The sequence below is a fragment of the Melozone crissalis genome, unplaced genomic scaffold (assembly GCF_028551555.1).
Source record: "Melozone crissalis strain CALT ecotype California unplaced genomic scaffold, PUWL_Pcris_2 ptg000023l_1, whole genome shotgun sequence".
Classification (NCBI taxonomy): domain Eukaryota; kingdom Metazoa; phylum Chordata; class Aves; order Passeriformes; family Passerellidae; genus Melozone; species Melozone crissalis.
Genome location: NW_026535801.1, coordinates 15,546,155 through 15,688,301, shown reverse-complemented (window position 1 = coordinate 15,688,301; position 142,147 = coordinate 15,546,155). Strand labels below are relative to the sequence as shown.

At 45.3% G+C, this 142,147-nt stretch overlaps 4 protein-coding genes and 1 long non-coding RNA gene across 8 annotated transcripts in view; 3 read left to right on the top strand and 2 right to left on the bottom strand.

The window, feature by feature from the left end:
* The first annotated feature begins 40,806 nt into the window (after nucleotides 1-40,806).
* Nucleotides 40,807-78,690, top strand: CREB1 (cAMP responsive element binding protein 1). Of its 3 annotated transcripts, none has more exons than XM_054277575.1 (8): nucleotides 40,807-40,997; nucleotides 59,443-59,564; nucleotides 62,928-63,074; nucleotides 64,904-65,004; nucleotides 67,779-67,921; nucleotides 69,329-69,511; nucleotides 70,936-71,086; nucleotides 73,954-78,690. In XM_054277575.1, the coding sequence occupies exons 2-8, from the start codon at nucleotides 59,451-59,453 to the stop codon at nucleotides 74,096-74,098; spliced, it is 984 nt and encodes a 327-aa protein (XP_054133550.1). In that variant the 5' UTR covers nucleotides 40,807-40,997; nucleotides 59,443-59,450; the 3' UTR covers nucleotides 74,099-78,690. The 3 variants fall into 3 exon arrangements, with proteins under 3 accessions (XP_054133550.1, XP_054133551.1, XP_054133552.1); XM_054277576.1 differs by having other exon boundaries at nucleotides 70,936-71,090; nucleotides 73,958-78,690; XM_054277577.1 differs by lacking the exon at nucleotides 59,443-59,564.
* Nucleotides 78,691-84,214: 5,524 nt separating this feature from the next.
* METTL21A (methyltransferase 21A, HSPA lysine) lies at nucleotides 84,215-87,327 on the bottom strand. Its single transcript, XM_054278223.1, has 3 exons — nucleotides 87,133-87,327; nucleotides 85,832-85,943; nucleotides 84,215-84,803 (listed from the first exon to the last, which is right to left on the bottom strand). Exons 1-3 carry the CDS (start codon nucleotides 87,277-87,279, stop codon nucleotides 84,406-84,408), a joined length of 657 nt encoding a protein of 218 aa, XP_054134198.1. The 5' UTR covers nucleotides 87,280-87,327; the 3' UTR covers nucleotides 84,215-84,405.
* Nucleotides 87,328-92,168: 4,841 nt separating this feature from the next.
* LOC128938134 (uncharacterized) lies at nucleotides 92,169-96,000 on the top strand. Its single transcript, XR_008483123.1, has 3 exons — nucleotides 92,169-92,243; nucleotides 94,520-94,604; nucleotides 95,842-96,000. It is a non-coding gene; the product is annotated as an uncharacterized LOC128938134 (long non-coding RNA).
* A 1,429-nt stretch (nucleotides 96,001-97,429) lies between these two features.
* Nucleotides 97,430-134,370, top strand: CCNYL1 (cyclin Y like 1). The gene is made up of 10 exons (XM_054278179.1): nucleotides 97,430-97,673; nucleotides 109,979-110,053; nucleotides 112,310-112,344; nucleotides 113,973-114,073; nucleotides 118,980-119,015; nucleotides 119,749-119,800; nucleotides 123,110-123,229; nucleotides 125,041-125,207; nucleotides 129,673-129,835; nucleotides 132,629-134,370. Exons 1-10 carry the CDS (start codon nucleotides 97,430-97,432, stop codon nucleotides 132,743-132,745), a joined length of 1,110 nt encoding a protein of 369 aa, XP_054134154.1. The 3' UTR covers nucleotides 132,746-134,370.
* A 5,769-nt stretch (nucleotides 134,371-140,139) lies between these two features.
* Nucleotides 140,140-142,147, bottom strand: part of FZD5 (frizzled class receptor 5) — a 16,437-nt gene continuing 14,429 nt past the window's right edge. Inside the window, exon 3 of one of the 2 annotated variants that reach the window (XM_054277860.1) lies at nucleotides 140,140-141,625. In XM_054277860.1, coding sequence (XP_054133835.1) covers nucleotides 140,158-141,625 — 1,468 coding nt within the window. In that variant the 3' untranslated portion in view covers nucleotides 140,140-140,157. Of the gene's footprint in view, nucleotides 141,892-142,147 lie in introns of those variants that run through there. The other variant, XM_054277859.1, reaches the window with a different exon arrangement.

The following is a 142,147-nucleotide window of genomic DNA, read 5'->3' as shown; positions in this document are numbered from 1 at the left end:
TTTTAATGCTGGAAGTGTAAGCTTTCCTGTCATGATCGTAAAATCTGATCATTTATTAATGCTCCTCACTTTGAGGCTACATCATGTACCATCCCCAGCCTTCTGCCATTGCTGGCGTCTTCAGCCTGGTCCCACAGCTGTGCCCTGCCACCTATCCACCTCAGCAGGTGCCAGGATCCCCCTCTTCCCAGCCACAGGCTCTTGTAAGGCAGTGGTGGGGACAGAGTGGACTTTTAGAAACAAAAATCAATAACCACAATCTGTTTTCCCTTTGTCTGCTTTCTCAGCCTGGGAGATTCATTTGAGCTTTTCTCTGCAACCACAAGAGCTAATGACATGCTTTAGGTTTTGTATTTTATTTTTTTTTTCTTTCCCAGATGAGGCAGGAGGATCTCAACTGATTATTTACCCACAAAAGCTAGGGTCTCTGGGCTAGGCACAACCCAAACATCACGGGGCTCCCCATAACACCCTGCAAGAAGATGGCCCTGATGTGCAAGCACTCTTGTAGGGCCACACTGATGTCCGTGGGCTGAGCCCTGGCAGCTGTCCCAGACCCTGATTTTGTGCCTCCCCTGGCACACCCCCTGGGATCTCTCTGGTGCTGTGACAATGCAGGAGTTGTGGGGGCACATCTCTCAGGGACCAGCTGGAGCATCAGTAGGATGCATGGCTGGGGGGGCATGTGGGAGACAGGATAGCAGCATTCGGAAAAATAATGAAATGTGGCCCCAGAAAGACCCTCAGCGACAGCTCCTCAGATGTGCCTGTGCTCTGTTCATTAATCTGTGATAATTAGACTTATTTGCAGAGGTTAACAGCAGTGGCACATGGTAATTACCACTCGTTCCCTGCCGAACAACTCATAAAGCTTCTCAGATGCCACAGGTCCGGCTCCAGGTAGTTTTGGTGCTGATGAGACCAGTGCTGGGAGGTCAGGGACACCCTCCCAGGGGGACGTGTCCCTAAGACCTCTTGTTTGTCCCAGACCTGCTTCAGGAACAAGCTGCAGGAGGAGTAGGAGGAAAACAAATTGCTACCCATCTGTTCCTTGCCCCTCTCTCCTTCTCCCCTGCCTTGATGGCCGGCTGGGGGCTGTAATTTCCCCAGAGCAGAGACAGTATCACCCCAGCACGTGAAGGGCTGCTTGGGCAGGTATTGTGGCAGTGTGAGTGCAAAGGGACCAATGTACCCCCCAGTTTTGGAGTGGGTATATGGCATTAGAGCTACTGAGCACTGCAGTGGGGCCTGATGGACAGTATTAGCAGAGCTGTGCTCAGCTTGACCAGGGTAGGGGTTCAGGAAGATGGAGCAGTAGGGTGGATTTTGGACAAGAGTTCCCTTTCATCTCTTCTCCCCCTCTCTACCCCCACCCCCCCCAGCGAAACCAAGCTAATTAGTCAAATAGATGAGGATAGGCCAGGCAGGGAGAAGCCCCGTTGCGTGTCCTATATTAGTAACTCACGTGGGAGTAGCCAGATTGGAAGGAGATTGAAAGGGAAAATTGTAGGTGTACATCGGAAGATAAGTGGGCTAAGCCTTTTCCCGGGCCCCGCGTGCCTGGCTCCGACACAGAATTGATGTCACCCTTCTCGGTGACAGCCAGCCGCCCCACATCAGCCACCCGCGGTGTGACAGCCAGCGGGGCGGGCTCGGGGCTCCAGCCCGTCCGGGAGCCATGAGCCGGCTGCGAGCTCTGAGCCGCATCAAAGCAATCAGCCAGCAGCGAGGGGGGAGACACTGGGCACAGCCCCCAAAAGGTGCACAGGCGGCTGCAGGGAGGGGGACAGCCTGTGACAGGGGCTTCTCTAGGCACTGACTGCGTCCGTGCTCCTTGAGCTGCCTGCTGCTGCCACCCCACCTCAGGCAGAAGGGCCCTGCCTGCCAAAATACAACCCTTGTGTCTGCACCGAGTTGCTCTGGAGATCACAAGGCCTGATTCTTCTCTGCCTTATGTGGGGTTTATCACAGGTAACTTCTGTTCTCAGGAAGTTGCTGTGTGCTAACGCCATCCATCTGTCTCGGTGATAAGAAATCCTCTCTGCTGCCCTAACCAGCACAGCCCAGTCCCAGCCCAGAGCGCAGTGTACTGGGCTCCGCAAATGTTCAGAGGACCTTTGGAGTGGGCATCACAGAGACACGTGTGGTGACTGCAGCACACCCATTAGAAAGTGTGTTAAACAAAGGAGCACACCTTCCAAAGCAGCAGGAGCAGCCTGGTGGGTGATTTTCTGACCCACTAATGGGGCACATATCAGTACTGGGCCCCGTGCAGTGATTTCTGTTCTCCTGCCAGTGACCAGTGGTGGACCCTTCCCTTGAGGAGCGACACAGCAGCCTGCACAGTGCTGTCCTGCCGCTCTGAGGGAAGCAGTAGATATTTGCAATTAGCCCTTTCTCTCCGGGCTCAGGAGTTTGCTTCAATTATCAGCCAGGCAGTGCAGCCCGGAGCTGACGTTCCCCTTTGCTGGGGCAGTGGGGCAGCGTGCCGTGTCGTGCCGTGCCGTGCCGTGCTGTGGGAGGGACAGCGCTCCCCGCCAGCCCAGGTGCTGCCTGCTCCGCTCCACCCGCTGGCCGGCACTGGCACTCCTCAATTCCCACGCCAATGGCAGCTGAGGTGACAAGTCCGGTCACTGGCTCTGTCAAACCTACTTTCCTGACCTACTTTTCCTCGCTCCGCAGTGGTGGAGCAATGCCCAGTGTGTGCCTGGTGCTGGTGGCACTGTTCGTGCAGGATAGCTCTGCTGCCGTCGGACAGGGCATCTCAGCAGCTAAAGTTTCCAGGGAAAAAAACCCAAACATGGAAATGCAAAAAGCAAGGGGAACAAAGAACTTCTCCTGCTGACACCCTGCAGCCAGCAGTGCCCATCTCACCCTGTGAGATCCCCCAGCCCTGCTGTTAAGGGCAAAACACAGCCAGCCATGGGCCATGCTGAGGGGACTGAAGGATTGCAGGCCCAGGAAGGGCTGTCCTTTGTTCCTATCACTGCTTTCACCTTCAGGGTAAAAGCCAGGCAAAGATGCTATCACCAGTACCAAGGGTTTTTTCCTTCCACGATTTTTTTCCTTCCAGGCTTTTTTTCCTTCTGGCCAAAACCACCTTTAGCTGGGTGGTTCAGTGAACCATGGCTTCACTAAGTCAGTCATTTTCTGTATGCCTGCCTTTCCTTGGTGATGGTGGGGAACAGAAGAGGCAGTGGCTGGCAAGCTCTGGGCCTTGGAAAGGGGAAACAATGGTGAGAGGAAACACTTCTGCTGCCAACCTCTACCTTCACAAAAAAATATTTCTTTGTGCCAAGATCACGCGGGGAAAGATGTATTTGCTCACAACTCCAGGGCTGGTTTTACTGGTGTGTGGTCCTGCACTCTCCTTCTCTTGTCTCTTCAGACTCCTTTGCCAGCTTGCTCTTGCACTTCCTCCCAGCCATTCCTCACAGCTTTCCTGTCTGCCTGCTCTTCTTGCCCCAGGGCATCCTCACAGACACAGCCAAGCACCTTTGTTGCACCAGCTCCCACTGGATCTCTCAGGGTTTTCCTTGTGTGTCTGTGCTGTGCATATTCTGCTTATTGTTTCAGCTCTTTGGGGTATCAGATGAGTCCATCAACTTCTTTATCCCAAGTGACAGGACACAGGAACCTCCACAGATCTAACACACAGTTTTGCTGGTACACAAGCTTTACAGTTCACAGGGTGTGCCACTGTATCCAGAAATAAAAAGCAAAAATTCTTTCTGAATTAGACAGAAACTTAAAAACTAACTAACTAGCTAGACTTCTCCCAAGTGGAAGAATGTTGTAAGTGAGTTTGGGAAGCTCTCAAATCCTGGCTCTGGGCAGACCCACAAGGAGTGCAGGCATGTCCTTGTGAATTTTTTTCTTTTTTTTTTTTTTTTGGTTCAGTGACAGTTCATTGAGCAGGAGATGAAACATTTCAGGATTCCAGGCTGGCATTTTTCAGTGCATTTCTAACTAGATGCAAAAATGGGTGCTTGCATCTGAAGGAAAAACATAGCTAGGCACATGTGCAGTAAAGGGAATAAGCATTTGGTCAGGAGGACAGTTCTCTCCCAGCTTGCTGGCAATGCTCATGGTTTCTGTGGTCCAGGATCTCCTCTTACCACGTGTCTCAGCAAAAGCCAATGCAGATCCCAGCACATGCAGCCCAAAGCAAGGCCAAAATGTTGTGCTAGTGCTGGCTGCCAGAAAGAGTCACGTGCTGACATTTTGTTTATTTTATCCCCCCAGCTTGTGGGTCTCCATCCAAATGCTGGCCCCTGTGGCAGGGCTGTGTTCATGGGCTCTCAGGGGCTCTGCAGCGCCCCTCAGTGAGTACTGCAGCTCTGCACTGGTGCTGCAAAGCTCTGCTGCTGCACAGCACCTGCCTCTGCTGTATTCTAATGGTCATTTGCATGGCTCTGGGGACAGCCCAACACCTCATAGCAGCAAGCAGGTTTGTAGGACTCTGGAAATTGTGCCAAATAAAAACACAGTTTGAAGGTTAACTGGAGACCTTCCTTTAAGCCACAAAAACTTCACCCCCTTCCTGGAGCCTATCCGTGCATCCATCTGGGTGTGCTCACCAGGCACAGGGGGCAATCTTGTTTCTGGAAATGCTACTGGTAGTCTCAGTTTTCTGAAGTCTGAACCCATAACAGAATATTGGCTTTTTTTTCTTCTACCTCTTGTTTCCTTTCTTGGTTTTTTTTCCAGAGCTGAGTGGACCATGAGAGCAATAATATCTACAGCAGCACAACAAAGGAAATATTTAGTGGTGTGCATACTGACAACACAAACCCATCTTCTGAGCCACTTCTAAAAAGTGATTTTCTGTAAAAAGATAAAAATAATGCTAAAAAAACACTGCTCCTTGATGAGACCCACAGAATGAAAATTAGCCTGGTGATTCAATTTTTGTTTTGTTTAAAAGGTTTCCCATTTTCTAACCAGCTATTGCAAAAGGATTTGCCATTAGTAACAGAAGAGGCTTCACATCTGGTCAGGGTTTCACCATCAGACAAAGGGGAGGACTTTAGTGAGGCATTAAATGTAGATAATGGATTATCAACAGGGAGAACAGACCTTGGGAGGGTGGGTGTGGGGAGGGACGAGGGGACCATGAGGCATCAAGGGGCACAAAGGCAGCAAAGTCAGACATCTGGGAGGGCTGAAAATAGCTCTGGGGGGCTGCTGCTCCCTCCTTGGGCGGCTATGCTGATCCCCTGATGCCTTCCAGACATGGCAGTCAAGAGGGGAAATCAAATATTAACTGGTTCCTGCTCCCAACCTGCGTGAGGAAAAAGATGAGTGAAGCAGGAGGGAGACTGGTGGAGCCAGTAGGAAGCCATGCAGAAGCCAAACACTAAATTATTAGTGAGCATGAGTAGCAAAGCTTTCAAAGGCAGCTTTGACAGAGACACTAACAAAATCCCCAGGGTAAACAAGAGCCTTTGTTAAAATTAGTGTAAGACCTATGTAGCAGCTTTGGTGGATTCAAAGAGCAGCCCTGGGATGGAAGAAGGTGAGCAGGCAGAAGCCAGGAGAAAACAGAGTGCCTGGAAACAGCATCAGGGAGACCTAGTGGAGCTGCACAAATCCGGGGAGGAGGAAGATTTGCAGTTAATTACTGTCCATCCTGCCCAGCAACCCCAGCCTGGAGCAGGACCCGGGCACGTGGCAGGCCCAGAGCCAAAGGAGCAGCCTGGGCACCAGGTGCTAGGAAGCCATGCCCAGAGGGGCACCACCATTGGCAAACACCAGTTCATCCAGAGCCCTGGAGCACTGGGGCTGGAGCATCAGCAAAGGCTCTGTGTGTCTGTCCTGGGCGTGTGGAGCCTGAAGCCTGGCTCTGTGTGAATGTCTGGGATGAATCCTGGCAGGTGTCCCATGGATGGCACCCCTGCCTTTCCCTTCGTTTGTGCCATGTCAGTCAGGACCCCCCTGGACACCCACTGTCCCTCTGGCAGCTGGGGAAATGGGCTGGTGGCTTGGAGCCCTAGGAGCCTTGGGGTGTGGAGAGCACAGAGGTGGTGGCCCCATGTAGAACAAAAATGGGAGAGCAGGAGCCAGAGCCAGGAGCCCTTGGCATGGGAAGGACAAGCTGGGGAGGAGATGCCATGGGCAATAGATTGCTTCCCTTTCTGTCTGCAGACCTTCTCCTTGTCTCTGACACTGTAATAAGGACTCAGACTGGGAAGGAGACACTTAGGTACCCCACAGGAAGGGAAGACCCTCTGGAACAGCCTGAACTGCTGGTTATTTGGCATTTGCAGGATTGCCTTAGAGACATCTTTGGGATCGTGGCACCTTGCAATTTGTCTCTCCACTGTCTCCCACAGTGTGAATGCCAAGCAGAGCTCATCCTGCAGCTTTTCAGTCCCCCAGCTGTCAGCAGAGTTTGGTGGCAGTAACCTTGTCCCCTCAGGAAACTTTGCTGGAAAGGAAAACATGGAGGGTTGATGGGTGATGCTTGAGGAGCTGGGCAGAGGAAGCTGTGGCTGCCTAAGAAACACCTGGGGCTCTCAGGGCAGGGATTGTGCCAGGTCTGCTGCCCACACCAGGAGCCCCAGGGCCTTGGGGGCACGGTGGTGGGAAGGGTCAGCCAGCTCAGTGAGAGGATTTGCTCAAGCTCCATCCCTGGAGGATCTGCCATTGCAGCCCCTCTGTCCCCTCTGCCGTGGCAGAAGCAGCACCACTCAAAAGCAGCTTTGGCTGCTCCTGCTCTGAAAGACGGGCCTGGCTCCAAAACCCACTGACGTCAGGAGCAGCCTGGCCCCGGCAGAGCCTGCTCGAGATGGTTTTGGTCTGATGAGAGCTCATCAGTCATAGCAGAGCTCCAGGAACGCCAAACAAAGGGTGGCTCAGCCCGAAGTGTTTGTATGGCCACGTTGCTATAGTGCCCGAGAACCTAGGGTTTAAACACAGCCATCCTCACAGCAGCCTTGAGAGGGAGGGATGCTTGTCTGGGTCCCAGGCAAGGAAACGGAGACACACTGCCATAAATCACTTGCCTGTGGCTGAAGGAAAGGAGAGCTCGTGGGCTGTGAGCCTTCTGGGGTGCAGGCCAGTCCCTCCCAGCCTCCCCTGTGCTTGCAAGGCTGACAAAAGGCCAACCTCCCACTCTCTGGTGCTGCTGAAGCCTCTTTGGTGTCTGTCTGATCCTTGCACAGATGCAGAGATGCCCACAGTCAGGCAGAACCACAGGATGGAACAAAAAGGCAGGAGCCATCACTGTGCTGTGGGGCTGGAGCATGGGAGGGAGAACAGCAGTAAATAAGCTGTGGCAGCAGCTGAGCAGGTCTGTAGGCTTTCTTTGGAGAGGACCCAAGCATGTAGCTTTGAACATCAGGCAGGCAGGCAGCACACACCAAAGGCAGGCTGCCTGACCCAGCCAGGACGGATGGCTGGAGGACACAGGGCAGGGAGCCACAGGCTGTAACAGGAGCTACTGCAACCATCAGGCTGTCTTACTTTGCAGAGATTGGGCTTGCAATGCTAATGCTCTTGGTACCTTTCCAGCAGGGATATGCAGGAGCATCCGGGGGGTGTGACTCAGCAGAGGCAGAGCCGCAGCCACGTCCCCAGCCCTGCACCAGTGCCCCCATCCCGCCTGCAGCCTGCCGGGCATGCCCCACCCAGGGCAGGCACTGGGGGCTGGCAGCAGCCTGGGCCCGGGGCAAGGACTGGGAAAGGTGGGGCCATGGCAAGGAAAATCTCAGTGCATCAGGGAGTGGTGTCAGCCCCATGGGAACTGGGTTTCTGTGAGTGACTAGATTCCCTAAGTGCTTTTGCTGCAAACTGTATAGGCATACACCCGGGCTCAGAAGTGACCCCAGCCCTTACGAGTGGCTCTGGAAATAAGGGAAAGGTGAGAGGAGAGCAGTGGGGGTGTCCATGCAGGAGTGAAAGAGATGCAGCTCCCAAGGACACATGCACAGATTGAGACAAAAGCCTGTGTGGAGTTGTACAGGCTTCATATGAGCAGTTTCTGATGGCAGAACAGCCATAAATTCTGCCTCAAAACGAGGTGCAGGAGGTGGCTGTGATGTGCTCGTGGGAGGACAGCGCTCTCCTTTGCCTGCAGCTCATGGAAGAGCAAAGAGCCCTGCACAGCCTGTGGCCTGAGACTGGGTTTTTCTTATTTGGGTTTCTGTCTTGTAGGTATCTTCTCTGTATGACAAAAGTTCTGGAGGGAAAAAGCTATTAAAGATGTTTCCCATTTGCTGGTTTATCTGCTGGAACTGACAGTTGATAAGTTTTGGAGGATAAGCCCATGGAAAATGTACCATAGGAGAAGGCAGGATGCTGAGGCTTCAACGAAGGCTTTTTATCAAAAATGTCAGCTGGTCATTGAAATTAAGTGATGTTAATAACAAAACAAACAGAAACACTGGACAGCAAACAGCCTGCTCCAGTCACATCACAGCAGGTCAGCTCACATCATTATCACGTCTGTAACCACACCATAGGAGAGCCTTTTTGCCTCCCCAGGGTATTGAGGTAAAGCAAAGATCCACGTTTCTAATGCCAAAAAGCAGCTTTATAAAAATACCTACTTCCAGGTCTTTTTATTCAGCACAGGGAAGCAAACACTGGGCATGGGCCCAATTGTACTTTCCTTTGTGGGTCACCTTTAAGAACTGAACAAATGGAGGATCTCAACATTAAAATAGAATATGACTGGAAACTTCATCAGGGATTGAACTCCCCCTGGCCTGCCTCTGACCCTCCCTGCTGGCTCTGCTCCCTGGGGCCTGGAGCTTCATGGAGCAGCATTGTCCAGGAATGCAGAGCGGCCACTGGGAGCGGGCTCCAGCATCCGCTCACCGCTCACCGTGCCGGATGCACTGCGCTGCTCAGATACGCCCTGACCTTTACAGTCATGGGCCTTGCAGGGTTAGGAAATCCTGGCCTGGCTGAGGGAAAATCCTGGTGCACAAACAAGCCTTGCAAAGCCCCCACTTTGTTGCGAGGTTCCTGCACCGACCAGTGCCCCCATGGTGGGCGCTGTCCTTGGAGGAAGCGAGGATGGGGAGAGGGCTCTGGGGAAGGGGTGTGTGCTGAGAGAGCAGCCTGCCCACACCACCTGCTCCTTCTTCTGTCAGTGATGGGGAAAAGTCTGCTGGTGACTTCTGGGGCTGCTGTGTACCTGCTAGGCACCTGGGCCTGCCTGTGGCTCCCAGGGCAGGGAGCAGGCAGCTCCCTCCTGGGCTGCCCTCTCCCTGGAAACAGGAACTCTGCTAAAGAGGTCCTGATGGTGTCTCTCCAGGCACTGGGGGGTGAGCTCAGGCTGAGCAGCTGCTTGGAAACCCAAACCACCCCCGTGGGGCTGGAGGGGCTACCTGGGCATCTTGTGGCTGGTGCCAGTAGATGTGGTCCCTCCTTGGTGCCATGTTTTATCTCTTCATGTCAAGAACATGGCTTTTTTCCATACAATATTTCAAGATGCACCATTACAAACCAAGATAGAAGGGGTGTTTCTTGCAGCAGGAATTGGGAAGAAAGGTCTTTTCCCTCCCAGGTGAGAGTGGTGGGAAATGGTCCATGGGCAACGGCTCTTTAGGAACCTGTGGGAGGTGTTTGGTGGCCTGCACCCCTGTCTCAGCTTTTTATACCTTCTTCATCTGTGCTGCAGTACCAACCAGAGCTCTCCGCTTAAATCCCAGCAGGTAGGACTATACCATCCTGAACTTGGAGAAAGCAGGGCAGTGAGAGGGGAGAGACCTGCCTGGAGCCCCAGATCAGTGGACACCTGTCCTTCAGCCACCCCCCACTGCCATGCACCCCCATGTCCCCTTGCAGGCTGTGCAGGGATGCCTTTCCTTGATTTCCTCACTTTCTGGCTGTACCCCCAACACCAGCCTCCTCTTCTTCTTGGCCTCCCCTCCTCCTCCTCCCATCCTCTCTGAGTCTCATCCTAGGGCTGGACACACCACACACCTCCTGCCCTCACTTGCAGCTGCAGCTCCGGCATGCTTACATCCAGAGAGCACCGTAAATAAATCCTGGACGTATCCAGATTTATAACTTAATGGCCTGGCTGTAAAAAGTTATTTCCCTTTTCAGCCCTTTTGCAATAGGCTTGCCCCTCCTCTCCTCGTTTATTTGTTACTATGAATATTTGATGGCTGACTGTAAAAAGAAGTTTAAGTACCTAAATTCATTCTCTGGTACAGGCACACTGGCTGCCCTGCTGCTGCCAGGGAGTTGTGTGGCAGCCTGGGACCTGGGAGGTTCTGGGGAGGCTGTGCAGGACCTTGGGGGCTCAAGGAGAACTCACATGCCAGCATGGGCTGTGGGGTGAGACCTTGCAAAGGCTTGGGCAGTGACTGGGTTTTAGGAAGGCTTGGTGAGGACAGGAGGTGGCACTGCTCCCACGGTCATCCCTGTTGCTGCCTTCACCCCTTGGCAACTCTTCCTTTCCCTCCTCAGCTCCCCTGTCCTCACTGTGTCCCAATCCCTGTAGGGAACATGCTTCTCACCCATCACCCTGTGGGGGCACAAGGGCCTGTTCATCCATGTACAACAGGCTGGGCGACAGAAATAAAACGCATCCTTGCTGTGTTTGCAGAGAGGATATTGGTCTGTGGGAGGAAGGGAAGAGTTGCCTTATTTCTCACGCAGGCTGGCTGCCATCTCTGCAGAGGGATGGTCAGGGCTATGGCCTTGAGTTGGGGCAGGCTGGCTCTGAAACCCTCCGTGAGCCACAAGAACAGAAGAGCTGCAGTCCCTGTTCCTCGCTGGCTTGGCAGCGTGTGTGCCCAGGTTTGCACAGATGTTTTCTCCTGGCAGGTCCCGCCTGCTCAGGCACGGCTCCTGTAACTCATCTCTCAGCAGTTCCACCACGTTTTCTCCCCCTCCTGGCCAGGCACATGGCAAGCCCAGACAGCCCCTGCAGAGCAGCAGGAGCCTTTCCTGAATTCAGCCACGCACTGCACATGGAGGCAATGCGTTTCTGTTTCAATGAGACCTAAGAGCACCCAGCTCACTCCGTCCAGATTCACTCTCAGCACCCAGGAAAAAAATACCACATCAAATTGGTGGGAATTCAGCTTGGTTTTTTTCTCTCACACCTACCAGGGGTGTGGAGTGAAGCATCCCAGCCTGTCCTGCCCAAACAAACCTGCCCTTGCTCCTGCACCAGTCCACAAAGACAGCGCCGGCATGAGGAGCGTGGCGGTGTGGACAACATCCCTCACACCATTACTGGGAAAACAGAGCTTGTGCCCAAAACAGCAGGAGGAAAACGCCTCTGGAATGGCACCTCCTGCACAGCTCATACCACCCTGGGTTGCTATAATTTGTCAGAGGTCAGGAGGACCTGCAGTAGCCCAGCCTGTCCCTCTGCACGGGGACCTGCAGCTCATGTCGCTGCTGCCTGCCCCGAGCATGGCATGGAGGCTTCCAGGGCATAAATAATTCAAGAGCAGTGAAGAGGATTTCTTCCCCCCTTCCTCCCTTCCCTGGCTTATAACAAATGTTAATTTAATCAATTGGCAGTAAATCTGGCTGGTTGCTGACTCACGACAGATGGTGCCCCTGCGGGCTGTAGCAGCAGCTTCCCTCCCTCCTTTGGAGATGAACAATGCGGGAGCCGTTTCCTTGCTTTTCACCTTTTCCCTCTTTGCCTTCAGTCGGTACCGAACGGACACGACTGCAGAATGTGTCAGAGGCTGCAGGCAGAGGTGCTGAGCTGGCAACAGGGAGCCCTGGCTGCTGGAGATTGGCTTGTTCATGTCCCTGGCTGGACATAACTTGGGGCTGATGAGGCCACAAGGTGCACAGGGCTCAGAGGTGCAGCACTGGCACCGCTGCTGGCACTTGCCAGCACCAAGGGGCTGCTGCAATATTCAGAAGCCTAGCAAAAGATGTTCTCCAGGTTCACCATGCTCGTGACCTTGTGCTTCTGAGACAGTGGGGGCAGGACCCTGACAGGGATCCACCCCAAAGCCCCCCACCCCACTCTTAATCCCCCACAGCCCCAGATGGGAAGCGAGAGCAGGGGCAAGGCTTCCGAGGGCACCAAGGCTTTTGGGAGTGTGGGACAGGCAGTGTCTCAGCAAGGGCATCGATTTTAACAGAGAAATTAATTACTTTCTGGCCATCACCTGTTCTGGTGTGCTGTGGCGCCGGTGTCTGCTCACCTGAATACAGGTCATACTCCATTGTCTGGTTGAGGAGGCTGTTTAGAAATGGGAGAGAAACTAATCTCCCCATCGTGGGCCTGGCATCAACACACAGCTACCTGAGGGTGTTATTCTCTTGGGCTGACAGAAAAAGAGGAAAGCAGCTAGACAAAACTGTCTGGAAACAAGGATAAAAGTACCAATTACTGCTAAAACAAGCTCACATTTTTGCACTTTTATCAATCTCTGGTAATGTTTTGACCTGTGTAACAGCAGGACAGGGAGGATGTGACGAGACCAAATTGGAAATTGTATGTTGAAATGTTTCTCTAAATGAAAATTGGCTTACAATGGAATGGATTTTTTTTCTGCTTCAACATGTCCATTTTTGCTTACAAAAAATCAATGACAGCTTAAAAAAATTAAAACATTTCTTGGAAAGTTTAATGGGGAAGAAAAAAAAGCAAAGCCTTTCCATGATGAATGTACCGTTTTCATCAGATAAAACCTATTAAGATGAGCTAGAAAGCTTTTACTTAGTGGGTTAAAGAAAAAATTACTCCAGTGGCCTTTTTTTGCTGAGATCAAGAGCAGTATGTTTAATATCTGTTACAGCCTCTGTCAGGAGACTACCTGCTGCCTTGGCAGGGGATGCAGTCAATTATCTAATAGGTCCTTCCCGCAGTGGAGCGTCAGGTTGCCTCTGTGCTGCCAGGGCTGGAGGTATGAAAACAGGGTTCTGCTGTAGCCTCCCCAGGTGTGATGGAAAGGGGGGCTGTGTCAGGGGTCCTGCAGGGTGCTGCTCCCCCCAGCACTGCTGTTTCCCTCAGGGAGGACCAAGATCGAGTTTTGAAGCAAGCACTGGGAACCAGCTGCAGGCGGTAGCACCTGACACTGGGGTTTCCTGAAAAACAAGTGGCGAATGCCCAGCTCCCAGCAAGGGGTTTGGCTTTGACTGGTTTTAGCGTCCTCACACAGCTTTTGGTTAGAGAAAAGACCTTTATTCTTCATCTGTTGTTCTGTGTTTCCTCTCCTCATCGTGCCAGACACCTGCTCACCATTTTTTGCAGACTTGTTCCTAACACGCATTTGCTGCTTCAGCCTAGGTCGAGTGTCTCCCACAGATGCACAGCAGAAACCTCCACTCCTGGCCTTGATTTTCCCTCTGCATAGGTTCTCATCTCCCTGGGAAAGGGATGGTGTCTTTCACGTCTCAACAGATCAGGACCAGTGTATGATTAATAATGGAAAACAACACCATGACCATTCCTTGGATGTCACTTACCCTGACATGGGAAGCACACGAGGGCTGTGAATCAGCAGCACTTGCTGTGGAGAGTGCTCCTTCAATACATTGATTTCGTGTTGCACAGCTCCCTAAAGAGTGTGTGGGGTTTGCTCACAAAGCTTTGATTTGGCTAATCAGCAGGATTATCTGCTGTGGCGTGTCTTGGGGCTCTTGGAAATGAAAGGAATTATAAAAGTATATTAATATATATTACAACCTCTACTTGCCAGTGGCTCCTGCCCAGCACGGGCCCTGGCACCCGCTGCAGGGGAAGCTGGCAGAGCTCCCAGCACTTCCAGCATCTCCCTGCTTCCCTGAAGAGTCCCTGTCCACACTCTGCCCTGGGGTGAGACTGCTGCTGCAATTCCATTTATTGTCATTCTAAGTGCTACCTGCAGTGTTTCTCTTCCCAGCTATAGGAGGAAGGAATGTCCCTTCCTTGAAGGGCCTGGTGTCAATGCCAGCAAACAATTGGATAATCCAGGTAATGAGAAGGAATATCCAGAATTCTGGTTCTGTTGTTTTGGTTTTGGTTTTTTTTATGTGACTTGAACTTCTGCAGCACCCCATAGGGCACATCAGAATGCCACCATCCCAGTTTGCATGACACTGACACCAATGAGTTTTCCCTGTCCAGCTGATAATCACTATCAGCCAGTGTTCTTTTTAAAGGAAGCTCCAGTCTGGGCTCCAGCACATGGTTTAATGCATTTTAAATTGTCTGGTACTTGCAGCTGATGTCTGTGTCCTCCAGCAAGAAGGTTTCCAGAGCACATGTCACCCACTGAAGCAACGTGTCTTTTCTACCCCAATGTGTGGCTCTGGTGTTGTGGAGTAACTAATCCCTTCCCCAAGGAGTCAAATGGCTCTTGAGGCAAAGCACACATGACATGGTTTCTGTATGATTTTTAAAACCTGCTTGTGGAAACCTTGAATTTCTACTAGACCAAGATGCTCTGGAGGGGAGCTGCATGGCAATTAAAATGCTATCGTTGTTCTGTTTCAATTAGAGGTCCTATTAATTGCCAAGTCTTCAAGGTTTTTCAAGTAGCCTCTGGTGAAAGGCTGCAGCAGCGTGTGGAGATAGATTGTGTTCACATGTCATCTCACGCCAGCAGCCATCGCAACAGCTACTCCACTGCAACCACACTGGGCTATCACGGCTTGCTTCTTTATTTCTTTTGTCACTGCTGTTCATTACCAAAGAGCTCGGCTGCTGTTCAACAAAGCACTTAAGGTCTTGCTTCATTTGCAGTGAAGTCAATTCCCTTTTGCGGTGCTGCAGCATGTCCACATTGAGGGTTAGTGTGGAAAGAACACCGGATTGCTGCTCTGTCACTGCTCCCAGTCTGGGAGTGATGCCTCACCTCACAGACAGCGGGACTGCCTGAGAAAAAGTGTGCGTATTCCATACATATTCTCCAAAATACACCTGTTTATTTGAATTTGTTCCTATTCAGAATTAAGATGAAGGTTTCCATACAGATTCTCCTGTTAAATTGACTGGGTAAGGGACATGCATCTTCAAGGGATGCACTGTGGGATGAAAAGGAGCTGGACTGCCATGTCTGATTAGAGGAAAATTGTTTCCATGTGCACAGAGGTTACTGCTCGCCTGGGAAGGGGATACAGAAAGGAATCAGCGCAGAGATCCTTAAAGCTTATGGCATGCAGAGGGAAACAGTGTGGGAGGAAGAGGAAGGAAGTTTGCAGAGATGAATTTGGGGAGGCTGATTTAAATAAATCCCACAGAAGGGTTTTCTCACAGGAAATATATTTATTGGATCAAGAAGGCAATAAACCAAGCAGATGATCCTTATCGAGGCTTCTGTGCTGGGGGAGCGGGGCCAAAGGCAGCCATGACGATAACAGGGATGACCTCAGTGACGATTTGCTGTGAGTGACACGCTGAAGTTTTACACGCTTCTCAGAAGCCCTGTCATTCAGCCACTATCCTTGCTATAAAAAAGGTTAATTGATGCAAACCACATTTTTTCCACCAGCATGTGCCAAAGCAGCCAGTGTATTGTACACACACAAAACAACAACCAGGCTTTCACATGGCTTGAATTAGATGGATGACAAGAGCTACCAGGGGGAGTCAATTAAGCCGCAACCTTGGAGTCAAACTTGCAGATTTTATAACAGTGCCTAGTAAATAATGGGTACTTGCACATCTCCTTTCACTAAGAGGCACTAGCATATGTCTTTGAATATGTTCTCCTGGTAATTGCACAGGGAGCATACACATTTGGTCCTGTTGTCTACCATGAATAATGCATAGCGAAGAGGGGGGAGCTGAAAGTGCCGAGCTGCTGGGTTTTAGATGGACTTTTTTATCATTGTTATTTAGATGTCACAGCCGTTCTCCTAAAAAATTGCTTGCCTCCTTTGTCACTGCAAAAGTGGGCTTATTTAGGGGAGAAACAAAAAAATGAACCATGGACTAAAGCTAATCTGAGATTATCCATGCAAATTGGCAGCTGAGATTCAGATGTGAAAATCTACCCCTGATAAAAATGACTAAGAGGATTTCTGCTGAATTTCGTTTTTCTCCTGACTCACTAATCCATGCTGGGGGAAAATCCTCCTGTCCAGTCTTGTTTAGGTTAAATCACATTAATAATGTTGAGCTGAGGACGGCAGGTATCGGGATCCATTTTAAGTGCGTGCTGCACTGCTGTTGTGCTGCTCACAAAGCACAGGCTTTACTTCTCCCCTCAGTATTCCCCACATTTGCCTTAAATCAAAAAGGTTAGTCAGCACAGCCAGCTCCTTTGCTTTCAACCTGCTGGGGTTTTTTTTTCTTAAAACTCCCACTCAAAAGGCAGAGTCAATTCAAAACCCAGGAAGCCTAAGGGCTAAGCAAGTTGCCCGGGGAAAATAGAAAGAGTGTATGTTTGCAGGCTGACGTTTGAATATCTTGTAGGAGCCAGAGCTCCAGCTGTGTCTGGGTTGTACCTTCGCAGTGTTAGCACGCATCGGGAGCATCTTGTGGAGACGTCGCCATGCTGGCTCTGCCTGGCGCCGGCAGCCACGGCAGCGAGGAAGCAGCAATGCTCTCGGCCATGCAGGCAGCTTGGGTTGCCATTTCCGAGGAAAATTTGTTTAAAATCCGGCTTGCCAGTGAGGTAATTACTGCACAGCAGTTTTCAACAGCAGTTCACAATGCAGCGTGAGAGCTGCCTCCCGCAGCGGTGGCCAAACCTGTGCGAGCGCATTTCCAGCAGCCAAGGTGGCGGCTGCACGTGCTGACACTGCTGCCTGCAGCCTGGGATTGCTCGTCCCTTGTAAGCACCTTTAGCTGCTTTGTTACAGCATATGCCGTACAAATTGCTTGCTTCACTTCAGTTAAGCTAGACTGTTACTTATTAATAACAAGAGCTGTGTTTTTTCCCTGTGACAAACATGCTTGAAGCCCTCCGGGGATCCTGAGCAGCGTGCGCTGAGGTGCAGCTCCCGCTGGGGTTTCACTCAGGGCTTAGGATAAATACACACCAGCAGCTGCAACTCCTGAAATGTTGCTTAAGCCAGCTCAGCACACAGGGGTGCTGGACCTTCCCTTGGAACATGACTGAGGATGCCATGCAGTTCTTGGTGTGGGCAGGACTGTCACATAAATATAGTACAGTCCTGATCCCAGGACCTGGCAGCAGAGCACGGAGGGAGGGGAAGATGCTCTCACCAAACACCACAGTATCACCCAGGTAGGGTGGCCATGCAATGCCATGGCTCCAGGACAGCTTGGGGCTGGGAACAAGGGCCAGGGCAGCCTTCCTAGATCACCACCAAACCTCCCTGGATATCCATCCCAGCCTTATGGTATGGGGGCTGGAGAGGAAGGAAACAGAAATTTGTGTACAGTTTGTTGCATTTTTCAAGGGATTTTGGGTCTGCTTGCTTTTAATTTCATTAAAATCCCAGATATTTGGATGCATTCCATGGCTGACTGAAAAATGAGGGGGCTGGAAAGGATTATGTGAAAAAGTTGTCAACATATTCCTCTTCCCACACTCTTCGCTTCCCCAAAGTGCCCCAAAAACTCCAGAAATGTCAATCAATAATAATTAGCCCATCAGACACAAGTGAGAAATGCAGGCCCGTGCGCCGGCACGTCCCCTCCCCGTGAGCGGGTACCGTGCCAGCCTCGCAGCCTCGCCGGGGGCGTGGGAGGATTTGGACGCGGCTGCAGCCTCCGTGCCAGCTCCGGGCACCAGCAGCTCTGGCAGTGACAGCCATTGCTTCAGATTCAGGGATGCGGAGGCTGCAGGGCACGCAGACCCGGCCCCAGGGACCCTCTCTGGGGGACACACAGGAGTGGCCTTGGGGCTGGAGCGGGTGACAGCTCCCCAGCCCGCAGCCCGTCCCCTGCGTGCCTGGGGGATGCGGGGATGCGGCCGGGCAGGCAGCGTTAGCATCCCGGCAAAGCTCCGGTCAGGAACTGTCCTGCCTGGATAACCTGGAAATGTCACTGCTGTGTCTCACCTGCTCCCGTGAGCAGAGCTAGCGATGCAGCAGCATTGTTTGATCCCACAAGTGAGCTACATTTCAGGAAAAGCTTAGAAAGAGCTGCTGAGGCTTGTGCCAAAGACATTTGGGAAGAGATTTCTATCCCCCCGTGCTCGCCTGCTCAGCTGACGAGCACAGACCCCACCACTTGCTATTAATCACACGTTGGTAGCACCTGGCTCCAGTACAGGGGTTTTTTAGTCTAAAGAAATTCCTCTGAACTAATGAATGCCATTTAGCTAGAGCGTGTCAGAGGCCTGAATTCGCCCAGGAAAGCTCCCTGGGCAGAGGGGCTTTCTTTCAGGGTTCAAAGTGTGCTTGATGTGTTTTAACCCTTAGATGCCTGGAAAAGGTCTGTGTCTTCTGTAGGAAAACTGCCATCACTAGCTTTATGAACACATAAAAATAGACCCATGTTACAAGTTCAGCTCTTAGAATGGTCACTTTTTAACCTGGCAGTAAAATGCCTTTAGCCTTCCTCTGTCATGGGGGGATTTCACTTTGTGCTCCCACAGTGACTCTGTTCAGGTCAGGTGGGGGCTTTACTCGGCTGCATGGGGACCCAGAGCTTGCAGTTTCTGTGGATGTCAGCAGCTAAAACTGCCCTGTTTCCCATCCAAAAGCTGATGTGCCACACACATGAGCACATCCCCACACTGCACGCAGCCACACTGCAAATGATGCAACCACGGCTGGAAATGCATCAGGGCCCAGGGGGGAGCCACTGGTGCTCCTGGAGGCTGTCAGCTCCTGCTCTCCACAGCAGCGAGAAACTGTGGTCAGATCACCATGTGTGGGGGATGTCACAAAATCAGGACAAGCAGCGTAGCTAGTGGAAAACCGATATATTTCACTTTGAAGACTCAGAGAAGGTTTTTATGAGATTTTAATTACCCCGTGTTTTAATTATTGATTGATTGGTCCCCCAGTGAAGCGAGATTGCCAAAAAGGAGGCTTCAGGACAGAGCAAAGCCCATCTGTGTCTCTCTGGGTGTTAGTTGCTCGAGGCACATTAGTAAGGCTGTTCTCTGTGCTCTAAAATACAGGCAGTATGGAAGGAGCCTGGCTCTCTACTAAATACACTGCAGGCATCAGTCCCTCAGGAGGGGTGCCTTTAGCCTTCAGCCGGCTTTCCATCACGACAGAGGCTGCTGCTGCTGACCCACGGCCGGCAGTGCCCTCCCCTTGGAGAGCTCGCACTGAGCCCCAGCGCACACGGACGCACGGGAGCAGCATCCCAAAATCTGTCCTGCAGCCGTAGATGCAGCGGGAGGGCTTGTGCTCTGGCAAGGGAAAGAGTGTCCTATAACAGCCCGTTTTGGCCATCTTGTGGAAAGGTGGGAGGCGCTGGTTTATTCATTCCCAATGCCCTCCCACAGTCCCAGCCCTCCCTGCCCTGGGGGCAGCAGTGCCCAGCAGAGTCTGTGCCAGGCTGTGCCAGTGCCCTGAGGGTGCTGGGCCACCCCCTGCCCTGCAGCTCTCCCCTGCACACAGGGAGGCATGTGCTTCATTTTAGTGGCATCAGGAGTCCCACAGGGGCTAATTATAACTCCTAGGATTTTATCAACAATTAGCTCAGCACGGATGGTCACATATCTGCACAGTGCCAGCTGTTATTATCGGCTGGGCTGGTAGTAATGCTGGCTCCTCATTTTCCCAAGTATCCCCCACCTTGAAGCCTTGCTTTTGGTTACTCACAAGGCTGCTGAACTCTTAACCATTTAGACAGACATTCTCCATCCCAAGAATCTGCCTACAAGGAGGTTTTATTTATGTCTGGAAAGATTCAGGCTAAGACAAAGAAATGGCTTTGCTCATGGAAAGCACTTTCTAGTTTTAGGCAGCTCTGGGCTTTCCCTGCTTTGGCAATTGGATACTTTGCAAATGTGATTTTTGGAGTACATAGCCCATGTAACTCACTGCTGAGCAATCTCAGGAGTCAGAGGAACTTTGTGACAGGGCAGGAGGTAGTCACAGCATCGTGGCTTGCTGCCTCTCCGTGAAGCCACCAGCACTGGAGATTTGCTGCCATTAATCTCTAATGTCTGGCTGCTTTTTTACCCAGCCCAGTCTATACTGAGAGAAACCCAGCCCGGCAGTTCAGTGTTCATCTCTGGGGGGTCTCATGTAGGAGGAAATGCTGGCAAGGAAGCAGTGGCATGGGCACCACAGGAGATGTGCTGCAAAGCCCAGTGCTGCTGGGGCAGAGTGGCTCCAACTGAGGGGTCTGCAGCGATCCCTGGGTGATGGGACTGGACAGACCGTGAGGATGAGGGGAGCTTGAGCAGGGATGGCAGATTGAGTATCCCTAGGGAAACTGCCTGCCCTGAAAGGTGTCAGGAGAATTTGGACTGAGCAGAGATGAAGGGCAGCACATTTCTTGGCACTACATCACTACAAGCACCTCCAGGGAGCAAAGGGGTGAAGATGCAGAGAAAATTGGGAAAGAAAGGGGAAGAACTGGTGGGGAGGGCTAGCAAGGAATGAAAGGACAGGGTGGAGACATAGGGCTGGCAGGATGATTAGCACCAGATGGCAGGTATCAATTATTTACCATTTATGTACAATAAAAAAATACAATTTGACGATGGGAAGAGCATGAAACAAACTCAATAGCAATTCAAAAGCATATGGAAATAAAATGCAGCAAATTAAGGGGTTGTAATAAATGTGCATCGTGGTTTGTAATGCCCCTGAAAGAATTATAAATGTGAAGCCTTTGTGAATAACACTTAAAAATAAATGTAACATAAAAAAGAAATTAGGTACACAAATAACTTTACATTCAGGCATTTATAAAATAAAATCTGTTTGCAGCAGCTAATTAAGAAAAGGGCTCTAATGAGCCTCACTGTTCTTTACCTTAGAGACAAGGCTGAAATGTTCAAAGTGGATATAGGTATGGTGGGTGCCGTTAAAAACTCAACTTCCCTAACTTTCCAGCCATTTCAGAGATGAGATATTTCCTTTCCAAAGACAGGAGCTGAATTGCGGTGCCGTTAAGCCTCCGCCGTGCCTGGAGATGCCATCTGCAGCTCCCTGCGGATGCCCCGATGCTGGCACCGCCCTCCTTCCCTATTGCCACTATTACTCAGTTGCTGGATCAATAAATTAACATTTACTAGTGGGAAAAGGCATGACTACGCTGAGCTTGAAATGTGCAACTCCCAGAGAAGATCCTGTGTTGCTGTGATTGGTATTTTCTGGTTTAGCACAGGATGGTACTGCTGGAGCTGGCAGAATAATCTTAGCACAGTGAGCAGAGCTAGTGCCACCTGAGCCACACACCTTGTGTAAAACACTATGTCACACACAAAACAAGGTCAAAGCAGATTACTTCTTTCTAGTAGATTAGAAATCTTCCATCAAAATATCATTAAGCTGATCACTTCCCACAGAGCATTTGCTTTTTACCAGTAAGTGCTTTCCAACAGCTGTACAATGAAGGAAAATCAGCAGCGTTCTTTGCTTTGCTCCCCTCCCACCCCAAATTATTGGCAACCACTTTGAAGTTCTCCAAATAATGTTTCACTGGGCAGAAGCCTGGAGAAGGTTTGTTCAGCACTTAAATTGCATTTTTCATCTTTCTTTTCTAAAGAGCACTGGTAGCAAAGGAAGCAGCTGCCAAAAGGGGCCGGCTGCATGTCCTGAAGTTTTTGGTGTGGAAAATCATTTGGAGAGAGGGGCTGTCCCACAGAGGCTGTGGGCAGCGATGCTGATGGGCAGGATGAGGGGCAGAGTGGCTGCTCCCAGCCTGGAGAAGCCTTGCCAGGTGAGATGGCAGCAGCTGGGCTGCAGGACAATGTCACGGGCCGCGACCCATCCACGTGGATGGAACAGAGAAACACCACTTGCCCTGAAGTTGTTGCATTTGCCTCACACAACAGCATCACTTCCATATTTTTAAATATTTAATCTATGCAGCCTGGTTGCCATGGGAACCCTCATGTAGAAATCTGGACTTTGGGTTAATCAGAAGGATCCTTCCCATGGCTGGGCAGGAGCTGGGCTTCCCCGCCGTGCAGTGCCAGCACCGTTCCCTTCGAAGGCACTCGCTCTGCCCTGCCAGAGGGTGTTTTAGTGTCTGCCTCTAACACACTGCCACCTAAGCTTTGGGAAATCCTCTCCCTAGCACTCAGGTGATTCCTACTGGAAGTCCTGGGCTGCCCCAAGTACTCCTTGTGGAGAAAGCTCTTTTCCACAAGCAATCTAGGAAATGTCTGTGCCACCTGGTGAGACACCACAGGGCGCCTCTGGTTCCCACTGCACACAGTGCCAAGCAAGAGAACAGAGACCATGAGCAGCCTGCTGGGAGAAAAGGGCTCTGAATTCTCATGATGGGCTGAAGACAATCATTCCCTTGCTCATTCCAACACCTGTGTAAGAAGCAGGGACTTGGGCTGAGGACACAGAATAAAGCACACAGGTTATCAGCAGAGCTCAGCCTCTCCAATTTGGCCAATATACACCAGTGTGTGTAAAGGACAAGCCCACTTAGGAATTTCATAATCCTTTCACAGACCACCTTTTTGTCTTTATGTTCTGGTTTGTGGTGTGAAGTGCTCAGCGTGCTGCACAGCACAAGCAGCACAATGGCAATGAGATGCTTCCCTCAACTTGGCCCCCTCCAAGCAGCAGACTCCTACTCCCACATGGCTCCCATAGTTCATCCTCCAGCCGAGCTACTGGGAACCACAGTCTGACCGAAGTACAGACTTCGCATCCCATGCCGTTGTCCCAGCTACCCCCCAGAAGGTCCATCAGCCACAGGAAGTGTACAAGAGTGGGAGATGCTGGCGGAAGCCCAGCACTGACCATGGCCACAGTGCCTGGGCACAGGGTTTCACAGAACAGAACAGAAACCAGTGGTACACAGTGCTTTACTGCTCATGATGACCGGGATGTGTTAGCCAGCTCATCCTTATGACCTCATCCAAAGCTTTTCAGCTGGCATGGAGGACTTTACATTACTAACTTTTAAGTGGGAGCAAATTGGTGGCTCTTGGTCTGCTTTCCTGGCCACTTTTCCCTTGTGTCACCCAGGGAAGACAAGGTGTGACCGGTCACCCCTGTGCCCAACCCCTGACAGGGGTGAGGAGGAGAGGGGTCCCTCTGCACAACCAGCACTTCTCTTCCTTCCTTTTCATTTTCAGATGTCTCCTCCCACTCTTGTTTAAATATATCACCTAGATCCCTAATATTTGCCAGCTGGGGGTAGTAACACTGGCTCCCAAGGTGCCTGCGGCATTTACATGAAATTAGGCAATGGAAGAAAACCATCTCAGCAATTACGTGAGAGATGATGGTGAGCCAAAAAGAAAAATGTATTCAAAAGGTGTGTTCTCCTGCCAACAAATTAGGGTTAAATTACAGAGCTCAAGAGCCTTCAAATAACTTAAACATTGTATTACAAATTTCATTTCAATTAACGAATTAAATAGGAAAACGAGATTATTGCCTAGCAGCTACCATAGGAGGTAAACAGCAATGACCTTCTCTGCTGTCACCAAATGACTCAGTTAATAAAAAACCCAAATTAAGACAATTTCCTCCATGCTTGCCCTCTGCAGCCCTCCTCTGCTCCGAATCCGCCCGGGGGCTGGGGCCGGCCCGGTGGGTGGGTGCCCACAAGCCTCTCCCGGCTCCTCGGCAGCCCTGCCTGAGCTTGGCACAGGCTGTGGTTATTCTGTAACCTCTGTGCCCCCCGAGCAGGGCCCAGACCCGGCCGTGCTCAGCTCTGCTGTGGCAGCCCCGTGGGTGCAGGGACCGGGGCCCAGAGCATCCCCCAGCGTGGGTGCTGTGAGCAGCGGGAGCAGGTCTGCCCCGCCGCATCCCCTATGACAGTGTCTCAGCAAACAACTCGCTGCCGACTGCCCTTTTTTATTACTTTACAGCACAGTTTTTCCTCAAATTTTATGGCATTTCATTAGAGCCGCCAGAAGGTGATACTGCCCCCTTTCCAGAAGTGAAATAAATTCAAGTTTTATCGCTTCTGGAAATGCTGGAACAGCTGTCAGGACATTTGATGGATTTTCTCAATTACAGGACTTGTGGAGCATTTTATACTTACATCCGCACCCAAGTCTAATATACTGTACTAGATGTTTGTTCCCCCCGTTATCGCTTTGCATCTCCCTCCCTAATAATGGTGAACTTGTTATTTTCCCTTAATTCCTTTTTTACTGTAACCTTTTTTTCTCCACAGTAATCATTGAGGTTTTCCTTCTTTACTTCCCACACCGTGTAACTGCTCCATGCAAGCAGGCAGTGACCCCGCAGCTGGCGAGTGTCCCTGTGGCAGCTGAATCCAAGAGCACTTCCCCCTGTCCCGGCAGCTCTTGGGCTGGATGTCATGGGGACAGACCGAGCAAGGAGGACTGACTCCTCTGTGCTGCCCTGTGCCTTCTGGGCACAATTTCCTTGGAAATAAAGCCCCTCTACCTCCTCACTGATTTTGGAGCTTCCCAGTGCAGGCAACACTCCACATGCAGGGACCCATCAGCATTCCCGTGTCTGGGCCAGGGAACACAGGAGGAGGCCCAGAGCCATCTCCACCTTCTGAAGACATCCCTGACAGATGAACACTCATTTCCCAGTGCTCCCAAGGGAGCCCTTCTCATCTGGGCTGCTCCAGGGACTGTTTTCCAAGTGATCTATAAGAAATAATTTCTCAGGCTCTTCTCCACGCTGTCATGTACCTGACAGGCTGTATCAGCTCACACGCCACCGTGATCAGATCCCGTACTGATGAAGGCATTATCTCCTTGTTGCATCTTTCAGTGAAGATACCTCACCTAGGTCTAGAGATTGATGGAGATATGGTTTTTTGTCAGGGTAAAATTATCTCAGCTCACCAATGAAATGCACAAGGATGCCAGGTTACACCTTTCCCTTCTTTCTGTCTGTGATCCAAAGGGAGTGACAGCTCAAGGTCTGCAGGTTCCCAAGGCAATGAGCAGCACAGGGTTCGGACAGGAACATCCCCTAGGAGCATCCTTACTCCAAAATGAGGAGAGCGTTGGGGGCCACAGAGCTAAACACTGTTGAAAAGGCCACTACTGCTTTGTGTCATTTAATAAGCACTTTATATCCATGCCTTCCTCTGAGGCACAGAGAGAGGAAATCCTGCAGAAATGAGTGCCCCAGCACTGCATATACTGCTGGAAGAAGCTGCAACAGTAAAAAAGCCCATGTATTTTGAGGTTTGCCTAATTTAACCCAAAACTTCATCTCTTTGAGATGACGGGGGCGGCCAGGGAGCAGGATGAGGTCTCCACTCGCTGTAGGAGCAGGAGTGAAATAGGGTTGAGATGAAGATGGAGCCCAGCCTAGAGGAGCTCTTGTACCCTCTCACTGCCAAGATCAGGCATCCCCTGAGCTCTCCACCTTCCCCCCATCCTCAAGAGAGCTGACAGAGAAATATGAGGGAGTGGCTCCACACAGAACACCGTAGATCTGCAGGAAATTTCCACAAGCCAAGGTGTGATCCCAGATTTATTCAAATTAGAACAATTAAGGCAATTAAAGGCAAAGCAGTGCTTGGGGAAGGGGGGAATCTACTACCAAACAGACTTGCTATTACAGTCTATCAAATTGACACAAAAAAGATTAAAAAGCTGATTTACATTAAAAAAAAAAAAAGGAATAACAAAAAGACTAACATTCCCTAAAATAGATAACACATCCTGCTGAGAAAATCACTCCACACATAAAAGAGAAGCAAAGGTGATTACATATAACCAAACTAATCTTCTCTATTGCTTTAATCACCTCAGACCATTTCACCTGCTTATTTGGAAACTGTTAACCCAAGGAAAAAATTATTGTGAGGACGTCCTCATTTCCAGAGCTATGCTTGAATGGGCTTGTTTTCCTAGACATCCATCCCCAGTGTCTTTAACAACAGCCTTTGCTCCACAAGATAAATGTTTGCCTAAGACTATTCTGTAGTTAATACATATATTCATGACTCAAGCATAATGCAGCAAGGAGAGAGGGTACCAGGAAGCTGTGAATGACCCAGCAGGGTCATGGCAGGAGTCTGTCTGTCCTACTACTGTCCTTACTAGCCAGCAGTAAATTTTGCCCAAATTTGACAGATGTGTAGTGTGGGGGCCTGAAGAGTGGCCTGGGCACAGGGTGCACAACAGTAGCTTTATATGTTTTCTTCCTAAAATCCTGACTGGCAAGGTCAGGACAGAGTTTACCTGAGGCTGTTCACAGAGCTAGTGACATGAGTGTCTGTGGGTTGAGCAAGGTGAGGGATAATCACCTCTCCTTTCATGGGGTGCCTTCCACCCCAGCAGCTCCAGGACCTCCTTGCGTGCCAAAATCACCATTTCTGGGACCCACAGCTGTGGGCAGCTCATCCTCACACCTGTCACAGCACAAGAGAGGGAGAGCACTGCATGTGGTGAGCAGGAAGAGAGGTTTTCCATTGGCAGTGTGCATTTACTGTGCCAGTGCTGCCAGCTGTGGTCAGTTTGGAGCAGCAGTGCTTGTGTGCACCCGTGGGCACACGTGTGGGAGTGTGGGGCACACAGCAGTGCCCAGGTGAGTGCAGAGCCCATGGTTGGTCCCTGCCCTGCACGCCACACCGACACACAGCCTGCAAGCAGCTGTGGCACAGCTGGTGCTGACCTGGTGGCTGGGAGCCAGGGGCTCGCTGCTGCTCTCCAGGGGCAGGAAATTGCAGTGGCCAGCAGGGGCACAGGGCAAGAGGTGATGTCAAAGCAAATGGATTTCATACAGTGATGCTCTGGTCTCTAGTTGGGGTGAGCTGCAAAGAGCTGCAGCTTTCAGATGCATGTGGTGTTTCAAAGGTGTTGCCTCTGCCCTGGCAGCAAGAACAGGAGTGCCTCAGCTGGCTGCAGGGACCTGAACACACTGTGCCCACAAAGGTGAATGTGTTGGCCCTCTGCTGTATGTGCATGATTATCTTGAATTTAATTGTGTTTGATACTGGATGCAACACCTGTTGCTAAATCAGCGATGGTTCTTTCTTTGCCCAAGCAGCAGCTCGTGAGATTTTACAGAGGGTTTATTGTTACATGTCACAGCTTTGATCCCACTGAAGCCCAATGGAAACTCACCAGTGTGGCAGGATTTGTGTCAGAGCTCAGAGAGTAAATAAACACGCAGAGGAGGCTCCCAGCAGCAGTGGCCTGGTGTGGCTCTGGGTGCTGCTGCTGTCACTGGCAGCTCCGTGCTGTGGCAGTAAATTCTTGCAGGTCTCCATAACTCACCCCAAACACCTCATTCATTTTTCTTACAAATGCAGTTTCGCCATAATCTCCAAATTCAGGGCTGGCATGAGTGATACGTGTTATCCTGGGATGTCAGCGAGGACAGGTAAAAAAATTCTCTCTCCCAGTTTCTGCTTTAACAATCAGTTCAGGCTGGACACGCATGCACTGCCCTTTCAGACACTCATTACCTCCAATAGCCAGGATATTCAGAAGAGGAGAAGACATCAAGCCTGGGTGCATGGAAGGAATGGGGGAACAGCAAGCATCCTCCTCCCAGCCATAAATCACAGAAATCGAATTAAATAATGTCAAATTGAGGGACAAAAAGCCAGTTATAGATCCATTTTGCTATGCCAGCCGACATGGCTTCCATTTGTGACTCGTTGAGTGACATTACTTATCCTGAGTGCTCCTCTGACAATATAAGCTCTTAATGTGAAGACATCTGTAAAATTACAGTAAAATGAATGAAACCCAGAAAATTATGTAAAGTTTACAGGGTTGCTATTTTTTTCTTTTTTTCTTTTCTTTTTTTCCCCTTCCTTTTCTGAGGCCTCCTCTCAATTTCTGTCTACTAAATGAGGATTTGGGCAATGCTTCAGCTGACAGTGCCTGCCTGGAGCGATGGGCTCTTCTGCTTTTGATGCATCTCAGCAACCTGAAACTAATACCAGCATGCACTGTACAGTGAATAGACCTTCATGTTGATGAGGCAAATCCTGCAGCACTTAAAAGCAATCTGTGCTGAAGTGTCCCATGTATCTTCGTCTTCAAAGTGCAACACACTTATGAAAATTGCAGATGCTGCGGTGCTATTTGTCTGGAAGGAGACATTACAGGTGACATATAAACCTGATTTCTCAAACAGATGAGGTCTGTGAGAGGATTAAGGAAACATCAATAAATTAAGATGTAGAATAAAGTTCCTGCTGTTTTCTTTGGCCTCTCTCTTGCTGGCTTGACAGTCAAGTGCTCACGACTGCAAACTTGGCAGAGCACCAGGCATCCCTCCTTTGCCTACTGCTAGAATATAAGCAGATCTTATGCTGTGATTGCCCCTTGGCAGAGAAGGCAAAGCCCCAGTCCCCAGTTCCCCTGGCAGTGCCCCCTCCCCAGGCACCTGCCTCCAGCCCCTCGGCCAGCAGCCCTGTGGGCATGCAAGGCACCCAGCAGGCACATGCAGATTTGTCTGGAATTTTTTTTCTTCTTTTTCTAGCTGTGCACTGCAAACCCACGTGGTGCTCTGCAGTGACCCCAGGAACAATGTCATTAAACCCATGTCACAGCCCCATTTGCAGCAGCTCCGCGCTGCGCTTCCCAAGGAGACAAAATACAGGAAGACAAACCAAATTCCTGCTGCCATCTTCAGCTCTGCCCCGATAATGCACTGCAGCAGGGCTGTGCAGGGGCAGCATGCTGGGCAACCCACAGCCCCCCAAGCTCCCACAGGCAGACAGATCCCTGTCCTGGCTGCTCATGGGAAAAGCACTTGGTGCTGCCAGGAGTGGGTGCTGGCTGCACTGGATGGACACCACCCCAAAATCAACACTCCATAGATAAATCATCTGAAATCCCAATAAGTATGTCTTTCATAAAGCATTCACAGTGACAGAGCAAGGCATCAAAATATTTTGCTTTTTCTTTAAAACAGATTTTTTTTGCTGTTGCATTGGATAGAAATGGATTGTTTTAGAAAGGGTGAAATAACTCCATGAGAGTCTGTACCAGCTAAACAATCTAGACTGATCTGAACTACATCTTTTTCCTGATTTGGTTAGAAATTGTGTGACTCCCCAGACTGCATGGAAAAAAAAACCCACACAGTGAGAAATTACTGTTTTCTTTATGAGCACAAATCCAGGTGGAGAAGGTCAAAGATAGGAAGGCAGATAAAGGGAACAGATATGACCTGGTCTGACCAAGGTTACAGGAAATGCCTTCACCAGCACCCACATTCGGTTGAAGCAGCTGGCCAGTGTTATCCCCTTGGGACAGGATTGTTCACACAAGGAATTAGGAAGGACCAAGGGGTGAAGGAGCTTGGCTCTGTCTTTCCCACCTGCAATGGGAGCAGGGCAGCAGAATGCAGACCCCAGAGAGCAGTCTGGGAATGTGCAGGCTGCACTAGCAGCATGACTCCCACACTGAAGACGGCTGCCAGCCATTCTCCTTTTTGTCAGCACAGTCTGCTTCACGGAAACAAGGGAAATCTCCAAACCTGGGACATAAAAAAGGCATCAAGCAAAGACACAGAAGTCTTTCCCTTTGTTTCATTGCAGATAATGGGTGGCAGCTACCACTTTGAGATCAAGTCTTCCACTGCTGAAGACCTCCAGCTGAAACATCACCAGTCATTTACAACCTGCCATTAAACATATATAGTCATTATAGCTCCTTTCTCCACTATTTGCAGCCTCAGGACTTTTTGCTCAGGCTGCACATAAGTTCTTGCACAGAAAGATTTAAAAGGAGAAAAAAAAATAACAATCTTGATCTCCCAGAAGCTGTCTCAGGCTGGGGAGAGAAATCATGCTGTTGTCCCAGCAGGGTGGCACACTCAAAGAGAATTATCAAGGTACACATATAGCTTCTCATGGTGGTGTTCCAAACCCCAGATACTTATGTCATCCTACATACTTCTGGGCATGGCACTCCAATATTTCTTGCATTAAGCCTATCTTAAACAGGACTCCAAGAGTTTGATTTTACTTGCAGGTAGTCACAGGAAAATCTAATGATTAACCAAACCTTTTTCTTTCCTGTAGCAGTAACACCTGTGTCTCTGTAGCTATTAAATGTATAATCCCAGAGGCACTACCAGCCTTTGCTGATGGGCTCAGCTTTGGGCAGAGGCGCATCCATCATGGAACCAACTGGTATTGTCTCCATTGGACATAAGGGATGTTTCTGTCAGCTTCTCAGAGAAGTCACCCTTGTAGCCCTTCACTACCCAGTCTTCCATCCCCAAAGCAAGACCAGATCTGCAGGGAAAGGTGATATCCTCTGTTAGACCCTCTGCTGTGGCAAAAGCTGATGGAGGAGTTTTGGAACCGCTGGTATCCCACAGACCACTCAGCAGCCACCCCTGCACAGCAGCATGGAGGAAGGCATCACCAAAATCTGCCCAAGAATTCTTTGTTCAGATCAGAAAGACCACCTCTTCCTACAAACCTTCCATCACCTGAGATACCTCCCCACAGAGATGGCATGAGAGAAATGATGGGAAAAGGAATGATCAAAGAACGCTCTTATCAGGATTTTTGGCAGCTTGCTATCATTCCAAATGTAGGCATGGCAGATACTCCTCTGGAGCACTGATGGGCCCCTGGCTGGCTGCACAGCAGTCCATGCTAAGGGAGATGTCCTTAACAAGGAGGAATCCTGCACAAAGAAATCAGTGCTGGGAAAAACCAGACTTCCTCCCCAGAGGTGTCTGACCTGGGGTAGTTCACGTGAGCATGCCTAACAGAGCAGACACCATCACCCAAAATTTAACTTGTTCAAGTAACTGGCACCCAGCCCACTGCTCTCTGCAATGAAGCCAACCCCAGGTTATCTGGCCTGTGCAGAGGTTATTCCTCATGGACTGTGGTTGGCACTCTCTAATGCAGCTTTGGCATTGTGCTTATAGAAACAGCTTGTTTCTGTTCACTAGGAGTCAGTGCTGTAGTTTGATGCTTTCTCTTGCATTTTCAGGTTCCCATGGCTCCCACATTCTGCCTTGCTGTGATGTCTGTGTCAGCCAGCTCATGGAAATTTGGCACTGAAATGGTGCAGAGTTGCATTGTTTTCTCACTCTGCAGTTCATGATCCCTCCCGTTCCTCTCAAATCACAGTTACAATGAGGGTGGCCAAGCCTCAAAGACAAAAGCATCTCTGGGATGTTTATCCCACCTTCCTCTTGGACACGTAGTTCATGTAGCCATGACCAAAGTGACAGTGACGGCAAGCCCAGAGAATGAGAGGAGGGTGAAATGCAGATCTTAGAAACACAAAAACTGGGCAGGTAACTCAGGGCAGGTCTCATGTCCACCACGGGAATCAGTGGTGGGAGACATCAGGAGCAAGATCAGACCTGACTACAGCTTTGCAAACTACAAAGCTCCTACTACATTTCCCTTTTGCAGAAATTAAGACTCATCCAGATGAGGTTCAGCAGAAACTCTAAACTGAGGCAAGAAACGTGGACAGGTAGCATCCAGTTTGTTCCTCCTCTGCTAAAAGCTTCCATAAATTAAAACAAACTGGATCTTTCAATTGGTTTTGCTTGTGTACTTATGTTCCAAAAAGAGCTAAATGTGTTTGGCAGATTGAGACAGGTATGATGGGCACAGGGCTAGAGATCACCCATGCCCCAGAGCTAAATAAAAGTGAGGAAATATTCTCTGCTAAGGAACATCAGCTCTCCATGTGCTGCATCCGGATACAGCAGCATCCTTCCCACTCTTCTTCTTACTCTCTTCCTACCGATAGAAATGGGCAGGACAGCTCCTCTCCCAGAATGACTTACTCTTCATTCAGAGTAGAATCTTTCCAAGGTGAAGCTATTCAAATTAAACCACAAATCTTCTCATCTAGAGATAACACTCTGCTGCCTTCCCAAACCTGTTCTCATTTTCTTTTGCCATTTTGACACCATTAGCCCTCCACAAGCACTAGCACACACAGAGATAATTCTGTTAATTTTATCGTGCTTGGAAAGGCACAGAACAGCCTAAACTCAGCCAAATGCTTGTCTCTGCCTTTTCCCCACCGTATAATATCCTTTTGTATATAGCTCTGCATGGCAACTCATTTATATCAAACCTTACCAGTTAAGGGAGGAGGAAAGGGGGGCAATCAATAGTTATCTTGCCAAGGGGATCTGCAGTCAGTAGCCTCCACTTTTCCTGCAGGCAGAGCCAGCTCCCACTCGCTGCTCCCCAGCCAGGCTGGTGCTGTGAATCCCATGGCTCCACAGCCACAGCTGGGCAGCAGGTAGCACCCATGGCTGGACACCCATGGAGCTCATCACAGCCAGCCATTGGCTGTGGCTGGGGGCTTGGGAACACAAAACCTTTGTACCCTTGGGGTTTGGGGGAACTGCAGCATGTGAGGGAAACAAGCATTTCCACAGCTGTATGATATGAGCAGGGGCTGTCAAAAAAAAAAAAAAAAAAAAAAAAAAAAAAAAAAAAAAGTATGCTTTGTGTATAAATTGAGGTGAGGAGCTGCTTTTGGGGTGCTGATTTCTGGTGCAGATTTTCAGGCAGACATCCCAGGGCCGTGTCCCCAGCTCTCTCTGGCGCTGCCGGGGAGCAGCAGACGAGGCAGGTGGAGCACCAGGAGCCCCCAGGCAGAGCTGGAAATGCTGCTGAGTGTGCTCCCAGCAGTGGCATGTGAGCGTCACTTCAGTGGCACTGAGGGTCATCATCTCAAAGAGGGGACACCAGGGCAGACAGGGTCTGGGGGAGGGCTAGAGCCCTCCACTTCCCAGCACAGCCCTCACCTGCACCCAGGGAGATCACCCCCAGAGGGACAGACAGAGGGAGAAAGCAAACATTTGTACCCCAATTAACTTACTAAGATTTTCTAAATTAGTATATTCCTCTCTACACAGTTTTTGCTTCAAGCACAGAGTAGAAAAAAATCGATTTGCTTCTCTCAGCCCAATTCCCTTTTGTCTAATGGGGCTGTTGTAAATGCCAATTTTACTGTCATTTACACTGTGCCCATCTGAGCTATTTTATCAATAGTTAAATAAGAATACTTTAAAGTAATGTGTATTTTTATTTGAATTCCAATTTATGTTCAGATGCTTTGACACAAATCTAGTAAGAAAGGCTCACTATTTTCATAGAACAAATTAAATTGTATGTTATATAGCCATACAAGTAAATATGTTATATCATTGGATAAATAAATACTTGTGATTAGATACGGTATCTCATTCTTACCTACACATAATAGGGAGGCTAATGGAAGTATTGTACAAATCACTGTGCTTTAATAGTTAGCAGTCCATAAAAATCAACCTGAAAGACAATAGGCAAGAATAAGCACACACACACAAAAAGGCTAAACCCAGTTATCTGGACCAAGACTTCCTGCTTTCCTGTTTCAGACTCAGAGCAGCTTAGACTCATTTTCACTTAAGCCAGTGCCTCTGGGCAGAGAGGCTGAAGCATAATTAGTTCTGCAGAAGATGTGGGAGGTGGATAAAAGGTGATGATGGACCCTGCTGGTGGGATGGATGATGGGGATGGACAACGGTGATGAGCTGCCAGAAACAGGGCAGAGTTAAAGCTGCAGAGCCAGAATCAGTATCTGGACAAACCAATAGCCCAAACTGCCCATTTGCAGGGAGTTTGGGGAGAGCATTGGTCTTGGTTCATGTTGTCAGACAACGCTTTCCTTCTGAGTGTGGAAGAGAAAATCAGTTCTTTTTAAGCTGATAAACACATCCCAGCTGGGACCCAATTTGTTGTTTGGATATTACAGGCTGAGAGACAGACTGGAGTCCTGGCATGTTTTAAAGAAATTGTGGCTCTCTCGTCAGCTAAATTAGTAATAGATAGCACACGCCTGTTATGGAAACCAAAGAGGGCTAATGGAAATCATTATTTTCTTCCACCCACGCTCTTTTTTGCCTGCATTTTGTTTCAGATCAACCTGCACTACTTTTTAAATGTTTCCACTATATTTTTCCTTTTTAAACAACCTGTCCCTCCTTTCTCTAAATCCTGCAACCTGAGTTTAAACTAATTGGGCATGCTAAGAAATGGAGCTGCTGAATGTACATGGAATTTTGTGTAACCAAGACTGTGAGATAGTGATACTGAAACCAAACACTACACACCAGCTCTTTTCTTTCTTCCAGAACCACAATTATTCACCAAATTAGTGTTTGCTAGCATCTTGAGGGGCATGATTTATTTTTTTCAAATTGTGCAGTCAGTCTAAGCAATATTTTCTATATGGTAGGAACAGGCTCAAAACCAGCAGGCTGTGCAGATGGAAATGGGGTATTTAACATCAGAGTGATATAGAATATACCAGTCTCAACATCCATCTCTGAGTTAAAATGTAGGCCAACGCTGGGGGCAGCATTTCCAGGAATTATTCCCTAATTTCCCCTTCTCTTCCCTTTTCACCCTGACAGAATTTACTGTGTTTGGTTTGGTTCTCATTTTGGCTTTCACTTCCACTGTGTCTCATCCAGCAGCTTTTTCTCCATGTGCAGTACATGAAATCCCATTCTTCTTTGAAAGGAAAAGCTTCCCATCTCCAACTGGTGTGTTACTGAGAAGCCCCAACTCCTTCTCCCTCGTGTGTAGGGCCAATGTGGCCTCATGGCAGCAACTGCTTCATGGCATGCAGGCACACTGCAGTGCCAGGTCAGTAACCCATTCATGTTATATTTGCCATGCCTGGTACCTAATTGAGTGCTAATTATACCAACCATAGCTTTTTCCAGCTCTTGAAGCAACAGAAAGTTTTTGAGCACACCCAGGCTCACCAGCCATGAAGTATGTGATAAAAGGGCTAAATAGACAAGAAAACAGTCACCATTGTTTGGAGAGGTACCAGGTATTTCCAGCATGTCTAAGCCCCTCCCTGGTCACCAATTCATTGCAGTTCTCCCTTCTGTGTGGCAATCTGTCACAGGAAAACACAAGATGCTCTTTAAAGCTTGTGTGACCTTTAGAGGTTGAGCCCAAAGCAGTTTTGCTGACATCTGGCGCACGAGGGACTTGCTGTAAGATGGGATAACAACAACAACAACCGCGGCTCTGCAGGGCCAGCATCTGTCGGTCCCAAGGCAGGGAAGGCAGCACAGAAGAGGGAGGCAAACAGTACCTGAGCTGGCCCTGCAGTGCTGAGCCTAAGTCACATCTTCCCCAAGTCAGAGGGGACAGAGATACCAGCAAAGGAGGCAGCCTGGTGACAAGGGGGTTTAGTGAGAACACACATCATCATTTATCTTTGGATAAGGAGAGGGGGTCCTCAGAAGCCTGGGTTATATAAGTTAGCATGTCTCTGCAATGAGAAGACTGTGTGTGAAGAATCTGGTCTAAATTCTCAGAACAAAGTAACCAAAATGAGAAATTGTTAAACAGGCCTCAAGCAAAGTGAGAAGAAATTCAGCTTAATGAGGAAGACAGAGAGAAGTGAATCTATAAGGGGAATAAAATATTCAGGTGGCATTTTTCATGGATTGAAGGGAGAGCCTAGACTTTTTCCTAATCTGCATGGAGTTCTGACAGTGGGTTGGGCTGGGCTTTCTGCAGTGTGCTCAAAAAGCCAGATTTATTTTTCTGGCTACCCTTAGAAAACACAGCACACTGTCAAAGTGTCAAAAAGCTGCTTGTGCTTATCTGTTCCCACACTCCTGCCCTTGAAACATCGCCTCTGCTTCTGGGAGAGGTGATATTTGATAATTCAGAAATGGGCTGTTATTTAGCACAGAATGTAACCAAAGCACTCAGAGCTCCCTAAGTAATGGCTGCACTGGCCAGAGCAGGCAAACCCTGCTGCAGCAGCCTGAGAGCTGGGCAGGTCCTCTGCTCCACACCAGGAGATGTGGTGGGGAACAGCTGAATCCCCCACTCAGAGCAGAGGATTTCCCCTCCCCAGCTGCTCCATCAGTGGAAGAGACGTGATGCTGCTCCAGCAGGATGGTGAAGCAGGGGGACTCCATATTTCAAACAGCAGAGGTTAAGCAAAGTGACCAATTTCCTTGGGCTAATTGAGCATGCAATCTGCCTGCTTGTAAAGCCTGTATTTGGCCAGGAAGATTTATTACTATTAGTAATGATGAATGTCCAAGAGCAGTAAGGGCAGGCCTGAGCTGCAGATCGTTAACTTTAAGTGGTATGATGTTGACGAACCATTTCTATTATCGGTTACTTTGTTCTGAGTTAACTGTGAATTTAGACCTAGTTCTGTAATAAAGTGCTCAGGGAGTCCAGTGAATCTTGTTCTCTGTGGCAGATACTAAACCTGTAGGGTTTTGTCCATATCCTGATGAGTAAGCAGTTCTAGCTCATCCTGGGAGGCTGTGAAATGATAGAAGACTGCTCTGTATGAGAGTTTGGAGTTAAGCCTCCATCTATCTCAGAAGCAGAGGCTGAAATGGAGGACTGGCATGCCTTTGTCATTGGATTTCAGAACAACACCTCTTTATTATCTTCATTGTCCTCAGAAAGTCAGCACCAGTTCAGAAGTTTTGTCTGTGCTACAGAATGGTCATGTCCATCACAGGGGTGTGGATGTAGCCCTGCCTTCTCTTACATCTGCTTTAAAATCAGTTGGTCAGTTTGTATAGGCTGGAAATTGCAATGTAATAGTCTGTACAGTGAAAAGTGCTGGATGTTTTACTGCCTAATGTAATATCTGTCACCCTCCACATTCATTTTTTGCAAATACTCTCCATTTCCTTGGGTGAATATCCATTAGTGTATACAGCTGCAAAGCCCCAGAGCACATCTCACCTTCTCTGCCTTCTTTCCTCCCCAGCACTACTTGTGCTTAATGTCATATTTGTACAAAACACTGTCTGTTTCTGCACTGGCAGAGCACAGTGGTCCTCTAGAAATTGTCAGTGAGTGCTTGACACCAAGAGATTATTTTGTTATAAATCACTCTCAAAGATCCCTGTGGCCTGCAAAAAATACTTTTGTGTTGCTGTCTTTACAGCTGTATGTAGACTAAAACCAGATGTGCTTCTGTGTTTCCACAGTAATTATTGTCTTTCGTGCTGCCAGTGCAGCAGCACTGACTGCTCCAGACGACATCGAGTGCATTGTGACTGGCACACCACAGAGCCAAGCACAAACCTTTCTGGATCTCCATGTCACTCGTTGGCCTCTGTGGACCCTGGGCCATGGGCCATCAATTGCAATGCTGCAAGGAGTGCAAGGAGTCTGCTGCCCAGGGTAACCAACCTGGAAGCTGAAAACTAATGAATTTGCCTCTGAGGCTTAATTGTAAGAAAAGTAATTAATCTTGCTGGGTTTCACTCATCATCGAGCAAACTTTTGCTGATGAAGAAGAAAACTGCTGAGCATTCCAATTCACTCTCCAAGTCAGCCTCTCCCTGCTGGACTCCGTAGGTAATTGGCACATCGTTCCTATCCTATTTTCTACACATTCCCCAGGAGGCATCCCTGAAAGGAAGGTGTCAATGTCAGTGAGAGAGGGGCTTTTGCAACTCAGACTTTTGTTCCCTCTCCCAAAGAAGTTCCAAGTTTGCTTAGTGCCCCGATTTTGCTCAGAAGGGAAGGAGGAATGTGCAAAACAGCTGTGAGAAGGCTCCACAGCAGCTGTGTGTGAGATCACACAGCCCTGCCACGGAGCCAGTATGAAGCAAGCATGAATCCAGCTCACATCCATCCATGGTTTAAGCCTCTGTGACGGTGCAAGAGATGGAGATACAAAACACTGGGTGTAATCTTAACACCCTTCAGGCATCCGGCCTATCGGAGGCATTTGTTTTAGTTTGACTCAATTGCTCTGTCGAGCTGTTCTATGGGGAGCCTACACTGGCTGGTAGAGACGTAGCCACTGCTCAAGATGCCCTGTGCAAACTCCTCAGTGAGCTGGCAGACTCAGAAAAGTGCAGAGGAGCTGCCAGGGGGCTGTGAGAGCAGGACTGGCAGAGTCAGCAGGGTGCCAAAGGGGCAGCAGGATCAGGGGCAGGCAAGGAGCTGTGCAGCTGCACAGAGGCAGCCCTGCCTGGTCTGGAGGAACACCAGCAGCACTCCCATCGCTCAGGCTGGGAGTGTTGCCCAGGTTTTATGGGAGCCTTACACTGAGATCTGGCTATTGCACTTTATTCGCCTTTCAAGGACCAGAATTTATTCACTTAAATTCTGATTGCTGTGATTCTTTAGGCTTGCTGCACAGGGGCAAGCAATTCAGTTTCTGGGCAACATGTATGGGTGGTACATGTACATCATTTTTGTCACTCGTGTGAGAAAAAAAACCTGATAACATACAAATATTAACATAAAGGGCAAAGAGAAGGATGAGAAAACAGACAAATCCATGAGTCAAACAAGAGACACTCAGATGGTTACATTTGTTCTGCTCATAATAAATATTTTCTCACACAAAGTACTTTATTACTAAAAAGAACACAAAGGCTGAATCCTTATACTTTGATCTTGGAAACACTTCTGGAAATGCAGTTCTAGCAACATGTAAAAATGTTCATGTTTTAGACAAATTAAACAGATTTTTAATTACCTAGTTTAATTTACATCTGTACTTGATAACAAAATGCAGAGAAGATACTTTATTAAACACATTAAAATACTAAAACTGAACAATGGGGCTAGAGCTCAAATGTCAAAACACTCAAAAAGAACCCTCTGCCTCAGTATCCTGTGAAATGAGAAGGATGTGATGGTAAGACAAGCCTGTTTCACCTCTACTGGTGATTCGGAGTGAGAAGCATTTCCATTCACTGCCAATGAATGGACCAAATCAAGAACATTGAGATTAGATTTCTTGCTTGTCTCAAAAGCTTTAAGTGGAAGAAACATTCTGCTCCCAAAAGGAGTTGTAAAAGACCTATTTAGTGCATGGAGATTTTCATATCTTAGCAGACTCTAAAAAGGAAAAATAATTTTCAAAAGTTATGTCAGCCATACACTGCAGACAGGAACGGGTATGGGCCAAAGGCACGGCAGAGATTCACAACAGCTGGAGCAAAAACTGGTGACAGCCAAGGCTACACTGTCCTGCAACCTTGGAGCTCCTGTCTGCAGACAGGGCAGAGGGAAAAAGTGCAGCAGAAACAGAAAATGACCTGTGGCCCAAGCCATGGTACATGTTTGCAATGAAACAATGTTTTAGCTGTTTAACCTGAGATGCCTTTTTTTATTTTTAAATATCAACAGTTTATTTTAGAATAACTGTAATCAACAAAATCTAAGGCAAAGTACAGCTGTTATCGCTCCTTGCACCATCTCTTGCAATTTTGGGGGGAATTAGATGGAACTCAGCATAAGTAAAATCAGTTCAACCTTTTAGAGAAAACAAGACTGGAGATGAGCTGAACTAAATGGCACAGCAATGCCATGTCACACGGTGCACCTGGCAGCGGTATCCTGCTGGGCCAGCTGCAAAAATGAACTGGCTTTGGAGCTTCAAATCTTGTTATGTAGTGCCATCTTGAGGTCTTGGGAGAGGAAAAGCAGCTTTTCTGAGTACAGACAGTTTTTATCTGGGAATAAAAACTGTAATAGTTGGAGCAGTCCATTCTTCAGGGTGTATGATTGAGTGCATTCAGCTGGATTTGTGAACAGAAGATGGGAACTCACCTGGCTGGAGCACCACTGGCTCTTTCCCTGCTCCCTGGTGGCAGCAGCTCTTTGAAACCTTTTCCAGAAACATTTCACCTATCCAGCATTTAAAACCCTCAGTGACAGACATCACACTGGGACTGCAGGTGGGATTGAGGACCACAGCACACGGCTGCTCCTGTTTGGCAAGGCACAAACACACAGCTGCTCCTCTGCCCTGTGCTGCCAACTTCTGTTCCTCCTGGGGGAGAGCTGGCAATGCAGGGAGCTGGAGCCATGTGTGCTCCAAATCCCACCTTGCCCCCAGTTACTGTAAACATGGTGGTTTGATAGCTTGGGTGTCTGGTGGCCACACCTCTGCCACTTCCAGCACCAGTGGCTCAGGGCTGGGGTTTTCCATGGGGATATTGTGTCATGGTGGAGCAGCAGTCACCCTGTGCCTGGCTTTGGGCTGCAAGGGTTTGGCCACAGGGCCAGAGGGGGCAGGCAGCAGGATGGGAGTCACAGGCTGGAGTAAGAACAAGGCAGCAGAGGAAAGTTTAGAGGAATAACCTGAAGGGCCACACGGGGAGGGCACAGTAGGGACATCAGGAAGCCGAGGTGCATTGAAGGGCAGCATGGCTTGGCTCTGGCACCTCACCTGCCAGATGGTGCCTGAAAAGGGAGGGGGTGGTTGGGTGGCACTGGGGGCTGAGGAAGGGGGTCAGTTTCTTTCGCAGGAAAGCAACCAGCAACAGGACAAGGGGACACAGTCTTAAGCTGAGCCCGGGGAGGTTTAGGCTGGACATCAGGGAGTAGTTTCCCAGAGAGAGATTAGATATTGGAATGGGCTGCCCAGGGGGGTGGTGGAGCCACCGTTCGGGGAGGTGTTCAAGAACTTAAACATTCAGAGCCGTGATCTAGTTGGCACGGTGCTGTTCAGTCACAGGCGAGACCCGACGATCTCGCAGGTCTGTTCCAGCCCGATGGATTCGGTGACTCCGCGCTGAGGCTGAGGCCTCCGCCGCCCTCGGCCGCTTCCGTGAGCGCTCGCGAGTTTCCGGCCGCCTCGGCCGCGCGCACGGCGGGGCGGGGGTAGCGGGGGGGTGAGCGCGCGCTCCCCCTCCCCCCCCCCGGCAGCCCCACTCGGTGCTTCCCGCGCGGGCCGCCCCGGGGCGGAAACGCCGCTCGCGCCTTCCCGCCGCCCGCTCGGCTCTTTCCGCCTCCCCCTCCGGGGCGCTTCGTTCGTTTCCGCGGCCGCTCGGCTCTTTCCGCGGGGGCCGGCGGCGCGCTCGGCCGTTCCCGCCGCCTGGCGGGCGCTCGGCGCTTTCCGTGAGTGCTCGGCGGTTTCCGTGCGGGGCCGGGCGCGCTCGGCGCTTGCTCCCTGGCTGGCGCTCCTCAGTCGGCCGCTGCCTGCCTGTCGCCGGGCTGGGAGCGCCTGTGTGTGTGAGTGACGCGGCGGAGGTGTAGTTTGACGCGGTGTGTTACGTGGGGGAGAGAATAAAACTGCGGCGAGATCCCAGGCGCGAACGAAAGCAGTGACGGAGCAGCCTGGTAACCGGTAAGAGGAGGACGGCGCCCAGCAAACAGGGGCGGGGGGGAGGGAAGGAAATGGAGCCCGGCGGGGACCAGGGGAGCCGCCGGGCGGCAGGACGCGGGGGCCCGGCCGCGCACCGCCCGCGGGAGGGGCGCCCGCCTTAAAGATGGAGCCGAGCCCTGCAACATCCCCGCCGCCGCCGCGCCGCGAACAAAGGATAATGGCGGATGGGAGCCGGCCCGGCGGCGGCCGCCACGGCCGGGCGGCGGCGGCTCTGTCGGCAGCCAGCGGCGGCGCTCAGCGCGGCGGGGAAGGGGCGCCGCGCCCCCCGGCCCCCGGAGGAGGCGGCGGAGGACGACGACGAGGGGGAGCGGCGGCGGCGGGGGGCGGCCGCGCTCCCGCCCGCGCCCCCTCCCCGCCGTGTGCGCTCCGGCTCTCGCTCCCCCGCTGCCGCCCCCGGCCCCGCCGGGCTCCCGGGTCCCTCCCGCGGGGCCGCCGCGGCCCCCGCGCCCGCCGGAGTTCCGCTTCCCCGGCGCCCCGAGCGCGCCGCACGGATAAACAAACAGACTCCCGCCGCGATGGACACGAGTGCGTGGGGCGCTCCCCGGCTCTGTAACGAGAAGCTTTTAATAAAATCTGTGCTCGGAAGCCGGGGCAGCGCTCGGTCCGGCGGCTCGCTGTTACTCCGTCTCCGGGAGGCCGCGCCGGGCAGAGGTGCCGGTCACCCAACACCGCGCTCCGGGCGGCACCGCGGGCGCAGCCCGAGCTGGCGCGCAGGTCACGTAACAGGGATACGGTTCCCTCCTGCCGCGCTGCTGCTCCCGGTAGTATTTTTAACCCAAAGCGAACTTGAGCCAGGCTGCGGCTGGTAAATCTCGGTTTGGGATTTGCTTTTGCCAGTTTTCCACAGACCTGGGTGCTGCACAGCGAACAGGATTTGACCTCTCTCCCAGCTTTAGTAGCAAATGTCAGCTCAAATGCCTTTTTCCGCTTTACACCAGCCTTGCCTTGCTGCAGCTGGGGGGCTTTTTTCTCTCTTTTTTTGCCTAGAATAGAAGACAGTGTTTTGACTTTGTTCTACTTTCAAATCCTGGATATCTGCAGTTTTTTTGTGTTACAGTATTAAGCAAAAACAACCTGGCAGACTTTTTAAGCAAAGGTTGTTACACCTCTTAAATGTATACAGGGATAAAAAGTTTTAAATGGTCATATGATTTTTTTTTTTTTCATGAAACATTTTTAAAATTTTTGTTTCTTTCTCTTTAATATTGGAATGCCGGCTCACAGTCTGCTTCTGAAATAACACCTTTTTCTTTTCTTTTTTTTTCTTTTTTCCCCCCTGGGGTTAGAAACATGTTTCCCATTTCTTAAATAAAAGACCAGAGACTTCTTAGAAATATCATGTATCCCTGTTTAGTCCCATGCTGACCACCACTAAACACGATTTTAGAATACAGGAATTTTGAGACTCTGCTTGCATCCTTTCTTCCTTGTATCAACAAATGTGGATTTATACAGTAAAATATGAAGTCACTGAAATAGGTTTTGTTCAAAATGAATATTTGTAATTCTCACCTATACTTCCTTGTATGTGAATTTCTGTTTTCTCTCACTTCCACCACCTCTTTTGAAATGAAGGCCAAAGATGCTCTACATCACTTCACTGTGTAATACCAACATGAGAAGAGAGTTTCTAAACTTTAAAGTGATTAATAGACGTCTGAGGACTTCAGTAAGCAATGCAGCTGTCGATAGTGATTAAAGAGAGTGTAATTGTTGGTGTATTTCATTCATTCTTGGTTTGATGGAATACGCACTACATTGTAAATACAGAAATGGGACAGAAAATCCTTGCTTGTTGTTTTTTGTAGTTTTCAAAAAACATTTAATTTTATTCTATTTCATAATAGAGTGGAGGACTCTCAGATCCATGTTTTCAAACACAGATCTCTGCATTTCCTCACCAGCTTTGTCCCCTCACAGGTCAGGGAGAAAAGGGAACAGGGAGGTGGTTTTGTATTTGCTAAGCATCACTTACATGTGACCTAAAATGAAATTATTGCATGTAGTAAAGAAGAGTATAATCATTTTTAATGCTTTAATTGAGAGAACACCAGTATTCAGAGTTGGTGCTCTCAATATGGTCTTTGGATCTGCACTGAACAGTCTGCATCTAATTTATTTTTTTCTCATAGGTTTGGTGATATGTGTGTCTACTACTCTGGGTAAAAAAAGTAAAAAAACAGTCAAACAAAAAATCCAACACAAAAAACACCCCAAAGGTCTGAAAAGGGTAGAGGGGTTTGCTGATACAGAACATTTAGAAACATCTCATTTAGACTGTCACATCATTTCCCTGTCTGTTTCTTGGAAACCTGCACCAGCACAGCGCTCGCTGTACAGACTCTCCTGTAGATGTTACTCTGCAGAGTAGCTGTTCTGCTGCAGTGAGAAGCAGCCTCTTCTTGCCTAAGTGCAGCTACAGCTCTGTAGGTGCATATTTTGATAAGAGACAAGGCCCCAACTGGGAATTTCTGTTGGCACCGTTTTGTAACAAATGGGATATTCACACTTCACCTCTATTTTTGGATCTCTGGAAGCAAGGGGAGATCAGTTACTCATGCCACACCTCTCAAGGCTTTTGTGCAGTGAGAAGGCCGTGTTAGCTTTCTGCCACTAATCTGACTAAAGTTAGTTTTATGGGACATGACAGCAATCCTCATCTACAGAAACAACCCTACCCAATTTCCTTTAGCTCTCTGCTTCCTACCTGCATACAGCTGAAGTTCGTGAAAAGGCAGTGATTTTTTTTTTTTTACTGAACCAAAAATTGTGTTGCCTCATCTGCAGTCTGAGGTCATATTTCATAGTGATTGTGAAAACCTGAACAGCCTGCCATTAATCATCTATGTACATCTCCCAGATTGAAGGCATTGATACCTATTTTGTTCTTCAAAACTTTTAGATCACTGCAATTAAAAGAGGTGAGTGAGAACAAATACAACACCTTCCAGCTTTCCATATTTTTGAAACAGCCTTGTCAGCTGCACAGGAGGTGAAAATGTGCCAGGCTGTAGTTGGCTTTCAGGTAAAAAGCACTCAAAAACAGCCAAGAATTCTCTGCTGCTGTTTTTGTCTGGCAGTGCTGGATTTATAGTATTATGTGTCAAGTGGAAAGAATAGAAAACTCAATGTTGGAAGAGCCACTTTAAGGTGAGAGGATAAAGAATTTAGAGGATACAGCCAAACATCCTGTTCCTGTTTGGATGCATGTATATGTTTACCTACCATGTACATACACACAGGTTTAAAGCAGCACTGATACTTGTTAGTTACTTGCAATGACTCTTGAGTAGAGTGCAGAGAGGTACAGGATATTATCCTAAGATAATAAGCAATTGTATTTTTGTCCTAAGAATATTATGAGAGTTGATATTTTGTTAAAAAAAAGGACCATTAGGTGAATGATGGAAAAATAGTTCTGAAGATAGGAGTGTCCTGCCAATTGCTTTTCTAGATTTTGTTACATTTCAGTTGTTCTCTGACAAACTACACTGGCTACTTGGGACACAGTTGCAGGAAGCCTTACAGTGAACTATTTTGAATCCACCTTGGTTCAGGAAACTAGAATAAAAATCTCTGGTTTTGATGCTTTCACACTTTTTGGAGGGCAGAGTTAAAGTGATTTGTAAAAATCACTGATCTTCTAAGTGTTCAGTGATAGCCTGTTAGTCAGTGAGGTTATCATGAAAACTCCTTTTCCCTGCACATGGCAGAACTAAAGCTGGGTTGTATTTTCCTCTTTAGGCAGAAACTTTTTCAGATAGATTTCGAAACTTACAAAAGAGCAGATAGCCTAAGAAATGTGGGAATTCTTGGACCTTATCTCCTGACTGATGAACTGAAACCATAGTTCCTCATAGCATTTTTTGGTAATAATACTGGCCAAAGCATCTTCCATGTCTTTTCCATTGCACTCTCACAAATCCTTGGGCTACTGCGTAGGGAAGTGGTTCAGCTGTTTGAGAGGTGTGGATCCATTTCCACCTGGATCATCCCCTCCCCTGACTGCTGCAGGGCTGCACAGGAGCTGTACCAGCATAATCAGGGGAAGGGATGGGGCTGGAATGAGCAGGGAGATAAGGGCAGCTCAGTCAGCTCTGCTGCTAAAGGAGAAAATGCAGCCTTTGTAAAAATTTTTAAATTATCACTGTGTTTATAACTAAGCTGGATGACACAGATCCTGCTGGGGTTCTTCTTGCCACAGAAGATCATTCAGCTAAGTTATTACATGTGCTAACCATGAGCAAATGAACGTGGGCAACAGCTGTTCCCAAACTTCAATATCATGTATTAAACTCATTTGTTCTGCTGCTTATTTACTTGTCTGAAACACCTTGTGTGTGTGTTTTTTAGCAAGTTCTCTGTGCACTTCCTTTACTTCCTTTTTTTTTATTCTTCACATTTTAAGTTCACTTGTTGCTGTTCACTGAAGCTCTTTGCTGCAATATTTTAATAATCTCTTCAGAAACTCCACAACCTCCTGTGACATTTTGGGCCCAGTATTACATGCACTTTTCTTATAGGTGCTACCCTAAATTTCTCATTCTCTGTGCTGTTCCAGTATCAATTGGATTTTACTTCCCCTTGCACCTTTCCTTGGGCTTGAATGTTAAAATCTCATCTGTAAAATCTCTCTCATCATCTTTTACACTCCATTAAATAATGAATGGGAAGCATTATTTTCTTGCCTTTTTCTCCTGATGACACAGCATCTGGCTATGTGTAGCAGGCCTGGTCGCAAAATCCACTGCTGCTTGTCCATTTCTGCAAGTAGCATACAGTATGAGCAGGCTTTGTAAATTTACACCTTTCTGAATTGTAGAGAGCTTTCCTTCTCTTGAAAAAAAAAAAGCCCAGGGCCTTACTGTAGGTGTAGGACACCTGCCCTCTTTGTGAAACTCATCCAATTTTTCCCTTTGCACTGATAGGAAAATTCTGGGAGATAAAATACAGGGAAGGTGTGAGAAAGAGTCCTGTGTACTAATGCCACAGTATAACCAACAAAAGTAATCTGTTGCTGTGTTTTTGTCTGAGCTTATACAACTTTATGTGGCTCTTAGGAGGCAGAGTCTTGCTCTCCCCCTCCTGCTCCTGGCTGTGTGGTGTCGGACCATCCCTTTACATTGTCCGTAATGTTGATTGTATACAAAACCTATTAACTCAGTTCAGATCACTAACCCAGGAGAGAACTGTGCTTTTTTAGTAGATAATTTTCTCCTGCACAAGTGAACTGAATTGGTTGGTGATTGAGATCTGTTTGTGCTGGTAGCACGAACGCCAGTGCTTTGCAGTGACGGTAGGGGAAGGAAGGAAGGAAGGGTACACAGCAGCTGAGAGCTGTGCCAGCAGACCCATCTTGGGGAATGGCAGCATATCCACGACTTGAAGAAAAGAAGGAAGAGTTGGACTCTGTCCATAGTGATCAGAGCCGCATGAGTTTGTCTTTGCAGCTAGGAAAGCTAAGAACACAGTAAGCCGAAAAATAAACAGCAACAACAAAAGGAACCAAAGGAGGAAAGTTTCCTTGTTTTAAATGCTTGGTCATACCTGTGTGATTGAATTAACTGCTCCTTATCAGAGGCAGATTTCAGTCTTCTCAAGAGGTTAGATCATTGTACCTCTTAGGTACTTCTCATTATGAGAAGCCCATTCAGCAGGGGAGAATTATGTGTAACACCTCTCTAGTGAAGCCTAAGTTGAGATGCAAAGCTCCAGAAGGGTCCAGGTCCAGCCCTTGGGTGCACATCCTGTCAGTGGGCCCAAGGCACTTGGCAGAGAGCTCTCTGTAGTGCCACTGCTGCTGCAAACTGATAACTGCCTTGGCCTGTCTGCCAGATTGTAAAACAATTCATGGTGGCTGAAACTACTGGCCTGGAAGTTGTAGTGTAAAGTTAATGTGGATGTGTAACCAGTGCACGTTACCCTGAACTGGGGAGAGGAAGAAGTGTGTTACCTGCTGCAAATAGCTGCTTTGTCAGCAGCATGGCTGTTTGAAAAATACATCTCTGCCCAATCCTCACAAAGCTAATGTTGATTATATAAAAAATACTCATCCTGTTTCCAGCCTCCCACTCCTAACCAGAGTCATCACAACAGTAATCAAGTTACAGGATAGAGGTGTTTTTTTCAGCATCTTTGTTGGCTTCCCACAATCTTGTGACACCTATACCCATGACTTGATTTCCTTTGCTTTAATGGACAGGCCTGGCTGCAGCAGGGTAGAGTTGGCTCCACCTTCCCTGTTCCTGCTTCTGTTCCCAGTATGACTGCCTGTGAACTGGATCAGAGAACTGGTCCAGACTAGGAATTAGTTGTGTTTCCTTGTCTGTAGTGCAAATTGGTTGCCTTGTCCCATTTACTAGACAGCTTCACAGACAAGTGTAAAGGTGTAAATAAGAAAGAATTTAGAGGAAACCAGAGCCTGAGCTGGCAGGGCTGCCAGCAGAAGTGCTTGCAAAACTGGAGTTGCAGAAAGCAAAATGGAGATTTTCTTTTGTGTGCAACACATTGATGTGAAACATGGATTCTCTTTCTTTCTCTTGTCCTTTCTGGTTCATGAGTGGCTCCCATTGCTTACTCAGGGTCATTGCAGACCTTCAGCATTATCAGCAAATCACACCCCTGTTCTGTGGGGACAGTCATGTTGCTCACAGGTAACGGAGGTCTTAAACTCCAGTAAGGTATTTCAAAAACATTATTCTTTCTTTGGAGATGATGCTTTTGCAGAGTATATCTGCCTGGCAGGCATGTGAGTGATCTTTCTCCTTTAAAAGGCTCTCCTGCACTGCCCAGGCAAATTTTAGAGATGCATGAAAAATAAACTAGAATCCACTTGCTTGATAATGTTAGTCAGAATTATTTTACTACAGAGTTTGATCACTGTTGCATTTCAGTTGGTTTTTAGGGAGAGGCTGGGTCATAGATTTAATTTTGGTTCATTAAGCAACATAGTCTGATGATCCTTCAAGCAACAATGTTTTCAATAAAACTAGTAAAGCCAGAGCAATTTTAGGATTTAAAAGTATTTCCAAGTCTAAGCTGTGGTTTAAGATGTAGATATTTTGGTTTTAATGTTGCAGTTAATTTTGTGACGAGGATGCATTCAGAAATTTGACAAGGGCAAGGTTTGTAAGGAAGTGCTGTTTTTCTTGTACATACTGGGGCATACTCTAATCTAGCACTCCAACCTCAGAAAGAATGCAAGGGTTTTCACTTCCTGGAGGGCATTAAAGCAAAAAACATTCTATACTGCCTGTTAAAAATTAAACAAAGGTATTTAATAATAACAACAATGATAATAAAAAACAAATAATATTGCTTTGCAGGGTTTTTTGGGGTTTTTTTTCAGAGACTTGACTTGATATTTGGTAATTATCAGTGTTGTGTGAATAACTCAGTCTTAACTTTCAGGTGACCGATTCTAAAGATACTTATTAATAAAACTGTTAAAGCATTGGTCTGAAACATCCATTTTGTTGTGTTTTCTTTCTGAACTCATAAGAAGTGTTCTTTTTTTTTTAGACAAGACTTTCCTGTATTTACCAAGTTATAAAATTTCATGGTTTTATACTATGGGTTGAACTCTAGAAATACCACATACGTTCCAAGCATCAATCAGAATGAGTACTGTTTGTTTATATAGTTCATGTCTGTCAAGCTTGCAGGATAAATATCTCAAGTGCTATTTTTTATGAATTGATGCTTTAGCCACTGACATTCAGGAGTGGGTTAGAAACATTAGCCATGGAGCTGTCCCTTCTCACCAGCAGACAAAATCTCAACGGACACAACAAATTCTACCTAAAATCCTCATGTCGAGTTTAAGTGTGCAGCTTATAAATACCTGAAACTCCATGCTTGCCCTAAGTTCCCCAACTGATTTGAGAGTCCTCTGCAACAGAAGAATGATGTGAAAGGAAGTGTGATATGTGTCACTTTGGGATTCCGGTGTTTGACCCTTTTCAGTGTACAGTATTTTGCTGAAGTGACCTATGCTATTTAAACCTCATTGTTATTATCATTAAACCTTATTGTTATTATCATTAAACCTTATTGTTATTATCATTATATTATTGCAAATGGATGATAAAATTCAGGTCACTAATTTAACATTTGAGACCATAAAAAAATCTTTAAATACTGACAGTTGCTCTCCTTCGTTATAGGGTGGAAAAGGAAACATTTACTTTATTCATGGGAAAGTCCCCTGCATATCTGGGACTTCCCAGAAGATTTGGTTTCAGAATATACATTTACATTCATATTACTTTAGCATGTCATATTTAATCTGTGTAATCTTTTAAGAGATTTTTAATCAGTGTAATCTCTTAAGAACCTTCGGTCCAGTCTTACATTACTCTATTCTGATAAATTACATGTGTCTATTAATATTTTCACACTGTAAAAGTAACAGAGATTCTGAAAACATTTATTTGGAACAGAAAGATTTCAGGTAATAATAAACATGTTTATTGGTTCTCTGACTCTATCACATTATTCCATTAAATCATACCTGATATGTAATTTAAATTAATAGAATTAAGGAAACACTTATATAGATGTGATTCCTTTTTCTGTTACAGGTCTGAGATTACTACATGTTGTGTTTTTGTCCCTTGGGCTTGGAGCACTCAGGTTAACCATGGGTGTAGGCCTTTCTAATGCTCTGGTTTTTATTTGTATCTTTCTATAAATTGTTCCTGATCTGCTCTGAGCACCAGAAGAGAGCTGGGTCATCTGTATGGATTCAAAGTAGCTTTAGCTTTGCTCACATAAGCATTTGTCACGGACCCAGTGACTGAGCCTCTGGATTTCCCTAGCACATCTACAGAGTGCAGCCTGTGCAGGAGGCAGTGATATATTAAATATCCTTGTCCTAACAACATTTTGTTCTTCACTTCAGGAGGGTGACTTGCTGAGCAGTCACTCCTCACTCCTGTAGTTGTTGGCTGAGAAGTTTCAGTAGCTCCCTCATCTCAGAGATAACCCTTTATTTGATAAAAATGTTTAGAGGCTCTCCCTTACAGAGTTTCAGGCTGCCCCAGGCTTGGAATTGCAACAGTTCTTCCAGCCAGTGCCTCAGACCTGGAATGTTTAAAGGTTGCTTGGCAAGTGGACAAAGATCCTTACAGCATGTCACAAGGTTGTCAAAATATGTCATGCCGCATTTAGGTGGTTCTTACTCTGCCAGAATGAATGGCGAGGCAGTAAAAGACCATAAAACATAGAAGTGCATATGGAGGAGAACAAATGTAATATTCATCTGAGTTACTCGGGCAGGTCAGGTGGAAATCTCAAGTTCTGACAGCTCTACTCAGTGGAAGAAAGGAACACATGCACCTTCTTTTAGATGCATCTTAGCCTTGCTAACTTGGCATCATTTTCTGCTCTGAATACTCCTTTAATTATTGTAGTGACAGTCCTCTTTTCTCCCTGTCAGTGGGAAAGGAGACGGTCTCTGACCCTTGCAGAATTGTCTCTCCTTTCTGTCACTGGGCTGCCTTGGCTCTTCTGCTGGAACACCTCCACGTGTCAGTGTTTGAGGGGAAAGGAAGTGGCTCAAAATGTTCTGCTGGTTGACCAGTACAGCAGGGTGAATGATTTATTTGGTATATCTAGATATCTGGCTGGTAGGAGAGAACTGTTTCTGAACTCTCACTCCAGGAAGAGCCTGCCTCCTCACGAGGGCTGGTGGAGCTGCTCCGGTGGGCGCTGAGCCCAGGCCAGCTGAGAGCAGGGTGTTCCAGCCTGGGCACAGGGCCTCCTTAGCACAAAGGGGCTACTTTATTGTACCCATCTCTGTGCTCCCCTTGCCTGGGGTCAGGCTGCATTAACAAGCTCTTAGATGGCTGCTGTTTGCATCCAGCAAGCTTTCCCCCTGGGCTGGGCAGAACTCCCTCACTTGTCATGGTACAGATGTAATCATGGCATCCTTTTAACATTGCCTGATGTGCTGTCACAGTTCAGCTCTGCAGTGAGAAGAGCAAATAAGAGAAGTGGCTGTCTTCAGGTAGCTGCCCCCATCTGGGCTGAGGTCAGCTTCAATCCCATGGAATCATGGATCCCTCACTTCCCTACCCACAGCTGTTTCAGACAAAGGTAAAATGAGAATTTGATTAGGCCAGAAATTAAAGCTCATCACAAGTGGCTGTGCTGATTATTGACTTGCTGGGCCTGTACCAATTGCAGAGCCTGTTCCTGGAGTTGTGGTGTATTCAGCAGGAGCCTTAGCTCCCCAACAGCATGATAAAAAATCATTTGGTGCCTGTATTTTATATTGCACTAAAGATACTTGCCTACAAAGGATACCATTCAGATACAATGTTGTGATGGATTTTATTAAGTAGCCAGCAGCTACATGTGGTGAGGTGAGCCACAGTATTTTCAGCAGTCCCAGGGAGAAAAGGGGCGTGTATTTTGGCGATTTCATATGGTTTCATTTTTGAGAAAAGAAAGTTTCTACAGTTGGTAACAATTGCAAGAAATCTGCCTAGATTGAAAATTAGGTGAGTTTTATGCCCTAAAAATAATGTCAGAGAACAGATGGTAAACTGTAGTAAAGTGCAGTCAGTAACTGAAATGCATAAATATGATATTGGCAATGAATGTGTTAAGAATGACAAAATGGGCAGAGTTCTTAGAAGTCTCTCTGAATAGATTGGATATGTTGGCCAGAACATTCTTGAAAATGTCTTGGTTCTCTAAAATTAAGTTTGCAGATCTCTTCTGGTGGGTTTTGGTTATTTTTACTGTGCTAACAAAGGTGTTTAGAAATAGTTACCACAGTTCTGTTCTGCATGTTGAGGACCACAGACTTAAAGCATGTGAATTAGTATTTTAATACCCTAAGCGTCTTCAATAGGAGCACAGAGCATTTATAAATAGAACATATTTATGGATTATGTTTTCAATAATAATATTACCTAATGCCTTTGTAACCTTCCTGGAATTTGTTTTGACATTTTGTTTCGCTAAGTGAACTCTGGCAGTGTTTTGGGGGGCATTTTGGAAAGGGGAGGGAATAAGACAGTGGAGAGTCATTTGTTTGCTTTTCACTGTTAATGCCCTAGGAAATGCTTGCTCTGGTGTCTCCCCTTGGCTGCTTTACTGGGCTCTGCTCATGTATTCACATAAGGCCTATCCCAGCTATTAGATAAGGTTGGTAAAAAGAGGTGTCTGGTTTGTTTATTTGTTATTTATTTATATTGAACAAAAAAAGGCAGTATAGGTTAAACTTGAATCAAATTTTGTGTACCAAATACTTGCTGTATGCTTTTGTATTTATTAGTGTAATTTGTGGTACAAGGAACTAATTGCAGTTAATAGCTGTCAGAGCCTTTTTTCCTTTGAAAAAGCTTGAAGGCAGAAATACTAGATGCTAGTACAATGCCAGGAGTATGGAGTCAGATCAGGAGGATAGAGCAGTGGAGAGGGTTCAAGCAACTTTCACTCATACACCTTACCTGTGCCTACTGATTCACCATCTGCCTGGTAAATATCAGCTTGCTTGAGCTATGCCAACAGAGAACAAAATCTAGAGGAGATTGCTGGTGTGGGTGTTCACCACTGTAGCTCTGAGATTACATTTTTGGTCTTCTGCCCTTGTTTTAAAATCTGCCATGGCATTTTCTTTAGTAAAACAGAAGTTGAGTGTGCAACACAAATAATTTCCAATGCTTTCATCGCTCATATATTTAAATCTGGTGTGAGAAATTTTCACTGACTGTAGTAGTGTAAGTTTTGTTGAAAAAGTCATGATCCAGAAAAGTTGGTTAATTTTATTTAAGGGAACTGGTTGCATTTCTTCTGTGTCCTGTATGAATATACTACCTTTTTCCCATCTCTTGCAGTGGCTGTTACAGGCTGTATTCAGTCAGCAGAGAGTTTTTAGACACTGCTCTCAGTGTCACATTGATGGAGACAGAGGGTGGAACTACAGATATCACATTCTATTGATGGAATGATTCTGCTTTGTGTGAGATATTTTTACAGTGAGATTAAATTTTTCTTGTATGTTCAAGATGAAATATTTTAACTTCAGTGACAAGAAGAATTTTTCCAGCTTTTTATTCTTCAGTTTGCCTGGCAGATTGCTTTATTGCAGATTATTTGCAGAACGCAATCTGAAGACTGTCCTTCATTTTTGGCATTTTTAGTGGCGTTGGATGTTGCACCCATTCTTTTATTTGCACTTCCACTTGGTTTTCCTGACTTCTGGGCTTCCCTCACCCAGAAGCTGATGTGATCATTGAATGGTTTTGTGGAGAACCCATTCTGTGGAGTGCTAAAAGGTGGATTTCAGATGAAGCAGCAAACATAGGTTGTGTTCACAGTGTGATACACAGACTGCTCACCCAAGGCAGAGGACACAAGGAGCAAATACCCAGGAGCAGTGGCGGTGCCAGCTTGGGATGACAAAGAAGCTGTGGTATAAATTGCAATTCTTGTGCCAACCCACTTTGTCATTAGTGACAAAGAGAGATAATTATGGGCCCATCTTGTCCTGTTAAGCGTTTATTACTGGTTATTTGAAGTCCCATGTGTTAGCTGTAAATAAAATTATTTTTCTCTGAACATTTTCAGTCTGGCAGCCGCTGAATGGAGTTCATAAAGTGGCTGTTGAGCTGTGGCTAAAAGAGCTGCTGCTCTGCAAGGTGACAGTGGACACGTTTGCAGATTGCAGGTCAGTGTTCTCAGTGCTTGTGCTGGAACCATGAAAACAGTTGTGTACCAGAGTGGTGTTTGATGGTCTTCTCAGTGCTTTCATGGTGGATCTGTGGCTTTATAAAACCACATGCATTAAATACAGAATGAGTCAAATTCCTGAGCTTTGGGTACCAGAGCTGTGCTTGCTTCCTGAACAGTTGTACTGGCACACCTGCTGTGAATACAGGGCTTGAGAAACAGGCATTGCCTCAATTTCCCTTCCCTCAGCTGCTCTGGTCCTTCACTGCCAGGAGCAGCTGGGTGAGTGGATATTGCCCTGGATCAGGAGCCTCATGTGGCAGTAGAGTGACCTGAAGGTGATGGGTGAGCAGATGAGAGGGTGTGGTACAAGTCAGGCTCAGAATGGGCATGAGTCTCTTGCGTCTCTCCTCTGCACTGTTTCTGGAGACTTGGCTTTCTTCAGAATCTGTGTGTATACTTGAATAAAATAAATGTAGAAGTCAGAGCAGGACTCTTCCCAGCGTGTCCCTTGGTGAAGCTGTGCTTGCTGGGCAGCAGGTGGGACAGTGCCTTCCAGTGTTTCCTGGGGCTGCAGTAATGTCAGCTGGGCACTAACTTCAGTGTAAGCTTGAGCTTCTGACTGTGAATTGCCACCACAGTGCTAATAAAGAGAGAAAATAAAGGCTTGCAGGGAAAAATGCTCTGTTTTACTGTGCCAGCTGTCCGCTGAAAAACATAGAAAGCTTTGGGGTATTAAGGACTTTTGCTTATGAAAGTGGATGGGAAGTTTTATCTGCGCTAACAGCCACAATGTGGTTTGATTCTTGGATTTGATGGTGTTTGGGAAAGGATCTCCACCTTTCTTTTCTCCAGTCTGCCTTGGGAGATGAAAAGCAGCCTGTCTGCAGAGCAGGAAAGCTCCACAGCTTGTGTGAGCAAGAGGAGGCCAAGGAGCAGAGCCTGATCTTTAGGACACATGCTAAAATTCATGGGGGTAAATCAGACAGGAGATACAAGAAGATGTAGGGAAACAAAATAGAGCAGACAGACCAGACATCCCAAGAGAAGGATACTGAAGAGTGAAGAAGATGAGATGAGAGCTGTTGGAAGACAATTGTATTTTATCCTGACTCTAGGCAGGTAGGAGAGGAGGTAACTAACAGCTCGTGCTCTGGATGCACAGCATTGATGGTCACTTTAATTATCAGGGATTACAGGAGTTAGCATTACCTGTAGCACCTTGGTCAGCATCCTGTCTCCAAGATAGAGATCTTGGAGACCTCCAAGTTAAGATCAGTAGGTACCTCAAAAGACTACTGCAACCTGCAAAAATTACTTGGGATATAATCTTCCCCACTCGTAAAAGCATTTATTTGAATTTTTAAAGATTAGAAATCAATTTAAATCCTGACTCATTAGGTTTTTATCTTCCTTTTGGTTCAGCACTTTTTTTGGCATGAAAAAAAGTACTAATTCAACATATTCTTGATTATTCTTTTTACCCAAGTGCCTAACTCATGTTTAAGCCTTAATAAATTTCTTATCAGTAGCATCAATCTGAAACATTTTTCTCCTTTCTGGGATAAATAATAAAAATCCATCTAGTCTCTTCATAAAACAGGTTTTCATTGCCTTGTTTTCTCTGAATACCCAAATTTCACAGAATCCATTTTTAATACAGGCTCCCAGTCTCTGCATTGTAATCCAGGTGATGTGTAGGGTCCAGCTACACAAATATAGTAGTTCAAGATTACCCTGTTTTTTATTATTGTTGTAGTCTGACTCTGTAGGGGAAATCTGAGGTGATCAAGGGGAAATCTGAAGTGATCTCTCTGCAGCAGTCCTTAGCTAAGTGCCCCTTCCAGCCTTGTGCAACTAAGGAGACAGGTTTATTTGGATTTTTCTGCAGTGTGTGTAGTTCAGTTGCATTCTGCAACTGTTTGTTTTAGTAGAATCTGTCTTCTTTGGTCATGGTGTAAATTCAGCTGGGACAGTTAGTTCTGCTCTGCTGAACTCCTTTCTCCCAGTCTTGGTTTAGCTAAAATAAATCCCCATCTTCAGCTGAATGTTTCACTGTTTGGCTCTTTGCTTCCAGAGTTTGAGATCATTAGTAAGTAAGTTATTAGGAAAAAGCATTAGTAAATATAATACTGCTGCCACTTTTGAACTAAAGAAGAAAGCTGTGCACTGCAAAAGTCATGAGTTCAACCATCTCTAACCAGGTAGTCTCCTCAGCTTTCTGGTGTTCAGAGTTCATACCCAAGATGTTTTAGGCAGGCAGTCTCTGTTTTTCCAACTCTGGTTGTTAATAGCTATTATTTTCAGTTAGTTTCATTTAGAATACTTGGTGCAATACTGCAGTTACTAATGTTTTCTCAAAGTATGTGCATGTGGGTGTCCTCTCCTGACAAGCTGGAAAGTAGCCTGGAAGCAAGGAAAAATGAGAAGTGTACTCCCTTGGCTCCCATATCTGTCCATGCCTGGAGATTTGTCCCCACTAGGACACTTTTCAGATCCCTCTCTTCATTTGAGAAGTGCTGGTGTGGTGCCTGCCAGGGAAATCAGTGCCAGGGAGCAGGGTGGGCCTCTGTGAACAGAGAAATAAAAGGAGGAGGTGGCACCCATGAGAACAGAAAGATGCTGGGATACATGTCAGCAAAGCTTGTCTAGACTAGGGGTTTGAAAGCTCAGAAAGATGTACAGATTGGCATTCATTTATATATGTTGGGAGGTTAAGTTTTCAAACCAAGCATATTTTCACTGTAAATTGCAAGGATAGGAATTGGCAACCTTAATTTCAGCTGTCCTGGCCTTACCCATACACGCAACTTAGTAAGTGTTTGTGTTCTGTGTGCATGGTCCTGGTCATCTTGGCAATCTGGATCATACCCAAACATGGAGCAATGCAGTGACCAATGTCTCTGGAATATGATGCCTTAATGTTCAAAAATCTGATTCCTCTTTTTTCCCACAAGTTACTGTCAAAGATAGTAGCAAAGCTGTTAGAATTCAAATACTGTGATGTATAAGTACAAGTTAAATTGAACCAGAGTCCTTAGAATCTGTAAACAACATGAGACTGAGAGCTTGTCAAAAAGCTGCAGGTTGTTAGAAGCTCACTTCAACTGCATGTGTCAATATGTAAATCTTGCAGCCAGCTTCCTGCACTGCTTGGTTCTTACATTGCAAAATGAGGAAGTTCCTCTTAGGTGTTTGCAATTTGTGTTAAGAATTTGATTTCTGAAATGTTGGTGTTGCAGAAGAGGGAGTATCTCAAACAGTTAATCCTCTTGCTAATTACATATGCAAAAGATGATGCAAGTGTGGAAGCCAAGCTTGTAAAGACAGAGGACCTTTGCTGAATGGTGTATGAGAGGATTGGAAATTCTTCCTAGGAAAACATTGCATTTATCAGCAGGAATTTGGCACCACATTTACCTCTGTGATCATTGCTAAATACCTGATACTTGCACATTTCATCCATTTCTAATCCAAATTCACTCCATGCTGGAGTCACAATTTCTGTCAGCAAACAAAAGCATTATTAGTTTTGCAATATACTTGGATTTGTAGCTGGAAAGTTGTGTTCAAAAGTTCTTTGGAGAGACTTGGCTGGGAGATGTTGCTGATGTGAAAGATCTGCTTCTGAAATGGTTCCAGTGACGTAGTCTTTTGACTGGAGTCACCATGATACATGCATGGAATTGGGAAAAAGTTGTTGATTTGCTTACTTGGAGAAATATTTAAAATAATGGTAAAAATCAAAGGGAAACCTATGGTTATCTGTTTTGTAGTTTTCAAAATACAGAATACTCAAAAGAAAAATGGGCACATAGCATGGAGGACTAAGTGTTAAAATGTGACCTGTGTGTTAAAGTTGGGATAGAAAACCATGTAAACTGTTGTAATTAAGTCTTTAAAAGCTGTTTGGATAAATGTGTTGCAGATACTAATAGTGCATGGGTTTTCTTGTGTGCCTTTTGAAATATAAAATGCAACATGGGAAAGACTTGATTTGTCGTACAGAAATCTTGGCTAGAGAGAGAGGCATAACAAAATTCCACTGCTTAGAATAGTTTAATTTGCTTTTTTTAAAAATTCTATATTTTCTTTTATTGTTAATTTTCAAGGAAAATCAGGTTTAATTCTTTTTCTCCTTTACTGATGTTAGAACTTAATATTGGATACTTTACATTTCAGTGTTGACACACACACAAGCTCATTTGAATGGTCACTTTCAATAGTAAATATACAGATTTTGATTTATATACACTGACTTGGTTTCTTTCGATGTAGGATGCAGTTACTACTGTGAAAAGCTGTTTTATCTTTCTTGATGATCAATTGCTTACTGTAAGACATTTCATATTCAGGGTTGAAGTGTGACTCTGCTATTTTAGGCAGCATAAAAGGTATTCTCTTTCCTATAACACTGAGGTATAGTTTGCATTGAAATGGAAGCTTCCCTGACTTTGTGTTTAAAATGGAATGTCTGGAGTGTGGATGTGGTACCACCACCTGTCTTGATGCTTCTAAATCTTTTCCTCAGTGGGCCAGGGAAGGAGAGAGGCTGTTTTGCATCTTTCCACCTTTCTTCTGCTCTGAGCATCCTCTGCCTCCAGGCCCCTTCCCAAAGCAGAAATGCTCTAATGGTTGTTTTGGACCAGCTCTGAAGAGAGGTGTGCTGCCTTGGGGTAGCCAGAGGCCAGAATAGATTGGGCAGCATGGGGTGGTACACAGAATAAGTGTTGTGGCTATGGAGGTAATACCCATTCTTAATATTAATTCTTAATATTTGGTATTTGGAGTTCTGTATAATACAGTAACATTGCTATGTAATTTCCTTGTATTTTGAAGTTCTTTTTAATATCAAGTATTTTCATATCTGTTCTTAAAGAAGAACTGAAAAGTGATTTTCTCAGATCGGTGCAGAATTTAACAGGCATTGCACTCTGCCTACGTGCATGGGTTTGGAAGTTATGCAACCTCTTTTTATAGAGTTGTATGTTCTGATGATCTAGGTTTGCTCAGTTAGTGTTTAGAAATATTAGTGTATTAGGAGCTGTATATCATAAAAAACTTAAGTTATGGCAAACTAATGTGTACCTCTAAATATAAAAACATTTGTGGTAAGGTTCAAGTAGAAACTTCCATCATTTTGTATACTGGCTTTAAACTCACTGGGTGGAAGAGGCCAAGTTGCTGTGATGTAGAGCCATACCCAGCGTGGGGATGGAAAGAACTTGCATGGAGATGCTGCATATTTAGTTGAGGCAGAGACAACTGAGAACTGAGTGCCCAGCGCAGGAACAATTGCTGTTGGATATCTGCAGCTGGGGGGAGAGGGAGGGCTGTAACAGGGCATGTTGTCACCTTGGCACTGAGGGAGTGCCCTTCCTGACATACTGACAGGTCTTTATTCCAAATTGCAGAGGTACTAGGTCATCAGAGTGCAATTGCTCAGGTTTTTTAGGATGAGCAAAATGCATTTTTTCCTGTTCTCATTGTTGGAGGAGACTGGACTTGTTTTTCAGAAACATTACACGCAGAAAAATCAACCTGAGGCAAACACCTGGCATGAAAAGAATTTGCCTGAATACTAATAATTTGGCGACATTTAATAAGCAAATTAAAACAGTGTGTAGTAATGGGAATGCAGCTGCAGTGATTACTGCCAGATTCACCAAGAGTAATGGACTTTCATACCAACCCAGACTTACAACAAATATTGTGATTGTAGGTAACTAAATGACCATGGAATCTGGAGCAGAGAACCAGCAGAGTGGAGATGCAGCCGGTACAGAGGCAGAAACCCAACAGATGACAGTACAGGCACAACCACAGATTGCAACGTTAGCCCAGGTATAAAAATCATATGGTGTAATAGTTTTACTTATGATTAATATTTTTAAGAGGGATAATGTCTGCTCACGGGGCTGAGAGAAGATTTTGTTGATAACATTCTGAAACACATGTGATGTATAGTTCTTATCATATTTGTCTTCGCATTTTTAAAGCAGTACAGTAGAGTAGTAGGCTGTGTTAGTTCTGGAGAACTGTATGTGTGTAAATTGTGTAATGTTAACACAGTAATGAATAAAAATATTTCTAGCATTCTTTACCACAACCATACCACTGAAAGGTATTCATTTCAATACGTGTAATCTACTGTCTTGCTGTTGTGTTTTCTGTTAAAAACTTGTCTGTAGTAGTCAGTTTAATTCTGAAGAAAGCAAACCTAATATGTAGATAAATAATGCAGCAAATAAAATATTTTATCAGATGGGATTTATATTATGAGCATTACAATCAAGTGGAACAATCTGGCGCTTGACAGCTCGTGTTACCCTGTTGTCTCCAGAGTTTCACAGAATTTTTGGCAAGTTAGAGAGACAGAAGTAGATAATTTGTTTTCCCCAAATTATTTTGGAGAGACAAGAAACACAATCCCAGCTCTATCTCTGATTTTGGGATTGGGTTTCATTTTTTAATACACTGATGGTTGGCAGAAGCAACCCCATTGTATGAATGGCTACAGAATATGTTTAGCTCTCTTCTGTAACCATTTAATTTGAAAACTAATTGTAGTCTGCAAAGACCAAACAGGTGATTTTGATCTCATAGTTTATGGAATTGAGTGTCTTTTAAGTGGCACAGTTAAATCACTTAGTTTCTATAAATGATTAGTGTCTTTTTAAAGTCATTGCACCTTTTGGTAGTCCAGAGACTACCAAACAAGGCCAAACATGTCCTGCCTTCTGTAGTTGGTACATTTCCATTCAGTGATAGTGTAGGGATTGGAGCTGTTTAAATGCACGGGATGATTTTGTTGGGTGAAGCTCTAGTGTGAATTTACAAGCCACCAGCTGCCCTGCACCAGCTTGCCTCTTTGGGCAGTTTTCTCACTGTCTAACTTAGGCACAGGATGTAGGTGGTGTGAATAACACTTCAATGTGAACTGAGTGGAAGTAGTTTATTTCTCCTGCAAAACCAGTTAACTGCTGCTCACTTGATGTGCTTTGAGGTTTAGTCCAGTGAATCAAGAGTGTTTTACATTTATGTGTTAACATACTAACCTCCAGGGAGCTGAACTTAAAAGTATGTAGTGGGTAGCATGCACTTTACTTGGACATAATTACCCCAGTGCTTGAATGAGACTGTTTTTCCAAGTAAGAAAACACTATACAAGTATGGTTAAAATCCACATGAACCACCATGTTGTCATTCACTATATTATCTGCACCTTGGCTTTTCCCCAGCCTGTGCAGAGTTTGTGGAGGTGATAAAACAGTCTAAACATAATTCCTTGTGTTGTTCACATCAGTGTGATGTTACTATGATACTTTTAATAAGTGAAGTGGCAGTAATTGGCATTAGGGAGTGCCCTCACAGGCCTAGCCAAATCTAAATAACTAATTATACCAATTTAATTCTTCCATTATCTCTTGTAAGGTCACCCCTTTTGCAAGCTTAGTTTAATTGCTGAATTTTTAGTGAGTTCAGGGTAGCTTTCAGAGGCAAAAGGAAACTCGTCCCAGTTCCACAAGGTATGAGTCAGAGACATGTGCGGAAGTTACACTCTGCTGTGGGCTTAATCCAACCACAGTGGCCTCCAGTTGATCAGCTTTGCTGTCATTGCCAAGGACTGTTTAGTCAGACATGCATTATTGAGAAAGGTCACTTGGCAAAGGAATATAATTTGTCAGAGGAAAGGGCTCTCATGTTAATCTCAGCCCACTTTCTCTCAGATGCAAGTTAAGTAGCACCATGTAATGCTGCATCTGCTTTCCTGAAAAAGGAAGGTAAAAGCAAATGCAAATTGGTGGATTACGGAGAGACAGCTGTGGAGGAGAGAGGTCTGCATGTAATTCCCTTTAATTTTGTTGTTAAACAAGATTTCATTGTAAGTGATGGATGTTTATGAAAGTTCAGAGATGAGCTATTGCAGCTTTTTGAGAATCACGTGTTCACAGGGACAGCAGAAGAATTCCTTCTGCATCCTGTGCATAGCAGCGCTTTGAGATGAGGTGGGACAGCAGTGCAGCCCTTTCTTGCACTACAGCTATGTGGATTGAATATCTTTTAAAATGCTCTTGAACCCTGGAGCATTGTTAGGTTTTGCAGACTTGGGTAACCAGAAGAGAGCTGGCGAGTCAGCGAGCCATGGCCTGGCTGAGGTCTGCCAGAGCAGCTCAGGCTTGCCTGCAGTCCTTCCCTGAGGCCAGGGAGTGTGGGAGGGACACTCACTGGGGCAGGGTGCGCTGCACCCTGCAGCCTCTCAGGAGCCCCCAGCCCCTAAGCCAGGCATCCTGTCAGCAGACAGCTGGAAGTTCTGGGTGTGCTGGGCGTGTGCCCAGCCATGGAGCAGCCTTGGTGCGTGGCATTCAGCTACCCAGAGAAGTTGCTGTGGCCTGCCAGGGTGAGACTGTGGCATGAGCAGCTGTGTGTGGCTACTGCTGTCCCCAGAGCCCGAGCCACAATGTGCCATGCTGAGCTCATCTGCGTATCCCTGCTGGCATGGCTGCCGTGCCTGCAGGTCTGCCTGGAGAAACAGTTGGGTTTAAACATGGGCAATTGTGCCTCATAGAAATAACTCCTGAAAGCAGAGTTTGTGTTGACCTGTTACACAATAATCACAGTGACTGCCTGCAAAATACTTATTTCCACTGCAAACTCATGGGGTTTTTCTGTCTGAACACATGGTCAGTTTTCCTCATTTACATGCACTTTGCCAGCTACTCATATGGCTTTATCTGTAGAAAGTGAAAGGTATGATTCCCTAAAAATGTTAAGTTCTTACATCTGGCAAATTCTTTGCATTTTCCTGAGTGAGAACAAAAATAGCTCCACTCCCATATGTTTCTGCCTCTTACTCAGCAGTGTCTGTAGGAGTACACCCGAGTCTGAGCAGTATCCAAGTGAAGTAAGTGAAAGGTAATGATGTATTTGTATCAGGTTACCTCAAAATAGAGGCAGTTGTGTTCTTCTTCTTCTTGTCAGTGATTTTACAAATTATGTTTGAGCCTGCAGAAATTCTGCTTTAGATTATTTTGTGAAGTAGGTCAGGTGTTGGGCTCAGGCAGTTCAGGGGATTTTATATTACGCTGAAACATTTGGGTCATCTGACTGGGGTCTAGAAAAGGCATAGTTCTTTCACCAAAACAAATACTGAACTAAGGAGATTTTGCAATAACCTAATTTATGCTCACTGTCTCTTCTTTGCAGGTATCTATGCCAGCAGCTCATGCAACATCTTCTGCCCCCACGGTGACCTTAGTTCAGCTGCCCAATGGGCAGACGGTTCAAGTGCATGGAGTGATTCAGGCTGCCCAGCCATCAGTTATTCAGTCTCCACAGGTCCAGACAGTTCAGGTACTGACTGAAGAAATTCCTAAAATGTGAATTGGGCCTTTGAAATAGGCCTGTTGTTGTGCTGTATTTGTGTCCTGGATTGTGTTTTTGCAAATTTGTACAGTATTTGCTACTCTGACTTTTTTTCTCTTCTGGCTTAACCACTTTTCATTTTCAAACATTGCTGAGTTTCATTTCCCTCTAGAATTTGTTTGGTGAGTTTAGCAGCTTTATGGTTTTTCCTACAGTATTACTCTGCTTTTTCTCTATACTGTATTTCCATATATTTTTATTGAGTAAGAGTTCATACTATTCTCAAGTGAACAAAAAGATGATTTTTTTTAATACTGTAATTTTCATAATTAACGAGACCAGTATCCTAGAATGAGAGCCTTTGCTCAGTAAGAAATATTTGCGTTGGTTTACGGTAAAGGTCTCTGTATGTTACTGGTTCTTTAAAATAAACCTAATGGTCCTTACATAGAAATGGTTTTAAAATGTGCAGGTTGAGTGTTGTGTGCTTTGTGAAGCCTTAGCATTTTCTCTTCTCTGAAGCAAGACAGGTAATGCAATATGGTGAGGTAGCCTGAAGATAGGAGACAAGTAGTCTGAAATCTGTACAACTTCTAACTTGCTTTTTATCCACTTGAAGTTCGGTGTTACTGAATGCAGAAATTCTTTGGTGTACAGCAGCTACACCACAGGACAAGGACTGCACATTATTCATTTGCTGTTAGAACAATTAGCTCAAAAATGTTTCATTTCAAAAAGTAGGTAATGTGACTTTTTGATAGAGATATTCAACTGGGCATTATTTTTAAAAATAAGGCATGTGTAATTTAAAACTAGACCATTCTGATAATAATCATTATTTTTTCCTTCTCAGCTTCAGTGCTGAGTTTGTGGCAGGCTCTACCATCCTCAGCCATTGCAGTCAAAATTTGAGTTTTAATCTATCAGAGGTGAGCAGTTTTGAGATAAGTGCACAAGTTGCTACCCTGGAGGTAGAAGATAAGGGACTGACAATGAAGCCATTCTTGGAATTCACCTGGTTCAGTGCAGATCCATCATGTTTTGATATTCAGAGTCCAGTAGTTCACAGTCAGCCTTGGACTTATTCAGGCCCTCTGTCTGACAATTATGAGATGTGAGTGCCAGAAAGATTTTTGAGCCTTTAAGAATCTTCTCTACGGTGCATAAATTGTCAGGATATGAGCTCTGTTTCTCACATAAGCATAATTAGCTTTTATATATTTTGTCATGCACATTTTGAATTTAAAATAATATTAAAATAATTTCAATCATTTTATTTTAGCTTTCCTGCATAAACATTCTGGTTTTTTAGCACAGGTACTCAGAATTGCAGCACTACATTATTTTTTAATATCTTCATGTATGACATTTTCCTGGCAATTTCCCCCATAAAAGACAATGTCTCTTTAACATATCTACCTCATTATTTATAAATTGATGTTTTTTCACTATTATATTCTTTATTTCCAAATGTTTCTGCTACCTTAATTTTGTTTACTTATTCTCTCCCTAAATTTTACTAAAAAAATCTTTTATTTCCTTGCAATGGATGAGAACAAAACATCACAGAAGGCAAAAACTGTATGATATTAATGTTTAGGTTTTCTTGCTGGAGTATTGAAATTGTAAAGATCATTCTGATGGGTAGATCACTGACTGTGGTCATTCTTTGTGGATCTATTACTAAGCAGTAACTTTCTGTTCATTATCTAGATAGAGCACTTGCATTGTAGTGTTTTTCACAGGATATCAACATTTCCTTAAAATGAAGGCATTGGAAGTGTCTTGTTAAATTTGACTGCTGTTCTTATTTACAGATCTCCACCATAGCAGAAAGTGAAGATTCACAGGAATCAGTAGACAGTGTCACAGACTCACAGAAACGAAGAGAAATCCTGTCCAGACGACCCTCCTACAGGTATGGAGCTTAAAGCAGAAGCATTTCTTGATGGATGGGTGTGTTGACATGGAGAAACAAACAGTGGGATTGTATTTTTATTATTTTTAGATTTACCATTTAACTGAAATCTCTCTTCTATCATGTCTTGCAATTAGAGTATGGAATATATCTGTGGAATAGGATGCAAAGAGATAAGCGGGAGAAGGAAGAAACCTCAGCAGTTACACTCAGTTGAAGTGTAACTGAGAAGTGAGCTGAGAACATGCTAATTTCCACATTTCAGAAAATTGAGGTATCATTGTGATAGATGCCTTAGAAATAGCTTTAATGAATACTTAATATACAAAATACACTGAAGCTTTGCAAAAAGGGACTTCTGTGTAATCTGTAGTCTGCAAAAAATCAACTCTACTGGTTTTCATTATTGCTGAAATGCTAGCAGCAATCAAACTTAATTCCTTTCTCCCATGAGACTTAAGGAAGCTGTGATGTTCCATAGCTCAGAGAAAATTTCTGCTTGAGCAAAATAGTTTGTGTTTAAAGTTAAGTCAGTATATGAGTAGAATATAGTGAAAGGTATCTAGTGTCTCTTTCTCATGGCAAAACCAGCTGAGGTTCTCCTTCACGTGGTGTGTCATGTTACTTTATTCATTAAGCTTTTGTACAGCTTTTTGTGTCTGTACTAAATCCCACTTTCTTTCTTAAAATATGCTAAATAGCATTAAGGAGCAGCTCTGGAGTTCAGTAGGTTTTAAATGACCTGTGAGTTGCTGGTGCTTTAGAAAATTCAGATGCTCCTTTTTTCTTTATGAGCATAGCCTTGGAAATAGAAGTCGGGCTGTGGGCCTGAGCATATCTCAACCATGGTACTTTTTTAACACTTGGGAGATTGTCTGCCTTGTCCAGCAGCCTTCAATGCTGTTCTGCCAAAGATAGTGAAAATCATTGCTGAAGATTCCTAGCCATAATAGATCTGGAAAAATATTTTTATTTGTGAGTAGCAGTGTTAACTCCAAGGCTGCCACAGATTCCCTTCAGTCTGCTTCTGCAGCAAGACACTTGATTTTACTATATATGGAAGAGTGGCTGTATATGGTGAGAAAACAGAGCTAAGTAAACAAGCAGCAGAACTGAGAAGAGGGTGCTTGTGCATGCTGACTTCTCATTGAGATGGACTCTCTTGCATGCACTGGTGCCACAACACAGCCTCTGTCTTCAAACCAGATCCTGGTGACACAGCAGCATTTGTTAGCTGCAAAACTTGTATATGCAGCTCAGACTCCAGGCTGGTGGTGGTTAGGTCAGAAAGGCTGAGCCAGACCACTGCTGTCTTTAGAGACTTCCCAGACTCAACCTGCTGTAACTGGCCCAAAACAAGATAGGGGCAGAAATGTCCACAGCATTGAAAGCCATACCTCTTCCACAAAAACTCCTCTGTGATTCTGCCACTCAAGTACATCATGTATTCCATCAGTTCATAGCCCCTGTATTTGTAAAGCTGCCACCTTATCCTTTACCTTAAATCCATTTTTATGATGGCAAAGGTAGGTTTTAACCACGATTTAATAATGTCATGAGGTTAAAAGTGATTTTTCTTAATCTCCTTGGATTTTTTTCTTCATCATCCTGGCTCTCTCCATATTTTTTCATCTGTTTCATTCACTAGTTTCTGATCTAACACCTAGACTGCAAACTCTTTGGATGGGAATTTTTTATTTGTCCAAGTGGTTATTCATACAGTGTTGCCCAGTGCTGGGGTTTCTTGCATGCACACAAAGTCAAAACAGCAACAGCAAAGCTCTGTTTGTCAGGCTGCTGAGCAGAATGAGTGCTCTTCCCCTCAGATAGCTTCATACAGCTGTTCTGGCCCACACAGCCTTAGGAGGCTTGTCTGAGTTATGTTGTCTTGGAAATTGGGGTCTACAGCTGTGTTTGCTTTGCCACCGAGTTCCTTTGCCAGTCCAATGGAAAACATAGGAGGAGAGTTAAAAAAATATTGCCCTTTACCTAAGGGCATTTTACTGCATTTTGCTGTGACATAATAGAATATGCCAGCAGTGAAAGGAGCCTAACAGTCCTCTGAGGAAGGACATGATTGATCTCAGTGATGCAAATTGCAGTGACTGCTGTGGTCAGTCTACAGTCATGTTCAGTGGGACCTGTAGCAGTGATGTTTTAAAAGTTTTGACTTTGGATAATTAGCTCATGGAAATAATGAAACAATATGTTCTTTCCTTTACCCATGAACTTTCTCAGGCAGAGCACCTGTGAACATAACTGTGAGACTGTTCTCAAACACTGGGTATTGTCTCCCAGGCAGGTGTTAAATTATGAACTGCTGGCTGTCTGCAAGTATTCCTGCTAACTCCCTTGGTACTCAGCTCTCTGGCTGAGGTGTTTATAGTCTTTGAAATGGAGCAGTTCACCCAGTGTAAGTGAGGAGACAGGTTCTGACTTATTTTTTCCAAATATTTATATATCTGAAAGCAGGAAACAAATAAAAATGGATGAGAGAAACATGCTCTGAAGAGAAAGGAAGGGTTGTAATAGCTGTATCATGGGTTTTGACAAGCACAGCTGTTCTGTGCTGGCTCCCTTGCTCATCAGTGCTTGGCATTTTGAACAATCCTCTCCAATAAGAGTTTGGAGATAGTCTGTGGTTTTCATTCTCCACTCATATTCTCCTTGCTGGCTTGCTGCACTTCACAGTTTTCCCCAGCCTTGTGTATCAGATAGACTATTTTTCTCCCCCAATTTTTATTAAAATCTCTACAACACACTGTCTTTGCCAGAAAAATTTTGAATGACTTGTCCTCAGACGCCCCAGGAGTGCCAAGGATCGAAGAAGAAAAGTCAGAAGAGGAAACAGCAGCACCTGCCATCGCCACTGTCACGGTGCCAACTCCCATTTACCAAACCAGCAGTGGGCAGTACAGTATGTAGTCTGAATTTCTCAGTGGTGCTAGTAAGTGGGGATGAGAAGATGAAGAGCTATTATTTCTGTAACTGTTGTTTGGACTAGGACAAAGCAGGAGGTGAAAAAAAGATCACTTTATTTTGACTGTTAACCAGGTCTTTTGAACACATTTCTATTGTAAGTGTTTGAAAGGCCCCATTAACATTCTGGGGCTGCTTGCCCCTTGGTGCAGCTCATGCATCCTGAGGCAAAACAGGAACTAACTATAATGCTATTATAAACTTCTTCACTTCAGGAACTAGATGGGGCAATTCAGAAGTTTCTTTTTTTTCTTGGCAGATCATTAACACTTGTTCACAAAGCTGTAACCTCATCCTTAGAAAAAAACATTATGGTCTGCAGTTACATTTTTGGAAAAAAACAATATTAATATATGTCATAAGTATATAAGTATATATTTGTGTGTTAGATTTTATAGATACAGTGTTTTGACTTGAAGAATGATTGAGGATATGGCCTTAAAGATAAGACACATGCTGTCTCACACTAACCATAGAGCAGGAGACATACAACACAGACAAAAGGGAAAAAGAACTACTTGTTTATATCTGTCTCTTAAAATCTCCTTAAAATTTTGTATCTCTGTTTACTCCTTAACCGCTTTGCTTTGTACCCTGCTTAATTTTATTGAAATGGATGTGGTTAATTCTGATTCCTGTTATAACTGTACAATAACTGTGTGTGCAGACACTTGAGGTTTTGGTGTGTCTGTATATAGGAACACAGTGGAATTCTGTGACTCAAAAGGGGTGATGTCCCAGTATACCTGCATGACAGGACTAGGGGAAAGAAAGGAAAAAAACCAGCAAAGTTAAGACTGCGTGCACCAAACTGTACCTTTATGAATGATAAAACAGCTAGTAAGGGTCTGAGGAAGTCGTGGAGAAGGGAGGACACAATCGGAAGGGAAAAAAATGTCAAATTAAAAAAGAAAGTGAAACACAAGATGGATAGCACTAGCAGCAGAGGAGACTGAAGGGCATAAAGCACAGAAGATGAGAGGAATTTCAGATGACAAGAAAAACTAAGGACTGAGAAAAATACCTAAACCAACCAAGAAGAAAATCTTAACAAATTAAAAAGTATTCCCTGGGGGTGGGTTGTGGCTCTTCCATGTAATTCTGTTTTATTAGCGAAACTAATCTGTATTTTAGCTGTGGGTTTTGGCCCTCACAAACATTTGAAAACTTACCTTTCAAAGGATGATTTCTTTCACGTACATTGAAGCTATGTGTCTGATTTGGGTGTGTGTAAGGGTTCAAAGGATTTAGCTTAGATCAGTATTCTTCCATACCTAGGTTTAATACTGTAAGTTAATGAGTGAATTGGTGTCTTAAATGCTGGGTTGATTTTTTTGGTCTGCAGTTGCCATCACCCAAGGAGGAGCAATCCAGTTGTCTAACAATGGCACAGATGGAGTACAAGGTCTCCAGACATTGACAATGACCAATGCAGCTGCAACCCAGCCTGGCACCACCATTTTACAATATGCACAGACCACAGATGGACAGCAGATACTGGTACCCAGCAACCAAGTTGTTGTACAAGGTGAGAAACCTCACAGCCACTCATTCTGTGTAACATTTTCTCTGTGCAGGTATAAGTTGCCAGCCTGACTCCTTCAAATGTGTCAGGAAACAGAATTAACAGCTTTGGCACAGATAAGTCCATAAAATTACTGAAATTCTGGACAAAGCTGTTTGTCATATTTTTGGAGCCTTTCCGTTTAGATTGGTAAAACTGTGGATATTTGAGGTTTAATATATTTATTTTTGCTTTTCCTTGCCTGCATTTTGTCCATGCAATTTTTTTATATGTTCTGCAAAAACTAATACCACTTTAGAGTTCTGAGTTCTCCCATATGTGTAACAATAGGAAATCTCAAGCAAACATTAAAGACAGGAGAGAAGGATGTTTGATTGTTTCTAAAGGGACACTTTAATTTATTAGTAATTTTCCCCTTTTTTCATAATTTCTTCCTACTGTGACTTTTGTAAGTAGTCACTGAGTGAGTGACTCAATCAGTGAGTCTTGGAATCACAGAACAATTTAGGAGAGTGCCTTAAGTGATCGTTTTGTCTAGCCCTCAACTTAGCAGACCTATTTTCACTTAGAGTAAGTTATGGGGACCTATTGTATCAAAATACATGCTTTGGTTTATTAAAAATTGAGAAGTATTACCAAATTTTTATTGAAAATAACAGAAATGTACCCCTGCTTCTATGACTGTGAAGTAGTTGATTTGAAAGTTATCCAGTGAAGAGTTTATCAGGCATCAGTAAAAATGCATAGCAGAGAAGGGTACTGTTGTTGAATTGATCTTTGGGTTTTTGTGTTCTTAAGGACATATGATTTCTTTAGGTGGTATTGTGATTTTTTGTGAGCTCAGGCAAAATTAACACATTCCTAAGATTAAAATTAATAAAGTAAAAAAAAGCCAAGGCCTTGCTCATTCTAGAGAAGCAACAGAGTGCACTGTTCATCTCTTGTGGGACTAAATGCTGCATTTTTGCACCTTTTTTTATGTTAGATACTTACACCTGCAGTTCCTCCTTTTCCAGGCAGATGTTTGGAGCATAGCTAGAAATAGTGACCCCCATCCTTCTCTAGAAAAATGCTAGAATTGCCCAAAAACCAGAGCAGTACAAAAAATGTAATAAGGAAGAAAGAAGCACAGCTAAACTGCAAGACTAATCAAGTTACTAAGCACAAGTGAAGATTTCTCCAGCAGTAATGCCCAAAACCTTGCATATATGAATAAAGGCAGCCTGAGGTGGCAGTGGTGACCCAGATGATGGCTGTCCCTGCTGAGCTGTGGCCTAGGCTGCATGCTTAGAGAGATGGCTGGGTCGTAGGGAGAGGGATGGCCGTGTCAGGGACAGGACAGGTTAGAGAGGTGAGCGGGCGCTCTCCACAGCACGTGTGACAGCGCTGTCACCACACTGATGTCCCATTCCTGTGTGTCCCTGCAGCTGCCTCAGGAGACGTGCAGACCTACCAGATCCGCACGGCCCCGACCAGCACCATCGCTCCAGGAGTGGTCATGGCGTCCTCGCCCGCGCTGCCCACCCAGCCGGCAGAGGAGGCCGCGCGCAAGAGGGAAGTGCGTCTGATGAAGAACAGGCACGTACCTCCACAGCTCTGCCACTGCCCAGGCAGCTCTGCGCTGGCCTAGAGTGTCGAGTGCTGGTCTTTCTTAGCCATGCTATGAAATGCTTCATGAAGAATTTGCCTTTTTTAAAAAATGCAAAGCAGAAATGCACATCTACTAGTGCTGTGTGTTGCGACTGTGAAACCTTGAGTGAAGTGTCAGACTCGTTCTGTGAGGCGTGTGAATTTGGTTGTTGCGGTAAGGAGAAAAGCACTCAGTGAGATACTTGTATGACTGCAGATATATTCTTACAAACATTAAGATGAGTTGCTTTTTTTGAGTTACTACATTCATGTGGTTACTTTGCTGGATTTTCTCCCTTAGCCTTGCTGCTGGCCCACATGTGCTCCTTGTGAGTACTTTCTTGATTGTCTCACTTGTTCTTTTAGCCGCTTTGGGTTTTCTCCTCCAGGGGCTGAAAGGCTCAAGCAAAGGCTAAATGAGCAGCTATTCCCTTTGATTGAAGTCCTGTGGAGCCAGTAGTGGCAGCAGAGGGGCTAAAAGAAAGGTAAAGTCTTGGTCCTGTAGGATCCAGTGTAAGCTTAGAGGTGGGAGTGGGTGAAGGCAGCAAAGGAAGGGAGCTGTAGGGAGAAGTTGAGCTCCTGAAGTCTGTTGCTGTGGGAATGGGAAGGGGTGGGCCTGAACTGGCCCATCACACCAAGCTTGAACTCTTACATGGGCCACAGATTGCAGCCTGTGTGTTCCACTGTGACACTGAGAACCCAATGCTTCCCGCCCTTCTGAGCAGGGGAAGCCCCCTGAAAACCTTGTTAACTTCATCTGTCAGTCTGAAAAAACTGATGTTGTGCAGGTTCATTCCTCTTCTGTAGGTTGCTGTGCTGTGAACATAATGAAAACCTATTTGAGCAGACGCAGTGCTTATACAAGGGGCTTTAATGAAATAAATAATGCTGAACAGCAGAGGTCACTTTTTTAAAAGGTTTTTGTACAGAATGTCACCCATCTCCCTTTTTATATCGTTTTCTCATACCAGGGAATAGTGGATATCACTCTTTCAGGCTGTGCATTTGAAAAAAAAATTAATTAGAATCACAGAATACCCTCATTTAGTCATCAGTCTTATTTCAGTAAAAGAAAGCTTTTGTGTTTGTGAATGCCAAGAAAAACAATGGGGAATTACCCCACTTGAGTTAAATTGACAGCTTTTGCAACAGTATCATGTTGCATGTGGTGCTTTTAGCCTGTCTGCTTAATAGATATTTGCAAATCTAAGCTCCATAGCAAAGTGGGGAAAAAAGGATAGCGAGGCAGATGGTAAGGTGGTACTTACTGGAGGATTATAGTGTAAATATTCATAGATATTATTGTGCAAATTTTCTGTATAAATTTTACATTTTTAAAGCTGTGTTGTAATTCAGTAAAATTCTGCCTGTTCATAATAAACAACTAGCACACACAGACTTGAGGTGGCTTAATATACACAGCCTAAAGGGGAAAAAAAATCACAGAAAGAAAATGTTGTCACTCAAGGAGACTTGTTAGTAGTTTGCACTGGGAGGCACTTCCTGATCCCCTAGTACTTAATCTTTTGCGAACGGCCCAAAATTACTTAAATTCTAAATGTTACACATGCTTTACTGAAGCACTGCAGGCATGTGAAATTGTATTTGTGGGAGTGACAAATGGATACCTGAGTCCTTTCAGGGCTTACAGGCTGTTTTCTTCATCCTGTCTCATTTGTGGAGCTGAATTTCAGAAATTACTTTCAGAGGCTTCTTATCAGTTAGGTCCTGGAATGCATTCTGTTTTTACAGCTCCTATTTATCTAATAAGGGGGGGAACTGGGTTCTGATTTGTCCTCTCATTTCCCAGAACACTGACTGTCTCACCAGTGTGTGCAGTATTTGCAATGAAGGGGCACACAGACTCTCCTTTTTGGAGCTGTTCTGCTTTGCACCTGAAGGTTCAGGGCAAATAAGTGTTTATTTCCCTGTGTCTGCAGAGTGCTGCTTGGACAAGGGGCACTGCAGGAGTAGAGCCCTCTGCCTGGGCTCCCATCTGCCCATGGCATTTAGCCTTGTGCTTGCTTTGCACATTGGTGCCATTATATTGCTGTGCAGGGTAGTTCCTGACTTGCTGTTCCTGCTTCAGGATGCTCAGCAGCACATTAATACCTTCTGGTATTTTTCACTGGTGGTCTTGGTATGTTACCAAGTTACCTACAGGCAGCTCACTCTTTACAAGCAAGACTTAGAAGTTTGACTGTCTTGAGGTCTGTTTTTGGCATAGCTGACAGGGACTAAAGAATGACATTTTTTTTTGTTTTTTATTTGAGTCATTAATAGTATCATTGCAGTGATGCAGACATTATTAAAATGAAAGCATTGCTCAAGAGCAAATACATGAATGCTCTAAATACAGCACTTTTTTACACTAGTTGATCCATCTTGTTGGACTGCTCACAGGGAAAAGTTAAAGACTGTAAAAGAATAATAGATTATAATAAAGTCAAATTATTGCAGCAGCATTTTACTCAGCCTAAAGGTTCCAATATGAATCCTGCACGCAAAATTTTATCCCTGATTAGGATCCTATGCTCACAATATAATAATAATAATAATAATAATAATAATAATAGTGTTTTACTGGCGCTGTCTTACTGGGATCTGTATGTTGAAATGATGCGTGGCTCTTGAGTGTGTGTGATTTGTGAGGAGCAGTTGCTATGAACTCAGTGTTTTTTCCTCACTTGCATTTCTTAGCAATACCTCCATATTCTGAAAATGGCAGTACTAGTAAAGGTTTGCCTGAAAGCAGTTAGGTAGCCCATGTGTGCAATTGATTGTTCTGGATTTGAATGGCCTTTTTTGCTTTGCAGAGAGGCAGCACGTGAATGTCGCAGGAAGAAAAAGGAGTATGTGAAATGTCTAGAAAATCGAGTGGCTGTGCTTGAAAACCAAAACAAAACACTGATTGAGGAGTTGAAAGCACTTAAGGACCTTTACTGCCACAAATCAGATTAATTTTGGATTCTCATTTTCACTTGTCCAGGTGGGATAGAGACTGGTTCTGGTTATACCCAGAAAGACAAAGTAAACTTTTTATTTTCTAAACATTTCTTTTTTTCTATGCGCAAAACTGCCTGAAGCAACTACAGGATATACTTCATCTGTGCTTTGCATCAAACTGTGAATGTTCAAGTACTTGCCTCCACTTCTCCCCTTACAAGATGAATTTCATCATCAGTCTCAGCATGAAGAAGAACAGGCTTCTCTCTCGTCTCCCGATCCTCTTCAAGGAATAACAATGGTCACTTGGGAAGTTACTGTGGGGAGGGTCCTTTTGTAAAATGTCAAGGATTTGTGCTGAGCTCTTTCCATTGCCTTAGAGACAGAGCCACCCCAGCCTCTTGGTCCAGAGAGCAGTGGGCCACACAGGTGGAGCATGTCTGGTGCAATGAAGAAGCAGTGGTTGCCACACTGGTTTGACACGTTCCTGCTGAGCTGTACCAATACATGGCTGAGCAGCATGCCAGACCAAGGGCACCTCACTGCCATGTTCTTGGTGTGGAGAGAACACACCTTCTTCAGACTAGCCCAGGAGGGGCTTTGATCTGCAATTATCTGTATTAAGCCCTCCTGGACTAGTAAAACATTCTCCATACTTGAGAAACAAATGCATTGAAATGAGCTTCACTGGTCAGTTGTTGATTCTCATGGCTTATGTGTGCAAGTGCGTTCAGCGTTCTGAATGCACGGAAAACAGACACCAACTTCATAGGATATGGGTTGGGGAATTATATTTGGATGGGAAAGAAAATTTTAAAAAAGATGCAGTTGTGATGTTCTGTAAACAGGGGTAACACATTACAGCACTACCTATTTGTATGCACAACAACTAAGCAGTTGAAGCATAGCCAACTCCACTTAAGTACTCTCTGAAGACAGTATGGTCTGTGTCTCAAGTCCTCTCAAGCAATGAGGTTGTTTTTATTTCCCTACCACTGTCTTATGCAATGGAAATTATTGTGCTCAATAGAAATATCAGCCTGGTTTGCTAAATTCTTTTTTGAACTTTGAGGCTGCCTTCTATACATAAATTAAATTTCAGTATAACTACTAGGACAACCTCAAATATTCAAGAGGACTTCAAACACGAATATTCCAACTCCTGCTTTGAAAGGGAAAATACTGATTATTTGAACCTGGCCAGATTAGCTAAACTCTTAATTTATTTGGGATATTTTTTCATGGAAAGGGTCAGATTTACTGAGTAATCTATTCCTGCCACTGAAATTACTTACGTGCCTCAGATGTTTGCAAGATCAGGTTTTTTTTTCTGTGCACTTAGGAACTGTGGTCTTTCCCAGATTTATGGTGTTAAAAAAGGTAGTTCATATTTAAAAAAACCTCTGTACTAAGCATTAGGACTTCAAAAGAATCATGCTCAAAAAGAACCAAAAAAGATCCTCAAGAAGTTGTCAAAAAGAATGTGTCCAAAAGAATCATGTGCTGTTTGTGTACTGGCCCTCTGAAGCCAGTCTGTCACTGTGTTTACTCGGGTCATTTGATGGAGTAAGTTTACTTTGTGCTTCTGGTCAAACTTCTATGTATAGAAACATATGGATGAGGCTCTGGTCTATACCAGTGCCTTGCCTAGCAGAGTATTAGCTAATATTTTTTCCCATTCACTCTATATCTATTTAAGATAAATTTCATACACAGGCTTCTAAAAGGTTGTACAATCAGTGTGACGTTATAAGGAAAATACTTGGAAGACTCTGGGCAGTTGAGTCTCAAACACCTAAGCAGTATTAAAAGTTCTAGGTTTCTCATTTGAGGGGCATTCAGTTTCCAAGAGACTTAATTTAAAAGGAGCAGGGTTAAACTTACAGCATTATTGTTACAGCTAGAGTTATCAAGAATTTCCAATTACACTTGTATTTCAAGAAAAAAGCGTAAGCATCAGAAATATGAAATAATTCACTTTCACAAGTTTTGTGGGTGTTTATAAATGGTCTATTTTTATCTGCCATAGAGAGTTGATTTTTTGTTTTTATTTAATGGGAGATGAAGCTGTTAGTTTAGCAGTGCAAATTTAAAGAAGACCCTAAGTTCTCACCAGTGCTTTTATAAAAAACTGTTTCTTAAAATCAGCGAATACAAATATATAAAACGGTTACATTTTCCACAACGAGTACTGAAGTAGAAATGTTGTAATACAGGAGTCATTCTTGTAAAGCATGAAGCTCATGGTGGCCTCATTTGCAGTTACATGGAATGGTTCCTGCAGCTTTGAGGAACACAGAAACAGCTGTATATGCCCACATTAAGGCTGTTCTGTTTGCAAAAACTGTGAGGTTTTGCTCTGAGAGCTGTGTCTAGTGGGTAATGAACACTGTTCAGAGCTTGCTGGTAATCACTGGGCACAAAGCCTGGGGGCTGGATGGGCATGGGAGCCTAAAACAGTGCCCAGGTGGGGTTCTCCTAACACACAGTTTGTGCAAACTTGTGTGGCAGCGAGAGGAGAACTGTGTTACCCGTTTGCGTGTGGTCTGCAAGTGGCCTGTCGTGGTTTTAGCCTAGACTTCATTAGCAAGTACAGTTCCACTGAGAAAAGGAATGTAATTCAAAGTACATAGGGGTCTGCAAGAATCTTTATTTTTATTTATGCTGCACTGAGGATTATGAGACACAAATTTATTTAAGGAAAATTATAGATTACAATAATAAAAAAATGTATTAGACCAAGTACAGGGCTGGCTAGGCTACCCATACATGCTTTACTATTCATATTGACCCAAAAAGGGAAAGAATATGACACAGGAATCAGTTCCTATGTTATTTACCAAGTAGTGAGGTTGGGGTGATAAGCTTCTATAGACTAAGGCTGTTTGGAAGTAGGATGGAAATGATGCTGACAAGGGGGAGGGAGGATTAGTTTTATATCTCACGGTTGTGAGTTTTCAAGAACTGATAGACTCTTTTACCTGAAGAGAGGGTTAGAAAGGGCTAGATCCGTTACGTTCATAATAAACAAGAATTGGTTTGAAATATAATTTTTGTAATGTCATTATTTTGCAAAACGACAGCACCAATCAGGCAGTTAAGATATTGTCAAAGGTGCTCTTTTAATTTAGATATTCTTGGAAAATACATATGTATAATATATGTACATATATATATATATACACACAGTATATAATCTACAGCTCTGAGAGCTTTTAAGTCAGGAATGCTGAGTATTATAGTATATGGAGGTCAGAAAAAGAATTTTTACTTTTCTGTGTGTCTGGGTGTGTGTGGATGTGCGTGTGTGTGTGAAAGCTTCCCCTCACCCCAGTAGCTCTGGGCTGCGTTATTCTAGCTCTTAATTACTGATTTGTTTTGTGCTGTCTCTCAGTTACCCATTTTCAATAATTTTATTTCATCTTTTGTGGCTTTTGTGAAGTTTGTTTTTTATTGATGAAGATTTTTGAAATTATGTAAACAGTTTGTTTTACAACCACCACCACCCAGAGTAATTCACTTCTGTGCTTTTTTTCTCTTTGGCAGCTATATATCAAAGGCAAAACATTTGGAAAGGTTGTTAAGGTGTTATTTTCTAAAGGAACCACTGGTAAGACTTCTGTTTTCCTCCTGAGGTAGTGGTGATGCATTCTTCCTTAGGCAGCAATTTCACCAGCACTGGGTAGTTGCCGGCACCGTTGCTTGTATTTGAAAGCACAATTTTAGCCTGTTGTGCTCGTCAGGACTGCTCAGACACCTGTAGTTCTGGCTAGCCTGGAGCTGGCATTTGCATTGGAGATCACTGTCTTCTCTGGTACTTGTATATTGGTCAGAAAATTGGTGGGGTGTTTGGAATCATTAAGAGGCTCAGGAAAAAAAAAAAAGATTTAATAAGGAAAAACAGCCCTGATAGTTTCTGACCTAAATTTGTACCACAGGTTGCTTTTTTTAAATCTGGGCTTCCAGTAAACTGCAGCAGCAACTAGTCATCTGTTAGTGAAAACTGGCACCTGCTTTTTTATTTTGTTTTTTCATTTATGGCAGACAGTGCTTTTTGTGGTTTAAAGACAAATCCACCCATCAAAGCAAGTTCGATATCAGTGGTTGCAAATCTATGATAGTTCATAGAGGATTTAATTGATTTTGTAAGACCTTGTTTTTATTGTAATTTTTTTACCCTGAAGCCTAGTTAGTGATGTAACATTTGCCAATGATCCAACTAAAAGGTCATGTATTTATTTTTGTTACAATATGTTCTTTGTAAATGTTTAATTAAAATGTGCACTTTTAAAGAAAAAAAAAAAAAACAACAAACAAAACACAGAGAAAGAAAAATTAGGGTAAATTTGGTTTGCCTGAGAAGATTTCTGGCATAATTGTTGTGATCCTGCTGCCTGCACACAATTCACTCCTCCACAGCAGTTGGCTCCTTGGCTAATTGAAGTTGCAGATCAGCACCTGGTGCCCAGCAGGCATTGCTGCTGAAGGGCAGGAGAGCTGAGGGGCAGGAATCAGGCGTGTGGTGTCTGGAGCAGTATGTAGAGGATGGATGTGAAATTATTTTTAGAGTAGAACTAGTTCAGTGATCCCATATGGGAAAGGGAGGTTACTTTTCTTAATTTGAGATTTGTCTGCGGATTTTACAAGCTGCATTCCAAGAAAATAAATCGAAAGGCTTTCCAGTAATTTAACACCAGGAAGTAAAGGTACATTGACAGTGTGTCACCTTGCTTGAAAAGAAAAGCACAGCACAACCAGCTTTCTTTAGCAGGAATGATCATAATTTAACCCTGAAGTCTGTCATTGTGAGCAGGTTTTAAAAAGCATACAGTACATCGATGGTTCTCTGTTGTCTGCTGGGAACTCTTTTGTCTGAGCTAATTTGCAAGCTGATTTTACAAAAGCCTGAATGTATCCTGAAGCTCAGTTGGTCTGGAAGGAGCCAGACTGGTGAAGAGAGGGTGCTGAAATCCATCTTCTGTGTGCTTGTGGCAGGTTCAGGTCTGTGGATAGATAGACTTAAGTGTGTGAATCTTTGGGGAAAAGGGACCAGATCCAGGTGGTGTAAAGAGGGTTTGCATTTCAAGTGTTTTGCCTTGGAATGTGTTTTTAAAATGTATTTAAGCTGTGGCCTGCAGAGAGATGTGCTTGGGCTGGCTGGCATAGCACAAATTGAAGGGAGTGACCTGTTTGCTTTCTGGCCCTGCAGTGCAGGTTTGTGGCTTGCTATGTGCTGAGTTCAGCAGGAGGAGCAGGAGCAGGCAGCTGTCCTCGGGAGCTGTGTGCTGGCAGGGAAAGGGCCAGGGGCAGGCTGGAATGACCCATGGCTGGCACACTCCATAAGCTGAGCATTCACTCACCCTCAGCTGCATATTCCTCTAAATTAGGGGATAGCTGAGAGAGAGCATGGGGATGGCAGGCCTTGAGCCAGTTGCTTATCTGGAAATGGCCACTCTTAACAACTAAGGATGTTTGGGTGCTCTCCACAAGTTGTGTTTTATCCAGGTGCCACTCCATTTTTTGTGTGTTGAATTGCATTTATTTATATTAAAACTTTAATTTTAAAATGTTCTACAACTTCAAGTTTAAATGAGATTTGAAACTGTGCTGCTTATAATGGACTTCTTGGGATGGGAACAGGACAAGAAGAGGTGCTAGTTGGCAGCCAGCCCCTCCACAGACTTTTTTCCACAGATTGGTTGTTCACTTCAGAAATTAGTTGTTTCTACTCTGGATTTATAATTTGAAATTGTTTTGAAACAATGTTTTTCAGGGAAGCTTCCAGAACGAGGGTATTTTTCTCCCTTTGTAGTGTAAGCTGGAAAGAGTATGTTCACCTCATCTGCATTTCTGATTCTTTACCCAAACCATGTCAGCACAGAACAGGGTATTTGAGCTTGACTCCCACATACTTGTGGAAGTTAAAAAGACTAAATGGAAATCCATCAGTGGGGGAAAATAAAAGCTTTTTTACATCTCCCCAAAAATCTAGAAACATCCCTGTTGTGGTTTTTTTCTTTTTTTTTTTCTTTTCTTTTTTTTTTTTTTGTGCTTTATCTGTGTTTAAAAGGAATTGTACTGGGTTATAATGCATTTTATTAACACTATGTACATATTAGCTGCTTTGTGTTTCAGAATGGTAGTAATTGCTTTGTATATTAAAGTGATTCTTGTGAATTTGTGAACTATTGTCATAAAGAAGTGCTTTTTCTTACTGTAACCTTTGTGGTATAAACTGTCATAACTCCCTTTTTACACAAACATTTATGTGCAGTCACATAAACATGCTTTAAAAAACTCTATAAAGTCTCTTTTTTGAGCAGGGTGTTCCATTTACACTAATTTAATTTAGTGTAATGCAGCTAGAAGAATATGGGAAAAGGTGTATTTTGAGCAGTCTATCGTATCATCTCAATCTGTGCTCTGCCCTAAGTATTCATAAAGTATTCTCCCCAAAGAGAAGGCTGTTTTTAATCTTAATTGAATTAGATTAGTTAGAGGTTAAGTCCTGAAAAACAAAGTTTCTCTTCCTCCTGATATTTTTAAACCTGTTTTCCAGTACCCATTCTGGTGGCGGTTCTGTTGTTTAACAATGTTTGAAAAGCTTATGCCTTTCACAGTTTAAATATGCTGCATGTCTCACTTTTGGGCATTCCTGTAAACCATGTACTACTGGTCTTCAGAACAGAACAGAAACAGAAGGCAGCAAACACTGCAAGGATCACAGCCCCATTATGTAATTTCTAGGCTGGATCCAAACACTGGGATGGAAGCCAGGAGAACAAATTCAGCACTGAGGTAAACACACCTCCAGTGAAGTCAAGGGGAAGCAGTAAGGTCAGCTCATTACAGCTGGGATTTCTAGTTTTTATAATGCCATTCACATTCTTGCTCAGAAAAACCTACAGTAAGGAGAGAATCCCAAACAGGGTTAGTCCCTGAGATAAAAATGCAATTTGGCTTGAATTTTGCACTGAAAAGAACTGGGTAACACAGATCCCTGTGTAGTCAGCTATGTATCTTATTATCAGTCAAACATTACCTTGGCTGCAATGGCATTTCAGAAAAGCTTGTTCTCTTGCACATGTTTCAGGGATGGTTTCTCAGCGTCGCATCATGGTTGTGTCTTACTTGGTCGCTTCCCTGTGGCTTGGACCCACTCCCTAGAGCAAGTGAATTTCTCAGGAGACTATTTGTGCATTGCCCCACTCCTCAGGGATGCATGCCAAACACATTCTTCTACAGATGAGCTCAGATCACCTGTTACAAAACAGGATCAGTGCAATGGAGCCACCCAAAGGAGTGGGATTCTCTAGTGTTGGGATGAACAGGGTGACCGAAAGTGCTTGGGCAGGGTGTTGGTATCATTGCCAAACAGCTGCTGGCAACAGCTGTAGTCATGCATCACCTCATAGTAGAGCAGGAGCTCCCTGGGACCCGTGGGCTGGGAGTTTGCCGGTGTCACTGCCGAGGGCTGCTCCCTGTGCTCCTCACCAGCACTCACACTCTGCTGCTCGTCCTGCACGCCTGGCGACATTCACTTGCAGCCTGACTCACTGCTGACCTCTCCCTGAAGGTAAGTGGGTGGGAACACACAGCACTTGTGAAGCCAGCCTGGGACAACAGAAGGCAGCATTCCTTGCCTGGTGCGCGTGGGTGTCAGCACTGCCCGGGAGGATGGACTGGGCTTTCAGCTGAGCTACATTCTCACTGCTGATGCCTGCCCCTAAACACTGTAGCTTTAAATGCAGCCACAACTGACATGTACGGGGCTGTGGCCTAACTGCAGTATTCCTGGCTCTGGTCTCCCAAGTCTAACAGGACGTGTGCCCCAGTGGCAGTCAGAGGAGAAGGTGTCCCCTTGAGGGATGCCACTTGCTGGGCTGGGGAGGGGCCACCAAGAGCTCTGCAGGTCAGGGGCAAGGCACTCACCTGAGCTGCCAGTGCCATCTCGTGCTTTTCCCCAGTTGTTTATGGGCAGTAGCATCACTGCAGCCTTCAGACACCCTCCCTTGGGTGTGCATGCAGCTGCTGTGTAACAGCAGCACAGAGAAAGGAGCCAAGCCCAGTCTCCACTGGCACATCCCTGCTCTGGCAGGATGGCTGTGGGCTGTAACACCACCAATGGGGTATCTGACACTGAAAACTTAACAATTAGATGGAATTAATCTGCACTGGTTTAAAAGTACAAAACTGTTTCTATCGCCAAAGGAAGGCCTGGGGCAAAACCCCCTTCTTAAAAGTGTGCAGGTTGCTGCACCAGCCTTTATCCTGTGCTTTATTCAGTGCTATTTAAGCAGAATTTTTAGCATGTTCCTGCTATGGCAACAGTGCAAGCTGCTATGGCTGTCAGTGCTGCAAGCTCCAGCCTCTTGCAAGGGCCCAGCACTGCCAGGCTCTTCCCACAGGAAAGTTCCCCTGGGCACTCACGAGCCCAGGCACCAGCATGCTGCTTTCTGCCAGCTCCAGCCCAAGGGGAGCCTGAGCCACACATGAGCCTAAAAGGAAGAGGAGAGGTGAGAACTTACAGCCACACTTCCAAAACTAGAGCTGGAGAGAGGGAGGAGAGCTCATAATTCTTTTCAAGCACTGCTCACCCAGCTGAGAGGACAGAAGGAGCTACACCTGACACGTGAGAGCTCATTTCAGAATCTGTTTTCAATTAAAGGTGCTGTCTTCCTTCCCCCAAACTGACTCCAACTCCAGTTTCAGGCTGCGAATTCCCAGCCAGCTGCCTAAGCACTGTTTTAGTGACACCATGTGGCTTCTGAGGATACTGTTACAGCAAGTGTTCCGGAACAGCAACTCCAGACGGGTCTGATGCCAAGCAAGGAACTTCGCTGAAAACATGCAAGAGATGTGCCAGAGATAAAACTCAAACCTTAATGACAAATGTGTCATTTCCACATTACAGTCAGCACAGCACTTCTGGACCACCGACCAGGAAGTATGATGGAAGCAAAAGTGACAAAAACTTCCAAAATGCCCGTGGCCCAAAGGTGCTTTGTTCTGCTGAGCCGTTTGCTGTTGCCAGTGTCAAATACCTACACATGCTCAAAGTCTGAGCCTGAACTTTGGCTTTTTGAGTTTAAGTTTAAAGCAAAAAAAGTTCCACATCCACACACACAAAAAAGGGTACTAAAGCAATTCCGAAGTTTAGAGGTGTAGCTGTTTTCTGTTAGCCATTGTTTTCATCAATTTCATTCTTCCACCACTAGAAAGAGAAGGAAGTCTGCTGCTGGTGCGAGATGGATTCCCAGATCTTGTGGGATAAACACACAGATGTGTTTTACAAGCTCAAGGTATGAAATCTGTTACTTGGAGCAGTGTCTTAACTACCACTGTGCACTGAAAGCACTCTAAAACCTAGACACTGCCCCAAGGTCCCAAGTAATTCAAGAGTAAGTACTTCCCCTGCCGCAAAGACTTTACAGAGCACCCTCCTGCCCTAAGTAACAGCCCTCAGAGACAGAGGGAGCACAAACAAAGGCACAAAGTAGAACATTACCTAGTGGTACTTTGAGAGTCAAGGGCTGATTTGATATTTTAAGAACAGCTTGAGTTTCCTTGTTGCACTTTCCCAGCAGCACATGTGCACTGGGCATATCCTCCAAGGAGTCTTGATCTGTATGAGGCAGACTTGTTATGGACAACTCAGAAACCACAACTGCTTCAGTACTGCAGGTGTAGCCCACTCACTTGCAAATCAGGTAAAAATAACACTGATTTTTAAGCTGGCTTACTTGGCAACCCCTGTTCCCCGTGCCCCTCCGGATTTTGTTCTTTGTTTCACTGTGCCTCCTCAACGCAGTAGTGACAGCAATAAAACAACTTTATAGCATCTGCCTTTGGTTCTTTTCTGCCTTTTAAGTGGTTTCTTTTACCACAACTTCTAAGATGCAGAAGTCCTGAAGAGTTAAAGCATTTAGAGCTGGAGCATTAGTTTTTATTTCATACTACTTTTATTTCATCCTACTCTCCTACTTTTCTAGAGTTAAGGCAGCGATAAAGGGAAAAAACCCCATTGTAATCTCTTTAAGTTTCCCCCCAGAAGTTAAATGTGGTTTGATTTCAGACGACATACCTTTTGATATAACAATTTGGATGTTGGATATGACTCTATTCAGATATGAAGCAGAGGTTCAATATGCAGAACAGAAGTACAATCCTTGCTGTATCAGACCCAGTGATCAGACAAGACCATCAGAACAAGAAGCCAGTGAAATAACACAACTGCAACTTCATGCTCAGGAACAAGTGTATTGAGTAGAAACAAAGGGGAGAATTGAACAGCATCAGTGGCTTATTAACAAAGCAGAGAGTCACAAGTCATCCCTGCGACTACCCCTCTGTGCTTTGTAGATATGAACATCCTTGCTGGAGTCATAGTGGACCTCAGACACAGAGAAACGCTCTCTCAGCATCCTCAAGAACTTGAGGTCGCGCTCGTAGCGGATGCGGCAGGAGAGGAGAATCACCGTCCGCTCTGAGCACAGGTGCTCCAGCGTCTGCAGCAGTTCTGCAAATGTTTCTTCCAGATAAACAATGTCTGCACCCAGGATTAAGTCAAATGCTCCTGGAGAGAAGTTATCCAGGTCTTTTCCCCACGTCAGCTCCTTCACCACTGCTCTGGGACGGAGTTCAGGGGGTAAGTTCGCCTGCACGTTTGACTCCAGGAGCTCCAGTGCAGCTGCTCTGTCTGTGATGGTAACTCGGGCACCTAAGGGGACAGGAGGGCATGGCTCACACTCACAATCCACACCCCTCAATGCAGCATGTGGAATACAATGCTTAACTCCGGCAGGCTCCTTAGGTCCTGTTAAACATTAACAGCTCCTCTGAGCTGCCTGATTGAAAACAAACAAATAAAAGAACAAAATAAGCAAAACCCCCCTGTCTAGGGACATCCTACCCTCCATCAGTCACTTAAGAATATAAAGTGTATGAAGATTAAGTTGGGTAGGGAAAAAACCAAATTTTCTGGTGCTTTTTCTTAATGCATGAAAGTCAAGGAGTTACTTCTGGCCTTTCTATATGTGACAAAAGAATAAATTACAGGGGATGTTATTACAATTAACCTGCTCCAATTCCATATTTTTCTACAGGAGAGAGGCAGCTAGAGAGCGTCTTTCACAGGTCAGACAAAAGTTATGCTTGTATGATTTTTCATGGCTTGACTGTATTTTGTCAAACTATTTTGTTCCTATGATTTCAATAGGCACCTTTCACAGCCACTAGAGCTTTGAATTACAAAATTAACCTGGGAAAGATTGCACAAATTTAACATAGTACCCAGTTCCTGCTTCATCCACAGACAGATCAGCAGCAAATCACTTCATTTCTCCATGCCCTGTGTGCAAGACAGGCTAATGAAAGGCTTTTGCAAGCTCAGAGAGTGGTTTCTGTCTGTAGCTTTATCTGCATGGGAGGACAAGGGGAAGAGGGGAAGCACAGCTCTTGTCCCTGGGGGGAATAGCTGCAGAGCTGAATGCTGCTGAGCTGCCTGCCATGGCAACAGGCAGCAGCCTCAACAGGGTCCCGCCACGGAGTAAACTGCAGGGGCACCATGGCTGCAACAAATACCCAGCGGGCTCTGAGTCTATCCAGGAAGGAAGATGACCCACAGAACCATCACAGCTCACACACGCAGCTTTGGTGCTCACTTCTACACCAGGCATGTACATGTAAAAGAGCTAGTTTTACTACAGTTGTGATTTGCTTTAAACCAGACAACAAAAAAGCCCTTACCTAGTAACGTGACCACTATTCCCAGCAATCCAGTTCCAGCTCCCAGCTCAATCACAGACCGATCCCTGAGATCAATGCTTTCCATCTCCAGATAAGCACACAGAACAACAGCCTAAGCCAAGAGAGAAGGACGATTAGGCACAGGGTTTCAGTCATACTGAACACAGGCTTTCTGGTTTAACCTGAGGGAGAAGGTTATAGGAAGGGTCAGGTGCTTCAGGTCTGCAGCAAACTTTGTTCAGCACCTTTCCACCTCCTGTGTGCACCTGTAGTCTTTTTATGCTTTATGGAAATTTTTTATAGAGTTTTATGGAAGACTCCTACTGGCAAAAGGAAAAAAGAACCACAGAGGTTACAACTTAGATGTGGTAACTGCTCCATGAATCCCCAAACATTAACAGGAGGTAGAAAGAGTTGTATTTGGAAAGAAAAAGTTGTATTGGAAAGGAAATACAATAATTGTACCTGGAAAAATTTCCTCAAAGGAAGTTTGAGGGGTTGTCAAATACTAGCAAATGAACCCAGTACTGCAAAAGCCCAGAATAAGGTTTCATAGTATCTTGTATGGTATTTCAAAAGGTTTCTGCATAACACTGGTATGCCCTCAGGAAGGACACAGGGAAAGTAAACTAATGACACTTCTAGCTGGTTGTATATAGCATGTTATATGTTATATAGATCTTGAGAAGGACCTCTCCCGCAGCAAATTCTGTCAAAGCTGATGTCCAGAAAGATCAGCAATACTGTACACCAATTCATTTGGGAAGTTTGCTAAAAATGCTACAGTTCTTCTTTTAAAGAGGTAAAAGTGCAATCTGCGTGTGGACTGAAATCCACCCCGATGGGAAGCCCTTGGATTCCTGCGGGGATGCTGTGAGTGACTGCGCTGTGGCCTTGGACCCATCGCAAACCTCTCTGTTTTGGACGGTTCCTATCCTCAAGATAAAGACTATCGGCAGTCCTGCTTGGATCTGTGCTGTGCTCTGAAAGGTGCCAAGCTAACATCACCAGCCACTGTAAAGAAAGAGGTGAGAGTTATCCGGGGTATTTCCTGTATTGGGCACTGGCTATGCAGGGTTTGGGTGGTGCACCTCTCTTGCATTCCTGCAGGATCTCTTATGGGGGAAGAGGGAAAAGTAAAGCATAGTTTAACATATTCTTTCCTAACATGAAAAAAAAAATTAAAAGCCTTCCCTTTACAATTCTACGGTAATTAATTTCCTACGGTGAATCTGAAAGCTCGGCAAGAGCCACGGGAAGCCACCGAGAGCGGAAAGGCTGCGCTTGCCATGAACACCTACCGCGTCCCAGACCACGGCCGCCACCCCCAGGCGCCGCCAGTCCTGCTGGAGGCGGATGGTGCGGCTGGCGAAGTGGAAGGTGGCCCAAGGGCTGTGCAGCTGCCGCGCTGTCCAGCCGCCTCCCTCCTCGTAGGGCACCAAGGCCATCCCGCCGCCGGCTCAGCGCGGCCCCGGCCGCCGGGCAGGCCCTGCCCGAACCCCGCGCTGCCCCGCGCCGCGGGCAGGAGATCCCCGGAGCCGCCGCGGGGACAGGCCCGGCCCCCGGCCCGGCCCGGCCCGCCCGCTTCGCCCGCGCCGCGGCCCCGCGGCCGCCTCTGCGCAGCGCCCGAGCGGGAGCGGCAGCGCTCATCTGCCGCGGCAGGGCGGTCACTGCTCGGGTACGCGGGGCTGGGCTGGGCTGGAAGCGCCCCGGAGCGGTGCTGCCCCCGACCGCGGCGGGAGCGGGGGCCAAGGCGGCGGGGAGGCAGTGCCGGGGCCGCCGGCGCCGGGAGGCCCCGGGGCGGCCCGAGGGGAGCAGCGCCGCGCTGCCTGCAGAGGGAGGCCGGGCCCGCAGGGGCTCCTCGCCTGCTCACGGCCGCTGCCACGCGGAAAGGTCCGGGGGAAAGGCCCCATGGTCGTGGGACATTATCAGCTATCCCCGCAGCCTCCCTGCCGTTCCAGCCTTGGGCTTTTGCTTCGGGGGTTGGAAGGCAGTGCCCAGAAAAGGCATTTGTGCATCGCACAAAAGCCCCGTCCTCCATTGCCGGCACGGTATCTCGGCAGGGGCTCATCCTGGCCTGGGAGCGCTCCCTCAGGCGCTGGGTACCCAGCCCAGGCACAGCAGTGCTGATCTCAGTCGAGCTCCGTCCAAGGCAGCACAGCCAGGGCTGCTCTCGGCTGGCCGTGTGGCTGAAGCGCTCCCCGGCGCTGTTTGTGCAGCGGTGTTTCTTCACCTTTGGCTCCATTTAATCTCTTGTTTGGCAAAACAACACAGTGCTCCTCTCCTGTGTTATTTACTTGAACTAGCTCCAAAGACTGCTAAAGGCCCTGGGAGAGCCGGGGAAGTGTCCTGGCAGCTCTCATGCTCCGGCTGCCTGGAGGCACAGCCCCACAAAAAGGCGCAGTGCCTGCAGCCTCCTCCTGAGCCCCGAGAGGAGCGCGGGGCGGCAGAGGCAGGGGACACAGCTTCTCTGCCCCATCTCCAGTGGCTCTGTGCCCTGACAGCTCCCGGTAACAGCACCCATGAGGCAAGGCCGGCCCCTCGAAGGTGGGGACTGTAACCAGCTCCAGAAAACATCGCCTCTCTTTCCCACAGGGACCAGCAAATCTGTCTGGCAGTCAAAGGCAAATGTGGTTACATCTAAAAACTGTCAAGTGGCTCAGGATTCGTGAAAAACTCTGTGGAGGATCATTGCAGGTAGCACAGGGGTAACAGTGAGTAAAGCCTGTTTTTAGGGTTCTGCTCCTGTAGGACAATGGAACCCAAAATTTCACTTGCCCCAAACCAGTCCATACTTGTCTTAGGGCAACTCAGACTTCTCCCTATAAACATGCCAGAACAGGTGTGATGATTCAGTTTTCTGTGGTTTTATGTCCTAAAGTGCTGGTCCCTTGCCACTATTCCTGCTTTTGAGAGTTTGAAATTGCTTGTGCTATTATCTTGATTATTTTTTTTAATTATTTATATAGGCAGTGTGGGAAAAAAAGCAATGAGAGTCATTACATTTGAAACAAGAACTCTGAATGACTTTTTGTGTCACCTACATTCTGCCTAAACTACATCAGCAGGCGAATAGAAGGAAACTCCCAAATGGCACAAAGCTTCCACCTCCTGCACCATATGCCAGCCCTGGGATCTCCAGCCAGAATATGAGGAGTGAGGCAGGGCTCCAGTGCTCCCACTGCCTCCTTTCTGTCCCCAGATGAGTTTTCTTCACCTGCAGTATTTCATAAGAGCAAGTGTCTAGCTGAATAGCAACTAGAGTAAAAAAAGGCTGCATGTGAAAATGTATTGTTCCCAAAGATGACAATGCAGTGAGTGCTTTTATCCCAATAATGTGATTTTATTAGTCAGATATCCCTGAATATCTCAGGAGCACAGCAGGTTCTCTACCAATCCTGCCCTGCTTCCCAGAAATATTTCCCCTTCTTCCCTGACAATGTTGCTCTGCCACTGACTTCCATGAGCCTTAGACAGAAGATCAGAAATTACTTTCCAGATCATAACTGGGTAGTGAAGCTATTAAGAGAGAAGCAAGTCCACTAGAAGTTCAGTAAGGGCCCTGATTTCCCATATTCATTCTGAGCCTATGTTTACCTTCTCTTCATTTTACCACATCCATTTTCTAATAAAATGGAGTACCTGGGTGTTACGGTGACAGAGAGACACACTTGGTTTCTTCTACCTTTCCTGACAGTAAAAGGATAAGAAGAACCCAACAACACAGAATTGTGGCTAAAACAGATATCCAGAGCTGGAATGCCTTTCTCCCAGCAGGGCTAAAGCTCAGCACAGCAGTGCAGTGGTGAGAACATAGCCTGGTTTGGCTTTTGAGCACTGCAGAGGGCTGCAAGGACACCTAAGCTGTAGGTAATCTTGTGAAGTAGGAAACAGCTGATTTTAAGGTAAGCAAGAATGATTTAAAGTATGAAGAAACACAGATTCAAGTCCATTCTTACCTCATTCAACCACTTGATAAAGCAGGCATAATGTAGCCAATTATGAGTAAATCCCACCACCTCGGATTTGGGTAAGCTGCTCGGGGTGATTAAGAAAAAGTGTTTAAGCACAGTGGTCCTTGAAATACTTAAAAGATCAAAGAACATGGTAGGTAAGACAGAAATGAGTACAAATTATTTAGAATCTATACTAATATAACTCTTACTGCAATCTTCTCTTTGCTGCTTAGTATGTAAAATCCTCTCTTAGAAAAGAATGTGCCAGTTCTTGCGGTAGCTCTGCAGACACTGGGTGCACTGCATGTCTGCGCATGGATTTTGGAGACATCCATGATGGGAAAATACTGCATCCCTCACACAGTCTCTGGTTACCAAGGCAAAGGCAGATATAAATAGAAACAATCTGATTTTTTTAAAACTCTATCTAGAAACCTGTGTTGTTGATAACCCTGTGACAGCAACGCCTTATTCCAAATGGTTCTGTTCTGCATTTGTGTGGAAACTTCTGGCTTAATCCTTTCCTCCCAAAATAAACAGCAGCTACTTCTGGTTGTCATTCCACTGAAATATGAAAATTGTCTTGGAAGTAAAGTTTGGGAAAATATCTGTTTTGCTAAGAGCTTTCATCAACCAAGTGAACAAGAACTAGCACAAAGCATGGAGGAAAACCCAGAAAAGAAAGCAGTCTTTCTCCCTATGTATCACTGTAAGGAGCCATTCAAATGACTAGCACTGAAATGATTTAACAAGTTTTACATTTTCATCTTCACCAGTAGAAGAATCTTCCAGATTCTCCACATCAGTAAAATAGATGGGGTGGTGAATCACTTGCTGTTAAATACAAAGGGAATAAAGCAGAGATTAATTTGGTTGATGACAGCTTGCGGTTGCAGAATTGAGACAGCCTCAGCTTGAAGTGATTTGGACCATCTTTGAAACTGATGGGGTGAATTAAAAATGAAAACTTTTTTTTCTGCAGAAACTGGTGTGTTATCAGTAGACCTTAGAACCTGATGCTTCTGCAAGATCCTTGCAAAAAAAGTGAAATCTTGAAATAAATGTATAATCCAATCTAGCATTTCATTTCCTTTACACACAGAATTACATTAAACAGTGGAAGTAATGATCAAAAATATGAAGATGTGTCATTTCATAAGTGCTTGAGCTGAAACACAGGAAGTTTCTGGAACGTCTGAAAAGGGAATTGTTCCTATCAGTAATAGTACATTTATGCCTTCAACCTTGCCTCTTGAAAAACTGCCATATATAATCACCACATTTATTTAAATGTCTTGTTGCAGAAGGATCACTTCGCTTTTATTAGAATTATGTGAGTGAGCTCTCGAAGGCCTTGCAGGTCTGAAAGCAGACATTGTTCTGAAGTTTCAGTTAAGGAACAAAAAGCAAACTGAGAAAGCTCTTCTTCACAACTAACCACTGGATTTCCAATTGCACTTCATTTGCTGGAAACCTCCCCCCACTTTCAGATGTTCACAGACCTACAGCCTTACCCACATCTCCAGCTGCTGAACCTCCAGGCCACGAGATGCTACTGCTGGGTCTTGGGAGGGGAGAGTCCATAACCATGGAGCAAGACTGACACGTGAGCAGACATGGGAAAGGCTGCTCCAGCAGCACTCCAGGGGCACTGGGCTGTGGTGGGGAAATGGAACAGACATGGGGCAGGGAAAATGCTACAAAAACCTTCCTTTTGTGGAGTCTGAGTATGGATCTAGAAGCTTAACATTAGGTGGAGAAATTTGTGATATATTCTATAGGTGTAGTGTTTTGCAATTTGAGATGAAATTATAGTGCAAGCAATGCCCGGTATTAATTTAAAACTAGTTAACAACTAATTTTAAACAATTTTAAAACAATTATATGAACATACAGACAACAGCTATAGCATTCATATAGATGCAAAAGCATTTCCCTCAGTGCAGCTGTTACCTTTTTAAAAGAAGGAAGAATCCAAGCATATGAAAGATGTGGGGGATTTAGTGTCATTTCTAATGGTATTGTCAGTGTTTCTCTTCTTGAGTCCTTAGAAAGAAAATCCATCAGACGATAGAGAAGATGGAAGAGTTGAGTCTAAACAATTTCAGGCACCTTAAAACTAACAAGGAGGGTCCCTTAGCACTGCTGTCCAGGCTTTGGTGGCCCAGAGTTGGAATTAGAACTGCAGAATGTTACCCTAAATAAGCTTGCTGCAGGACTTACACAAGCACAGTTAGACTTTTCTGATAAAAGCTAGTCATGTTAAAGTTTGTGTTAAAATACTGAAAAACATTTTCCTTTTCCACAGAAGAAATCTGTGGAAGAAAGAAATCTTTCCACAGAAGAAATCAAGTATTTCTAATACTTGATAAATCAAAGTGGTGGTTCTGCCAGCCCAAAATACAGCTTTGCAGGCCTCCGTCTTGGCTCCAGCTCATCTCAAATTTTCTTCTCAGGTACTAAGCCTCCATTATCATGAACTTAGTCTTTGGTAACTGTCAAGCTGGTTTTATTTTACCTGAAGACAAAACAAAGGCAGGAGCAGAAGAGAGAAGCTAAGATAAAGACAGGTTTACTCCCACATGCCTGTGCTGTTGGTATCCCTGCAGCCATCCAGATGCTCACATGCCAGCCAAGCAGCTTCTGCATTGCCTGTAATGACATCTTAGATTGCAGCAAAGGCAAAAGGAGGGGTTTAATCAATGACAGCAGCACTGCAGTCTGTCCTTATGCTATCAAACACAGCTCCCCAGCCCTGGTTTGCTTGTATTCACTGCAAGCCAAGGTAGTACAGGAGATTTAATAGTGCGTGAAACATTAGGGCTACTAAAAATCCACCTTGGGTGTTCTGAATAACCTCCCTGGTTACTTTTTTCCCCCAAACATTGGAATATTCTATTTCCCTGACTCCTGTTTTGCTCAGGGATTTTTCCCTTAAATGGCTGTAGTCTTAGGTTACTTGTCAGCTTCAAAAGACATCACACGTGCAACATTTTTGTCCTGTCAGCTGGCAGTGGTTTTCAAAACAGGATGCCTATTTTTCCCCCGATTATTTCCAACTGAGACACAGAAGTCTGAGCTTTTGTTTTCAGTTGGTTATACAGGTTCAACCTGGTGATTCATTCTTCCTGCAGTTGCATTTCCAGGAAAAGACAAAGCCCTGGCTCTTCTCCAAGTTATCCAAGTAAGATCAGAAAGCTCTCCTCCCCCAGCTGTGACACTTTCTAAGAAGAGAGAAATTGAACAAAACACATCCCAGAGTTGGTGTCATCACCCTGCAGACAGGCAAGGAGGTGCATGACCTTGGAAAGGCATGTGCAGTACCAAGTCAGGGTGAAGATAACAGCAGAGTTTACTGGATTTAAGATTCTCGGCCCTGTGAAGCACAACCAAGTGTGTGCAATGAGCCATTCTCCATTTCTGGGACTGATGGTGACTGTGAAGCTGGATAGTTTACAGGAAATTCTGCAATTTCATTTCAAGCCTTTTAGAAGACTTTCATCTTCTTGTTGCAGTTGGTGTGGACAAGAACATATGCTTGGAGTTGGGAATTTTTCAAGAGTTGTTACTCATAAAGAAGCTGGTAACTTTGGCTTCAGACATCTCCTCTTAGGGATACTGCTGCTTGCAGATGAAGGGTAGCCTGGTTTTGCATAATGAGGCAAAGGACAACAGAGTTGTGTGGATGTGAATGCAAATGCTGAGATTTCAGAGAGGGACTTAAAAACCTGCACCACTCTATGAGGAACCATTGCAGGAAATGTAAGGACTTGTCTGAGAAGTGCCAGCAAACAGCAGCTCCCATGTACTCAGCAAATGGGCCAAGTAGAGAGACAGAATTACCTACCCCTGCAAGTCCACAAGCCAAAACACAGCTGGTAGCACTAATATTAATCGTGTCAAGCCTGGTAGTCTTCATTTATTATGCATCCTGCAAATAATTATACATATAGTTAAGTTTATAGCTCAGAAGCTGCATTTAGTGGTTGGCAGGGTGTGCTCCTCACTTGGAGTAGTTGGCAGGGTATTGCTCCTCTAACCTCATTAGACTAACATGAGGAGCAAGTCTGGTCCTTTGTATATTCAGAATAAACCACAGGTCTTTCTAATCTCTGCATATTAGTAGCAGAGGTCACTACTGCTTTGGCTGTCATCACAATCTGATTTAGGGTTTGTTTCAAGGTGCTGTCTGGCCTTCTTTAAAGGCTGTGTGGAGCTCTCCTGAAGTTTGCAGCAACTTCCTGAGAGGGCTTAAATTAGGATTCATTTCTCACATTTTTGAAAGTTACTTTCCTTTCCTTTTTGTGAAAATTGAAGCACAGGAGGGTTGCTGCCCAGTGGGTGCCCTGCTCAGAGACAAGGGGTGGTAATTGAGAGTCCCATGGCACACACATCTCTTTCTGGGGCAGGGGGAAAAGAGGTTGAATCCCAACAGTCCGTAGTAAGCTATTTTCAGCTCAGGCATTCAGTATTGCCACGATCCACCCTCCAAAATGCCTGCTTATGCAAAATGTGGATCTGCCCATTGTACATGAGTAACTGATTTTTTTTAATAATGGAAACTGTCTGATGATTCACTGGGGTAAATCAAGCAGAACAGTAGAAAGATGAGACAGAAAATAGGAAGAGAACCAGGACCAGTATCAAGTAATGATAAAGGGTACTCAGTGTATTGCTATAGCAGTAAGTCAATAGAATGTTAAGTAAAAGACAATGTGTCTCATTTCTGCAGGGCATTGTTCAGACTACACCTATTAACAGGATCACCTGGTTCTGCAGAAAATACACACAGCAACAGGTTTTGTCATATTATCCTGGTAAGTCAGCTCTGAATTAAGACTTTAAGAGTTACTTTGCCAAAATGGAGCGGGAAATGAATATTTCTCATCACTGCAGCTAAATGAAAACATGCACAGATATGGAAAATTACTCTTTACTGGTGTACTGAGGTATGTGGAAGCGGAAGCTTAACTTCTGGAATGACAAGGAGGTGGAACAGTTTGCTGTTTCTGTGACTTCCAGGGATTAAATTCAGCTTCCTCTTGCTTAAGACCTACATGAATAAGTCCTCACAGGGAAACAGACTACTGATTTCTTTCCTCCCTCTGCAGGTTTGTATAAATCCTGATAGTCCACAACAGCAGTAGCGCAGGGGAAGAGCAGCCTTCGTCTCTCCCCCTTTGCAGAATTGCACACTGAGAACAAGTATGAAACCCACAGAAACTTCAGCCTCTGTGAGGCAGAGGAACCAAAACCTTCACACTCAAGTAGCAGTGCAGCACATCACACACTCCGGCCACTCTTGAGTTCCCAGCATTTTTCACCTATCGGCACAAGTACGTGGGTTTTGGCTCTTGGCCCCAAAGGCTGGGTCCTGGTGCTCAGCTGCCCAGTGAGCCACTCCTGCTCACTTCCTCACCCTTGAACAAGGATTTTCCACTGCCCAAACCGCAGCTTTGGCAAAGGATTTCCTCGAGGCTGCTCCAAAGCTGAGGGTCAGTAGAGGTCCCAGCTTGCTGCTGGGATGCCCCGAGGCACTTGCTCAGCTGCAGCACCCTTTGCCGAAGCCAGGCAGCCCCACAGCCCACGGCTGCAGGAGCAGGCAGACTGGCTTTAGGCACGGACCCTGGGCATGGCTGCTGTCCTGCTGAGGTGTGCAGGTTTGCCTGTGCCTCCCAGCACTGCTCTGCCTGGAGCAGCTCACCTCCAGCGGCATGGAGCCCCTGGAAGGGGCCCAGTAGTGCAGCAGGACTGCAGCTTGCTCAGCCTCTCCAGCTTCTGAAAATAGTCACCCAGGTGCAAAGAGTGAGGGAAGGTATTGCTCTTCTCGTGCAAGAGGAAATTATGCCAGTTTTCATATTAAAGAGTGCAGATGCAAGCCAACTCTTATTCTTGCTTGAGAATTAATTACTTCAATAAGTCACAGCAACCCTCTAGCTTCTTCTTTTTCCCACCATGCTCACAAAAAATCAGTGAGTGCAATGCCAGAGGGAAGAAAACACCAATCTCTCAATGGCTATTTTGATGAAACCCCTTTTTCTCTCCCTGGCCCAGGTCTGTCTCTTGTTCCACCCTGGCCCTTCCTAGAACTGGGAGCAGGACTGGCTGGCCTACAGCTTTCCAAGCAGAGTGCAGAGGCTGCAGAAGGACTTCATTTGGCCTGAAGTGGTTCAGGAAGAGCTGAAAGCAAATCTTCCCCAAGGCCCTGGTGTAATCCACAGCAAGGTCAGATTCCTCTGGAGTAACAAGGCTTTGCAAACTGTCAGTAGCATGCAGACAGGCTTAGCTAACACAGTTTAGAGAAATTGCTGGTAAGTGAAAAGGTATCATTCATCAGTCTGAGGGAATAATCCTCATATAAGACTATAAATCATTTGGTCTGTCATTTTATTGTGCCTGGGATTAAGTTGTACAAATTCTGGAAACACAGCATCTCTGACTTCCTCTCTTCAAAGAAACTACACATGGTTTGCCCAAAAACTCCCGTGTTTCTCATCACATGGGAGAGCCAACATGGGGATTTTTCCTACAAAATGGAGTAAAATCCTGAGCCTGCTTATCTTTGGAATAACTGCCAGCATGATAGCAGAGTTTTGTAATACTTTTGTGTGTTCCTAAGTCTTCTGCAGAGCCATTCTTCTTATCGGGGGCCAGAGTTAAATTTTTGTAGCGATAGTGGGTTGTTTCATTGCAGAACAACGCATGTTTGCCTTTATCAGGGCCTCTGACTGCTGTGGGTATCTCGCCCTCTAATCCATCTTCCCTGGAGTGTATTTGAACATTCCAGTCCTCTGAGGAGCTCTCAGGTAGCTGAAACTCAGCAAGCGAATCTGCAGCTGCTGGGGACTTTGAGTGCTCCCTGGGGATGCGGGCGGCCCCGTGCAGTGTGGCATTCCCGGACGGATACCGCGCACGGCAGGAGCGGAGCGCCCGGCGAGCGGCCGCCCCGGCCCGGGAGCCCTTCAGCCCCTTAGAGGGAGGGGAGAGGCCGGCCACGGGCTGCTGCAGCTCGCAGGGCTGCGCAGGGGCTGCCGCCGGGGCAGCGCGGGCGTTGTGGCTCGTGCTCCTGCGAGTGGCTGTCCCCTGCCTGTCCCCCTCCTGTCCCTCCGGGCTGTCCCCCTCGCCGTCCCCCATTCCCGCACGGCCGCTCCCAACGCGCCCGCGGCACGTGCACGCCGGGTCAACGCGAGCCCCCCGGGGGCGGGGCCGAGCGGGCGTGGCCACGGGGGCGCGTCTGAGGCCTCGCGGCCGGCGGTGCGTACGCGCGTGCGCGTGGGGAAGGCGCGGGGAGGGGAGGGCGGAGACGCGGGCCGGGGAGGGCGCGGCGGCGGCCGCGTGACGAGCCCCGCGCCCATTGGGGGAGCGGCCGTCACGCGGCGCCGCGGCGGCAGGCGATTGGGCGGCGGCGGGGCGGGGCCCGGGCTCCCTCCGGCGGGCGCTCGCGCGAGGCCTGTGCTCGCCGCGTGCAGGAGGCGGCGGGGCGGTCGCGCGGCCGTGGGGGCGGGCGGGGCCGCGCGCGGCCGGGGCGGGGGCGGAGGCGCTGAGCCCGCCCCGCGCTCCGACCCGCCCTGCGCCCGCCTCCCCTCCCCCGGCCCAGCCCGGAGCCGCGCAGCCGGGGCCCGGCGGGGGAGCTCCGAGCTCCATGGGCAACACCGTCACCTGCTGCGTATCCCCGGACGCCAGCCCCAAGCTCAGCCGGGCTCGCGGCGGCGGCGGCGGGGCAGCGCCGGGGCCCGATCGCTGGGCGGACGCGTACCAGGCGGCGGCAGCGGGCGGCGGCGGCGGCGGCGGCTCGGGGTCGGCGGAGGCCGAGTCGGGGGACTCGGATCCCAGCGGCGGCGGCGGCCCCCACCTCCAGCACATCAGCGACCGGGAGTTCCCGGATGGTGAGCGGCGGGCGGGCGAGGAGCGCCGGGCACCGCATCCCTGTGCCCTCGGTGCCCCCGCTCCGCGCGGGCGGGCACCCGGGGGGCACCGGCGGCCCGAGGCGCGGCCCCTTTGTCCGGCGGCGGGGGCAGCGCGGTCCCGCCGGCCCCGCGGGGCTCGGCCCGCGCCGCGCCCCAGCCAAAGTTCCCCGCGGCTGTCACGGCGCCGGCACTGCCCCGGCGGGTCCGGCTGCGGGCCGGGACCTCCGCCCGCGGGACGAGCCTGGGGCCGCTCGGCGAGTCCCCGCCCGGGCCGGGAGCGCCTCCCCTGCCGGGCAGCGCCCGGCCCTGCCCGGATCCCGCAGAGGGGGTCGGGGAACAAGAGGAGAACGTGGCAGAGCCCCCGTGTGCTCCTGGCTGAGGCGGAGAAGTCTTGCTGCTCCTTTCTCCCTAACTATGGAGTCGTGACTCGGCCGTAGTGTTCGGGCAGATGGTAAAAGCTGCTGCATTTCCAGTCTCTGTTGAACAGGAGGAAGGAAGAGGGTGTGTGGGGAGTAAGGGAATTAAGAATTACAAAGATTGTGTGCATATGACATCACCGTGCTGGACGTGAGTAATTTATACTCTGGCTGTGCGGGGTTGTAACTGTGGACTCATGACACCGGCGCTCCTTGTCGCTTAGCTCTCGGTGTTCCCAATTTGCTTTCCTTGGACTCATGGGAAGGTACGTGTGTGCGGCTCAGATGGCTCGCAGTGACACCCGGAGCGCTGGTACCTCACAGAGCCGCTCTGTGGGCATCTCCTGCCTGCCCCGGAGAGCCGCAGGGCCGTGCTGCCCGAGGGGCTCTCCACACGTGTAACAGGTTCGGGGTGCTCCTGCTGCTTCTGCAGCCGCACGGTGCAATCTAGCACCTCATGATATTCAAAACTTAGTTTAATTAACAAACATCTTGCTTTTCCTCTTTGCAATTATAACCACACCTATGCGAAATAGATTCGCTTGGAAAAAGATAGTCTGCCTGACATCTTTAATGTACGGTGCGTACAATAACAATAATCACTGTAATCCGTGCTCTTCTTGAACTTAAAAAAAATTTTGCTGTCAAGACTCATTGCAGAAGAGTGTGAGGAGACCTTCAGAAAGGGAGTTAGTCAACTTGCAGGGTTCTGCACAGCACCATATGGTGCAGCTGTTCCAGAAATGAGATGGAACAGCCAGCCCCTTGGAGCTCCTCTGAGACAGCTGTGCAGTAGTAGAAATTATGTTTGCTGCCCAGGAGAAATAAACCTTTATTTTTGCAGGAAGATTATTACAGAACTCTCTCAACTCATTAGGGGAGGAGGAGCTAAACTCTCTAAAGATTCTAATAAGCCAAGCAAAAATGCCTAAGCTGAACAAATCTCCTCAGGAATAAGGGTTGTATTTGTTTGAATCTTTAGTACGTGATCATGTCAGCTCTGCTGAGTAACAGATTTAATTGTGAATTCATCCATGTTTCAGGACTGGCCTTGAAGTGGAGATGTATTAATTTTTTTTTAATTTGCAAGCCTGAATAAGAGTGTATTGTCCAAGAATAAGATACTAACTGTCTATCACAAATTTTACTTTTGTGGCTATAGAAACTTGAGTCTTCAGGCAGGAGATAATCCTAGAATTAGAATTGCATAAGTGGTATATGTTTAAGATTATTTTAAAGACCACTTTTACAGTGGTATGTGGTTCACTATTGCCCTCCAAAGTTGATCTGCTGCAAGTGATAGATGATATTTGAAGTTTTCTGATTGATACAACTCTTTAGGTGTGCAGTAAGTATCAAAGTTTGATACCTTTATTAAAATAAAATTCACGATGGTCAATTTTAAAAGTAAAACTTATTGTGTTGATTTTTGAATGTTGCAAAGCATTCCCTGGATAGAATCGAAGAAGTTCAAAATGTAAAGCACTAATTATGAAGTCTGAAATCAAGTGTTATGATCCAGACTTTATGAAGAAGTTAGAAGTGAGACAGCTATTTGTTTAATTTAATACTTTCTATGAAAGAATAAATCTGTAATAGACCAAATAGCTATGCTTATTCCTCTTAAACTGTAGGATGTAAAAGCTGTTGGCATACCCAAACCATGCAGACAGCCTGCATGTTTCTGTGCTCTTGACTACTAGAAAGTATTGTTTTCATTTGGGGGATAAAATGTATTTCTGTAGTTGATTATTGCATAACATCATAGGCTAAGATGCAAACCTAGTCTATAACGGGAGGCTGAGGAACCTATTGACTGCCCTTGTCTTGAATCCTTTGGCAGGGAGAAAAGAGAAAGCTGCAAGGAATAAAAGTCAAGATCATTTTGGCTATTTTTGTTCCATGCTGCTCAGTTCTAGGAGTTTCTAAGTAAACAGCTAAATATATCAGAAAGCTAGCATCCCAATGGGATGGAGATGCTTCATTCCTTAAGTTTCTACCTCTATGTTGTTTGTTGTTCTAAAGTCTGTCTTAAGTACTTTTGCACTTGCTTTGCTAAAATTGAATGTTTTGGTTGTATCAGGAATGCAGAAGTTACCATCTGAGCTTTGGCCTTTTTGTTTTGTGTTGTTTCATAGCTTTGTGTTGCTCTTCCATAGCAAGTGGAATGTCTTCCTCACAGGTCTGTGCTCTTAGTGAGGATTATTCTGTAGCTTCCCCAGCACTCTGTCCTTAACAGGCACTACTTTCCAGTCAGCACTGCTTGGATTGTCTGTATCAGATCAGAAGGAAACAAGAAAATTCTCACTTTCTTAAAATGGACAAACTACAATGTGGTATTTATGTATGACAAAAAAGCAGTGGTAGGTGGAATGGAGGTAAAACACACAGTAAAACTGAAAGCCTCATGTTTCAGCAAAGGTTAATTCAAACAGGAAAGGTTTGTCAGATCCTCTACTAAGAGAATTTAAAGCATGACCTTGTATTTTATGGCTCTCAAGATCCTGAGCCATAACCTATTCGGTGCATGCTTTCTCCAAACAAGAAATAAGCCTGTATTTGTGGCTTGATATGCTAAGGCAAGTTGGATTAAGTAAACAGGGAATAAACATAACTTTGAAAACAGAAGTTTCTTCCAACTAGTTTCATGCCTACTGCTAATATTAAATATCAAAGTCTACCACGAATCTAAAGCAGCTAGCTGACTTTTCAGCTGAGCATTAAGTGTTCCTTAAATGAACAGTTCAACACAGTTTGCATTGACCAGAAAGGCTTTCCTATCTAGTTTTAGTAATGGTAGCTCTTTCATCTTAGTGTGCCTTTTAGTGGGCTGTGGTGATTGGTTTGGTGTTTGCTTGGTTGTTTGGGTTTGTTTGGTTGTTTGGGTTTTCCCCTCCAAATGAGTGTCTGCTAATCTTTATTTTGGGCTTCTTTTTTTGTTTTTCTTGAGATTTTTTTCTTGTTATGTAGGGGAAGAGTTTCTTACGGCTGACACTTTCTTGCTAGATCCCTATGTTTAAACATATATCTACTACTTCAAAAATTCTTTGATCCTTGGACAAAACTAGAACGAGACCTTGCTTGGCAGATGTTTCTCACTTGTACTTGAAATCATCTCCCTGCCGTGCTGCTGTTCACTGAGTTTGAGCAGAGGTTTGCTTAAGTGCCTTGAACCAAGGGGAAGAGTGCTGCCCTACTGAAGTGGTGGGACAAAGTGACCTGGTACCCTCACCTGAATAATTGAGGGATGGAGGATGACAAGACAGTCATTCTCCATTCCCATTTTCTGGGAAAGGACAGTCAAGGATGAGAGGGAACAGCAGATGGGATCAGGAGAGGAGCTGAGTGGGATGTGATCATCACACACAGGTTAGATGGGAAAGCAAATGGAAGAGGACTTTGAAGAGGGATGTAGCAAGTGAGGTTTACCTGGCCTAGTGCCTTGAGTAACTCTTGAAAGCTTCAGGTTGTCTGCATGCTGAAGTTATTAAACAGTGTTAAAGGTGAACAAATATTTGGATATATTGGTTGTCTGTGATCTGGTTATCTATACCAAGTTGTCTGTAAATCTCCTTGCAGAAGGTCTAAATACTGTTCATTTGTTTCTCTTATATAATTTCATCTTATTTCAGGCATGTGGGTGGAGGTTTTTTCCTGGTGGTTTTTTTTTTTTTTTTTTAGTTTGGGGTTGGTTTGTTGTTGGGGTTTTTTTTAAATCCTAGTTAAAATGTTGGTTAAGTTAAAACATTTTGGTGCAAAGTATCAGCTTTTTAATGCCAGCAGTTTTGTCGCAGGGAAGACTTAACCATTTTATGTTTTTGTACCTCTTTATTTGAAGATCTGTAGCTGCATAGGTTGACAAATACTGTTGTCTGTTTGGACAAACATGAAGCCAGATCTAAAAACCAAATGATGCTCTGGTGCTTTTTCTTAGTATTCCCTCTCCTTTTTTCCTTGTAGTCACCAAGTTTTTCACCTAACTTAGACTCCCTCTTGGTTCTCCCTAGCTGTCAGTATCCCTTTCCAAAAACTGACTAGGCATTCATTACAGAGGTGTTTGTAGCAGTTGCAGATAGTCCAATACTTCATTTTTGTCAAGATCACAGACTTTCTGTAAGCCTGAAACACCTTCCATGTTGTTACCTTAGGAAGCTTGATGCCATGGCCTCTAGAAACAATCTGTGAAGTACCTGTAGTGGAAATCACTGAATCACAAAGTCATCAAGGAGCAGCAATGAAATTTACCTATAGAATTGGGAATTTGAAATAAAATAATTCCTTGCTGCAGCATAATATTTGTATTTCTGTTTTTATGCTTGGATACTGCTGGCAACTAAGGAATCCTCTATCCTGTTTTTCTCTTCAGTAAGTCTTGGAGACTTTTGCGGCAAGCAAATAAACCTTAGGTTTTTAAGAATAGTTGGTATAGAACACGTGTACATGAAGCTCATGCGGAGGGAGACTGATTTGTGTTTCTGGTGTGTTTTTCAGCCTTTCAGCATAACAGGTATTGAAAGGAAATATATAATCAGAGGGGTTTGATGAGGCTTGCAGAACTAAGGAAACTGAAGTAATTTTAATCTGAACGTTTTTCTTTTTCTTTTTTTTTTTTAACTGATTCTGTGTGACTTACCTCTAGCATCCATATCCTCTGCTGGTTTTCTTTAGGAGATTTGCTGCTTTCCCTCCTACCTGCAGGGTAGATGTTGTAGAACTACAGAAGTTCAGTGGCTAGAAGTATGTGTTCTCTCAAGTGTGATCATTGTGGTGAGGTCATACCAAAAAGCTGACGAACAGGGAATGAACTCTTGCACAGCCAACAAAACACAAAACCCTACTCCTCCCAGATTCATATTGCACATTAAATTACATTTCTAGCCGTGCTTCTTCCACATACAGGGAGAAGGAAGAAGTTACTGTGGGAGGCAGGAGGGAAATTCTACCAAACATGAAGAACCCAGACCTTGCATCTGTCTATCCTTGCCAGCAAGTTTATGTTGAGATTTTTAAACCTATCTGGGTTTTTTTTTCATTACATCTAGAGTTTGAATGTGCACTTTTATTTCACTCACTGGAAAAATAATGTTTTCAGAAGAAAACTCTGAATGTTTTGATTTCAAGAGATAAGTGAGGATGGTACTGACTTAAAAAAACTTGGTGCTATGTATTTAAATCCATAGTAAAGCCAGGTGAATAAAATTGAAGATCTTCCTTGCAGGTGATGTGAATATCAGGATTACCTTGACAGTTTACACAAAAATCCCCCTAACAGCCAAGCAGCATTCTATACTGTTTGACGAGCTGTGTGTGCATAGCACAGCTTTGCTTCTGTTTGGGGTTCTGGAAAGATCTCAAATCATTGCAGTAATCAAACATTGTTGATTTTTTTCCAGTTTAGTGAAAACTAACACTGGCTTGTTATGAAATGTGTCAGTCAGGCTCAGATAATAAACTCCTGAATGCCAGTATATTTCAAAGACTAAAACAAGTTTTTCTCTAAAGCTCTTGGACATGTTTTGTTATGTGGGTAGTTATTTACAGAACAAACTGCAGGTAAGGTCCGGGCTTCATTTGAAGTTTGCAAATATGGGCAATTGGGAGAGGTGAAAAATGTACCACGTGCCAGTCCTTCAGGTGGCATGTGACGCCAGCAAACCCTGCAGTGTGCCTTGCTTTGGTCACCTGCAGACACAACCTGAGACTGGAATTTCTGGTGCTCACGTGTTCTGCTTTCTGAACCATGGCTTGGAAGCGAGGCAGAGAACATGTGAGAGTGTTATGGGAAGGCTTTCCTTATGCCTGCTGTTTTCAGCATGGATCTAAGAGTCTAAAATTTGGTTGCTCTTTAATGTATACCAAAATTTGGTTTGGTATGGTATGGTTTGGTGGTTTGGGATTGTTTTTGTTTTTTGGTTTGGTTTGGTTTTGTTTTTTTGGGGGTTGGTTTTTTGGTTTGGTTTGGTTTTGGGTTTTTTTTTTTTTTTGTTTTGGCTTATCAGTTAGAAAATTAGAGCTGTGGACTTTGACTTTAACCTCTGGTGATAGAGAATTGTGTTATGTGTGAAGGTCGGTGTGGGGAATAAAAAGTGACAGCACAGAACTAATTCTTTCTCTTTGTCCTTTAAATGGTCCTAAATTAAATGCAGTACAGGAACACATCCCTAACAAAACATTAATTACTTCCACAATCTAGCTTATGAGCTACTGTTTTCCTTCTAGTTCAAAGATAAAATCTTAGGGGCATCTTGTTTACCACTGTTTTAACTTGTCCTGCTTTTGCTGTGGAATTTGGGGCACTCCTGATACCCTGCCTTGGCTAAAATCTGTAGCAGTGCTTTATAACCCTGGCAGGTACATCAGGAAATGTGTGGAAGCCTCCTGGCTCCGTTTGGTCCCAGAAAGGGAGGGTGGGTGTTGTGTTGTGTTGTGTGGAACATGTCTCAGCCGTGTTTCCCCAGCAGGGTCTGTGAACCGAGTGCAATAGGAACATGTTGGGATGCCCTGGGGAGGCTGTACAGACTGGTGTGCATACTCCTGCACTTTGAGACATGAAAGAACACATATTAATATGGTATTAGGTTTTTTTTGGTCCAGATAAATTTACAGATTATTTAAACCCTAGGTAGTCTCCGTCCAGTGTTTAATATTTATCTGCATTTTTGCTTTCTAAAGTCTTCTGATTTTAATAGCAAATTTGAAATGTTTACTCTGTCAGTTTCTCCATTCCAGCTCTGGAGTGTGGTGTAAAAGAGCAAATAATTCCTTCCTAATTAAGAGTTTGTTTGTATTGTATATTGAAGTGATTTCTGCATCCTTCCAAAACAGCAGTGTGTACTTAGATATGTGCTGGGTATTGGTGATGATATTACTGCTTCTGTAGTAGTGCCATAAAAATTAACTGACATCTATTAAATAGCTATAAAATGTCCTTCTGTGTCTATTGTGTAAAGTCACAATATTTAGAAATAATCTTTTAACAATCTTTCAACAGGGAGAGTTGCAAATAGAAAGCAGGCTATGCGTGCTGGCCTCTCTGGTGCATTTGGAGTGGCTGGGACAAATAAACAAAGCAGGTTAAATGTAGAAACCAGAGCTGTAACTTTTTCCTAAAAGGTTCTGGGAAAAAACAATGGAGTAACATAATTTGAAGGGGAAATAATTTTGTATAAAATTATTGTTAGGAATAACAGACTTTCTGAAATGGATTGGCAGATTTGCTCATCTAATTTGTTTTATTTTTTACATCTTTATTGGCAGTGTTAAGTGGCTTGCATCTTTATAGTATAAGGTAATGAAATATAGGGGGAACTCTAGCATTAGTCACAGCTAGTAAGTCATTGAGGAAGTGACAAAACACAATTTAAAGCAAAGAATTTATGGTATTATTTAATGCTTTAAAGTTGTGCTGTATCAAAATGTTACTGCTGTCTAGCGAAGCAAAGGATGAGGCTAAAACTGTTAAGGGAAATGCAATAGTTTATTGTTCTGGAGTAGTGAAATTGTCAAAGGGCCGCTACTTAGTGTCGTCTTTGACTGTCAGCTTTATTCACGGGATAATACATGTAGCAGGATGCAATGTGTAAAATGTGTTTGTAATAATTAGAAGTCACCCGTGGATGTGTGTAAACCATAGATAAGTAGCTAGCATAATAAATTCCTAAAACCTACACACATTCTTACATGGCATGGATAAAGTCTTCATGTGGATTTTGTGTTATGGAAAGGATGCCAGATGCTGAGCTGGGGCAGAGGATTGCCTTTACAGTTGCTGTGATGTGCCCTGTGGGGACTGTGTGTGCACAGCAGCAGCAGCAGAGGCGGCTGGGATTGTCTGGAGTGCAGGCCAGCTGCAAGGATTCCTCAGAGGGGGAACGGTGGCAGGGGCAGCACGCTCAGGGTCATCTGACCAGCTTGGTAGTACACATGAGTAAATGGCTCTGAGACATGCAGGGAAATAAGGGGGAAGGTTGTTTTTAACACACTGTTCTCGGACAGGTAAAGGGCCCTTGTGAAGCCGCATTATTGTCCTGCTCTCATAGACCTGATTTCTGGTGGGAATCTTCCCTTCTCACGTCTTTATCAGTAAGTGTGAGGGTCTGATAGAAAGTGTTTTGATTTATATTGAGTTAATAGCCTCTAAAACAAAAATGTTCTGGGGCTGTTTTCTTGCTTTTTATATCATCCTTTCATTTCCCTTTCTTGTTTCTGCATGTTTTAATTCCCATTATTCCTGTTTATCCTGTGTCATACGTGCTTTCTTTTTCTGTTAGCTTACTGTGAAGCCTGAGTTTTCTGTCATACAATTTCTGATGCAGCTCCTACTCAGGACTTACCCTTCCCTTCAGGGCTAGTATCTTGGCTTTGGACTCATAAGTGCTGCCAGGAAGAAGTATTAGGAGTTGTGCTTGGTAGTGAGTCAAATTGTTTGCAGACAGATTTATCTCTTCCTCTGCCTTTTCTTTTGCTGTTTCCCATTAAATTTTACCTCTGCTCATGCCCTTATCTGCCTCTTGCCTTATGTTTCCTTCAGCTGTATTGCTGCTGCTTTTTGGTACTTCATGAGCAACATTGGCAGTTCAGGATGAGCAAATAACATGACTGCTTTTTCCATTGCTTAGAAAAAAGCATTGTCCAGGGAAAATGGCACAGGCAGGATGGTTAAAGTTCTCTGGCAGCTTCTAAGGGGAAAGCTGCAGGAAGGTGGTCTGTTAAATGCATCTTTCTTTGCAGTCTCTTGCCAGACCAAAGCAGGTACACTCTGTCTGCTTGGGCCATGTTATCCTGGAATAACAAACCCAGCTACGGTTGGTCTTGATCATTTCTGATGGGATTTCATACTGGGAGCTGTGTGATGTGTCTTGGACTATTAGTACCTGAACTGTGGTTGTATAATCTGTGTTGTGAGTTTAATGTGCTGTGGCTGCTGACACACCTGCCTTCATCCAGCAGAAAGTGTCTGGCAGAGCCAGTATGGAACTGGAGCCAGTGAGGTCTATGATCCTTTCAGTTCTGTTCCTCTCCTTAAATGTGTGGGTCTGCTTGGCTCAGGGGGTTGACTCATGTGGCCTTGTCAATTTTGTGTCACTTGGTGCATGCTGCAGTGCTGTGGATCTTCTTGCCTGGAATGACAAGAGGACATTGCAGAGACATCTTGTCTGGGATGCAAGTTGGTTATGTTCGTTCTTGTGCTTTTAGTCCTAGACCTGATTTCTTGCATGTGAGGGGCATGGATATAGGGACTGGCAGAGCACAATGAGAGGCAGAAGCAATGTAAGAATTGAGCATTAACAAGTCACATGGTTTCAAAGTAAATCAAAACCATAGGGAAGTCAAGATAGTAGTGTATTTTTTTAATGAGGTGAGGGAGGATGGGTGTTATCCTGTATTGTCTCTTCCCTGGGAGAAAAAGCATCTGTCCTGCCTAATGTTTATCAGTGACCTGGAGGAGGTGATGGAGGATGCCCCAATTGCAGATGACAGCCAACAGGCAGTGTGCTGGAGGCTGCTTATTCAGAGGGACCTGGACACTGGGCCAACACCAACCCTATGAAATTCACCAAGGAGAAACACAGAGTCCTGTGTTAGGAGTTACTGACTTCAATGCCCTTTTCCTTCAGTTTTCCTGTGCTTTTTCCTCCCCAGTTTTCCTTGCTGCCTTTCCCTAAATATGGCCCAAGACTTGTACAGTCCTACAAGCTCTTCCCTCCCATTCCATAGTGAGTCTCATAGCCCTGTAGGCATTAGTCCCCAAATGGGAAAGGTGATCTAGGCTCTGTGGACCCTCATTGGAAGTTTTCAAGGTTCAGCTCAGTAAACCCTTGAGCAGCCTCATGTTCTACCAAAAGCTGATTCTGTTTTCAGCAAGAGGTTGAACTGGAGACCTCTGAGAACTGTCCTAACCTGACTTACCCAGTTATTCTAAAAGTTGCTGGTGAACTGTAAATAAGTTCTCAGTCATTTGCTCTGTTTGCATCATAACTTGCTGACAATGATCTGTATTTTAAGTGTGCATATTGCAGTCTTGATTGGCCTGTTGATGATACTTCAGTTACTTCCAGGCTGGCAAAATACTTCCACTTCTGAATCACTGTTTGTGTTGAGTTTGTTAATGCAGTGCTAGCATTAGAAGCTGTATACTGTCTCTTAAATGTGATTTTGTTAAATCAATGTTAGAAACTTGTCAGACTTGTGGACAAGTTTTAAACAAGTTATACTATTTTGTTAAGATGCTACAAGTGGTACTTAAAATGTGGCAATATGGCATGCTATTGCATGCTGGGTTTTTTATTTTTTCAGAGGATCAACTGCTTATTGGAAGTACTCGAGGTATGAGCTGTGAGGCAAATTCCACTCTAGGACTTTTTACATTTTACTGCATGAATAAATTCAGGTATCTGTTCACTGTGTGCTGTGAATGAGCACAGTACGGTGACAATGGAAATACTGGTTTTGTAAATTAACTTTTTAAAACTTTACAAGATGGTTTCCTTTCATGGCTGACTGTGGTCTTTTTGAGAGGAGAGGGGATTCCCTTTTGAACAGTCTTGGTTTGGTGTTCCTGAACAGATGTTGGCTACTTAAACAGTAGAGATCCAGAATTACAGTGGTCCACATCCTGGAGCAGTGCCAGAGCAACAGGGCTGGACTAAGATCAGCAGCGTGGTAAAGCCCAGTGCCTGGAAAACATGGATGTGTGGACAGCAGTGTTGTGCATTCCCAGTGGGAATCTGGAAGGAGGAGTTTTGGGGACCCGTGCACTTGTGCAGTTACATTCCCTTGCTGGTGCACGGGGGCTGTGGCACAAACATTCACACAGTTAAAAGCAGCACCCGGCACTCTGTGGTTTGGCAGAGTTCTGTTGGTTGGGTGCAGGAAAGATTGTGGGGTTTTTTAATTAAAAGTTGATGGTGATTCTTAGCTGGCTTTTCTTTTTAGGGGTGTGGCAGCTGTGTTGGTGTCCCAGCTTGAACACTTCAGAGTGCAGTGCTCATGCAGGAGTGTGTGTGCTTGTATGGCTGGCGTGGCCTAAGAGTGACAACTGTACCTGGATGCCAAATTGCTCTTCCCAGGACTTAGAGCATCACAGTCCTGGATGATTCTGTTCATGTGTTCCATAAGTCACTGTGCCTGTAGCATGACTTCCTCAGAGCAGCTGTTTCTGCTGTCAAAGCTAAGGCAGCTCAGAATTTCATCATGATGCTCACAATTTTATCAACAAACTTTTGTGATCACTTCCATCTTAATCTAAAGGAGTATATATCCTCTTCTAAAGCCATCACTGCTCTGTTGTGGCAAAGGATTAAAGCAGTCATTTGGTTCTTCAGTAATTCCCTTTTAGCTTTACATGGTTTTATTTGAAATTCCAAAAGAGCTGAATAGTGTAAGCTCCATGTTTTGATATTTATCAGCACTGTAAATATTAGGTTATTTTGTAAGACCACAGAGATTGTTTCCTGCTGTATTTGGTACATAAAGCATAGAGGGAAAGATCAGCAGTGATAATTTTTGTTGCTTTGGTATGGTTTTTAAAAATTATTCTCTTGATAAAGTTCTAGCTTTCTGCTCAGTACTGAGCACATGTCCCACAGCCAGCTACCCTAACATGCAGGGGCACAGATTGACTTTTGACGATAAATGGATTTTTGAGATCTCCCTGTCCAGTTTTTTGGGTTTTTTTTCTCAGAGGGAAAAATGTAAAATTTTTATTCATCTTGGCAAAAGTACAGTTCTGTTTCAGGGAGACAGCCCAGTCTACATGAGTTTGATCATGTTGCCATCACTGTGCTTGAGAACTTTGAGGATGGGTGGGAATTGTTGCAGTTATCTTTTATTAAAAATATCTCCCTTTTTTTGTCCTTCCTATTTCAGATTTAGCCTTGGAGTCTAATCCATCTGATCATCCCAGAGCAAGCACAATTTTCCTGAGCAAGTCACAAACAGATGGTAAGCTAAGTTTTTTTTCCAATTTAACGAAAAAAAGGAAAAAATTGGAAAAGTAACCAAAAGTAACAGCTCAAGAGCAGTGCTTCAGTTCTTTCAAAGCATAGGGATTAGTAATTTTTGTATTTACACAGAAACTTGTTTGTAGACCATTTTACTTAACACTTTAAATCACTTGATCTTTAAAATGCTTAACTATCAGATTTCAGAGTGCAGTTCTTACTCATCTGAAGGAGCAAGGCTGCCTTCATTAGTGTAATTCAAGTTTCAAGCAATGGTGGGTTTTTTAATGACCAAGGACTGTTTCAAAAATTGTTTTAAAGTAAAAAAGTTGTAATTGAAAAAAACTAATTTTTCTGTAATAAGTAATAAGCCTAAGCCAGTAGTCTAGTTGCTTTTGAATATGTTGTTTTAAACTGTTTTAATAGTTTCAGAGGATAAATATTCTCCAATCCCAGTTTTAATTATATAGATGTATTGGGATTCTCAGTTTCTTTGCAGATCATGTATTTAAGTAATAACTCAATTTTCAATTTCTTTGCAGATCCTGTGTTTATCTCATAACTCAGTTTTGAAACAATTGCTATAGCTTGTGCATTCCAAAAGGCTGTTAAAAAGTGGAGACATTTCTATATTGCACATATAAAAATTCTTTTGTCAAATTCTGTCAATAGGACATTTTGAAGTTGCAACTAAAACAAAGTTTCAGCTAATCTTTTTTAAATGCTTCTGTTTCTTTTATGGTTGGTTCTTGTTTGAAGCACTGTTTTGCTAGGGAAGTGATGCACTTGAAGTTGCATGTGTTGATGGAAAGCTGCAGTGTGTCTTTTAACTTGGCACAGCTTTGCTACAGAAAAGAATTACTTTGACAGGTCTGTCAGTTGCTGTCCTGCTTCATTCTTGTGGCAAGTGGTAGAGTTGTCAGTTGTATCCCCTTTGCAGTGCTCAGGTAATCTGTGAGCAGTGGGAACAAGGCTAGCCCGGTTCTGCAGAGGAGATGGTACCAGAGAGATGTACAGACCTCTTTTTGTGGGGCCTCTGAGGTCGGTGTTCAGACAGCCAGGGGGCCTGACCTGCTCATTTCAGACACCTCTGAGATGAGCAGTGCTGGAGGTGCAGCTCACACTGCCAGAGCTCATCAGCAGTCACTGTGCAGCCTTCCTGCCCTGCTCTGAAATGCTTCAGCCACGTGAACAGCCTTCTTGGGGTAGTATTGCTTTAAATCTCATCTGGATTTCTTCCAGTGAAATGTATTGAATTGTGTAGATTTGTGTTCATGCAGAAAAAGGGTCCTCTAGGTGAGGTAGTAACTATTAAACTGTTCTCTGGAGTTTGTATTAAATTAATTAATTCTTATGGAGAAATCAGGCAGAATAAATTATTTTCTAATGTCCCTCGTACTACTTTAGTTGACCTTCCATAGAATAAGCAGAATTAATATCTATTAGTTCTCTCTCAGTGAGATGTTATGAGGATTATGAGTTTTGATTTATGAAAAAAGACTAAAAAAATATGGATACTCTTTTCCAATTGTCAGTTTTTCTAAAAGTGTAAGGGAATGTGTCCTGCTAAAAAGTGGTGATGATCTGAGGTTAGAACTGTGGAGAGGTGCCTGTCCATGCAGGTCACATTTGTATACTTTGTGCATGTGTGCAGCTCTCCCTGACACTCTGTTGTATTGCTGCTGTCACAGCTGGAAGTTTAACCTTGCAGTCTCTTTTGAAAGACTAACCCAGTTTAAAATGATCAAATGACAAGGTTGCAGTTGTATGATAAATAGGGGCACAGCTTGTGCCATCTTCTGTGCAGTGAAATACCCTTTTACCTTCTGTAATGGAGGGAGAGAGCTCCTAAGTAGTGCTGGGCACCTCACTTCCTCCTTGTGTGCCTTTGGCAGGCTCAGGGCGGGCTGGTTTTGCTTCTGTTTGCTGTTGAATGTTGGACATTGGCTGTTTGAACTGTCTGAAATCCTCCTGGTTTTCATGATCCACAGCATCTGTTCAAAGCAGAGATGTTTTTCCCCTTACTGTGATGGGGAGTACTTGTTCCTAAATGAACATGTGGGTAGACAGAAGGAGTGTGTAGCTTACTAGCTTGATAAAACATGGTATCTTTTCCTCAAACTACTTTTCAAGACGCCTAAAATAAAATTTGAAACTTTTAATATTCCCATACTTTAGAAAACTAGATTAATAGAATTGCTTTATTGAATGTAAATTGGGAAACCTTTCAGTTCACATTATTTTTCCTTCTTTCTAGTGCGAGAGAAAAGGAAGAGTAACCATATAAATCATGTAAGTAAACTGGATTCTGTGGAAATAATATTAAGATATTGGGCCAAAGACAAATTCAAGTAAACAACTGTAGTAGTTCTAGGTATATAATCTTACACATGTTCCAAATCTTCCTTAGAAGGGTAAAACTGAATTATCTTTGCCTGTCTCTAAGCAATAAGCAAGCCCAATATCACAAAGCATTGAATGGCTGATTTCAAAAGGATAAAAATGAAATTTTTTTGGTCAGTTTTAAGTATTTCAGAACAGTAACAAAGAAAATATAAGCCAACCTGTCTGTATTTTTTTAAACAAAAAATAAAACTGCATTAATTTCTCAGCCAAGATGGCAAGTCTTGAATGACTGCTGCTTGAGTATTGCTACAGAACTTATTTTAAAAAGTGTATCCAGTGTGAAAAGAGAATAATGAGCAAATATCATCAGTATGATAAACAAGTGATTCTCCATTAGTTTTAAAATCTGAAATTATGCTCTGAGCTTCTTCCACAAATATTAGTTGGTTTGGAACTTCACTTACTAAAAAAACAGCCAAAACAAAAAAGATGTAATGTCACTAATAGGTGGATAAAAAAATAATTGACTAGTAAAGGTAAGAATGGAAGTTAGTAACAAAGCTTAAAAATATCAAAAGTGTCTACTGATAAAGTACTGGTAAGATAATGGTATTTCAAGTCTCTTATTTTGCATGATAATGCAAGGAGTGGGGGGTTGATTCTTTTCCCTTTTCTTTCTCTCTCTCTGTCTTTAATATAATTCCATTTTGGTCTGCCAGTACCAAGGTGAAGTGTGATTGGAGTGTTTTTGCTGGCAAACTTCAGCTGGAATGGGAGATATTCCCAGGCAGCTGTTGAATTTTGAAGGGTGTCAGCATTTTCATATTGAAGATTTTCAAGTTTTAGACCAGGCATTTAAAAAAACTGTGGTGAAAACTAATGAATCTTGAATTGTTTGATTGAAATTCCTCCCTCAATTATGATGTCCTACCTCTAGTGCAAGGCATTCTCTGCAAATGCTCAGGGAAGCCTGGGTAGGGTTATAGTGGAGGATTTCTTGCAGTACAGAATGGTCAGGATTAGGATGGATGATGGAGCATATTGCTAGCTCTAAATAATAATGGTAAAAGTAAGGGTAATAGCAGTACTCTGCTTCCAGATTGCAGATGCTAAACAAGACATGTGTGTAGGGAGCCATGTCAGGAAAAGGGTTTTTTTCTTTGAAATGGTAACATGACAAACCCTCAAATGTTAAACTGGATAACCAGAAACTGGAAATGTGTAGGGTGTAAAAGAAGGGAGAAGGTGGAGTCACAGGGAAATCTAATAGAGTACATCACAGAGGGAAGACTGGGACACTAACTGAGAAGAATGGAATGGGAGAGAACTGGAAATCAGGACTTGCTGCTTTAGCTCAGCTGTTTCTGCTGTAAATTATCTAAAATCATGTTGTGTATTACACGGGATGGTTTATAAATTTGTCTTACACAAAGGAACTAGATGGCTGCAGGGTAGCTTACATTGCAGTAGCAGCCACTTGAGGTGTAAAGCCAGAATGCAATGTGCTAAACAAAAGCTTACAGAATCCCTCTCTTGAATGTATTTCAGTTCTTGTTTTCTTTTTTCCCCCCAAGGTTTCTCCTGGGCAGCTTACAAAAAAATACAGCTCATGCTCAACAATATTTATAGATGACAGCACCGTCAGCCAGCCTAACCTTAGAAGCACAATAAAGTGGTAAGGACCCTTCTCATCACCAAGGGCTTGTAAGAGTGGCATTGTAAGGGTTATTTGGGATTTTCTGGGGGTCTTGTCTGTTGCAAAGCCAACTGCACCCTTGAAATGAGAGAAGCACAGCACTGCTGCTGCAGGTTGGTCATGGAAAGGGTGTAGAGCTCTGGGTAATTGACTGCTGGAGGGAGCTCTTGTTTCAGTCACAGAGCTGTCCTGTTTCAAAGCTGTTCTCATTGTGCACTTGAGGCAGTGCAGAAGTGTGTCAGCACTGTGGCTGTGGGGGTCCCAGCTATGGGTTTCTCTGGGTTTGCATTGAAGGCACTTGAGACAGCAATTCATGTTGGGACTCAGGTGTTTATTATTTCTTATCAGTAAAACTCTCACTACTGTGATCTGGCAGCTTTTCATTAGAAGGCACAAAATGGCCAACAGTCTCTTTTTACAAGGTCTTTTAAGGCTAAATTATCCAATTAAGAACTGACACCTAGATTATTTTCCCTTTTAACCCAATAACTGATCCCAGAGAGCCCCCAGTGCAGACTTTTCTGCCCAATTACAAAATGCCACCCAAACCCATGAAGAAGAAGGAAGAAGAAGCATGAAAGAGAAACCCAGCACAACACCCTGTGCTCTCCATCTTGCTTCCATCCACAACATACTAAAAATCCCTAAACTTAAATTTCTCACCAAGTGATACACCTACACTACTTTCTGTAATCTATTTCACACTTTTGTGGATTCTAGTCTATCTTGAAGTCTGGGAAATTTTCTCCATGAATGAGGGTCAAAGTCAGTGCTCCCTGGGGGTCAGGGCACCCCAGAGCAGACAGAGAAATATTCCCAGTGCTCTGGGTTTCCACATCTCCCCCTTCTCTCTGAACCAAAACCACTCCTTTGACAGCCTCATCCATCATCCATCGGACACACTAAAGCAGACATGGCACAAATGTTAAAAGGACTGTGACACCAATCAGAACGTACACACCTTTCTTCAAAAGTTCTCTCCATGCTGGTGCAAGATTAAATCAACTGAACACACCCCAGCCATGACCCATTCTCTTTCCTGAGTTTGGCCACTCCATCTTCTAACTGTTGTGTGCTTTCATGAATAGATTTTGAATGATAGACAAATTCACGCAACACATTTCTTCAAATTCCTCACATCCTTGTCCATGCACTAACAAAAGATAATCAGTTGCCACTCTGTTTTGCAGAGTCACCTGTCTCACACCTTGAACACCAGCTAATAAATTGCTCAGTGCCAGAGAGGTAGCACGAGAGTGCTTACTCAGTTAACACCTGTTTGATCCAATTGCTTCAAGGCTGCTCCTGCAGCTGCCTGTGGCAGAAGCTGTTATAAATCTCTGGCTTTTTTTCCATGTGTTAACATTGTCATCACAACTGGGGTCATATCAACTGACAGATCTTTTCCCTCTACATCTTTGTTCCCTTATCATTGTCATGTTGGGTGTCAGTAAAGAAAGTCTCCCAATGCTGCATGGACCACCTTAGACATTGGATGGGCTGGCAGGCCAAATTTTGTCCCACAGATGAAAAAGACTCCTTGTGGTAACTGCAATGGAACCCTGTTGGATGGTGTGATCATCCTTGCTGTGAAATTGCACCAGGATGTCACATTTCTATATATAATGTGATTTGGGGTCACATCTGTTATTTTGTCCTTATTTTGTTTTGACCCAGGAAGACTAAATACTATACAGAAGTCCACCTTCACTGAGCCAAGAATTTCCAATTCTTGAGGTTCATAAAGAGCGTCAGGGAGAAATTTGGTCCAAACTCCCCTTGTTTCAACCATAAACACTGCATTGACAACTTTGTTAACCATCTGTCAGCCACACATTTGACCACACCCCATATTTCACTTAAGTTATCATCTAACAAAAATTCTACAACATCACTGATTCTCACACCGATGAAGAAACCCAAAGTCCACAATCTTCTGTGGGCAAAGCCCAAGGGTTGGAATGTCTGTGCAGTCCACATCTGTGTGTCTTCTTCCCTGCTTGCGGAGTGGTCAGCATTTTCTTGCACTTGATAGAGTTTCACATTCTTCACTGAAATCCACCTGGACTTTGTACCTGTTAAAACACAAACAAATCCACGTTCCTGCAGGGACTGGAGGATTTTCTCAAAATCCTGGAGGTGAAGAATGAGTCCTGATGTGAAAATAAAACATTGATCAGTTTTGTTTTGGAAAATTGCATAGAGAAATATAAAATAACATAAGTTGCTATTACTAACATTCTTTGGTTATGAACAGGAGAAAACATCAAGAGCAAAACAATGCATGCAGTAAAGAAGAAACTCACAGCAATTAGGAATCAATTAGATAATGCACATAATCAATACCACAGGTGAAATCATACAGTTACCAAGCACTACAACAATGAACTGTCATCCCAGAGTCTGTGACAGCCAATAAGCCTTAAAAGAACAGAAAATTGGAGAAATCATGTCCAGATTCACGTTTCTCCAAACTCCCTCTGAAAATAGGCTCAGCTGTCATATATGGTCAAATTGCCAGTTGTTTTGATGCAGAAAACATCTGGGCTGATTGTCAGTCACTCCATCCAAGCAGAGCTAGAGCTTGGCCAGAGCCCGAACTCTAATTGGTGGGTATCACTTAACACATTTTAAAACAAGACTCTTAAAAATAACAATTATGAATAAGAAACCTTAGGGTTAAAAACCAATCAAACTATCAAGTAATTGAATCCCTCCGAAGTTTCTGTCAGGATAGAGATTCTTCAAACACAGCAAATCTCTTCTTCAGCTGAATGAAAGATTGATTACCCAATACAAAATTAATACTCAAAAAAGAGAAGTTAATGTTACAACTGAACTCTCTGCTGGAGTACCTCTGTAATAATAACTGAAGAAAACCATGAAACTGGCAGTCTGGATTTAAAAAAAAAAACTAACCAAACATATGAGTAGTTAAAAACAGATCAAACATATGAGTAGTTAAGAAACAAAAAGACAAGATCCTGAAGAGACGTGTGTCTTGTAGGTGATCACACAAAGAGATAGTAAAACACATAAAAGCTGGCTGCAAATATTACAATACCTTAATAATAATTCTTAACACAAAAGTCTGAGTATAATCAACTTATCAACAGGAAGTGTTTGAAGGGGTTAAGACAACTTTTTTAAAGCATTCATATAACGTTAACAACAATCACTATTTATCAGTATTACTTATAAAAACCAAAAATAACAAAGGTTACAAACTCAGTACCAACAAACCCTAGAACTCTGAACCATTGGGGAGTCAGCTGATGACCCCACAGATAGGATCTGATTGACATTTCCCAAATGCTCTGTCTTCTGGGATTTTTTGGGTAATTGAATCATTACTAATACTTTTATCTTTACATGGTGGGAAGCGCTTTTCACAATGGAAGATTTCTATCTATATCATATTTGGAATAACATTGATCTGCATAGTGTTCCCTTTTTTCTGCATCTTGGGCAAAGGCCTGGCACTTTGCCACTTTTCACTGGTTCTGGACACTTCTTTTTCATGTATCTCTATCTTCTGCATCTGAAGCATGGTCCTCAGGCAAATGCTGCTGCTATCACTTCTGTGGAGCCAGCCTGTTGAAGAGCTGGGTGCAGCCCCGTGAGAGTTTTCGAGAATCCCTCGCGCTTCTCTCAAAGAATTTTTCCAACCGGTTCCATCCAAACGCCCTGGGTTTCCACATGTTGGTTTGAAAGTGTTTTGAGATGGGGAGTTTAGGTCACACTGAAAGCCACATCAAGAAATTCTTGACCTGGGAAAACTTGAAATGGATTTTGTGTGGTGTTGCAGGAAAAGTTGTAGGGCTGTGTTTGGTACTTTGCAGTGATATTAGTCTGCCCTCTAGTTGTGGAAAACCAGCATGTTGCTGACTTAGGGTTTAGTTCTGGCCTTTCTGCCTTTTCTTCACGTACTTGTTCTTTTAGGTAGGTGATAATTATGTTCTGCAATGTAAATGGCTGCTGGAACTATTTCTCTGGGTACCAGAAAGTCAATTATTTGCGCTTAGATGATACCAGCTGAGAATTGAGAGAGAGTTTTATCAAGTAGGTTGAGGCCCAGAAGGCTTTACAGATTTAATTGTGTAGTAGAGTTTGGAAATGTCTAAGTTGATTTGTTACTTTAAAATTTGGGTTCAGACAAAGGTATGCAGCATGTCACTTCTCTTTTTCTAGAGAAAAACAAAACAAAAGCCTAAAAGTTTATGCTTGTACCATTTTGAAGTGACAAGTGTACATTTTGTACAGCTGACAGCAGATCAGAACTGTTCACGATAGGTTCCTGTGATGGCAATGTTCCTGTTACCACCACAAGTAAAGAAGCTGAAATTTTCCACAGTAGATGAGTGTTAATATATGAAACCTATTGCTTCACTAAGCAGAGACTGAAATCTGTTCTTATCCACTTCTTGGATTCTGCTGGTATAATACCATCTTTATAATTCTCTTATTTTTAGACAGTTTCTAAGTTAGACAACTAGACAGGGTTAAAACATCTGCAGAATCTCTGCAATGGTATATGTAACTCCAAGGAGAACTTACTCACATTTTAGTTGGGAATAGTCTGCATTTGCACTAAATATCACCTAATCAGGAAATGAAGGTACATGTTGAAAATGTCACTTAACACTTACTTTGTTGCACAGATATCTGTACAATGACTGTAAAAGTAGTTTGGCAGGAAGATATGATTTGGCCAATTTCTGTCCAAACAGTTAAACATCAGAAATGAGATGTGTAGTGCATGAGGATGGGAGAGGAGGTCACTGCAAGATGGATTTGTAACATTCCACTGAATGACAGCTTTTGCAGTGGAATAGTGTGCATGGAAAATGCTTCGTTAAGTCTTCTTTTCTTTTCTTTTTTTTAGTGTAACATTAGCAATATTCTACCATATAAAGAACAGGTGAGTGAACTCTTCCTTTGCTGAAATAGAATGACTTTCTTTTGGAACCAGGCATAAAATCATAGAATCACTAAGATTGGGAAAAACTCTCAAGATCATAGAGTCAAATATGTCTTGGTCACTTCAGTGACAGCTGGTGAAACTTAAAGGAGGTGAAAACTCTGGCACTGTATGCTGAATGTGTTTTCTTTTTGTACCCCCTCTTGAGCAGCTATGGAAGGGTCAGTAATGCACCCATCCAATGGCACATAAAACTCCAAAACAGGGAGGGAGGAAAACACAGTTAACTCATCACAAATCAGCCTTTGGACTTTGTTCAGCTTTTCCTGAGTACAGAGGTATGGATTAGTTTTGATGGGTGAAGGAACACTCTGTCCATGTGCAGATCACTCTTGCCATTACAGCTAGTTCCAGCATAGGCTTCTGAATTAGAGCTGACCTTTTGAAGTAATGCTATTAATGAGTTTCACCTAGTTCCACATTTTGGGGGGAACTTTAGTAAGCATAATACAAGAGCATGGAAAGCTATTCATTGTTTAGCATCTTAAATATTTAATTGTAAGGACTCATCATTAAATGCTTTGCAAAAATACAAGGTAGCTCCATTCCATATTATAGGAAAAGCTGAACTATGAAATATGTCTCTTGATCCTTTTTAATGAACAATGATTTTAGTAGAACATAGTATTACCAATTAAGTCTTATTGCTAAACCAGAGACTTTTGTTTTGTAGAGATTCTGACAGATCATTGGATATTTTTGATGAAAAATCTCACCCTCTCACAGTAAGTAATTCTTTTGTCCTCTGAGTGTATGTCAGTAACATCTTGATTTATATGGTATAAGTCATAAAAATGTATTAGCACCAGGCCACAATCAAATTGATCTTAAATTATGTCTTTATACATAATACAAAGTGCAAACAGTGACTTTTGAGATCAGCTGGATCATGAATAGAGCCCAGTCTAAATGTTACAAAGTATGTTGATTTTTATGCTTTGACTATAAACAGAAACAATCATGTGCCCAGTTCTTTGTATTCCGTGTCTGAAGTTTCTTGTCTGTCTCTCTTCTCCCCCTCTTTAATAACTGCTTAATTAGAAGTGTTTTCTGTTTCTTTAGGAAGACCTGGTTAGTAGGTATGTGCCTAACCTTTTACATGACTTCAGACAGGAGAATGTAGAACATGGAGCATCACACAAAGTAGGCAACAGTGAGCATGGCCCTTGAAAAACTGGAAAGGCAACATTTTAAGGCAAATGTGCTTGCAGTAACAGCAAGGAGCATTCAGGATGTGATTTTAATGTGACTGGTCCTGGTTCACCTTTTCAGACACTCCTAAAGATGCAAAACCTCATAGTACAGGGAAGCTCAAGAGTGGAGCATGTGCTTTTCACATCCAGTTTGAGCACCCCTAACTTAATGCCTGTCCTACAGAACCACTTACTTTGTTTTTCATGTGAAATCAATTTAGCAAATATCCAGCAGCTTTAAAAATTGAATTTGCGCTGGAACTTACCTGAGTGAATGCAGGAGAACCTATTTTGTGGATCTCAGTTGTTAATAAACAGATTTTAATAAACACGTTAATATTTTAAGTTTGTTAAAGTTTCATCCTAAAATAGGACTGGCTGTGCAAGGAATTGTACAGTGCAATATAAATAAACTCTTTATTCAATTTTTAAAAAAAAGGACTTCAGGACAAGAGCTATATTCAAGATTTCTTGTATGGATTGTAGCACTTCAGAGCAAAAAGTGTGGACCAAAACTATTTTAATGTCGTGGTTGAGATGGTCACAATACAAAACACTCAATTTTCAGAAGCTTCAAATCCTTTTTATTCTAGCATGCATGCTTTTTTACATTCTTAAAAAACTCCTAAGTTTACACTTTACTCATTGGTCAGAAGAGACAAACAGAGAGCTTATTGGAATAGAGTTGCAGGTTGCTCTTATTTATCCTCCTCTCTTTCTTGGTTTCTGTGTCAACGACCTTGGTATGAAATTCTTTCAGGGGTAAACATGGATCCCCCTATCAAACTTCTTTCTGGCTCAGAGAAGTCACTGTAAAACCTCTCCCACAATTTGAAATGCCTGAATCTGTTGTTTCGCATTCAAAATTATTTATGTAAGATGAGCTCCATCAGACAATTTCTTTATTTAACAACCTGACATCCTTTGATCCTTTCATATAGCCTCCCTCCTATTAAATGAGAAGACAATCATTGTGTCCTCTGGGGAACACTTAAAGGTCTCTTCTCTCCTCCTGCAGCAAACAGACAGAAATAGAGTTAGGGCTGATTGTCACACTTGTGAGGGAAAGGCACACATGGCTTGTTAGTTTCTATAGCAATGGTGTTTTGCCTGGGTACCTGCTGTTCCTTCAGGAAGGTTAATTAGCAGAAGCAATCTCTGAACACCTTGTGTTCTAAAGATGCAGTCACAAGGAGTCCAAACCCAGCTCTGCTGACCCTACTAGGACCCAGGTACCAGTATCATGGATTTAGTCACAAATACCAGTCTTAGTGCTTCCTTTCTCACTTCCAGTGCCTTGGTTTGAGACAATTTAAAAGGAAAACACTCTGGAATAAGTTGCCTCTGTGTGTAGGTTAAACCAATCGCTTTCCACCAATAAGGAATGAACACAAGTGAAAAAATAACAGTTTACTAACAAAGAAAACAGCAACAGGCAAATATTAACAGTAAATAACTGCTGAAAACCAAACTGCTGAATCTCACATCCTGGGGGATCAATGAAAATGATCCCCAGATCATTTTCAAAATGCCAGAAATATCCTTCCCAAGATGAGAAAGCCACTAACAGCAGTCTCTCTGAGACCAGGGAAAAAAACACCAAAAAGAGAACCCTGGTCTTGCACAAGGCAAGCCCACACAGCAGCAGGGCCCAGCTGCCTTCCCGAGCCAAGTCTAAAAGCACCTGGGACAGCATCCTCCCATCCCCAGCAGGTCCTTAAGACACAGTGAGATTTTGGGCACAGATGGATGAGGAATACAGTACCATTTTGGGTTACCTCAGGACATCCAGTCAGCAAAAATGTACTTCAGATGTGCTTTTGTACCACGTGTAGCACAGGAATGAGCAGTGTTCCTGCTCATGCTGTTCCTCATGCTGCATGGCCCCCCTGTAGAGGTAACCTCTGTTGCTCAGTGGTGTATTAGAAGGCTGTGTGGGCAGCACTAAGTTAACTTACATCTGCACTTTACTTGACAATGCTCCCCAGCTATTTCAAACTACAAAACCACAGGAAAACACTGCTTTGCTTACCTTACAGCTGCTAGCTTGGTGTCAGGCAGCTGTGCTGTTCTCAGCTGCTGTCCTGACCATGCTGCAGGTCTAACTTGGACTGTAGACAGAAATCTATTCAGTATCAGTCTTGCAGAACCAGTGTGCAGAGCTGGAGCTCTTGAAGTTTCATCCCTCCAGAAAAAGTGCTAAGTGTCAGAACATATCTCAAACACTTTGGGATTGCTTTTATGGACTCTTTATTTCTGAGCTTCTCCCCTGTGTTTAGAAACAGTTTAGCACTGTGTCAGAGTTAAATCCAGTTGTTCACTAGTTTTGTTGTCTTTCTGGTGTCTCTCAAGAATGAGTCCTATGAAGGCAGTGTAAATTACCTTCTAGTGCTACCTGTGACAGAATTACTGCCATGTGTTCTTCAGTGCTTCCTCAACTAGAAGAGGAATCTCATGAAGTCTGTTAATTTTGCCTTTTGAAGAGCCTTTGTTTCTGGTGTGCATATACCTGTGATTTTCTTGCAGGGAGAAGCATTTTTGTTTTACATCTCTTTCAGTCTGAAGAATGTTCCATGGACAATAGTTAGCACCTAGCAGTGATGATGGTAGTTCATGCTCTTTCCTGTTGGCCCTACAGATCAAACAAGTGTTCAGAAGAGTCATACCAGCTAAAGCTCCTCTGTTTTGTTTGGAATGTTTGCAATATTGCAGGGCTGCTTGTTTCAGGGTATAACTGTGTGACAGGAAATGGGTGTATACACCTCGGTGAGAAGAAACAAGCTCATTTGGAGTCAGTGTTAAGTAAGCAGCTTTTCAGTAACTCCAAGAACTTTCTTTCAGCGGGAGGAGGTCCCAGATGACTACTACAAGCACGACCCTGACCACAAGCACATCTACCGCTTTGTCCGGACGCTCTTCAGCGCGGCGCAGCTGACGGCAGAATGTGCAATAGTCACACTGGTAAGGGCACTGCTGCAGCTCCTGCCTCTGCAGGGCTTTCCCTCTCCTCCTGCAGAGATCTGGGCTGAACTGGCAGTGAAATAGGTCAGAGTACCTCATGAAACCCTGTTAAAGACAGCACAGTACAAGTGAGTTCATTATAGATTTCTAAGTAGTCACAGAAGTGATTAAATAAAAGGGCAATTCTCTTTTCTGTATATAAATATGTAATGCTTAATTACTTGCCCAATAAAACCCTGTTTTGTTTCATAATACATAACTCACTGAAGAAACTTGAGAAGAGCAGAACAGTGGGATGCTGTAAACTGGGGTGTGCTTAGATCTTACACAAAGACAATTTTTATTTCAGCTGTGTGCAGGGGAAGGTGTTAGTTTTGAGTTCATATTAACCACAACAGTCTAAAGGGACCAAGAGTCAATCCTATAGGAACTCTAGGAGAGTTCCTTTCTCATTATTATGTCCTTCAATCATTGCCATCTTTCTACCAAACTTTTTTTTTAATTAAGCCAAAGAGGCGGTAACTTTTTTCCCCAGGTGAGATGGAGGTGCTTAGAATTTAAGAACAATATTACATTACAGTTCGTTGTTTGATTTCAGAAAGCATGATGGATTTCATCAATTACAATTATTTTTTGAATTTATATATATATATATATATATATATATATATATATATATATATATGTGTGTGTGTGTGTGTGTGTCCATATATGTATATGAAAGGAAGTTTAATTGCTACTTTAGACTGTCTCTCAAACTGCACTTTGTTGCACAGTAAACTTCAGTCTTCATTGTGGATTCTTTCTGAAGAGCAGTGTGAAAGTAGAACAGGATTGTCACCAAAAGACAGTATAGCAATTAAGCAAACTCAGCTTGAAGGACTCTCTTTAATAAGGAAATGAGTAATTAAAAAAGCCAAATATTTATGAGCTCTTGAAACTCTGAAAGTAGTTGGAGGTTTTTGCTTTTTCAAAGACAGGCAAGCAATTTTGACAGAACAAGATGACAGCTAACCCTGGGCAAACTATGTGTTTACAAAAAATGGAGTTAGCTTTTAAAGTGAATTTTACCACTAGATGGCCCTGTTATTATAGGAACACCTTTAGGCTATTCGAAGGCTACAAGACAAGGATGGGTAGAAAGCATGGAGAGAACTCGGTGACAAAGATCAGTCCTTCCCTTCGACCTTAATAGGTGAAACTTCCCTTACCCACTAATTTAGCTGAAACTACATTAGAAATTTGGATTTAGATGAGGGAATATAAAATTAAAAACAATTTCTATTCAAATTTGAAAGTGCATATTTCTTAGTACATAGATCAGTTTTCAAGGAAGAGAGAGATTGAACATCCTGGAGTTGGTTTGAGATCTCATGGGGGGAAAAGACCAAGGCACATCTTTGGGCTTGTCTCACTGCCTAAGCTACAAGAGCTGAACCTTAGTGAGGATGAAAGGTTAATGTGGTGTGGTGTGATCTGCTCCCTGCCAGTGATGTGTGACTGGTGACAGAGCTGGAGCAGTGTCTCCCCAAAGCAGCAGTGCTCATTGCTCAGAACTCTCACCTCACTAGCTATTGTGTGCCCTGGTGGTCCAGCTCTTGGGGGAAAATAAAAAATGGAACCTGTAGCTCCTGAAAATTTGGATTCTTAAGTGTAAGTAGTAATGACTGACTTATGTTGACACACTTAACAGTAATAAATAGTCCTACTGGGCTGGCATGTTTGCTGCTCTGCTCTGCTCCAGGTCTTAATTACACACATATAATTTTGGGGTTTTGTTGTTTGGTTATTTTCCCTTTTTCTTTGTATAGGTTTATTTGGAAAGGCTTTTAACCTATGCAGAGATTGACATATGCCCTAGTAACTGGAAGAGGATAGTCCTAGGAGCTATTCTGCTGGCTTCTAAAGTCTGGGATGATCAAGCTGTGTGGAATGTGGATTATTGCCAAATACTGAAGGACATTACTGTTGAGGACATGTAAGTTGCAAGGTTTGGGTGGTCTGCAGTGGTGGGGTTTTGGGGTTTTTTTTGTATGTGGGGGTTTTTTGTTGTTGTTTATTTTTTGTTGTTGTTGTTTATTTTCTTTTAAATAGCATGTGATGGTGCTGAAAAAATCTCTGTTGCTATGATATATATATATATATATATATATATGTATACACACCATATATATGTGTGTATATATATATATAGAGTGTATATTTAGTGTCTGGCCTCATTCTCTTTTTTACCTCAAGAAACTTTGGATAATTACCCTACTTTGAGACAAATCTCTATTAATAATTTTAATGACTTATGTGAGTGACTGCCAAGTTAGTTTTCTTTACCTTCTTAATCTCAGTGATGAGCCATGGAACTAAACTGCCCAATTTATAGTCTTATCAAAAGGGGAGAAAAAAAGGAGAAAAAAAAAGTGATCTGAATTTGTCCCCTGCCTTTTCTGTTTTAGAATTTGAAGAACTGCAAGGTAACCCATAACTTGGGACTTTAATGTGTGCTTGTGTGTCCAGTTAAGGCCTAAACATCTCAAGGTCTGAGCTCCAGTGCTGCTGCTGGCCAGCAGGTGTTGTGCAGGCCACAGCTACTGCTGCAGCTTATCCTCTCTGGGTCGGTTCTTAGTTGTCCTTAGAGTGCTGAAAACAAAGTCCTCAGTCTTATTACTGCTTGTTTTTGTAAGGCTGTTCCTTAGATGTATTTTTGTCTCAGACATCCATTTCAGTTTCTCAGAAATTTTGCATCTGCTGTCTTTTCTTGCTGCACTCAGCTTTAAGCCAGATTCTGCAGTATGGGAAGATAATTATTCTCATGGCTCCAGGCTCATACTTTGGGCTGGAGCTGTGTTTATGTGAACTGTAGTTAGACCATTAGGTTTTCTGTTAAATTCCTTCTCACAAAGTTCTATCTCAGAGCTTTGAAAGGTCAATATTTTTGTTTTAATTCTGTTTGCTTGCTTGTTCTCCTATTTCTCTTATTATCACAGGTAGAAATTATACAAGTCCAGCTTAAATGACCAGGCATTCTGGTCTTGCTTTCATGAGATGCTTTGTGTGTGTTTGAGTTGAATCACAGAGCTGTGCCCGGAGCACGTGTGCAGGCCTGTGCAGTGACAGCCAGTTGTAGCACAGGAGCAGACTGAGCTGGCAGAGCTCTGCACACAGCACTGGGAGGCTGCCTCTGTCATGGGGCAGTGCTCTTGCCCCAGGCTGTCTTCCCTGGATTCAGCCCAAACTAGTGTTTCAAATACAGTAAGTAATTATTCATTTGGGACTCTTCAGGAGGAGGAATATCTACATTCCTCCCTTTTAGGTAGGGGGCTGTATTTCTAAAAATGAGGGAGTTTTCTGCACCAAAACAATTTTTATTATTCAAATTATTTCACATCTCAAACAGCAGCCACTGTTACTTGTTTTATACATACCCCTTGCCTGGGAGTCCTTTGTCTCAAAATGCAGGACACTGCCAGCTCTGCTTTCAGGAAAGCATAATTAGTGATTTTATACAATGTACATCTCCACTTAGCCTGGCCCTGAGTACTCATCTCTCTGAGGAACATACTTTAAGCATTGCTGCAAATAACTCTAAGATGGCTGAAGTGGGGTCAGCAAAGCCAGAAGTGCTGGAGTGTACATCTTGCTCTTTTTGATGTCTCTTCTTCTAGCCCTATTTGGGACAAATCAAATTGATAGCACAGAAAATATCTTTAACAAGCAGGATATTTATCCTCTATTGCCAATGCTGGGTCTCTTGCAATTGTCAGTACTTGCATTTTGAAAGCAGTGATGGTGGTAAGGAAAATAGATGGAATTTAGGCTTTTTTCCCCCTCCAATTTGAGGATGGGATTTTTGTAATCCCATCTCATTTGAGATAATTTAGACCTTTGAATTTAGGTATGGGCAGACACTGTACTTCCCCCTTGCTGACAGTGGCACAGGGTGTTCATCCCAGGCTCTGCAGCTGGGCAGACTTCAGCACTCCTTGCCTGGATAACATCACCATTTTAGGGACCTTGGAAAACTGCTTCAAATACTTGGCAGTTGTTTTAAGTTTACAAGCCTACCTTCAATTCGTGGTTGGTACATAGTTAATGTGAGTTTTAGTAGTTGCAGTATTTTTAAACCAGTCATTTGATAATGAGTATTCCAAATACAAATGTTAGTGAGAGAAAATAATTGGCAAAGGATTTCAGTCACAGTTGCATTCTGATGTTGGAGATGGCTGGTGATGCTGCCAAAAAATCCCCCCAAAATCCCAGCAGCTCTGCAGCTAAGGACAGCTTGGCAGGACTCTGCCAGGTGTCACTCCCTGGGTGAGCATCCCTGTGCAGGGACAGCCCATCTGCAGGAGCTGGTGGCAGGTTCTGTTTGTGAGCTCCTCTGAGCTCTCCTCTTGGCTCTCTCTGTCTAGAAGGATCTCACTAACCTGGCAGATGCTCTTGTTGAACCACTGCAAGCCAAGCACAGGGGCTGCACCACTCTGGAACTGGCAGAAGGTTTTATATCTGATTCAGTTCACCCAGTTTGCAAATATCTCTGTGTGTGTGCTTACAAGCCAGGCAGCCCTTGTGAAGGCAGCATGGCTGCACGTCCTCCCCACCAAACTCTGCCTCCACTGTCAGAGTTGTGCTGGCAGTGCCCCCGACAGCTTTGGGGTTTTCAGGAGCTGGTTTTTAGGGATACAAGATTTATCTGAAGGGATACAAGATCCAGGCCTGGCAACTGCCACATGTGATCATTTGCCTTTGCCTCATCCTACTCAACACAGCTGAAGTGTTTATCTTAATTTTTCTGTCACAAGCCCTTTTCTATTTGCCCAAGGCAAAGGTGGTGGGTGTTTTTAATGAAAGACATTGTTCTTTTGGGTTTTGGGAGATAGTTTTTTGTATTGTTTTACTTATTTCTAATGGGGGAAAAAAATCAAAGGAAATTCAGTTGACATTTGGAAGTCATCCTTTGCTCACTTTGATGAGACCAAATCCATAATTGCTGAAAAATTAACAGTACAGCTGCTAATCTTGCCATGATTGTTTGTAAGGGGACACATGCTGTTCATTCTTTAAGCTACATATATTTGTAAATAAGGCACAGAAAAAACATGGGCATTATCCTTTCCCAGGTTTTAAACCACTGTTAATAGACTTGTTAATCCAATGAAGAATTGTATTTTTACAGAATTAAAATGTATTAGCCTAGTGAGTACAAAAGGGGCAGTGAAGAGCATTTACTCACAGGGTAAATCAACCTCTGATCAGCTGATCATCAAAACATTATCTGATTTACATTTCTATAGGCTTATGACCATATGAACAGGAAATTAATTTTGGCACTAGGTTCAATGATACTCAAGTCTGCTATGCTAGAAAGAAACACAAAGCTGCTATTCATACTGAGACCCACCACCCAATACAGGACAACACAGATGATTCCTTGATTTATTTGCCCCCACACTGATAGGTAAAGCATCCATTTTAGAAGCTCCCAAAAAAGCAGTAACAGCCTTGGCACTGACATGGTGCAGCTCATCCTCTGGTGTATTCACTGTTGGCCTGTACAGCTGCTAAATTCTGTTGGAACAGATTTGCTACCTGTAGGGGCTGTTGTTGAGTTGTTGTTGAACTGAATTGCTGTGTTTGAGTACCACCAGTTTCTTTTTAGGTTAATTTGTAAAACATTGTTTCTCCTCCGTAGAACATCTCTGCTTTAGCTGACCACATTACAGTAGCTGAAGCAGTTTTTTTCATGTCATGGCACTCTCCACGTTTTCCTCCAAGTATTTTGCCCAGTGAAAACAGACAAGAGTAAAAACTGGACAATGCCCTTTGACATAGTACTTTGTTATCCTGCCTAATGCTATTGAGGAGAAAATTCCTTCTCCCACCTAATGCTGCTTATTTATTTATTTATTGGAGATGAATCCATGTTGCTTCAAGAGGCTTTTTTCTGTGAGATAATAGCAGCAGCTCTTCATAGATCCATTTGTTGCCGTGGTGATCTGCCTACTCCTTTTGTTAGTCCGCCTCTGCTTCAATAAACCCCCTTCCTGTTATCAGCCTGGTGAAAATGTCTGCAAGTTCTTCAGAGCTAATAAACAGCATACATCATTCCTTTCATCTGATCACTATAGCGTGGGGCCGTAAGAGAGTGAGAATGGCGCATGAATTGTACAGCTGCACTAATGGAACTCGCAGGATGAAGCTCCCGCTCCGCCGGGCGGGTGCACGCAGGGCGCTGCCTTCCGAGCCCAGCCCGAGGTGCCAGCACTCAGAAGCTGCACCTTGTTTGGAGCACCAGGCAATGACCTGTCTCTCGAAACTAATAATGCACAGCTCTCCGTGACCTGTTTCAAAGTTGCTGGGTTTAAAACAAGCTTGAGGTCTCTTCAGTGTTATCAGCCAGCTAAAACAATCTTTTTTTTTCCTTTGTCTCCTGTCCTTACGCCTCCTAGGAACGAGATGGAAAGACACTTCTTGGAGCTACTGCAGTTTAATATCAATGTTCCTGCCAGTGTTTACGCCAAATACTACTTTGATCTTCGCTCCCTAGCAGATGACAATAACCTGAGCTTTCTGCTGGAGCCTCTCAGTAAAGAGAGAGCACAGAAGCTGGAGGTAAATGGTCTGAGAGTGGCTGAGCTGGGGACTCCTCTCTCTTGTATGAGTAGTAAGAGCATCTGTTGCTAATCATGTTAAGTGGCAGTTAGAAAAACTAAAAAGCTTTTAGATTAGTGTATTACAGGGTAGTTTAACCCTTTTATAAATACAGTTAGCACTTCTAAAACCATGCATAGGCTAAGCTAGAATTCTGAGGAAAGGAAGGGTTTTGGGAGAGATTAGAAAAGTCTAGCAGATAGCAGAATAAAATGGATGTTATTTTGGGAACCGTAGTTCAGCTAGGCTACTTAAGATTGAAAGGATTAGTGTCATATGTAATGGATTGTCTGTCCTTCCCTGGTCACAGTCTGTATTCCAAGCACCTAGAGACAGTCACACTCAGACCCTTCTAAATACTACCAGCTGAAGGTTTCCCACTGCATCCCACTGCACAGCTGCTTTTAGATTTAGAGGGAGCACTCTGACTGCTCTCATGCTTTAATAAACAATTTGTCTGGGGGCAGCTGTAGAAAGAGGTTGTGGCTTCCCACCTTTACAAAGAAACGCTGCTTCAAGATAAACTTTTGGAATAGCCCCTTGTTGGGAACCCTTCAGAATGCCCCGAGGGGTGTAAATGCAGATTACTGTCCCTTTCTGCTCCATGGAAAGGCTGCCCTTGTGGGGAGGCCCTGCAGCCTTCCTGGGATGAAGGCTCGATTTAAAAAGCTTTAACTTCTGCAGAGTCAGTCTTCCTAGTTGCTGGAGATATGTAAGACTTTTTGAAAATATACAAATTACCTGGGTTCCCAGGGAAATTTCTTGTTGGATCAATGCAACCTTTCATCTGTCCAGGTTTAATTGATGACTCTGCATGTTGTTTTGTTGACCTTTCAACAAAAGCATTACCACAGGCCCTGTACACACTGGTACCACAGTCCCTTTCAGAGAGGGGTGTGCTGCAGATTCTTGGCTTATATTGTTCCATTGTCCATCCCCAATAATTCTGCCAAGGGCTAGGGATTTTATTTTGTCCCATAAGTGCCTGAACTTCAGGAGTAAGTGGGATCCCTCCTGGTCCTTTGGAATGAGAAGTATGATATGCCTATGAATTCCTTTATTTAAAGTTAAGCAATGCAGCTCTTCTGCTTTGTCTCACCCTTGTTACTTGCACTTTAAGCTAACACTGTCACTAATTGTAAATGTGGTTGTAGGGCAGTTCATAGTCCACAGGAAATTGTTTACTGAACTGCTCAGTGCCAGGGCATAAGTGGATGATTTACAGATCGTGAGCCTGTTTTGTTTCTTCTTTCTTAGTATTTGGGGGCTTGGTATTTAAAACCAGAGTAATTTTAGACCACTTTGTAATTTGCTATCATGCACTTACTAAATGCATGTATATTGGACATTTTGGGGTGTAATTCTAAAATGTGATAAATATTTAGACTATTTGCTAAAATTTTTAATTCTACTTTTCAGTTAGAGGCATATAAGCAGCTGATAGGAGCCTGTATAAAGCAGTGAATTAGTGAATTCCAGAAACTGAAAACTGATTTACACCATATGGGCAACTGGGGCTAAATATGTCAACACAGGTTGCTGTGTGATTGATGTGCTAGCATTAGAGCAGGATGGAGAGTCTGTCTGGTCTTGCACCAGGAGCTCATGCCGCCAGTGTCTCAAAGAATGCCACTCTTGAGCCAAATGCATGCCTCCAGAAGGTCGACAGAAATAAATGTAAATAATTATTTTAAAATACACTTAGAACTTTATTCATGCTCAGAGTGCTTTTCACCTTTTGAACTTGCAGAACACTGGGCTGTGCTGAATGGGTGCTGGCTTAAAGGGAAGGTGCAGGCTTGTAGCTGATCACAGGACTCTGACAGTTCATCTGGTGATAGGTGGTAAATTATTAATGGAAGTAAATGTTCAGGGCTGAAATTCAGTTTGTTTTTTTTATTACAGGTATCCTTATTAATTTGCATTGATAATGCCTGAAGTCTCCAATCAGAAACAGGCCTTGCAGGGGAGGAGACACAGTATTTTTTGACATTTGTCTTACTAGGATTTAAGTAACTAGTCTTGTTACTAGAACAGCTAGATAAGCAGGGCAAAGGCAAACCAATAAATTCATGAAAAAGCAATTCAACACTGGATTGTCTACATGTGCTAATATTTAATTGCTATAGTAAAGTACCATGGCTGCCGTCCCATCTCAGATCATGGGGGTGATCCTGGTAAGAGAGAAAATGTCGGGAGTGAGGGTGTAGAGAAGGTAAAGGCAAAACAGATACCCTAGTAGAAATCAATTTCCTTGGCTTGCTTGCCCTGAGTGGCCAAGTGTAAGATGCCCAAGGGAGCACAGAAAGCTTTTCAGTTTGAACCTTTTGTCTCAGAGAAATGCCTGTGTGCGTTTCTGCAGTGTTGAAATAAAATTTTTGTGCTGCTGCATGCACCAGACCCAGCTACTGGGGTAATTTTCAACATAACTTCCACAAACTTAAGTCTGAACTGGATCCAAGTTTTTCATTAGATAGTGAAACTAGTGAAATAAAGAAGATACTTGCATGTGGAAACCACTCACCTTCTTTAGGTCTACCGTTCTGATGGCCCATGTTTACCTGGGGACAGACCCCATTACTGCTTTCCCTCCAGAGCAGTCCTTATCTATTGTCATTCTGGAGAAAAGCCAGAAGTGTCACCGCTGCAGAGCACCTGTGCTGGTGGAGCTAACTGCAGGTGTAAAACCTCCCTTGGAACGTTCAGACCTTCCTAATGCGGGTTTTGCATTTTGTGTGTGTGTGTGGTGTGCAGGCAATCTCCCGGCTGTGTGAAGACAAATACAAAGACTTGTCCAAAGCTGCTATGAGACGATCTTTCAGTGCTGATAACTTGGTTGGTATCCGCCGTTCTAATGCCATCCTCTCGTGAGGAGAGAGCGGGGAGCAGCACAGGAGCAGCACGCCAGGAGCCGCAGGAATCACCACTCCACGCACGCCAGCCAGCCCGGACGGCGGCTTCAGCAACGGGAGGCGAGAGGGAGCCAGCCAAGGGAGCCCAGCGCTTGAGGAACACGCTTGGTGCAAAAGACAAGACCTTTGTCAAATCAACTCTCTCCTCCTTCTGATGTATCCAGAGGTGCAAAAACAAACTTATCTCCTTCTCTCCCCCACAGACGTTTGCTTACTATGTAGGCCTATAGCTGTGAACTCTTGAGGTTTTTAATAATAAGTAGTTTTAAATTTTAGAATTTAAACACTAACCACATGACTGTAGTTACAATGTTCTTCCCTCCTCTCCCCTGTCATCCAGAGTCTTCGCTGCATTTGTATTTCAGGTCAATGCAGTGTTAACAAAAACAACACACGGGACTCTTAAAGTATAAAGCCGCTCTGGAGCTGAAAACAGTAGCATAGACACGTGTTGATGGCTTTTCCCTGGTTTGGCTACTAAAAGCTGCTATTATTGGTGATGTGTTCATACCAAGAAGCTGCCCAGCAGGAAGGAATTCCATCTCTGCACCCACAACTTCACTCCAGTAAAGATTGTCAAAAGACTTTGAATGTTTTCACTGGGGGCAGAGATACGGTTATATGTATTGTTAAAATGTATAGGGTCCATGCTGCATTTCTTGTGAATTATGGTGCTTCTCTCATTTTCTAATACTTATATTGCTCTGGAAGAGATGTAATCTGTGTATTTTTCTGAGGCATTGAATGAAAAAGTTGGTCTGGAAACATCATCACCATCCCAAACAGTGTAGCAATCCAGTGGTGAATGGCGTGTGTGCAGCACTGCTTCTCTGAGTTCTACTGCAGATCTCTTGTGCTATATACAGTGAGTTCCTAAAGCTGATATTGTGCATCCATCTGGCTCTCCTTGGGTTTCAGTTTCCTGGGAGGAAGTTACATTCATAATGAGACAATAATGAGTTTGAGAATCCTGGACTACCTTATCAAGGTAGATGGAAAAATACTGTGTTCAACTGAGAATTATCAAAAAGCTTTCTATAAACCTTTTTTTTTTTTTCCCAAAGTGAATTTTATCTTGTGCAACTGCTCTAGAGGCTTGGGGTTTGCTCTTTCTGAGACTTTAGAACAGAGCTTACTTTCAAGCTCTGAAACTGAACTCTAAACAGGATAAGTATTATTGTAGACTCTTCCTGTTACAAGTCTTTGTAGTATCTTCCCTTCTTGGATCCAAATAGGTTCTAGGCAGTGTCCTAGAAGCAGATTTCCCTCCGAATGACACGGGTTTTGTGCACTTCCTTTTACGGCCAAGGCCCAGAAACTTACACTGAACAACAAGTCCATCTGCCTTTGGGAGTGGGGCTGTGTGAGTGCCATCATCAGTGTGGCTGCACTCAGCTGTTCAAGTGATGCATACAGCCTTTTGCAGTATGCAAACGTGCCAGCCCCTGGCTCCCAAACCCACGGGACTTGGCACTTCAGGTATTGATCACAATTCAATACTGAAAATAACACTACATCTTCAGGTGGTTTTCCTTTCTCATGTTTGTATTAAAAGAAAAGCTAATAAACTCTATTTTAATTAAAGTTAAAGGTGAAAGGTGTGTTCTGTACAGCTGTTGGATTCCACTGCCCCACAAAAAAGGAGGAAAAAAAAAAAAAGAGAAAGCCCAGTGGTGTGTGTGAAAGCCTCTCCATTGCCCCACCAGCCTATCACCTTCATTTGGTCCCCAGGGGCTGGCACTGTCTGGCAGCAGACTCCTGGGAAGGGTGCAGCCCTGCATGGCTGCCCAGATCTTCCCACATGCTCTTTGGATTTAGAACTTGACTGAGCTGCTCAAACAAAACCACTCACTGACAGTTTCTTTGCACTTCAGTGGTCTTTAAGTAGGGCCAGTCCCTCTGGAGGCGATTTGATGGTGTTTAAGTCCTCCCTTGAGGAGCACTAAATTGGAAGCTACAAGTGACCAGCTCCTGGATTGACTTGTGACCTAATTGCTAACGAGCTTTGCTTCCCTCAGCACGGCCAGGTGCCTTCAGCTGTGTGGGATCAGCCTGGTGCACTCTGCTGTGGGGCTGCTCCAAAAGCAGCCAGTCACTGGGAGCTGCTCAGCAGAGACTGGGGCCACTCATTTCCCTTTTTTCCCTTTCTCCCTCCAAGAGATGGAGACTCTTCCTGCTGATCTGGATGGCAGGTGAATGACATCTCAAGCTGATGGCTGCTTCTGCAGTACATCCTGCAGGAGACAGCTGCTATGAACCTAATTTTGCTTTGACTATTACGTGGCTTTAGTTTTACTGTAGCCCAAAGCACATTATCAATGGGATTTTGATCTGTTCAGCAGATACTAAGCAGGTCTGAACTCCAGCTCAGCTTAAGAGGAAAAAGTACCAATTCTGTGAAGGGGAAATACCTTCCAATTTGCACTACTCTGTATGCTGGCAACACTTTTCTCGAAGAGGCAAAAGAAAAATTACAGTCATGGTCCGAATATTGAAATTACAGAAATTACTGTTACCAATCTCTGCTCCCAGGGAAGAGAAACTGGCTATGGGATCAATATACCTTGTTTTTCTTAATCCAATAGCTGAATAATAATCTGTGTTGAGGTGACCTCTGCCTGCTTTGAGTTCCAGGGCAGCACTCCCCATCTGGCAGTAAATGCTGTGTGCAGAGACAATAGCTGTGTTATGGCCCAGCAAGAGTGATGTGAGCACCAGCCAGACTAGCAGGAGCAGCGTGTGTTAGCAGGGGCAGGAGGCCATGGAGGTGTTAGTGGGTACAACCCTAACCCTTCCCTTTGTGTACAGGGACTGTGTATTTGGTTTCCTAGGGAATTTTATGAGAACTACTTCAGTTTGGGTTTGGCAGTTAAGAGGACAGGCACTTGAGGATGGAATAAATGTCAAGACCACTGCTCCTGGATAAGAGTAGAGGTGTCAAGCATACCCTGAGCAAGCAGAATTGGACAGAAGAGCCATTGAGGCAAGAGCTTGCACAGGAGGTTGGCAGGAGTGCTCAGGGCAGGGTGAGCTGCTCGTTCACAGCTCAGCACTGGGCAGGCTGCAGCCCCCACCTGGGATTTCCCACAGCACCACAGTGCAGGACTATGACACAGAACTGGTATTCCACATCATTACCTGGGAAAATATCCTTGCACCAAATAAGCTGTTTGCCAGCAGAGAGTGAGGTACAGGGTGCTGCCAAAGTGACTGTAGTGCCCTTACTAACACCCTCCCGCAGTGGACTGGCAAAAGAGCACTTAAATGGCAGAGCATGGGCCTGTTTGTCTTAGCATGAGGAAAGTCTCAGGCTGCCTTCACAGACAAGGCATTTTCTAGGTCAAATAGCCACTTTGGCTTCTGATCAATATTAAAACCTATTTGAAGAGCCACTTGGTCCCCATGCCATCAGACATCCCCATGCCATCAGACCCTGCCATTCCCCACGCCACCCAGCCTGAACTTGTGCTGCATCTCCACCTTTCAGCCCCAGGGAAGCCGGTGACTGCCTCGAGGGTGGCTTAAATTGACCAAGTGGAACCTGGAGAGTCCAGGAGCACAAGCACAGGCCAGCTGTGAGGGATGACGTGTGTGCTCAGTGTGTGCTCACGGGGACACAGTCCTGCAGGTGATTCACACACTGCCTGCAGGAGAGGCCCTTCCCTTGCTTGGAAACAGTGGCTGGAGGTGGGCGGTGGATGGCAGTGCTGCCAAACTCCTGTTTACCGAGGAGCTGAGGACACAGCAGCTTCCTGCAGGCAAGAATGGCAACAAGGCTGCCAGCAAGGTGCCGGAGTTACTTCCAGGAGCAGGCAGCGAGTGTCCACAGCTCCTTGAGAAGAACCTGATGCTGACGTGGGTCATGTTTCCTCCACACCCCAAAACTGCTGCCCTTCAAGCGATAGGATCAGTCTCAATGGTGTGTTTTGCCTGTACTTGAGCATGGGGGGCAGATCCCTGCAGAATCAGGTGAGTCAGGCTGTGGGACTGTCAGGTTTATCACTGGGTGCTGGAATGCTGCTTCCAGGTAAGAGATCCTATCTGGTGGGACCTGGTGTGTGCCTACACACCTAACTAGATAGCAGAGTCCTGCACCATTAGTCACCACGGAGCCAGCCTTAACCCCTTGCTGTCCCTCCCCAAGTGCTCCTCGCAGATGGAAGCACGGCCACCCAAAGGGGCCGGCGTGCAGCGTCGTGCTTGGCTAGGAGCTGTCATCTGCTTGGCCTTAGGAGTACCAAAGGGCACATCTTCAGGGCCTGATCTCAGCACAGGGCAAGGGACAGCGCTGTGCACACTGCAGAACGCCAATAAAAGTTGATAGTTAACCCTCTTTTAGCAGCGAGGCGTGACCTTGGCCCGTCAGGGAAGGCGCTGTCAGCGCGGCCAGGGCACAGCCCCGAGCACAGAACCCGGCCCAGGGCAGAGCCTGGCACTGAGGGCACGGATGTGTGCCATCCTCCGTGCCAGGGGCAGCGCTGCGTGGGGTTCCTGCACACGGAACGTGCCATTCCTGTGCCACGCAGTGCAGCTGCCTCACCAGTTCCCCACGATCCCCAGCGGTGAGAGCCCGGCTCGGCCCTCCAGCACACGCCTCCCCCTCCCCCAACAGGCAAGCTTTTAAGGTAATAAACACTCTAACAGAAGCACAAGTAAAGAAAACAACACACACTATTTTTTTATCCTCATAAATAACTAATCTTGATACTTCTCTTTGAATAAAATTTCTTCAGCTTTTCACATAATATAGTACAGTTATTTAAGCAACATTGAACAGCATGGGTAATGGAAGAGGCAAAACCCAACATGTAAATTGGCTACAGCAGACAGGGCACACGGAAACGGCTCCTTCCCCCCTCCTGCCACTTGTTGCTGAGAAGCCAGGCTCAAACACGAGTTGATTGCATTACCCTACCATTACATCAAAGCTGAAAATGCTCTCGCATTTTTCAATAGGCAACGGTTTGTAGCTAATCTTAGATTTCTTTACACAGTCAGTTGCACTTTGGAAAAAAACAAAAACAGCAAAATACCACCTTTGACATGGTTTTGTTCATTGTATTGCATGATGTGTGTTTTGCTGTATCTACAAAAGGCACTATAGAGAGAGAGAGGAGTCCAGCAAGGTGTGGACTGGAGGAAATTGGAATAATTTAATGCCCTGGATTACAGCACGAGACTACCCACAGTGTCTCTGTGCCTGACCTGCCCCACTGCTGAGAACACACCTGTCCCTAGCCTGTATCAAAGGTCACTACATAAGGCTTCTTTATGTACAAATTAGGCTATAATACAACTATTTACAGTGTGTAACACAACGTGGTGCAATTCTGTCCACAATAAAGCACTCCAACATGCTGGAGGGGGTGAGCCCTATTGCAAGAGTGCAGATGGGTGCAGCTGAACAGTCCCTGGTGAGCCCTCACACCTCTGTCTCCTCTAACCAGGACTCCCCAGAGACACTCATGCCGTACCTTTATCCAGTGATAGGCCTCTTGAGCGTTCCCTCACTTCCCAGGTTTTGGTTTTAAAATGAGGTGGAAACCTTTATGACTGAAGTGGTCCAAAGGTGTTAAGAACAACCTCAGATCCTTGCAGTCCTGCAGGAGCAAAGCCGGCAGTTGTTCTCCAGTGCTTGAACAGCTGGGTCACAGTGCCACACTTGAAGGAGGGCAAAAAGGACTCTTGCAATGGCTGGGTAATTTCATACATCACCATTGCTTAGGGCAGGCAGAAACAAAAATTAAAACCCAGGTGCTTTCACAAGTGGCTAGAGGCAGCCAGCCTCATCCTGCACCACAGCTGGAGCCCCTTGCCCTGGCTGCATTTAGTGACTTTGACAACAGGGCCCCCCCACCATTATTCTACTTACTGAAACCCAGCTGTCACCACTGCTTAACGCCAGGCAGTGCTGCTCTGTCAGTGCTCAGCTGCTGTCTGATCCAGGGAAGTGAAAACGGCTTGGGAAGTTGGAGGAAAAGAGGTATGAGTGCTCAGCTAAGTTTTCCTAAATTAACTGCTCCCTCTCAAACCTGGTACTCTCTCTAGCAGAGGCAGAGCTTTGAGAAAAGCAGCAACAAGTATTGAAGCTGACTGACTGGAAAACCCAGCTGCTGCTCCGGAGAGACAGCCTGCCACCTGGCTGGGACACCCCCATGCAGTCACTGTTCACTGCACGGGTGCAACCACCCTTTTAGGGTTGGTTGTGCCACGCTCAGCTGCTGTGCCACATGCCACAGCTGGTGGGCAGGACACAGGGCCTGCCTCCCTCGCCCCAGGTAACCCACAGGGGACAAGGGGGACCGAGGAACTCACCCCGCTGCAGAGGCGAGGGGCGCGAGCGGCACCGACCCTTCCAGGGCACAGGGCCCTCGGGAGAGCCCGGCTGTCGGGGACAGAGCCCCTTGCCAACCCCGTGCTGGGCCAGCAGCCTCACACCCACAGGGCCCCTTGTGCAGCCCCCGGGCTCGGCGGCTCCGTGGGCAGTGCAGCTGGCTGCCCATGGCAGAGCAGGAGCCGCTGCCGCCCAGCTGAGCCAGCTCCTGCCCGGTCTGAGCCCCGACTGAAGGAAGCCGGCTGTGCTTGCCCAGGGCAGGAGGGACCACAGGGGATCACCTGGTCCCTGCCTGCCCTGCAGACAGCTGGGACCCTGTCCCTGTGGCAGATCCTCTCCACAGCCCCTTCCTCCTGCACTGCCACCACCCATGAAGCCCCGGCCCGCACAGCTCCTCCCCTCCTGCTCAGTGTGCTGCTGCCTGAGCAGGGCCAGCGGCTGCCTCACACCAGGGCCCCCAGGCTTCCCCTCCTCAATGTGTGGTGTGCCTGGGGGCTCTGCGGGCACTGAGGGCAGGCTCCTGCTCTGCCATGGGCACCCAGGGAAGCAGCACCCCCTGCCAGCTCTCCCTGACCCACTCTCTGGGCTTTAGTGAGGGGCCCAGTGGCAGTGCCACCTGGGGTTGGGGGCCACCATCTGCCCTGCCTGCTACAGCTCTGCCTTTCACCCTGGCACCAGCAACACCTGCCCAGAGGCTCGTTGTGGGACACAAATCAGTGCTTGAGGGCCTACTGCCACCTGACTGGCCCACAGGCAGCGGCATCCCAGGACCCCAGCCAGGATGCGGGACCCCAAATGGGGCATACATGGCAGTGCCAGGCTCCAGACCACCCCGTCCTTCTGTCCCCACATAACTGGCAGCACCTCCTCCTGCCCTGCCTGGGGCTGCAGCTGCTCTGTGCCTGTGGTCCCAGGCAGCACCACCACGGTGGGGCTGAAGATGCCAGAGGTGGCCCAGCTGTCACCCCCTCTTCTGTGGCCCAGGGTCTTCGTAACCCTCTCCTCCCTGTGGCTGGGGTCACCGAGGCTCCCTCTGATCACACATGGGACAGCGGGACCTGCTTGTGGTAGGAGGCCATGCTGGGCAGCACCGTCCTGCCCACCAGCGCCGGGCTGGCCTCACCGTACACCGAGGCACCTGCAGGCTTCCTGGCCCGGCAGCAGCGGGTGCTGAAGCGCCTCCAGGACTCCAGCGTCTTGCCAGACCAGATCCAAACGCCGGAGGTGATCCCCACCACAAGGCACATGAAGTACTTGAGCATGAAGACAGCATAGTCAGGCTTGGGGCGGTGAGAGTCCCCCGGGCAGGAGCAGTTCTGTGCCTGCTCCCAGGCCTCCCGGTTGTGCTGCTCGTAGATGTAGCAGGCGATGACGATGGTGGCAGGCACGGTGTAGAGCACGGTGAAGATGCCGATGCGGATCATCAGCTTCTCCAGCTTGTCGGTTTTGGTGCCGCCCTGCTTGATCACGCTGCGGATGCGAAAGAGCGAGATGAAGCCAGCCAGCAGGAAGAGGCTGCCGGTGAAGAGATAAACCACTAGTGGTGCCAGCACAAAGCCACGCAGATTCTCCAGGCTCTGGTTGCCCACATAGCAAACCCCAGCCACCGGGTCACCGTCAACAGAGCTCAGTGCCAGTACAGCAATGGATTTGGCACTGGGGATGAGCCAGGCAGCCAGGTGGAAGTACTGTGAGTAGCTGGCAATGGCCTCGTTGCCCCACTTCATGCCAGCAGCCAGGAACCAGGTGAGGGACAGGATGACCCACCAGATGGAGCTGGCCATGCCGAAGAAGTAGAGGAGAAGGAAAACCACGGTGCAGAGAGCAGGGCCTGTGGTCTCATAATGGATGTGGTGGTGCTCCGGGTTGCAAGCCACATTGGCGTGCCCTGCCACCAGGCGCACGATGTAGCCCAGGGAAACGAAGAGGTAGCAGGCAGAGAGGAAGATGATGGGGCGCTCAGGGTACTTGAAGCGCTCCATGTCAATGAGGAAGGTGGCCACGGTGGTCGAGGTGGAGAGGAAGCAGAGGATGGACCAGAGGCCGATCCAGAAGGTAGCGAAGGTCTTCTCATCCTGGGTAAAGTAGGGCTGGTAGCAGGGGATGGCACAGTTGAGTACCTTCCCGGTCCTGATGCGGTTGTACAGCGGATGGGACTCCTTGGAGATGGGGATCAGGGGTGCTTTGCACTTGCAAGTCTGACCACAGTCCAGCCCTGAGAGGCGCTGCCCATCGAGCGGCGTCAGGTTTTTGGCCATGTCCTTGGCAGGGCGCGTGGGCTTCCCGAAGAAAGGCGGCAGGGTGGTGGCTTCCGTGTGGTTGTATCCCATGCAAAGCACCTCAGAGTCCCCCAGCACCGGCAGGTTGTCACAGCTCATCCTCTCGGGCCAGGCGAAACCGTACTGCTGCATGATGGGCGAGCAGCCGGCCTTGGCCCGCTCGCAGACGGAGCGGCAGGGGGGCAGCGGCTTCGTGTAGTCGGACAGGCAGATGGGGGTGTACATGCTGCAGAGGAAGAAGCGCAGGTCCGGGGAGCACTGGATCTCCACCAGCGGCCAGAACTGGTGCACCTCCAGCCCAGCCTCGTCCTGCGTGTCGTGGTTGAACTGGTTGGGCATGTAGGTGAGGTTGTAGCCGATGCCCTTGCACATCGGCACCGTGATCTCCTGGCACACCAGCGCCTTGGAGGCGGCGCGCCCCGCCGCCGGCAGCCCCAGCAGCAGCGGCAGCCCCAGAAGCAGCAGCGGCACCGGCAGCCCCCGGCCGCCCATCGCCGCCGCGCGTCCTACCGCCGCCGCCGCATGTCCCGGGCACCTGCCGCGTCCGCGCCGGGAGCGGGGCCCCGCCGGGAGCGAGAGCGGGATCCCGACCGCCGCCACCGCCGCCACCTGCGCTCTGGGGCGGGCGGGCGCCCCCGCTCCGCGCCGCGCCCGCGCCCCGCCCCGGGACCGCCCCCGCCGCTGGCCCCGCCCCGCCGGGGCTCCCCGCGGCCGCCCCCGCGCCGGGCACCGAGCCCCGCTGGGCGGA

Excerpts from the sequence above, each read along its gene's own strand:
- CCNYL1 (XM_054278179.1), top strand. The coding sequence starts at position 97,430 with ATGGGCAACACCGTCACCTGCTGCGTATCCCCGGACGCCAGCCCCAAG. Across the intron at positions 97,674-109,978 it reads CGACCGGGAGTTCCCGGATG|ATTTAGCCTTGGAGTCTAAT; the intron begins GTGAGCGGCGGG and ends TTCCTATTTCAG. Across the intron at positions 123,230-125,040 it reads AATGTGCAATAGTCACACTG|GTTTATTTGGAAAGGCTTTT; the intron begins GTAAGGGCACTG and ends TTCTTTGTATAG.
- METTL21A (XM_054278223.1), bottom strand. The coding sequence starts at position 87,279 with ATGGCCTTGGTGCCCTACGAGGAGGGAGGCGGCTGGACAGCGCGGCAG. Across the intron at positions 85,944-87,132 it reads CGGCCGTGGTCTGGGACGCG|GCTGTTGTTCTGTGTGCTTA; the intron begins GTAGGTGTTCAT and ends CTCTTGGCTTAG. Across the intron at positions 84,804-85,831 it reads AATAGTGGTCACGTTACTAG|GTGCCCGAGTTACCATCACA; the intron begins GTAAGGGCTTTT and ends CTGTCCCCTTAG.
- CREB1 (XM_054277575.1), top strand. The coding sequence starts at position 59,451 with ATGACCATGGAATCTGGAGCAGAGAACCAGCAGAGTGGAGATGCAGCC. Across the intron at positions 63,075-64,903 it reads CACAGGTCCAGACAGTTCAG|ATCTCCACCATAGCAGAAAG; the intron begins GTACTGACTGAA and ends TCTTATTTACAG. Across the intron at positions 69,512-70,935 it reads CAACCAAGTTGTTGTACAAG|CTGCCTCAGGAGACGTGCAG; the intron begins GTGAGAAACCTC and ends GTGTCCCTGCAG.